Source organism: Dasypus novemcinctus, chromosome 23, assembly GCF_030445035.2.
Source record: "Dasypus novemcinctus isolate mDasNov1 chromosome 23, mDasNov1.1.hap2, whole genome shotgun sequence".
In the NCBI taxonomy this organism is placed as follows: Eukaryota; Metazoa; Chordata; class Mammalia; order Cingulata; family Dasypodidae; genus Dasypus; species Dasypus novemcinctus.
The window spans coordinates 2176995-2298860 of NC_080695.1; the positions used below are offsets into that span (position 1 = coordinate 2176995).

Here is a 121866-nt window from a genome sequence, read left to right on the forward strand (position 1 = left end):
CCGGAGGACCGAGGCCTGCACAGCACGAGACTCCAGGCGACTTCTCAGGCGCCGCCAGCCCCTGCTGTGCTGGGGCGAAGGCTGCGCCTTCCCTGACGGCCGAGAGCAGGGACGGCCACGGCTGGGCAGGACTTCTGTTAACAGGAGGTTAATTACGACGTCAGCCTGCTCGGAGGTGACCGGAAATGCTTCAGTCCATCCAGAAAAGGTGTCCACAAAGACCAGGGGTCTTCAACCCCCTTCAGGCGGCACGTGGTGTGGGCTGGTGGCCAGGCTGCCTGGCGTAGGGCCCTGAGCTGGCGGGCTGTGGAGGAGAGCGGTGGCGCCGCCATGGATGTTAGCATGTTGACAAATAGAGCAGCTTTCTGTAATTTCTTTTAGCTGGCTTAGATCCAGGGCAGCGTAGGGCTGTATGGGAGCTGTGAAAGCAGTGTGTCCTACGCGGTCCTGGTCGGGCAGGGCGGCGAGAACGTCGTGGGTTTTTACTCAGGTAAGAGAATCTTTCTGCCCCGCATGAACCACCCCTCAGTTTGCTTTGCTCCAGTAAGGGGGGCTTAGAGGTGCCCTCAGGTGTGGAAGGTGGGCAGGGCAGGGAAGTGCAGGGGAACGGGGTGGCGGTGGAGTGGGAACTGAGCGGGCCGAGGTGCCTGTGCCCCGGCTTCAGCGCTGCTCGGTTATTGCCCAGGGACACGGGGGGATTCGCCGCCCTTGGCAGTGACGACAGCGGCTTGGCTGGAGGTGATGCCCCTCTGAGTGGGGGCAGGACGAGGTCTTGTAGCCCATGGAGGAGCCACCGGGAGCCAGGACCCTCTCTGCCAGACGGGGGCGTGCGAGCAAGGGGCGTGGGCTGCGGGCTTGGCGTCGGGGTGGGTGTCCAGGGCGCGCCCTGCCGCTGACCAGTGCTCTGGGGAGGGCTGGGGCTCAGCTTGTGAGGCTGTGCGGGGCAGGGGGACCTGGCTCCACAGGTTCAGGGGCGGTAACGGGGCGTATCCAGCCTCCGTTGCTGCCGAGGTTCCTGGAACTGCCCTCGACAACCCACGATGAGGAGGATCAGGAAGGGGCGCCTGACACATCGGGGAGGGGCTTGGAAGGAGATCGAGCCACGCACCACGTCCACTGCGGAGAGGGCCTCAGGCGCTCCTGGGGCGGGTGGGATTGGTGGGAAGGAGGTGGCAGGGCTGAGCCGAGGACAGCGGTGCAGGGCCTGCGGGCTCCGTGGGGAGGATGGCGGCGGGGACTCCGGGCTCTGTGGAGATGAGGACGGCGGGGGCTCCGGGCTCCGTGGGGGGTGGACAGCGGGGACTCTGGGTTCCGTGGTGAGGAGGACAGCGGAGACTCCAGGCTCCATGGGGGGTGGATGGCGGGGACTCCGGGCTCCATGGGGACGAGGATGGCGGGGACTCCGGGCTCCGTGGGGGGTGGACAGCGGGGACAGCGGGGACTCCAGGCTTCATGGGGACTCCGGGCTCCGTGCGGACAGGGACGGGGAGACAGGGAGAGCGGGGACTGCGGGCTCCATAGGGACGAGGACAGCGGGGACTCTGGGCTCCGTGGGGGGTGGACGGCGGGGGCTCCGGGCTCCATGGGGGGTGGACGGCGGGGGCTCCGGGCTCCATGGGGGGTGGACGGCGGGGACTCCAGGCTCCGTGGGGACGAGGATGGCGGGGACTCCGGGCTCCGTGGGGGGTGGACAGCGGGGACTCCGGGCTCTGTGGAGATGAGGACGGCAGGGACTCCGGGCTCCGTGGGGACGAGGACAGCGGGGACTCCGGGCTCTGTGGGGGGTGGACGGCGGGGGCTCCGGGCTCCGTGGGGACGAGGACGGCGGGGACTCCAGGCTCCGTGGGGATGAGGACGGCAGGGACTCCGGGCTCCGTGGGGGGTGGACAGCGGGGACTCCGGGCTCCGTGGGGACGAGGACGGCAGGGACTCTGGGCTCCATGGGGACGAGGACAGCGGGGACTCTGGGTTCCGTGGTGAGGACGGCGGAGACTCCAGGCTCCATGGGGGGTGGACAGCGGGGACTCCGGGCTCCGTGGGGGGTGGACGGCGGGGACTCTGGGCTCCATGGGGGGTGGACAGCGGGGACTCCGGGCTCCATGGGGGGTGGACAGCGGGGACTCCGGGCTCCATGGGGGGTGGACAGTGGAGACTACGGGCTCCGTGGGGGGTGGACAGCGGGGACTCCGGGCTCCATGGGGGGTGGACAGCGGGGACTCCGGGCTCCATGGGGGGTGGACGGCAGGGACTCCGGGCTCCATGGGGGGTGGACAGCGGGGACTCTGGGCTCCGTGGGGACGAGGACAGCGGGGACTCTGGGCTCCGTGGGGACGGGGAGAGCGGGGACCGCAGGCTCTGGGGAGTGGTTGCATGGACGGTTTGGAGGCGCGTGGAGGAGACAGGTGCAGGGCTCTGTGAGTTAAGAAAGGAGGTAAGGAATGAGGAAAAAACATTGAGATGACCTATCGGAGGTTGAGACTTTCTTGCACCTGAAGGGAAGCAGCCTGAGGTTTGAGGCAAACAGGCCCACCGAGGGTTACAGGATCTGTCTGGAGAAGTAGCAATGGCTGGATTATCGGGCCTGGCCGTAGGGCTGTTAGGATTCCTGGTGCGTGTAGGGTGTGGACGTGGAGGGAGCAGGGTGCAGCAGGGTCAGGGAGGGCTACAGCGGCGCCGTGGAGGCGTCCTCAAGGTCACCGAGGGCAGACGCGAGCAGTCGAGGGCGTCGAGGGGCTCGCGTGGGAGCCGGAGGCAGCTTGGCAGAGGTTTAGACCTAGGCCCCAAGTCTGCAATCCAGGGACGGAAAACGTTGACCAGCCTGAGAAAGAAAGGGGCTCTGCCCTGGGGTGCGCGAGGGGTCCTGAGGGGCTGGTTCTTCCTGGCTAGATGTCCACCTGGGGAGAGCTGCAGGCCTAGGGAGGTGACCTCAGCTCTGAAAAACCGTCCTCTGCCTGGGGAGACGCGGCGCCCCTCATCCCCGAGAAGGTTCAGCGGACGGAGGGCGTGCATCATGGAGGCCTGCGGGGAGGCCGCAGAGGAGTGGACGTCGTGGATCGCAGGACGCATGGCGGGAAGCTGCGGCTGGGCAGGGCTCGGCGCAGGCCTGTCCACAGTGGGAGCACTACCCCTAAAGTCCTGGGGGAGGACCGCCCCCACTAACTGCCGGGGTCGGGGGTCCTCAGGGTGCGTCCACGAGAAAGCCAAAGTGCCTGGGAAGCTTCACCCGAGGGGTGACTGATCAGTCACAGCACAGTGTGCAGTGGGCGGCGTACGAGCCCAGGAGGCCGCGTGGCCGAGCAACGGAAGGAACGCTGGGCTGTGCGGCTCCACTAACTGTTCAAGGTCCCGGAGGAGGCAGCAGCCCCTGCCCAGCTTCTTCCCTCCAGGATGGGGCCTTGAAGGGGAGGGCGTGGGGGCAGCGCCCGGCAGCAGGGGGTCGTCGGCAGTGGGCTTAGGGCCTTGACGGGCACCGAGGGAGGGGACACAGGACTGTTTGTGCAGGAGGGTTGTTTGTTCCCCTTATTTCTCCCCCTCCCCGTTTCTGTTCTCTGTGTCCATTTGCTGTGTGCTCTTCTGTGTGTTTATTCTCATCAGGCGACTCCGGGAGCCCATCCGGGGACCTTCAGGAGTGGGAGAGAGGCGATCATTCTCTTGTGTCACCTCAGCTCCCTAGTTCGCTGCGTCTCATATTGTCTGTGTCTTTTTGTTTTTGTGTCATCTTGCTGCATCCGCTCACCATGTGGGCAGCACCATCCTGGGCGGTCTGTTCTCCTGTGTGGAGCTGCGCTCCTTGTGCAGGGGCAACTCCTTGCGCAGGGGGCACCCCTGTGCGGGGCGACACTCCTTGCACATGGCAGCACTCCACACGGGCCAGCTCACCACATGGGCCAGGAGGCCCTGGGTTTGAACACTGGACCTCCTATATGGTAGGTGGATGCTCTATCCGTCCAGCCACATCTGCTTCCCGAGGAGGGGCTTAACAGAGGGGAGGTGCGCTGCACCTGAAGGAGAATTAACATCCCAGACCTGGGGGCTTACGTCTGCCGGTAGTACAGGAGAAAGTCAGGAATGTGAGAGGGAACGAGGAGGGGAGGCGAGGGGGGGTGTATGAGTCAGGCACAGAGGTGCTGGTGCAAAATACCAGACATTGTTTGGTTTTTATAAAGGGTATTTATTTGGGGTAGAAGCTTACAGTCACCAGGCCATAAAGTGTAAGTTATTTCCCCTACCAAAGTCTTTTGCCACGTGTTGGACCAAGTTGGCTGCCGACGTCTGCCAGGGTTCAGGCTTCCTGGGTTCCTCTCCTCCCGGGGTTCATTTCTGTCTGGGCTCAGTGCCTCTGTTTTCTCCACAAGACCAGCTGTAGACTATTAGGAGGTTTTTCTCTCTTCCCAGGGTCTCCTCTCTTTCCTCGTGACCAAGCTCTTCTGTGCACTCACTTCCCAGGGCTCCAGCTCAAGACTCCAGCCTCAGTAAAGCTCCGACTCTCGGCAAGTGGATGTGGCTCAACGGATAGAGCGTCCGCCTACCATATAGGAGGTCCAAGGGTTTGACACCCAGGGCCTCCTGGCTCGTGTGGTGAGCTGGCCCACGTGTGGAGCTGCCACACACAAGGAGTTCCAGCCCACACAGGGGTGCCCCCTTGTAAGGTGCCCCCTGTGCAAGGAGTGGCCCCTGAGCAAGGACAGTCACCCCGCGCAAAACCACAGCCCGCCCAGGAGTGGTGCCGCGCACACGCAGAGCTGACGCAGCAAGATGGCACAACAAAGAGACACAGATCCCCGGTGCTGCCTGATGAGAATACAAGTGGACACAGAAGAACACACAGCGAATGGACACAGAGAGCAGACAACCGGGGCGGGAATAAATAAATAAATCTTTAAATAAAAAAAAATAAGGTCCGACTCTGTCCTTGCCATGTCTTTTATCTGTGCGTCCACGCCCACCAAGGGGTGGGGACTCAACGCCCTACTGCTGTCGCCCATTCAAAGTCCTAGTCATAATTTAATCACACCCAGGTACAGACCCGTTTACAAACGTAATCCAATATCTACTTTTGGAATTCATACGTAACGCCAAAACTGCTAAAGTGGCTAAGAGGAGAAGGAAGTTAGAGAGGACGGGAGAGTGAATGAAATGCAGGAACAGAGTTTGGGTAATGTGTCACGGCGTAAGAGTGGGAGGCACGAGGAGGAATAATAAGGAACTGACGAGAGAAAGTGAAACCTGCGAGTGAGCGTGCAAGGGGCTAGGCAGTGAAAGAGGAAGAAGGGAAGCTGTCCGCCCGCAGCAGGGACTGAGGAAGTGGGCAAAGGCCCCGAGTGTTCTAGGAGGACTGCGTGTGCGGCCCGTGTCAGTGAAAGGAGGCCGGCCCACTCCAACCTGGATGCCAGCCCTGGCTCTGATGGCACTGTGGGGCCGCTCCGGATCCGGCCGTCAGGCATCCCTCGTCAGCCCAAGAAGGCCTGGAAAGGAGGATCCCGGCCCGGGGCTGGGGGGCGCTGGAGGAGCCTTCCTGGAACTGGGTTTCAGGGCAGTCTGACCTTTGAGGCAACACGCTGGCGAGGCCCCTGGGGCCCAGGGTCAGGGCAGGAGCGTGTCCAGGGCCCGGCCCATCCACGCTGGAAACGGGCCTGGGGCGGCCGGCGGGAGAAGAAGAAACAGGTGTCCTGGAATGGACCCTGAGGGCAGCAGCTGGGGAGGCTTCAGCTCATCGTGCTCGTGCTCTTTCCATCTGGCTTCCTCGTCTCTATTGCTAGGGACCGTGAAGGCCGCTTTATCGGGTCCTTCTGAGGGGCGTGAGGCCGTCTCTAACATCGGCAGAGTCTTTCTAATATCAGGATGAGACTGAGTGGTGAGTGTGTAGGCACAGCTGACCAGAATGAGTCACGATCTAAATCAGTGTACTTGAGGAGAGGCTCCGTTTATCTACCGAAGAGCGCAGCTGGATTTCCATCAGGTTTCTGGAGCTCTCTAATTTTATCCTTGTTAACTGCCTCAAGGGCAGCCTTCTTCATGCTTCCACTATGCGGGTTAAGAAATGGGCTGTGCGAGCAAGGCCGGTGGAACTGCTTGGTCCCCCCAGGGGTTAGTGGTGGGAGCTGTAGCAGGGCCCGCTGGGGTTTACTGGGGTCTGGGGTGTGCCTGGAATCTGCAAAAGCAGTAGCTGCAGCTCACTGGGTTTTTTTCCCCTGGAGTAGTTGAGGAAGTAATGATAACACAAGTGTCCCGATAGGTGAGGTCATAGGAGTGAGTCGGGTGTTAAAATTCCTCAATGTCTGTGGCAGGACTCTCAGAAAAGATCCCAACCTGCTTCCTATTGGACTCAAGCCTGAGAGAGGGAAAGGAACGTGCACTGTAGCGGTTCCTTCGGCTCCTGCTACCTCTCGAGGGTAAGAGGGTTGAGTCTGCCTAGAGCTAAGAGGGGGAGAAGGGCCAGGCTCTGCACGGGTAGAGGTGGAGGGTAGCAGCAGGGGAGGGGAGAGGCGTAGTCCTGTGTGAGGGGAGAGAGGGGTGCAGGGGGCGGCATGGCGGAAGATGGGGGTCGGAAGGCGGTGGTGATGGGGGTGCAGGTAATGGGGAGGGGTGCTAGAGGGGCTTGGTCTGCTGATAGAAGTCGAGATGTTTGGAGGTTTTAGGGGGTGTGAGAGGAGGAGGAGGAAAGTTTCTGAGAGGGCTTTTGCTGTAAGAGAAGAATTTAATAAGAGGATCAGGATTGGCAAAGGGAGGGGCGATTATGAAGGGAAAAAACACCTGAACATAAGGAATTTCAGACCATCTGCCGTTGCACTGGATGAAATTCTCTAAGTCCTGGAGAATCTGGAAATTGAAGGTGCCATTCTTCAGCGGTTGACTTTCATTGTCCAGTTCGTATTGCAGCCACACAGAGGTGAAATAGAAAATGAATTTTTTGGGTGTGATGTCTCCTTTCGGGTGCGGCGTTTTAAGGTTGTAAAGGAGACAGCCCACAGGCGTGGCTTTGGGGGGGGTGAACTTTAATCCCCCACTTCGGGTGGCCTGGGTGAGACTAAGGATCTCGAGGACGGGGGAGATTCTGAGTGAGACAGGCGTCCCCGAATCAGTCAGAAATCACCCAGGGAAACAAGGAAACTGCTTGGCGCCAGACATCTCCAGAGCCACGGGGTCTCTTCCCACAAGGACAAGGCCTCCCGCCCACCGTGCTCCCTGGGGCAGCAGTGAGGGTCACTGACCCAGCGCTAGGGTTTTTGGCGGGTTGTCCTGGGCAACGGAAGAAAGGAGAGCGAGTGAGCAGGATCCTCCGGTGGAGAAATCCTTGCCTCCCCCGGCTGTGAGTCGGGGTCCAGTGTTGGGTGGGTCTCCCGGCAGGGGCAGGGCAGAGGTCCCTCACCAATCCATCAGTCTCAACGTGACCCCAGACCCGGGTTTTCAGCACCAAACGTTGGAGAAACGGCGCTCACTGGGACGCAGAGACCGATGACTGCGGGCAGGAAGTTTGTTGGGGAGCTCTCCCAACGGAGGGGGTCTGCAGAGCGCCTCCAGCCGCCCCTGGAGGGGGTGCGTGTGGCTTCATACAGCGCGTCACCAGGCGGGGGGCGTGAGCCCACGGGGAGGGGCTGGGGCCACGGAGAAGGGCTGTAAAGGGGGATCCTTCCCGTGTGCACGGCGGGCTAGGGGTGGGGTATTCCCGGTCTGCGGGCAGGCTGGGCGGCGCCTGGCGCCGAAGGGGCGAGGGTCCTTGCCTGCTCCCGTGACACGCTCCTTTGTTCATTCCCGGGGGACGCGCTGTCTTCCGCACGAGGCCGGGCTTGCTCGCCGGTCGGCGTCGAGTCACGCCTGGGGACCTGCTGTCGGGGCAAACCCTGCACGGGGCCCGGGGCAGGAGCGGTTCAGCCCCAGGTCCGGCGGGGCGAGCGGCTCACAAGGCAGAAGCGCATCAGGAAGTTCGTTAGGCGCCTCGAGGCCCCGTGGACCTGGGCCCTGGGCCTCACTTCCAGAAACGCCCCTTGACCCCCTGAAGTCGGGGAGTCAGGACGACGGACTCCTCCCGGTGTTACACAAAAGGCTCTGAGAAGGCGCCGCGGGGAGGCCAGCGGGTCACCGAGGAGCGGGAGAAAAGGCCGGAGTCACGCCCCCAGGGGCCGCGCGGCCCCTCCCGGCAGAGCGCCCCCTCCGGCTGGGAGGGCCGTTTACTCACTGCGCGTGCCCAGCGGGCGGGGCCCGGGCTGACGGCTGCTCTGATTGGCCGCCCCGCCTGTCAGTTCTCAGGGGGGTGTGGTGAGGCCTTTTGCACCTCTTCCGGGTGTGGGCTCTTTCCTGCCGCCCTCCCCTCCGCAGTCTCTGCCGGGTCTCCGCGGGAGCTCGGCCTCTTGGTCCTGAACTCGCCCGCCTCACCCTTTCTTTGACTCCTCCAGCTTTTCCTGGTTGTCTGTACCACGTGTCTGTCTGTCGCGCACTCCTGAAAAGTAACCCAGCAATTCGCTGGTAGTTAATGAAACAGAGTGCCAAGTGTCTGCTTGTTAAATGGCGTGTTCCTTGGTTATGGTAAGATTTGGGTATCTGTTTAAGCGGTTAAATTAGTGTTTAACGGCGGCTGCATTGCTCAAGTGTTCCTGATTGGTTACTGGTTACTGAAACACTTTAAAATGGGAAATTCTAATTCTTCTGGCATTCCTAAATGTTGCCCTTTGGGCTGTATTTTGAAAATCTAGACAAAATTTTAATCATGAACCTATGAAAATGCAGGAGATAAGTTTTTCCTGTAGCAAGTCTAGCCTCAGTGTAACTTCGAATCAGGAGGAAAACGGCTGGAGTGTGGTTCTATGGAGAAAAACCTTGTCTCTTAGTTTGGCCAGGTCAGCTCTCTGAAATCAGCAGCTGAGCAGGAAAAAGTCTCTGCTCCTCCAAGGAAACACCTGCAGGATAAGAAGCTGATTGCTCCAACCTGCCATTGAAATTTACAGGGAATAAGCAAAGTAGGGCGGGAACCAGGAGAAGCCCCTCAGCTTTCCTGGGTTTAAAAGGCAGAGGTCAGGAGGGGAGGTGGCTGGGGCAGCTGGCACCGGCCTCCCACATGGGAGGGTCCAGGTTCGGTTCTGGGTGCCTCCTAAGAAGAACCGAGCAGACTACGAGCAAAAACAGACGAGAGCCAGGACCTCGGGGGGAATACCAAAAATAAATAAATAAATAAAGAGCAAAGGGCACTGCTAAGGTCAGTTAGAGTAGGGTTAAAACAAAAAGGTAAGACCCCTTTCACCCACCCCTCAAGGGGTCGGGGACATCCTTAAGGAATCAGAAGGCCCAGCTGGGTGGTAACTGGCAAAAATCGAGTATGAGGGGCGGGGCAGGGGAGCCTCAACACTGAATTAAGGGAAGCAGATTTGGCTCAACGGATAGAGAGACCGCCTACCACACAGGAGGTCCAGGGTTCAAACCCAGGGCCTCCTGACCTGTGTAATGAGCTGGCCCACACGCAGTGCTGCCACATACAAGGAGTGCCATGCCACGCAGGGGTGTCCCCCACGTAGGGGAGCCCCACGCACAAGGAGTGCACCCCGTAAGGAGAGCTGCCCCGTGCAAAAAGAGTGCAGCCTGTCCAGGAATGATGCTGCCCTTACACATGGAGAGCTGACGCAGCAAGAGGACGCAACAAAAAGGGACACAGATTCTCAGTGTTGCTGACGGGAATGCAAGTGGACACAGAAGAACACAGCGAATGGACACAGAACAGACAACTGGGGTGGGGTGGGGGGAGGGGAGAGAAAGAAATAACAATCTTAAAAAAAACAAAAAACAATGCTTAAAGCATAGCCTCCCAAATCTACCTCCCTTGCTAAAAAAAACCTGTTAACCAAATAATGCCCAAGTAACTTTTTCTCCAATTTTTGTTGTTGTTGCTGTTAATTGTAAGAGACAGGGATCAGTTTAGTTTTCACATAAAGGAAGAAAATGTTAATTAATGTAATATGGCAGCCTACTGCCTCAGTCTCCCACTCCCGGGTTAAGCAGGAACAAAGAAAACCAGCTTAAGCCAGTCCTATAGGCAGTAAAAAAGATGCCCAAGAAAGAGCTAAGTCAATACCAATTCAGCACTAAATTCCATACCCTACTTGGCAAAAAGAGCAGGTAAAAGCCAAAACAGTTGGAACGTGATGGGGGAAGCTGTTAATCAAAAACTGGGGAACTTGTGTGGGAAAGTTAGACTTCTTGGATAGGCTGTAACCTCTGAAGTATCCAGTCTATGGAGAAACAGAGGAAGGGCTTGTGTGCTAGGCTTGTGGTATAAATTGTGTCATTTGTCTTTGTTTGAGGTGCCAGCCACGTTTTCTGGTTGTGCGCCCTTTCTTGCAAGATTGAGAATAAATTCTTTTCTTCTCCACAATCAGGTGAGCCTTATTTTCTTCCAGAAGGAGATTTCTTTCTTACAACTTTGGGGGTTCACCCGGGATTCTGAGGCTTCAGAGAGCGAACCCCTGGGGTGGACAAAGGGGAGGCGCACCCCCCTGTTTATGCGGTTTTGGACTCCACCGGGGGGGCCTCGCCTCTGGCAGCCAGGAGGCCCGAGAACAGACCTTAGATCTGCTGATTGTGGACAAGAAAAAGGGAAGGGAAAATCTGCCTCTCGTTGGTCAGGTGACTCCATGCGTGGACCAAGGTAAGAACAAGGGCTGTTAAGTATGACCTTGGTGGTCGGGAATTCTGGTGAGTCTGAGGTTCACTGTGTGTGCATGAGATGTATCAGAGTGAAGTGAGCGCGGAGTCCCAATTTGCATTTCCCTTCTCCCGTGAGGGAAAGGGCCAGAGACGGACAAAGCAAAAGATTCAAAGGAAAGAGACCCAGACAAGATTCAGAATGGGGAACAGAGGCAGTCAGTTGATTAGGAAAAAGGGGAAGGGGGCATCTGTAGGATCCCCTGGAGACATTCCTCCAGATAGTCCACTAGGGAGGATGTTAAAGCATTGGACCGATAGTGATCGGACCAAGGGAAAAGACAAGCAGAAAATGATTAAATACTGCTGTTGTATCTGGACCAAGGAAAGTATTTTACTGCCTGGCATATTCTGACCAAAATACGGGGCAGATGAGGATCGGCTTTGTGCCGACCTTGTACTGTGTGTTAACGGAAAAGCACCCTTCTCCAAAGAAGAGTCTAATTATGCTGTGTGCTGGTTAAAGGGAAAGGGGGCCACTCTCTATCCTATGAAAGCTGAAAATCTAGATCCTGGGACTAAGGTTGCAGAAACAGAGGCTGCAGAAACAAAAGCTGCAGAAACTAAACCCTGGGACCCCCTGGCTAATCTCCCTCCTCCTTAATTCCCCCTCCCCTCCCAGGAGAAGGGCCATTAGACTTGGAGGGCCCAACTGTAAACCATGGGAAACCGGAGAATCAAGCGGGGCCAGCAGCCCCACCGGTTACAACCCACCAACAGCTGAGGAAGGAACTGGAACAGTGTAAGAAAGTAGACAAGGTTTTCCGTTCCCCAGAGCACCTGAGAAGAGGGTGAAAGAGTAAAACTCCACTGAGCGTTTGTATCCACTGAGAGAAGTACCAGTGGGGTCAGGGGAGATTGGCCATGTAAATGCCCCACTGGCGAGTGCTGAAGTAAGGAGCTTCAAAAAGGAGATGAAACCGCTAATGGAAGATCCAGCGGGGCTGGCTGGACAAGCAGATCAATTCCTAGTGAAGCAGGCTAGTAAGACAGGGAATAGACGGTCTGGAACCTGGCAGGGTCCACATGGACGTCTGGAACCCCCAGGATGGCTGCTGGAGGAACCCACCCCCAGGATTCTGCTACCCAGAACTAAGACTCCTTCCTGGGACAAGGGAAAGTCCCAGAAGTTCTCTACGCATTTATCATTGGGTCCTTACTGAGGAATTGATGGGTGGGGTAATCAATCCAAACAGCAAACTGCTGTTCTTTAGCAAGGGGGTGGAATAATTAGCAATTTTAAAGCAAACCCTGAGGCTCGAGTGCTCTCAGGCTGCTCGGCTGCTCTCTCGATTTATCGTTTTGCCTGCGGACCTGCCCTGCCTCTGTACGCCACTTTCGCCATTTCTCCTCTGCCACGTGGCCATCAAGTAACCCTGGGGACTTATGATGTATACTGGGGACTTGTAGCTTGTAAATCAGCCCTCTTCATCTCTTTTCATCCCCTTCCTCAGAGCTCCCTGGGACCCCTGCTCTGTTATTTTCTCTTATTTTCTTCCATTTCTCTTCCCTCCCTACGGAGCAAATTACTGGCCTAACTCACCGTGTGTGCTCTTGAAATTCATTTCTGCTGCAAAGCTAAGAACCTAGATAGAATCCAGTAACACTAGCTCCTAGTTTATACACAGCCTGAACTTAAGTTCATACTGAATATCCTCTTTACAGGAGAAGAACGAGGAATGGTGCGGAGGGCAGCTGTGAAGGAGCGGGAAAGGCAGCAGCCGCCTGGACAGGGGGTGATGGCAGCAGAACAGAAGTTCCCAACACAGACCCTAACTGGGATACTAATGACCTGGGGGACAGAGCACAGATGAAAGATCTTAGAGACCTCGTTACACAGGGGATCAAATTGGCGACAGGACTACACCCCATCCCTAGCCCCCATAACAGCCACAACTTGCAGAAGCTACAGGTTCATTATTAACCTGCCCCATTGTGAAAGGGCGACCAGCCGTTTACTCGGAAGAAACCGCGTCCCCGTCCCGTGACAAAGAACAGCCCCGTGACATAAAACAGCCCCCGTCCTGAGCCTGCAAGCCCAGATACAGCTCATTTCCTCACCAGAATAGACAGAGAAGCCACACAACACCACCAGCCCCTCCCACAGCCTAGAATTCTCCACCCTAGCCCACCGCCCCAGCCGTCCCCATCGGCTCCCCGGGTCTTACCTAAGCCCCAGCCCCCTCTCACGGACTAAGCATGTTCCCGCCTATAAAGTCCTGGATAAATTCATGACTGCTTCTGCCAGAGGTGGGCTGAAGTTTCTTTTCAGACCCCCTCCATACTGGTGGGGGGGCTGACGTTTATTCGTCAGACCCTTCCATTGGGCGAGCTTCCCAATAAATCCTTTCCTGCGACCACGACCACGGGTCTCCGCATCCCAATTGTCTCACCCCGACATCTAACAATTGGCCGTACCCAAATCTGAAAACTTGAATAAGGCCGGTGAAGTAGCCCAAGAGAAGGACAAGACTCCCTCTGTGTACCTGCAACGATTGAGGAACCAAGTGAGGAAATATTCAGGGATGGACCCTGATGATCCTGTGGCTCAGGGAATGTTAAAGTTCAGCTATGTGAAAGGGTCTTGGCCTGACATTCAGAAGAAGATTCAGAAAATAGAAGGATGGATGGATAAGAAATTGGAAGAGTTATTGAGAGAGTGCCAGAAAGTGTTTGTAAGGAGAGAGGAAGAAAAGCATAAACAGAAAGCAAAGTTTATGATAAGCACAGTTGACCACATGGTTAAGAAAGGGTTGGAGACAGTCCAGGCGGAAACAGGCAGAGGCGAGATAAAGATGCAAAATGGGCTTCTTTAGATCAGGGGACGAGGAGAAAGCGAGGCTCTGCAGGGTGCTATCGCTGTGGGAGTTCTGGTCCTTTCAAAAGTTTAGAGGAAGAGTCAGGTAGTCCTGATGAATTTTGAGGATTAGGGGGGTCCGAGGCTCCTCACTTCAAAAGCCCACCAGAAGCCTTTAGTCAATCTAAAGGTGAAGAAATTACATATCAAGAAGAAATTACATTTTGAGTGGACACCAGGGCATCCCTATCCCCTGTGGCTCATCTCCCCAAAGGGACCAAACTCTCCAGCAGTTCCTGTACAGTCTCAGGGGTAAAAGGAGAAGGATTTAAGATCCCCATTCTTTCTCCCACTAATATTTGTTAGGAGGACAATCAAATTGTACATCCCAGGAGCCGGGAAAAATTTGTTGGGGAGGGATTTGGGTCTGGATTTGGAAGTAAGGGATGGGCAGATAAAAGTAGTCTTAGCCGTGCTCACCCAAGAAGATGAAAAAGATATCAGAGAGGAAGTGTGGGTGAAAGAAGGGAATGGCGGGGGTTTGCGGGTACCCCCATTAAAATTAAATTGAAAAAGGAAGGGGAAATTATTTGTCAAAGACAATATCTCATTCCCCTTAAGGGGAGGCAGGGACTTCAACCCATCATCGAAGGCCTCCTTCGGGATGGGCTCTTGGAGCCCTGCATGTCTCCCTTCAATTCTCCCATCTTGCCCACTCACAAATCAGACGGTAGTTGGAGGCTGGTACAGGATCTAACGGACATTAATCAAGTCATTCAGATTCGACACCCAGTAGTCCCAAACCCATACACTCTCCTTAGTAAGATCCCTGCCATCATAAATGCTTAGTGTAGTAGATCTAAAGGATGCCTTTTGGGCCTGTCCCCTTGACCCAGAGAGTAGAGACTTGTTTGCCTTTCAGTGGGAGGCTCCCTCTACAGGAAGAAAACAGCAGTACAGGTGGGCAGTTTCACCCCAAGGCTTCACAGAATCCCCCAACCGCTTTGGGCAGGAACTGGAAAAAGTGGAATTGTAGTTGCACCTGAATTTGCAGTCCCACCTGAAATTTCCCTTTTACAATATGTAGATGACATGCTAATATCAGGTGAAGAAAGGCAGATGGCAATCCGAACTACAAAGAACTTGTTGGATTTCCTGGGGGATCAATGGCTAAGAGTGTAGTAAGCTACAACTCATGGAGAAGGAAGTCACATGCCTGGGTCATCTCACTAGCGAGGGAAGAAGGAAGATAAAACCAGGAAGAATTCAGGCCATTACTGAATTACCTCTTCCCCAGACAAAAAGAGAACTAAGAAGATTTTGGGATTAGTGGGATATTGTAGCTTATGGATAGATTTTTATGCATCCCAAACCAAGAGGTTACACCAAAAACTGTTGGAGGAGGAGGCTGACCTGTTAGATTGGAAGGAGGAAGTACAGGCCTTAGAGGGGCTCAGGCAGGCATTGCTGCAAGCCCCTGTTCCAGCCCTCCCCTTCCTCGAGAAGCCTTTCCATTGTGTGTGACAGTGGATGAGGGGACAGCCTTGGGAGCCCTAACCCAGATCTGGGGAGGCTAAAAGAAGCCCGTGGCCTTCCCTTCCAGAATCCTGGACCCTGTCTCCAGGGGATGGCCAGGGTGTGCTCAGGCCATGGCAGCAGCTGCTCTCTTAGTAGAAGAAAGCAGGAAAAGGACCTTGGGAGGGGCCTTAGTTGTTAGCACCCTCAGCAGGTCAGGACTATTTTGTCTCAAAAAGCAAGAAGGTGGTTAAAAGATTCCTGAATTCTCAAATGTGAGGTGATTCTAATGGAAAAGGACAATTTAATACTGACAGTTGATCATAGTCTGAACCCAGCCTCTTTCCTTTGGAAAGAGTCCAACCAGGTAGAAACTCCTAACATGACTGTCTAGACTTAATTGAACACCAAACCCGAGTCCGGCCCTGCCTAGGGGACCTTCCTTTACATTCGGGGGAAAAGTTGTGCATAGATGGGTCTTCTAGGGTCCTGGAAAGAAAAAGGCACAAAGGCGATGCTACGTTGATGGACTAACTTGTGAGGTTAAAGAAGCTGGCTGACTGCCCAATGATTGGTCGGCTCAGACTTGTGAGCTGCATGTGTTAAATCAAGCCTGAAAATTGTTACAGCCTCCACAGATTCTAAATATGCCTTTGGTGTGGTCCACATCTTTGGAAAAATTTGGGAAGAAAGGGGATTGATCAATAGTAGAGGGAAGGAATTTGTCCACGTGGAACTGGTAAAACAAGTGTTAGCCAGTCTGCATTTACCAAGAGAAATATCCGTGGCACATATAAATGGGCATCAGAAATGTGACACTTTCAAACCAAAAGGCAACAGATTGGCCAGTGAAAAGGTCAAAGAGGCTTCTCTGTTCCCCTCTGGAACTGATGGTCGTGATACCCTCCATCCCCAAAGAAATTGGAATCCCTGTATTCTCTGAAAAGGAAGTAAAAGAACTAGAACAACTGGGGGCAAGCTTAGATAGCCAAGGGATGCTGAATAAGCAGATAATGAGGGAAGTACGAGCGGTTTTGCACCAGGGGAGTCCCTGGGGAGCACAGGCCATGTGTGACCTGGTCCTCAGGCATTTCGGGTGTGTGCGCCTTTGTACTATACCCAAACAAATAAGTGAGCAGTGCATTATCAGTTGTAAGAAAGTTTTAAGAAAGCAGGTGCCGGGGAGAGGGAGCCCGGCCTCAGACTGTTCCAGAGCGTTCAGGTTGATTATACTGAAATGCCCCCTGTAGGTCGACTGAAGCATGTTCTGGTTATTGTGGATCACCTGACAGGGCGGGTAGAAGCATACCTTCTAGCCTCAGCTACAGCATCAGGGACTTCAGAAATTATCCTTGAACAAATCATTCCCGGATACGGGTTAGTAGAAAACATAGATTCAGACAATGGTGGTCACTTTACATCCAGAGTGTTGCAAAATATTATGCAGGGTCTAGGTGTCACATGAACTTCCACACACCCGGGCACCTGCCAGCCTCAGGGAAAGTGGAAAAAACAAACCAGACCTTAAAACAACATCTCTCTACATTGGTCTTAGAAACCAAATTTCCATGGGTTAAATGTTTACCTACAGCTCTGTTAAGAATCCGAACTGCCCCTAGGAGGGAACTGGGAATTTCTCCTTCCAAAATGCTCTTTGGTCTGCCCTTCCCTGGGAAGTCTGGAGTACTCCCCTCCTTTGAGTCGAAGGATCTCTTTCTTCAGAATTATATACTGGCCTTGTCTTCTCCTTTGTCATCCCTCAGACATCGGGGTTTGCTGGCTCAGACTCCGGGGTCTCTTGAATTTGCAGTCCACCAACACCTGGCAGCTGGGTCCTAATCAAGTCGTGGAAAGAGTCCAAACGCCAACCGACCTGGGAAGGACCTTGATAGAGGTTTGCAATACTTAACACGCTGTAGCTCAGTGCCCGGCTGATAGCTCAGTGCCCGGCTGATATGCACTGGGAGAGGCTAACCCCCTCCCCCATAAGCCTACGTGTCTAAGGGCACGCCACCTCCCCACAGGCTTTTAAATAAACCACCTAGAGGCAGGAGTAAAGGGCGATAAAGACCTGCATATCAAAGGGAGATAAAGAAACCCTTGCTACTGATCAAAAAAACACCCGCTCCTCCAGCATTCCCAGGAAACCCAGCTCCCTAACCCACTACCCTCCAGCCGGACAAGGAAACATTTCCACCTCCAGGGCTCCCATTGGCCCCTGCCCCTCACTCAGGCCCTCAACCCCCGCCCACCAACTATCATTTCCCCACCTGGGAAAGTTCAGTATAAATTGAAATCCTCCCCCCCTCCAGGAGTGGGCTGAAGCCTGCTCTTCAGACCCCCTCCGTTGGGAGAGCTTCCCCATACATGCTCTGCCAGTGGTCATATCGGTCTCCGTGTCCCAGTGAGCACCGTTTTTCTCCAACAGATCTTAACAGGTCTTGCTGACAACTGAAACGGCAGGAAAAGGCTGGACTCACTACACTCGAGTAAAGGAACCACTACCTGAACCAGACAATAAGTACCCAACAACTTCCTCCGAGTCTTGGAAAATAATTTCAGCCCCAGATCCCTTAAAGATCACACTGAAAAGACAACAGCTGGGTGGGGGTGGGGGGGTGTTGAGCCAGGTATGGTCCTAGTCAGCAATGGCCCTTGTCCTATGGGAATACCAAAGGAGGAATTCAGACCTTAGGTTACAGGTGGAAATAATCTTACTAGCCATGTTTCAAACCCAAAAAGCAACTAGCGCCATCAAATCAGTTATAAACGTGACTGAAGGGCTGGAGTACCTGACGGTGCAGTGACACCTGCCAAGTAACGGGCTGTGGGAATTTGGAGCACCGGCGATGACTGAGTGGGAAAAATAAGTACCTATGCCCAGAGCCAGTGGGAACGGTTACCGTCGAGTCCCCCTGCCCCTCCTGGGAGGATGTACGGTGGACTACCCAGTATAAGGGATGGACCATGAATATGGGCTGGGTCTCATCAAGCTTGAGGCCATTAAAGGGTAAAATAACCTTTTAAAAAGGTAATACCCCGTCAGACTGAAAAAGTCTTCAGTGCAATCCAGTAGTAATAACTATTAAGAAGGCAGACAGATTAGAAACTGGGAGCAGCACCAGGGACCAAGAGTCAATAGAGTATATGGAATGGGAGCAGATGTTACAGGTAAAGATCCTCTGGGGGAAGTGGACTTGGCCCAGTGGTTAGGGCGTCCGCCTACCACATGGGAGGTCCACGGTTCAAACCCCGGGCCTCCTTGGCCCGTGTGGAGCTGGCCCATGCACAGTGCTGATGTGCACAGGGAGTGTCATGCCACTCAAGGGTGTCCCCTGTGTGGGGGAGCCCCACGCGCAAGGAATGTGCCCCGTAAGGAGAGCCGCCCAGCGCGAAAGAAAGTGCAGCCTGCCCAGAAATGGCACCGCACACACGGAGAGCTGACACAACAGGATGACTCAATGATGCAACGAAAAGAAACACAGATTCCCGTGCCGCTGACGACAACAGAAGCGGACAAATAAGATGCAGCAAATAGACACAAGAAGAGACAACTGGGGCGGGGGGAGGGAGAAAAATAAGTTTAAAAAAATCTTAAAAAAAAAAAGAGCAGTGAATGTACCTGGAAACTTTCATATTAAACAAACAAACAAACAAAAGCTCCTCTGGGAAGGTTCTGTATCTGAGTCCTTCCTCCCCCTGTAGATATGACATGGACAACGCCCTCTCCAGCCAACCCTTCAGAAATACCACAGGAAAACCCACCAAAGGCCAGTTCCCCAATTCAAAATGATCCCAAAGCAGTCAGGATACTTAAGGCAGAAGATAAAAAGCAAACCACAGAAACAGAGACAAGATATAGGGACACAAATGCCTGGGTAGAATGGGTCAAATATACAGTTGAGAGTCTGAACAAAAGCAACTGTTATGCTTTTGCAGCAGGCCGCCCCACAGCTCATGTTGTACCCTTTCCCCTTGGTATGGAAAAGCATGAAAAGGAGTTTAAGTGCATGATACTCCTCTTTTAAAATGCTACTCCTGGTGAAAATTGTAGTACGTTGTCCTCTCTCTTCCCACCGGTCAAAAACGGAAACATCAAGGCCATGCCTGCCTCACGTCTGGGCCCAGGGAATCACTCTGCTTGTCTCTCTAGACAGGGGAAAGGATTCCAGGACCTTGGAACCTTGGCTTGTGTACACAAGTGTGGAATGTAAGCAGTGATCATACTGACAATTTCTCCAGTTGGTCAGACCTCAAGCAGACCTGTGGTGATCCTGTGGAAAGGGTGTTCTCTGAACAATACTGCCTGATGGTGGGGCAGAACCTGTGCTCTGGTCCAATTGGCTATCCCTTTCACTTTGGCATTTGAAAAAGAAGCGAGAATATCATCCCAGGGAGGGAGGGAGAAGAGAAGTTTACTTGGTTCTTTTGATGAGCAGACCTATTTAAACAATAAAGAGTTCCCTGAGGAGTCCCAGATGAGTTTAAGGCTAGAAATCAGGTAGCAGCTAGATTTGAGTCATTCTTATTCTGGTGGGTCACCATTCATAAAAATGTAGACTGGATTAAGTATATCTATTATAATCAACAGAGATTTATTAATTACACCAGGAATGCCGGTTAAGAGAATTGCAGGACAATTAGATGCTACTAGCAGAATGGCATGGGAAAATAGCATGGCCTTAGATATGATGCTAGCTGAGAAAGGGGGAGTCTGTGTCATGATTGGAGGTAGTTGCTGTACATCATCTCCAATAACACTGCCCCTGATGGAACTATCACTAAAGCTTTACAAGGTCTAACAGCCCTATCTGAGGAATTAGCAGAGAATTCTGGCATTAGTAATTCATCCCGTTACTTGGCAGGCATCAAGCCATATCAAAAGTGAGAATTTTGAGTCAAATCAGTGAGTTTTATGTTTCTGTTTTGTGCGTTTGACTTTCTCCTCATGTCTGTCTGTTTGTTCAGTGTGTGTCTTTATACCTCCAGTTGGTAATATCAAATTAACAAAAGAAAAACTCTTAAGGGAGCTCTATTCAAATTGCTAAATAGTAAATAATAGGAAAGCGGGTGTAGCTCAGTGGTTGAGCTCCTGTTTCCCTTGTACTAGGTCCCAGGTTCGATCCTGAGGAAAGAAAGAAAGAGGGGGGAGAGAGAGAGAGAGAACTCCTGGAGTCCCAAATTAGAAAAGCTGAGCTTCTGGGGCTCTTGTAAACTTATGGAAGAACATTCTTATATTAACCACAATCTTCACCCACCTCCAAAATCACTATGTTACACAGTCCCTAGATAGGGGTTCTTAACAAGGGGTCTGTGAGCTTGAATTTAAATAAAAAATAAAACATTCTTGTGAGGACGTGTTGATGCAGGTATGATGTATTTTTTAAATAATACACAGTATAGTGTGGACTTAGTAAGGGGTCCGTGGTTTTCACCTGACTGGCAAAGGGGTCTCTGGAATAAAAAAGGTTAAGAACCCCTGCCCTAGATTATTCTCTAGCTTCCTTTCAATTGAAAAATTCCATCCACAGACTACCCGTTTCAGTCACAATCATTTATAGAACAGCAGTTATTTATACTCACTCTAATGTATTACCATCAACTCTATTCATTTCCATATTTTTACAATGAATCTTATTAAAAATTCTACACCCATTAAGCAACAGCTCCCATTCTCAACTCACTCTATTTCCTAGTGATCTGTACCCTATAAAGTTTACTTCCATGAGTTTACTCATCGTATTTAGTTCATATTAGTGAGACCATACAATATTTGGCCTTTTGTGTCTGAGTTATTTCACTCAACAGGATGTCCTCAGAGTTCATCCACGTGTCATGTGCATCCCAATCTTATTCCTTCTTACAGCTGAGTAGTATTCCGGTGTATGTATACACCACATTTTGTTTATCCACTCATGGTTGATGGACACTTGGACTGTTTCCATAGTTTAGCAACTGTGAATAATGCTGCCAGTAACATTGGTGTGCAAGTGACAGTTCCAGTTTTTGCCTTCGTTCTTCTGAATATATTCCTAGTAACGGGACCACTGGGTCATACAGCGGTTCTCTGTTTAGCTTCCTGAGGAACTGCCAAACTCTCTTCCACAGAGGCTGCGCCCTTCTACCCTCCCACCAGCAGTGAAGGAGAGTTCCTATTTCTCCACAGCCTCTCCAGCACTTGTAGTTTTCTGTTTTTTTTTTTTTCTTTTAAATTATGGCCATTCTATTTAAATGGCCATTTTAATAGGTGTGAAATGATATCTCATTATCGCCTTGATTTGCATTTCCCTAATCTCTAGTGAAGTTGAACATTTTTTCATGTGTTTTTTGCCAGTTGTATTTCTTCTTTTGACAAATGTCTATTAAGTCTTTTGCCCATTTTAAAACAGGTCCTTTCTCTTTTTATTATTGAGTCATAGAATCTCTTTATATATCATGGATATTAAGCCCTTATCCGTAAAGCGGATGTGGCTCAAGTGATGCCTCCTCCTACAGGACCCAGGTTTGATCCCCGGGACCTCCGGGTGAAAAGAAGAGAAAGCATGCCTGCGCGGTGACCCAGTGCCTGCGCGGCGAGCCAGTGCCTGTGGGGTGACCCAGTGCCTGCGCAGTGACCCAGTGCCTGCACGGTGAGCCAGTGCCTGCGCGGCGAGCCAGTGCCTGCATGGTCAGCCGAGTGCCTGCACGAGTGCCCCATGGTGAGCCAAGTGCCCACGTGAATGCCCACATAGTGAGCCGGGGCCTGTGCAGTGAGCCAGTGCCCGCGCGGTGAGCCAGTGCCCGCGCGGTGAGCCAGTGCCTGTGCAGTGACCCAGTGCCTGCATGGTGAGCCAGTCCCTGTGCAGTGAGCCAGTGCCTGCGTGGTGAGCCAGTGCCTGTGCAGTAAGCCAGTGCCTGCACGGTGAGCCAGTGCCTGTGCGGTGAGCCAGCGCCTGTGCGGTGAGCCAGTGCCTGCGCGGTGAGCCAGTGCCTGTGCGGTGAGCCAGTGCCTGCGTGGTCAGCTGAGTGCCTGCACAAGTGCCCCATGGTGAGCCAAGTGCCCACGTGAATGCCCACATAGTGAGCCAGTGCCTGCGCGGTGAGCCAGTGCCTGCGCGGTGAGCCAGTGCCTGCGTGGTGAGCCAGTGCCTGTGCAGTAAGCCAGTGCCTGTGTGGTGAGCCAGTGCCTGCGCGGTGAGCCAGTCCCTGTGCGGTGAGCCAGTGCCTGCGTGGTGAGCCAGTGCCTGTGCAGTAAGCCAGTGCCTGCACGGTGAGCCAGTGCCTGCGTGGTCAGCCGAGTGCCTGCACAAGTGCCCCATGGTGAGCCAAGTGCCCACGTGAATGCCCACATAGTGAGCCAGTGCCTGCGCGGTGAGCCAGTGCCTGTGCAGTGACCCAGTGCCTGCATGGTGAGCCAGTCCCTGCGCGGTGAGCCAGTGCCTGCGCGGTGAGCCAGTGCCTGTGCAGTGACCCAGTGCCTGCACGGTGAGCCAGTCCCTGTGCGGTGAGCCAGTGCCTGCGTGGTGAGCCAGTGCCTGTGCAGTAAGCCAGTGCCTGCACGGTGAGCCAGTGCCTGCGCGGTGAGCCAGCGCCTGCGTGGTGAGCCAGCGCCTGTGGGGTGAGCCAGTGCCTGCGCAGTGACCCAGTGCCTGTGTGGCGAGCCAGTGCCTGCGTGGTCAGCCGAGTGCCTGCACGAGTGCCCCATGGTGAGCCAAGTGCCCACGTGAATGCCCACATAGTGAGCCAGTGCCTGCGCGGTGAGCCAGTGCCTGCGCGGTGAGCCAGCGCCTGTGGGGTGAACCAGTGCCTGTGCGGCGAGCCAGTGCCTGCGTGGTCAGCCGAGTGCCTGCACGAGTGCCCCATGGTGAGCCAAGTGCCCACGTGAATGCCCACATAGTGAGCCAGTGCCTGCGCGTGAGCCAGTGCCTGTGCGGCGAGCCAGTGCCTGCGTGGTCAGCCGAGTGCCTGCACGAGTGCCCCATGGTGAGCCAAGCCCACGTGAATGCCCACATTGTGAGCCAGTGCCCGCACAAGTGAGCCATACAGCAGGACGATGATGCAACAAAAGAGAGAGGAAGGGGGCAGTCAAGGTGAAGGGCAGCAGAGACCAGGACCTGAGGTGGTGCAGGTGACAGGAAACCTCTCTCCACCTCAGAGGTCCCAGGATCAAATCCTGGAGAATCCTAGAGGAGAAAGATGAGAAGAGAAGACAAAAAGAGAAATAGGTACAGAAGATCACACAGCGAGTGGACACAGACAGCAAAAACAGTGGGGTGGGAGAAAAACAAATAAATCTTTTTTAAAAATACAGTTAAAAAAAACAAACCCTCATCAGACCTGTGACTTCCAAATATTTTCTCCCATTGAGTCAGTTGCCTTTCACCCTTTTGAAAAAGTCCTGTGAGGTGCAAAAATGTGTTTAATTTGGAGAAGCTCCCATTAATCCATTTTTTCTTTTGTTGCTCTTGCTTTGGGTAAGGACCAAGAAACCACCACCTACCACAAGGTCTTTAAGATGTTCTCCTACATTTTCTTCTAGTAGTTTTACGGTCCTCTTTTATTTTAGGTCTTTAATTCATTTTGAGTTGATTCTTATATAGGGAGTCAGAGCTAGGGGTCTTTTTTCATTCTTTTGGTTATAGATATCCAGTTCTCCCAGCACCATTTGTTGAAGAGACAGTTTTGTCTCAGTAAGGTGGACTTGTTAGGTTTCTCAAAAATCAGTTGTCAGGGGAAGCGGCTGTGGCTCAACCAGTTGGGCTCCCGTCTACCATATGGGAGGCCCTGGGTTCACGTCCCAGGGCCTCCTTGTGAAGGCAGGCTCATCCATATGCCCTGGGAGCTGATCCTGGGACCTTATGGAGTGGGAGGGAGGTGATCACTCTCTTGTGCCACCTCAGCTCCCTGTTCTGCTCCGTCTTATTTTCTCTCCTCTGTGTCTCTTGCTGAGTCATCTTGCTGCACCAGCTCTCTGTGTCGGCCAGCACTCCTGCGTGGGGTGGCTTTTTCCCATGCAAGGTGGCATTCCCATGCACAGGGCTGCATTCCCACATGGGCCAGCCTGCCCTCACCAGGAGGCCTTGGGCATGAACCCTGGACCTCCTATATGGTAGACGGGAGCCCAATTGGTTGAGTCACATCCATTTCCACCTGTGCCTCCTAAAAGAAGAATGAGCAAGACAGTGAGCTGACAGCAAGATAACACAACGAGATGACACGATGAGAGAACAACAAACAGGGAGCGAATGTGGCTCAAGGGATTGGGTAGGGAAATAATTTCATTTTACTTTCCACATGGAAATAGTCCTAGTAATATTTATGGAGATTGTCTTGCCATTCCCCACTGATCTGCAGTGTTACCTGGATATTGAAAAAAATCCATATAGTCATAGATTTTGGTTGACTTTTTTTTTAATTAAAAAATTCCAGTGTTTGTTTACATTTTGAATGTCTCAAAAATTTTAAAAAAAATAGGAAGTTTCAACAGAAAGTCAGGAAACGCTCACACACCCGCCTGTTTCTAGCTTTGGGGGAAGAAGGCTTGCGTGGAGTAAGGGCTGTGTACCCCTGGGTCTAAGGCCGTCTCCTGTAAGCAGCATCTGGGTGGCTCATGTCTACTCATTCTGTCACCCTGCGTCTTTTGATTCACATTCAATGGTAGTTTTGTAATTGCTTTATTTACTTCCACCATTTTGTTCTTTGGTTTTCATGTGTCAGATCATATTTTCATCTGTCTTTTTCCTCTTTCACTTTTCCTTTCTGCTGTTCTTTCTTCTACACTCTCCTCCAAGCCTCTCTCGCCTGTCTTTTTCTTTCAGGCTCTAAGGCTTCCTTTAATCTTTGCTGCAAAGGTGGATTCTTTTTTATGAACTCTCTTAGCTTCTGTTTGTTTGTGAATATTTTAAACTCACCTTTATATTTGAAGGTCAGTGTTGCTGGATAGAGAGTTCTCGGGCAGGATGCTGTGGAGACCCTGGAATGTTGGAGGTGCACTCAGTGGTTTTTGAGGAAGTGGCTGTGAACTTCACTCCAGAAGAGTGGGCTTTGCTGAATCGCACTCAGAAGAACCTCTGCAGAGATGGGGTATTGGAAACCTGCAGGAACCTTGCCTCAGTAGATTGTTGTACTCAAGTTAAAACCAGTGGGTTGTGTCCACAGCAGGATATTTTGGGGAATAAAATATCCAATGAAGAGAAAATAGTAAGATTCATGAGACATGATTCCCAGTCCTGTGTTGGGGGAAAATTGGAAATTCCATAACATTTAATCTCACCAAATCCAAGAGAGCTTTGAGTTGGTGTGATCGGACACAATGGTTAGATTTGAAGAAGGAGACCTTGAAATTGAAAATGAAAGCTAGACATAAAGGTGATCCTAGTGGATTTTGTTTTGTCAACTGAGGTGCAAGCATGAACACAAGACACTTTGTGGGAAATGGATGTATCTCAACCAACTGGCCTCCCATCTACCATATATGAGGTCCAGGGTTTGATGCCCAGGGCCTCCTGGTGAGGGCAAGTTGGTCACGTGGCGAGCTGGCCCATGTGGAGGGCCAGCCCATGCGGGAGTGCCGCCCCACACCAGAGTACTGGTCGACATGGAGAACTGGCGCAGCAAGATGACACAACCAGAAACACAGAGGAGAGACAATAAGAAGACGTAGCAGAACAGGGGAGCTGAGGTGGAGCAAGAGAGTAATCGCCTCTCTCGTATTCCGGAAGGTCCCAGGATCGTTCCCGGAATCACCTAATAAGAATACAAGCAGACACAGAACACACAGTGAAGGGACACAGAGAGCAGACAATGGGGGGAATAGTGTGGGGGGAGAAATAAAATTTAAAAAAATTTAAAAACAGACGCTTTGCTACCTGCATTATGGAATGGCCACATTTTTTCTCTATGAGAGAAGTGAGCACCCTGTGGATATATGGGGAAAATTCTGGGAGATTTCTGTTACATAAGTATCTGTACATGTTTCTTATGAAAGTCCTATTGAAAGTGTTTTCAGATAAATTGAATATTTAAAAAAAAAAAGAATTTTCGGCTGTCAGTTTTTCTCTTTTAGTATCCTAATTGTATTACACCACTGTCTTCTTGCCTCCATAGTTTCTGATGAGAAATCCTCACTAATTCTTACTGGGTGCCTCTTGTATGTATTAGTTTGCTTCCCCCTTGCTGCTCCCACATACTACTTTCTGAGTAGTATGTTTCTAGAATAGGTCTATTTAGATTCTTTGTGGTTGGAGTATGCTGAGCTTCTTGGACATGTAAGTTAATTTCTTTCATGAGAGTTGGGGAATTTTCAGCTGTTATTTCCTCAGATACTCTTTCTGCCCCTTTCCCTTCTCTTTGCCTTCTGGGACCCCATGACACATACGTTGTTGCTTTTTGTATTATCAACCAACTCCCTGAGCCCCTGCTCATTTTTTTCCCATTCTTTTCTCTCTTCTATTTCCTCTTCTGTCTTCTGTATCACTTATTCTTTCTTCTACCATTTCAAGCCTGCAATTGTATGTTTCTAATTTTTTAAATCTTGCCTATCGTGTTTTTAATTCCCATAAGCTCTGTTACCTTTCTTTTCAGGTTTTCAGATTCTTCTTTGTTCCAGCTTAGTGTTTTCTTGATGTTCTTTATATCTTCAACTGTATTGTCTTTCTTTTTTTTTTAAGATTTATTTATTTATTTCTCTCCCCTTCCCCTGCCCCAGTTGTCTGTTCTGTGTGTCTATTTGCTGTGTATTCTTCTTTGTCCACTTCTGTTGTCAGTGGCATGGGAATCTTTGTTTCCTTTTGTTGCGTCATCTTGTTGTGTCAGCTCTCTGTGTGTGCGGCGCCATTCTTGGGCAGGCTGAACTTTCTTTTGCACTGAGCGGCTCTCCTTATGGGGCACACTCCTTGCGCATAGGGCTCCCCTATGCGGGGGACACCCCTGCGTGGCAGGGCACTCCTTGCGCTCATAAGCACTGTGCATGGGCCAGCTCCACACGGGTCAAGGAGGCCTGAGGTTTGAACCATGGACCTCCTATGTGGTAGACAAATGCCCTAACCACTGGGCCAAGTCCACTTCCTGTGTATTGTCTTTCAGCTCAATTTGATTTTGAAAATTTGTGTGCATCTTGTTGATTAGTTGTCTCAAATCCCATGTCTTTTCTGGGGCTTTGACATATACCCTTTCTTGGGCTATTTCTTCCATTTCCTTAGTATGGCTTTTTGTTTCTTTCTTTCTTTCTTTTTTTTTTTAATTTCGCCCCCCTTTCCCCCCTCCATTGTCTGTGTTCATTCACTGTGTGTTCTTCTGTGTCTGTTGTTTTCTCATTAGGTGGCCCTGGGAACCCATCCTGGGACCTTCTGGAGTGGGAGAGAGGGGATCATTCTCTTGCACCACCTCAGCTCCATAGTTCACTGCATCTCTTATTGTCTCTTCTCTGTGTCTCTTTTTGCTGCGTCATCTTGCTGTGTCAGGTGTGTGGGTGGCACCATTCCTGGGCGGGTTGCACACCTGCTTGGGGTGCACTCTTTGCACGTGTGGTACTCCTTGTGCACGGCAGCACTCTGTGTGGGCCAGCTTGCCACATGGGCCAGGAGGCCCTGGCATCGAGCTCTGGACCTCCCATATGGTGGGTGGAAGCTCTATCAGTTGGGCCACATCTTCTTCCCTAGGATGGCTTTTAATTTTTTGCTTTTGTCTAGGCATCTGGTTAGGCTGGTGAGATTGCTCAGATGCTCAATCTTTCTCTTTCACAGGGTTTTAGTGGAGGGAGGCTGAGTTTTACTGCCCTTCTTTGATTCTCGTCTCAGCCTGTACCTTTAGGATTGTCCCTGTTAGGTGCTCAAGTCTGGGCTCTGGACCCAGTAACGGGCTGCAGACCCGCGTCCTAGGGCGTGGGGAGGAGGCTGTAAGGCTGGACAAGCCTCATTGATTTCCTCCCATGTCCTCAGTGCGCTTCCTTGGTCCGCCAGCAGGCGGCGCTCCTTGGCAGCCCTCCTAGCTCAGGGCCGGGCTGGCGGTGTGTGCGCGTCCTGGACCAGAAGGTGGTGGAGGCCCCGCTGGAGGCTCCGAGCCTGCGATTCAGACTTCCTCAGGGGCAGTTCTCCAGCCCTCCCCGCCGCCCCGGGTGGGAAATAACCGCCTCCCCCTGAGGCCTCAGGACCAGGTCCAGTGGGTGGAGGAGACGGAGAAGGTCGATCTCGACAGCCCCTCGCCGGCTCCAGGACAGACCACGGCGCGGCCACCTGGACGGGCCCTGGGACCGCGCAGGCCAGGGCTGTGGTCGGCTGAGTCAGCCCTGGGCTGCGCCCTCCCGCCCTCTCCTGGGGAGGTGGGTCCCTGCAGCCCCAGCCCCGAGGCCCGAGAACCCTGGAGGGTCTCCGTGTGGGGAGGTGCGGCACGGGCAGGCGCGGGTTTCCACCCAGTCCTGTCGTCGCGCTTCCCCTCATTTGTCCCTCTCTCCTCTGGACGGTGTCCAGCCTTCCCTGCTGTCCTGAACCCTAGAAGATCTAGAAGATCTTCTCCAGGCTGTTTCAGCCTGTCCTCTGCTGTTTTTCTGGAGAAGGGAGTCCCATGTCTTTCTAGTCTGCCACTTTCCCAGAAGTTCCCTGTATCATTTAAAATTTGTATTCATCCCACTTTTAAAATATGCTTCTTGCACGTTTTAGAGTGACTGTTTGCCTATTTGTTTGTGTCCTTATTCAATTTGTTCATATAATTTGTATAATCTAATTAATTTTTTCCAGGTTTTTAATTTTTTTTTCATTTTTTAGAGCAGTTGTAGGTTTATGGAAAAATCTTTCAGAAAGGACAAAGTTCCTTTATATCACTCTCTCACATACAGTTATCTTATTGTTAACATTTTGCTTTAGAGTAGTACATTTTTTACAGGTTTGATAATGGATGGCAGTGATGGTAGCACAACCTTGTGAATGTAGTCAACACCACTGAATTGTAGACTTGCAAGTAGTTAAAAATGGGAAATTTCTTGTTGTACATATGTATTTATGTGACCCAATAAAATAAAAAAACGGAATTATCCAACACAAAGATTGCACCTGATGTAAGCGATGGACTTTACAATTAATATAACATTGATCCCCTTAATCTTTTAGTTGTCCGCTTGAAACTTTTCTATGCGTGTTTGCTTTAAGAAAGCCTGACTTTAAACAAAACCGTCATCCACCTCTGGAACTCGACTAGGCCCGCAGCAGTCTCTAGGTGCAATTCTCCACCCTTCCTCTCACTCTCAGCATCTTGGAGGACGGGGGCAAGGAGACGAGGCCGGGGTGCCGGGGAAGCCGGGGTGCCGGGGAAGCCGGGGTGCCGGGGAAGCCGGGGAAGCCGGGGTGCCGGGGAAGCCGGGGAAGCCGGGGTGCCGGGGAAGCCGGGGTGCCGGGGAAGCCGGGGAAGCCGGGGTGCCGGGGAAGCCGGGGTGCCGGGGAAGCCGGGGTGCCGGGGAAGCCGGGGAAGCCGGGGTGCCGGGGAAGCCGGGGTGCCGGGGAAGCCGGGGAAGCCGGGGTGCCGGGGAAGCCGGGGTGCCGGGGAAGCCGGGGAAGCCGGGGTGCCGGGGAAGCCGGGGTGCCGGGGAAGTCGGGGTGCCGGGGAAGCCGGGCACCTCACCCCAGGGTGGCCTTGGCTTCCCTGGAAGCGGCAGCACCTTCCCAGCCAGCCCACGGTTCAGCGCTGCTCTCGGTGCTCCAGGAGGCGGCGTCTGGCTGAGTGTGTTAACACGCCCACCGGGCCTTCTCTCGGGCTCACCGTCCTTCTTCCTTCTCACGAGCGCTGTTTCTCTCTGAGCCCGTGCGTTCCACAGGCACAAGCCTCCTAGGGGTCAGCTCACCTGGGGCTCCCCGGCAGCAGAGCTTGGAGCAAAGCTCGTGAGCTGCCGCCTCGTTCAGGAGCCCGGCCCGGGGGCTGCCGAACAGGCCTGCGTTTCCCAAGCGGGCCTCAGAGACGGTGGAGGGACGCCGGGGACGCCCGCTGCGGATGGGTGCGGGTGGACAGAGACCACGTCTCCAGGTCCAAGGCCAGCTGGCCCACGTTCACCCCGGGGGACCGAACGCCTCTGTACTCCTGGAGCCGCGTGGGAGCCGCGTGCGTCGGCGCGGGCAGGGAGCCTCTGGCCGAGGACCAGAAACCGAAATGTGGTGGGGGGCTTTGGGAGCAAGGCCAAGGGGGCGCTGCCCTGCCCGCGCTTCCCTTCTCAGGCCCGCGCACCTTGGCTACTGGGGCTGTGGCGCGTGGCCTCCAAATGTGGCCTTTGGAAATTCCTCCTGCGTCAGTCCGCACGACTGCCGTGGCATGCCCCTCCCCGTAGAGCCTGGTGGGAGCCGAGGTCCGGGTGGAGAGCCTGGGCCTGGCCAGGACGGACAGCTTCCACCCCTCCCCACAGGCCGCCAGCTCCGCGCCGCGAAGAAATGGGGCCAGCCTGCTGAGCGAGGGGCCCTTGCTCAGAAAGGGGCCACAAGGGGCCGCCCAGGGGCAGACGTGAGGGGCCGGCGAGGACTTCCAGCTCAGCCCCGCAGCGGGAAAGCAATCGAGTGCTCAAGGCAAAAATGCCTACAGCGGAAGAGCCGCCCCGAATTCCCGACCTACGGAATCACGAGAAACAGGCGACTTTTGTTTCAAGCTGTCAAGTTCTTGAGTGGCTACGCAGAAACAGGCACTGGAAACAAGCACGCAGCAACAGAGGGGAGGGTTGGTGCAGTGCATGCTCAGTATCCTGGAAAACAGGCCCACCCGCCAGGCGCTGCTGTACCTGGCTGAGCCCCTGCTGTGCCGAGCACCACCCTAGCAGGCGCTGCCGTACCTGGCTGGGCCTCTGCTGTGCCGAGCACCACCCGCCAGGCGCTGCCGTACCTGGCTGAGCCTCTGCTGCACCAAGCACCATGGTAGCAGGCGCTGCCGTACCTGGCTGGGCCCTGCTGCGCCGAGCACCATGGTAGCAGGCGCTGCCGTACCTGGCTGGGTCTCTGCTGGTCTGAGCACCACCCGCCAGGCGCTGCCGTACCTGGCTGGGCCTCTGCTGGTCTGAGCACCACCCTAGCAGGCGCTGCCGTACCTGGCTGAGCCTCTGCTGCACCAAGCACCATGGTAGCAGGCGCTGCCGTACCTGGCTGGGCCTCTGCTGGTCTGAGCACCACCCGCCAGGCGCTGCTGTACCTGGCTGAGCCTCTGCTGCACCAAGCACCATGGTAGCAGGCGCTGCCGTACCTGGCTGGGCCCTGCTGCGCCGAGTACCACCCTGCCCGGCCAGCTGCCTCTGGGTAAGGGTAACCTGCTCTACCATAAGTGGACCTTGGCAGCTGAGGCAGTGCCGCGTGGGCTCCCCCGGCGCTCTCAGGCCTTGGAGGTGGCTGCTGGTGGTGGCACAGCAGTCAGGAAAGACGTACACTGGGAAACCTCGTCCACTCCACAGGACGAGGGGAGGGATCGCCGAGTCACCTGACACCCCGGGGGCTGCGTCATGTCAGGGGTGTCCTCTCGGTCACGGCTAGGGAAGGAGCAGCAGCCCAGGGCGTAGGCCCATGCAGGCCCAGAGCGTCGGCCAAAGAGCAGCTGCCAAGGATGGGGGCGGAGCCGGGCCAGCCGTGGGGTCTCGGTGGTGCTTCCTGGGGTCCAGGACGGCCGTGGGGTCTCTTTGGTTATGGGTGTTCCAGGGAGGCCGTGGGGTCTCAGTGGTGCTTCCTGGGGGTCCAGGGCGGCCGTGGGGTCTCGGTGATGGTTATGGGGCCCAGGGCGGCCGTGGGGTCTCGGTGGTGGTTATTGGGGGTCTAGAGCGGCCGTGGGGTCTCCATGGTGCTTCCTGGGGGTCCAGGGCGGTTGTGGGGTCTTGGTGGTTATGGGGTCTAGGGCAGCCGTGGGGTCTCAGTGGTGCTTCCTGGGGTCCAGGGCGGCCGTGGGGTCTCAGTGGTGGTTATGGGGTCTAGGGTGGTCATGGGGTCTTGGTGGTGGTTATGGGGTCCAGGGTGGTCATGGGGTCTCGGTGGTGCTTCCTGGGGTCCAAGGCGGCTGTGGGGTCTCAGTGGTGCTTCCTGGGGCCCAGGGCGGCCATGGAGTCTTGGTGGTGGTTATGGGGTCCAGGGTGGTCATGGGGTCTCGGTGGTGGTTATGGGGTCTAGGGCAGCCTTGGGGTCTTGGTACTTCCTGGGGTCCAGGGCAGCCGTGGGGTCTCGGTGGTCGTTATGGGGTCTAGGGCAGCCTTGGGGTCTTGGTACTTCCTGGGGTCCAGGGCGGCCATGGGGTCTCGGTGGTGGTTATGGGGTCCAGGGTGGTCATGGGGTCTCGGTGGTGCTTCCTGGGGTCCAGGGCAGCCGTAGGGTCTCGGTGGTGCTTCTGGGGGGTCCAGGGCGGCCGTGGGGTCTCGGTGGTGGTTATGGGGTCCAGGGTGGTCATGGGGTCTCGGTGGTGCTTCCCGGGGTCGAGGGCAGCCGTGGGGTCTCGGTGGTGGTTATGGGGTGTCTAGGGCGGCCGTGGGGTCTCGGTGGTGCTTCTGGGGGGTCCAGGGCAGCCTTGGGGTCTTGGTGGTGCTTCCTGGGGTCCAGGGTGGTTGTGGGGTCTTGGTGGTGCTTCCTGGGGCCCAGGGCGGCCGCCAGGGTCTCTCTGTTGTGGTTTGCCTTGCTGGCGTGATCAGGAGAAGCCAAGCTCTGCATGTCGAGTGCGTGGGGAAGGGAGGTCGTTTGTTAGTCGGAGGCCTGTGCGTCGACACGAGTCACACCTGAGTAAGGCGCCCAAGAGAAGCCCAGTGGAAAGAAAAGGCCGGTGCTGGCTTGTGAGCCGACTGGGGCTTGAACGCAGCTCCCAGTCCCTTTTGGCAGAGGGTGGAATCCTTACTGACCTACGATGCTTGGCACAGCACGTGACCCGTTACTGTCGGGCACTAAGTCGGCTGAGCCCGCTTGGACCCTTTGGACATCATACTAAAAATAAAAACTAGAATTAAAGGCAAAACGAAGCTGAGCAGAGACCTCGGCAGTCACACTCATTGGAGAGGAAGATGCTGTGGATCATTTCAGGCAAACTGCTAAACAAATAAACAAAAATCAACCAACACCACCTCTGGTAGCAACGGGGGGTTCAGAATCCAGAGTTGCTATGTTGTATTAGCTAAAATGTGCAGTTTTACAACAAAAAAATATGAGACATGCAAAGAAACAGTTAAACATGATCCATACGAAGGTCAAAGAGCTGACAATACAAAATATCTCTAAGGCAGCTTGGGTGTAGGACTTAGCAGCCAAAGAAATATTATAAATATGTTCAAAGAACTAAGGGAAGGGAAGGGGATGTTGCTCAAGTGATAGGGCCTCTGCCTACCATATGGGAGGACCCAGTTTCGATTCCTGGGGCCTCCAGGTGAAAACGAAGACAAGAGAGCGTGACCGCATGGGAAGCCAGTGCCCACATGGCAAGCCAAGTGCCCACACGGTGAGCCGAGTGTCCACGCGAGTGCCTATGCAGTGAGCTGAGTGCCTGTGTGGGTGCCATGTGGCAAGCTAAGTGTCCATGTGAGTGCCCGTGCGGTGAGCCAGTGCCCGTGCAGTGAGCCAGTGCCTGCATGGTGAGCCGAGTGCCTGCACAGCAAGCCGAGTGTCCTCACAGTGAGCCAGTGCCCACGCGAGAGATGGAAGGGAGAGTCACGGTGAAGCGTGGCAGAGACCAGGAACTGAGGTGGTGCAGGTGACAGGGAACCTCTCTCTACATCAGAGGTCCCCAGGATCGAATCCCGGTGAATCCTAGAGGACAAAGATGAGAAGACAAAAAGAGAAACAGATACCGAAAATCACATAGCGAATGGACACAGACAGCAAAAACAGTGGGGTGGGGGAGGGGAAGGGGAAGAAAAAATAAATCTTTAAAAAAAAAGAACTAAGGGAAGTCAGGTATAAAAAATTAAAGGAAAGTATGACAACAAAGACTGCTCAAATAGAGATTATCAATGAAGACACAGAAATTATAAAAAATAAAATAAAAACCCTGGAGTTGAAAAGCATAACTTTTTGGAAAGAAAAATTCATTTCAGGGGATCAACAGATTTTAGGTGGCAGAAGAATGAGTCAGCAAAATTGAACATTGATAAACAAATTATTTTATTTGATGAAGAGAAATTATTTGGAATTCTTCTGAACAGGAGATTATTTTTACCCATTCATTGATTTATTCAATAACTTATTTCATATCAGTATGTACCCATGGCTATTTATCTTATACTTCGAGTTATAATCCAATACTACTTTATTTTGTTGCTCAAGTCATTCCAACTTTGGCAGTTGGGAGCTCTGCCTGTCGGCTCTTGTGTCCTTTGACCTACCCCTATCATTATGGATCACAGTTATGGGTTTTAGAATACTTTCTTACTTTTTGACCCCACAAGATGCTCCAAGCTCATCTTCTCTATCTCATGGCCCAGTCCTCTTTTCAAGGACCCAATAGGACCACTTAAAACTGTTTTTTTTCTCTCAAGTAAAGTAGTTTTATTTACAGAATCATTTTAATAGTTGCCTAATCTCCCATCAAATAAATACACCATTTCTTATTTAACTACTCTGCTATATCAAACCTTTAGCTTTTGGCTCTTTTTGCTACTGTGAGCAATGTAGTAACGAAAGTCCTTCCTAGTGTGTGTCTATAGGCTTAGAGCTGGGAAGTGTCACTGCTGGGCTGAAGAGTACACACAATTTCCCCACAGCTCTCTTGGTCATTGTTAGAGTGTGCATCTCCCCGTACTCTTACCAACACACGGTAGGATGACTTAATACTGGTGGTTTAGTATGTGTGTAGTTTAGGTGACTAAATTGCTTTGTTCAATTAGCCATTTAAAAGCAAAGCTATGGGAAGCGGACTTGGCCCAGTGGTTAGGGCATCTGTCTACCACATGGGAGGTCTGCGGTTCAAACCCCGGGCCTCCTTGACCTGTGTGGAGCTGGCCCATGCTCAGTGCTGATGCGCGCAAGGAGTGCAGTGCCATGCAGGGGTGTCCCCCGCGTAGGGGAGCCCCACGCGCAAGGAGTGCGCCCCGTAAGGAGAACCGCCCAGCGCGAAAGAAAGTGCAGCCTGCCCAAGAATGTCGCAACACACAAGGAGAGCTGACACAGCAAGATGACGCAACAAAAAGAAACAGATTCCCGAGCTGCTGACAACAATAGAAGCGGACAAAGAAGAACACGAGCAAATAAACACACAGAACAGACAACTGGGGCAGGGCAAGGGGAGAGAAATAAATAAATCTTAAAAAAAATAATAAAAGCAAAGTTATGCCTTATAACATTAACAGTCATTCCTTACAATATTATTTAAAACTCATCTCGGAGTGACTGGAATTTGGGTGCTTCTAGCTGCTGCTAATTACCGTGCCCATAGTCTTTGTTGAGTCTTAAAGAGTATGTCTTATTTCCACCTCCCAGGGCAGCCATAATGTTAGATCATCATTTGTGAAATTCTTTGAAGATGAAGTTCTATTAATAGTTACAAACAGTAATAATTTGTTATACCCACACCTCCAGAGTCACCCCAGCTCTCTGCCATCGTTTTGTTTTTGTTTTTGTTTTTTTGACTTTGCAATCTATTTATGGCTGGAATTGCAAGATGACACAGTGTCAGTCAGCCCAATTAAGCATCTTCACCTCCATCTCCTTTCCTTTGGCCAAGATGCGTTGATCACTTGATCATGGCAGCAAGTGTCACTGGATGACGGATTTTTCTTGCATTGGTGTCTGGGTTTGCAGGATCCAGAAATTCTCTGAGGCCAATTACTGAAAAGGTAACCGAATGCCGAAGAAGAGTCGAGACTTGAGTGATCCAAAGGGGAGATTTTTATTTGTAGTTCAAGAAAAATCTTTCCCCAGGCAGAGCTCAAAATGGTGTCTGCCTGGACTTGGAGCGGAAGCGGCTCTTGTAAGCAGTGAGAGGTGGGAAACGTGAAGGGTAGGCGGGGGTTCCTTTTCCTTGCAGCTTGGCTTCGGGGAAGGTCGCTGGCTCCTGGGAGAAGGGGAAGAGCAAAAGGGGGGGAAGAGGAAAGCAGGTCTTATTAGGCTTATCAGTTACTTAATCCTTCTTCACCTCAGTACCTTCATTTGTGAAAAAGTAAAGAAAAAGACCTTCCCTTCGCTCCTCCTTGAAGTGTTGCTTCAAGAATAATGTGAATGAAACAACATAAAAGCACTTTGTTCTCTCTGTGTATATGTATGTGTGTAATTACATGTATGTATACTCCATCTCCTGTGGAAGGTAGGGGCGTGGAGGAGGATGGGGGCATGCTTTTCCTCTTCCTGAATGTCTTTGTCTTTAAGCTCCCAATCTCCATCCACATAAACGCTGCAAAGAGCATTTCGATGGCCATATTCCCCGGAGCATGGGCAGGGAATCTAGAGAACCGGACCTGTATGAGGTGAGGTCCTAGAAGGACCTGATTAGGAGAGCTACAGGCTATAGAACGGAGCTTGAATTTTATTTTAGGTGCTGTGAGAAGCCATTCCACAATCGGATTTTCATCAATGAGATCTCGCTGCTTTGTGGACACAACATTAAGTATGTGTATGTTGAGAATGGAAGTGGAGAGACCAGATAGGAAGTAGTTGTTGCCCTCTTCCACGTGAAAGATGAGGTTAGCCTGGACTGCAGTATCAAAAGTGGAGACAGGGAAACGGACTTTGGCCCAGTGGTTAGGGCGTCCGTCTACCACATGGGAGGTCCGCGGTTCAAGCCCCGGGCCTCCTTGACCCGTGTGGAGCTGGCCCATGTGCAGTGCTGATGCGCGCAAGGAGTGCCCTGCCACGCAGGGGTGTCCCCCGCGTAGGGGAGCCCCACGCCCAAGGAGTGTGCCCGTTAAGGAGAGCCGCCCAGTGTGAAACAAAGTGCAGCCTGCCCAGGAATGGCGCCGCCCACACTTCCCGTGCCGCTGACGACAACAGAAGCAGACAAAGAAACAAGACGCAGCAAAAAGACACAGAAAAACAGACAACCGGGGGAGGGGAGGGGAATTAAATAAATAAATCTTTAAAAAAAAAAAAAAAAAGTAGAGACAGAGAACTGGACAAACTCAAGATCAGTAACGGACAGTGAATACAGCAGAAGTATTTGCCAGACTGTGTACACAGGTACGCGAGCTATAACCCCATCACAGCATATAGCAACGCTTTTGCTTAGGTAAGCCTCATTTCACCCCTGGAAGGCAGACTATAGGCTCACAGAGCAGTAACAATAGAACATAACACTAACTCCATTCTCTAACTTTCGTTCACAAACGTCAAACGAGAGGCACCGTTAGAACCCCCACAGCACGGGTGTAAAAAGTTGAGGCTCAGAGTCGCAAAATAATATGCCCACAGTTTCACGGCTGCAACGAAGAGCAGGACTTGTCCTCATCAACCATCATCAGTTCCTCCTGACGCCGGGAAGTCTCCCGCGAGCCTAGAGGTCGCGTGCGCCCCGCCCCGGCGCTCGCCCCGCCCAGTGGACTGCGCTTCCCGGCAGGCCGCGCGCCGGCCCACGCACTTCCTCCCGGCGTCCCTCGCGGCGGGAAGGAGCGGAGCGGGCTCGCGGCCGACCCGACCGGCTCTCGTCGCCTCCGCCGCCGCCGTCCCGAAGAGCCGTCGCGGCCGCCGCCGGCCACCATGTCCGCCCAGGCGCAGATGCGGGCGCTGCTGGACCAGCTCATGGGCACGGCCCGGGACGGTGAGTCGGGCGGCCGGCCTGGCGAGGGGCTGGGGCGGGAGCGAGCGAGGCCGCCGGGCGGCCTGAGGCGGGGGCCGCCGACCGACTGCGCCTGCGCCGGCGCCGGCTCCCCTCCCCCGCGCCGACCGCGGGCGCCGGGCCTTTGTCTGAGCCGGCTCTCGCCGGAGGCGGCCGCGGCCGGGTTCTTCTCCCTCGGATCCCGCGCTGTCGGTGGGGCCCCGGCCCCCTCCCCTCTTTCCGTGCTGCGACTTTCTCTCCCGCCGGCGCCGCGGCTCCTCCGCCCCCCGCGCCCCTCCGCGAGCCGCGGGAGTCGGCGACGGGCTGGAGCCACCGTGGGCTCGGGTTCGCCGGCAGCGGAGTTCCTCCGAGGCCCCTCGGGAAGAAGCTACCCCCGAGGGAGCCGGATGGGCCTCCGAACCCGCGGCCGTTCGTGCCATTGCCAAGGGAGCCGAAAATTGAGCTTTTCTAACGTGGGTTCCTGCCTAGTACTTTGCATCCCTCCTCTCCCCTCAGCCACACAGGAGAGCCTCTGTTTAGCCAGCGCTTGGCAGTCGTTAGGTAGGTTGTACCGTAGGGAGGAGAGCAAGAGCACGGTGGTCTCAGGAGAAAGCGGTTGCATCTTTGCAAAGCCTATGTACCTGTTTTGGTTTGTGTTCTCTTTTCTACCGAAGTAATCAAGTTGTAAGTTCACACTGGCACATTTGCAGAGCTGTGCAGATTCTTTGCACTTTATTTCATAGGTGAATAAGTGCTTTTTAGCTTTCTTTGTATATTGAGTTGCTTTTGAATTGCTTCCCATATTTTTATTTCATACAAACTGAACAATTGTGGCCCCTCTATTTTATTTATAAAGGTTCAGTGTATCTTTGCCTGCCTACATCAATCTGCAAGGGAGTTGCAGAAAAGCCTCATGTTCATCGAGCCGTGAGTCACAACCAATTTCTAAGCTGTTATAACAAAAAAGTGTTTGCTTTTTTTCACAAGTAACTTTTAAAGTGTAGTTTAGAAAGAAAACATTTTCAATAAAAAGACACTACATTAATCCTGGATGCTTGCAAATCCTAAAATATATTCCTCCTTTAGTATTACACAGCTCTGTGTCATATGCACAGATTAGCTTTAAAATTTGTCACATACCACTTTGCCTTTACTTTTATGTATCATTCCCCTGACTTCCTTACTGCAGGTGTGGGCAAGAAAACTTTTCCTTTAAAACTTTTCAACAGCGGGCATAAAATTCTGCAGCTGAGGTCTTGAAGAATGCAGATGGGTACAGTATGTGTTGGAGCTCACAGTGTGTATTGACTAACCTAGTTCCTTTTTGCTTTTTTTTTTTTTTTTTGGTATTGTTTTGTTAAAAGTGACTCCCAGGTGCCAACTCTCTCTTTTTTAAGGGTGGGGACAAAAGGGATAGGAAGAAGAGGTCTAGATTATTTAACAGTCAGAGGTAGAGTTTGAAAGCTTTCTTCTTTATGTAATTTTGGACAAAACAATGCTTATGCAGTTGTCCATAGTAAAAAGATTAGATTAATAAGTAGCATTTGTTGGTGGAAATGGCCAGCTATAAGTCATACGTGGTGATTCATGGCCCTCTGATTAGGATGGGTTTTGGTATTTCATTCCCCACATATATATGTGGGGCAGATGTCCTTTTGGTGCTGTCAGCCTTTTACTTCTGACTCTTTCACTTCCTTGCACAATGATGGGGTCAGATCTCATTTAAGTCTGATTCTTCGTGATACTTAGCATCAACAAACATCCATATTTTGTTCCAGTTGTAAACATCATAGATCAGTTTTTGAGTGTATTTGATGGGGAGAATACAAATAGTAGTCTGCAAATCCAGGAGAATTGTTGTACCAGATATCCTTTTGTGGTTAATGTGATAATATTGTCTTATTTAAAACCACGCATGAATTTCAGGAGACGAAACCAGACAGAGGGTCAAGTTTACAGATGACCGTGTCTGCAAGAGTCACCTTCTGGACTGCTGCCCCCATGACATCCTGGCTGGGACGGTAGGTGTATTTGGGGGGGTAGGGGGGAGTGATGACCCGGAACACTCAGGCGTGGGTGCTATACAAGCATTGAAGGTTTTTCAAGTTCCACGGCATTTTCTTTCAACAGGCAGAAATCACTTATTGCACTTCAAATGATAGATTATGTTAGTTTGGTGGAATTTTATATTACCACACTTCAGTGTTATAGAATTCTCTCTGTAAAGTTATTGGGAGATTTTTGTAAATTAATTTATTTTGAGGTATTCACAACTAAGAAGTAGGGAGTATTCTCATTTAGTCCTTAGCAAAAAGCATGTTTTAGGTAAGGCTGTAGTTTTTTTTGAAGATTTTGGGTGTTTTTAAATTTAAATCTATGCTAGATTTTTGCTCTTAGCAAGGTACATTTTCACTTTTTTTTTAGTTTTTAGTTTTATTTTTAAAAAGTAGATGGGGATGGCATTGACTTTGTAGTTTTATGTTAACTTTTCAAGAAATCAACATATCCATGAATATAAACCCCTAAAATTTCATTCTAAGTTCTGTTCACATGAACAAAACAGATACATGCTAGTTTTGTGTACTGTTTATTCAAAGTTAGGTAGAATTTAAGAAGACTAAAGAGTGAAAGATTAGCTACTGTGATTTAACCATTTATAGAAAAGAAGTCCTGCAAAGACCACTGCCCTTTAAGATTTTACAGCTCCTTCATGAAATATAAGAAATGTCTACTCAGTGATTGCGCTATAATGAACTAAATATATTGTGTTACCTCATGGAATGTAATTACTAGAATATGGGTCACCAAAAAATAAAATGAGGTTAGAGAATGGAAGGCTGAGGGTTAACCTATACAGAATTGGTAAAAAACTTGTTTGTTAGTGTTTGGAAATGCATAGGAAAAGTGAAAGCATGACGTAGTGTGTAATTAGCAGTACTGTTATATGGCTATGGCTGTGGTTGAAAGGGAAAGTCTAAGGTCAGGGATGTTACTAGAAGGAACACTAAAAAATGTAATATGGGATTGTATAGCATAGCAAAACCTTGTGTGATATATGAGGATAGTAATATTGCATGTATAAGACTTTTTCTTTGAAACTGAACAAATGTATGTTAATGTTACAAGATGTTAATATCAGGCAAAAATACACTCAAAGCAAAATATGGACAGTGGTATATAGTAATAAACTACCATTAAGGGTTGGAAAAAAATATATACTAGGTGAAAGAAACTAGACAAAAGGTACTGTATATTGACTCCATCTATACAAAATATAAATACAAATGGAGAGATGGAAACAATAGCAGTTATGTATGGCAGGGGAAGCAGAGATGGAGAGGTGAATACTAAAGGGTAGAGCTTTTTTTGTTTGTTTATTATTAGAATAATGAAAATGCTTAATAATGATTGAAGTGATGTATGTACAACTCTGATGATACCAAATACCATTGATTGTACACTTGGGATGGATTTATATGCTTTATTAGTATGTATCAATAAAATTGATTAAAAAACAAACAAAAAAAGTGTCTACTCATTTTAGGAGTCAAATGTGTATGTACTAGGGACCGTTTTCTTCAAGATGAATCATTGCTTTATTGTTACCATGGTGGGGAGAGCAGCTTCTGAAAACCTGCTCAGATGTATGAAATCTTTTCAGTCTGGGTTTTCCCACAGCAAATAGGAAACAAACACCAAAACTTTGCCTGTTTCCTGGGGTTTTGCCTACAGTTTGACCTGGGTGTAGGAAAAACATCGTAACTCCCGTTTGCTGTGGATTGTTGTAGGCACCAAGACTGACTCAGGGTAATGGCTTCCTTTCCTTGGAAGCAGTTTGGCTGTAGGATTTGCCCATAGGAGGTACAACCTGGGAACTGTTGTAGAGGCCAAAGGGAGGAGCCGGATGTGTGCCCAAGTGCAGCATTTCAACCACATTTTCCCTGGTCAAAGCCCTGGGTAGCATTGTTCTGGGGTGCTATTGGGGAAAATTACCAGAATAATAGCATTTCCTACAAATGGCTGCCTTTTATTGTCTTAGGTATGCGTTAATTCACCAAATATATTTTGGATACCTACTGTGTGCAGGCACTGGTGACACAGTGCCCGTAAGACAGAGTCACTCCTCTAAAGCTCACTTACCGGTGAGTAAATGAGTAAATAACGAAGTTTTCAAATAGCCTTGTGAGGAAAGTCCTCGCAGGAGGAACGTTGAAGCAGAGAATGGTGAGAGAGGACGTGTGAAGATTGGTGTGCTCTGGGCAGAGGGGAGAGCAGGATAGGACCCCACAGCATGTTTTAGGGACAGCGGGAATTCCAGTGAGACTGGATTGCTGAAGGGAGCGAGGCGGAGGGCAGGGATGGACTGAGGTGACTGAGGAGGAGTAGTGGGTTAGGCCCTGCTGGAGGCAGGGAGGTGGGAGGCAAGCCAGGAGTTGGCTTTGTGTGAAGAAAGCAGTGGAGATGAGGAAGAGTAACTCAGGTGCTGTGAGTCAGGATGAGGACTGGAAGTCAGTATGGACTTTGGAAAGGCTGAGCCTTTGAGGAAATTGAATGAATATAATTGTTATTTTTTTTCCCTTCCTTTTTAAAGATAGCAAGATGAAGTGGTTATAATCCTCTCAGCCTTTTTGCTCAGATCATCTCAAAAGATAACTGTTGGGGGAGCGGGTATAGCTCGTGGGTTGAGTGCCTGCCTCCCACATACGAGGTCCTTGGTTCAGTCCCTCGTACCTTCTTAAAAAAAAGATACTGTCATGAGTAGGGTTGGATCAAGAAGGAATAGAGGTAATAATTTTATTGAGGTTTATGGGAAAATGCACCGACTAGTAAGTTAGGAGGCATGAGTAGCATCTGGAGGGAAGGTAGTGGACGTTTGTCTCAGTAGAAGAGCTTTGGAGAAGGAGGTAAGGAGTTGTCAGTGCCTTTGCCTGTTGGCAGTGTGAGACGAGAGCACAGTGTATTGGTGCAGTTAGGGTCTGAGAGCCTTACTGCTCTGGAGTCTGGTAAGTGTCCCTGGACATGTGCTTAGCCTCTTGGAGTATTTGGAGGACCTAATGAACGGGGTGTTTCAGCCTTGCTTGGTGTTAGACTGCTAGTGGAGTGGCCCTTCCCTGCCTGCTTAGCAAAACCGAAAGGATATATCCCAAAAGAAGGATGACTGCAGAGCCCAGGCCTCCTCTGGTGCTGTGGGGTTGGGGGTGGTTTTGAGTCCTCCCACACAAAGGAAGATTACAGTGAATTTTGCCTGGTGTGGTTTCCTGATGTCACAACTCTTGACTGTTGAAGTTTTTAGAATGGAATATGATTTGCACTTAAAGCTGGTGCTCCACCACTGAGCTGCATACACTTCCCTGCACTTACTATTTTAGTGCTTCTTATTTCCTCTAGTGGTAGTTTTTTCTTTGAACAACAGTATTCATTAAATGTTAAATTTTTCTTTCTGACAGCTACCACTCATTTTTCAGCTAAGCACTTAGTTTCATTTGTAGAAACTCCATACTTTATTTTTTCATTTTCCTTTTGTTTTTTTTATTCTTATTTTTAGTGCTGTATTTTAAAGAGCAGTACTTGGCACTTGAAAGAGTAAATGAAGCAAGAGTTACCAGGTTTGCAGGGACAGTGATTGTGGTTGCAGCTTTGGCTTTCAAGAATTTTGTCTGGTACAACTGCCCCAGGCACTGTTGTTTCTCACTGGTGAAATCGAAGGGTGTTTTGTTAATGAGCATGGTTCATGATTCTAGGGCCAAAGAGTCAAGCACCCTGTGCCTCTGATCTACCTTTGTTAAAGATTTTATTACTCATAGTTTTTAATTTTTTAGTTTGATGAAACATTTTAGTGAAACTGTTGCTGAATAATAATCTTTACTATTTAAAATGGATTAGTTTTTATTACAACTTGTAGCCTGGTTCTGCAAATTAGATATTTGTTGTAGCACGACAGATTTCTCTCATCTTTTCCTAAGGTCCATTTCTACATGGATATGATGGAGAAAATTGAGGGTATAATTCTTACAAGGCCGTGTGGAATTCCTATGCAAAGAGAACTGGTTAGAGCCTCAGAAAAAACCATTATGTTTTCACAGATTTTTCTTTAGGGAGCGTTAACTCTTTAGCAGTGATGAGCAGAGTTTTTCATAGAAGTTCATTTATTAGAATTTTATGTATCATTCAGGAACCTTCAAGCCTGGAGGAGGGTCACCATCTCAGGACACCCATGAGGTTTTTGAAATAGTTTTTGAACATGATTATTGTTTGAGCGTAAAGGAAATCCTGGGTGCCAGCATTCTTTATTAGTTATATTTCATTGCTTGGATTTCAGGGGTGTCTCCTAGTTGGGATGTGGATTTGTTAACAGTCACTGTGACTTGATAAGAGCTTTAGCCTACAAGTTTCCCTGTTGCTTTCTAGAGGCCACAGGAGGTACCTGCGCAGGCATCCTGTCCTGTTCCTAATTGTTCTGCCTGTGTTCAGAACAACTAATGAAACAGCAAGCTCATCTTCCAGGCAAACACAAATCATTTTGTTTTATTAGAGAGCCTCTTTGTTTCTCAAATGGGGCAGCTGAGTGGCCCAATTATATGTCCAGGGTCACTGACCAAGCTCAGAGAATGTTTGGGGACTTGCTTGGCTTTGAATCCGCCTATTGTGCTTTATTCCCTTTGGAATACAAAGAGCTATATGTGGTGCTGTAATTGCCAAAACCTGATATCTGCCTGCTCTTTTCCTTTTCATTTTCTTGTCTCTGCAACTTAGTCCTTGAGCCTTTTTAGTAGTCAAGATTGTGAGAAGTAATACTCAAAAACTTCTTATTAGTGATACTGGATTTTGGCCTTTTCTTTGTCAGCCCAAGCCTCTGTGCTCTATTTATGAAATGCGAATGGTGGTAAAAGAAATAAAGCTTCTCAGCCATAGCCAGTTTCTTGATTTTCTTATCATACTTTCACATTCAAAAATGTACTATTTATTCCTTGATAGTTGAAATACCTAGTCATGTTATGTACTTTCTATAACGGGTAAGTGTCCATGTATAACTTTTTTTGTTTTTTGTTTTTCATAGCGCATGGATTTAGGAGAATGTACGAAAATCCACGACTTGGCCCTCCGAGCAGATTATGAGATTGCAAGTAAAGAAAGAGACCTGTTTTTTGAATTGGATGTAAGTTTTATTTAGTGTTGATTCATCCGTACTGTGAAGAACCTAATATTGAACTAACAAGAATAATGTAACATACGTAAGTTACAAAGCAGAATAGTCATACATTTAGCTGAGAGCTAGAACACACTTTGAATCTCCCACCCTGTCACTACCCTGAATTTTTACATAATTTTATGGTTCCTTGAACAATATGTTTATTCTTGTTTTTCAGCTTTACAACATTTTTATAGCACAGGTAGTCTTTAATAACTTGGTCTTTTTTAAAATATCATGTTTCTGAGATTTTCCCATATTGGGTTGGTTTCTTTGCTTTCACTGCTGTTTGAATATTCCACAAACTATCCATTCTTTATTCATGGACTTTGGGGTTGGTTCTAGGTTTTTGCTAATATGAGCAGTATTATGACTTTTCTTGACTATTTCTGTCATACACACGTGCAAGGGTTATCTAGAGTGTGTTCTCAGAAAAGGAGTTGGTGGCGTGTAGGAGTTGTGTTTGTCTTCGGGAGATAGTGCTGTGATGTTTTCTTCTTTTCCAATATTGTTTTCTAAAAGTGGAAAACAACCTCAGTAGCAATGTATACACCTTCCCAACACTTGGCATTGTTAAATTATTTAATTTCTGCAATTTAATGGCTGTAAAATGGCATTTCATTGTGGTCTTAATTTGTATTTGTTTAGTATTCAATAGTAATGGTAATTTACATTTATTGGTCAATCCATTTAAAGCAGTATTTCTCAAGCTTTTTTTTTCCCCCCATTATTGCCACCACTGGAGCCTTTTTAGACTTCTTTTCTAATTGCCCCCTCCTGTCATGAAATTTTAATACCGTAGGCATACTACATATCTGTTTCTGTTGTGTTTATAGTCACAAGCCATTGTAATGTAAACCCTTTAAGAGCCAGGTTTCACCCCTACTGCAGTTGTGAATGAATGATTGTGGTTTTTGGTTGTTTTCTTTTAAGGGGGTACTGGGGATTGAACCCAGGACCTTGTGCATAGGAAGTAGGCACTCAGCCTTGAGCCACGTCTGCTCCCCAGCAAGAGTTGTTTGTTTGTTTGTAGGAGGTACTGGGGAAGCAGGCACTCAACCACTTGAACTACACCTGCTCCTCGATTTTGGTTCTTTTTTATCTGTAGTATGACCAGAAGTCACAGGGGTTTGACAGCCAGGGTTCCTGGTGAAGGCTACAGTGGGGTGAGGGAGCCAGAGGAAAACCCAAAACTCAAGGAAAGGGGACAGCCCCCTGGACTGTAGCTGGAATACTTCTTATTTAAACCAGTGTGTGCTTAGTATTGAATTTTTCAACAACTCAACTAGCAGATAGGGCTTGGAAATGGATATTTTCTATTTTGTAAGCGTTAATTCTGCAGTAGCCTAAAGCTGTTTATGTACAGCGCTCTTACGTGGACATCAGGTTTCAGAAGGCGACAAGTACACAGGTGTAGAGGTTGGAATCTCAGTACCTAGGAATATGCCAGCTTTGTGAGTTAGAAATCTCAACACATTTAGGATACCAGAATGTCAAGGCAGTTTTTAATGGCCTGAAGAATGCTAGAGAATAGATTAATGGAGAAAATTGAGAGTACTGAAAAAAGTGAAATATATCTGGCAATTTATTATCTTCAATGTTGAAAACTATGGATTATCCAGATTTCCAGGTATCAGATTGGATCTTCCAAAAAGGAATTTTGTTACATAATCTTAGAATGTTATAAAGTCTAGAAGTTATAAGGAGAAAGATGGATATGTTTATCTATATAAACACTTAAAATATTAGTGTATCACAAATGCCCCTACATAAATAAGACAGTGAACTGGAAGGAAATATTTGCAGTTTGTGTGATGATAGGCTAGTTTCCTTAATATATAAAATATTTGATGTTTGACAAGAAAAATATCAATAGCTTAACAAAAAAATGGGCAAATGGCAGTTAAGGACATTTCATGGAAGGCATCTAATCAAATGGCGAGATGCCAAATGACCTTCATGTAGAACTCAAGAGGTGGTTTAAATAATCCTGATACACCTCCTTGGAAGTTCACCAACATCCTAAGATGTGAACACAAATTCTAGTAGCACCAGTTCTGACAGCATGTCTGGCAGGTATAATTCCATATGGATAAAGGTACATTTCTTCCAGAATGTTTCTGTAGCTTTATAACTGGAATCAGATAGATATCCTCAGTAAGGGGTTGCTTAAACCATATATATCTCTTTTACAGTGGAATAATGTGAAAAGCTGTGAAAAGAAAATGAGGTGGTGGTTGTGTGGTGATGTGAAATTGTCTCCCAGGATAGTTAGGTGGAAGAATAGAGTGCAGAACGCTGTCCATTGTATGCTTCCACTTTTTTTGTTAACGTGCTTGTGTGTGCAGAGTGTGGTTTTAGGGGATCCCCACAAGATTTTGAATGCTCTAAAAAGTTACCATTCACCACAGCTCCCTGAAAGTCATTTTTGACCTTACAGATGGCTTGTATTAAAGTGTTTGCTAACCAGCGTTGTAAAAGTGTGGGGACGAGTTGTAAATTGGAGCAGAGGTGCTGGAGGAGGGCCTTCTGTCAGTGCATCGTCAGCATTTGTGTTCCAGAATTCCATTCCTGGGGAATATATCTTTACCATATGCTCAAATGAGTATGCAGAAAAGATGTTTGCTGCATACCTTTTTTTTTAAGATTTGTATTATTTATTTACCCTCCCCGCCCCCGGCCGCCACTTGCTTGCTGTCTGCTCTCTCTGTCCATTTGCCCTGCGTTTTTTTTTATTTAAAGATTTCAGCTCTCCGTGTGTGCGGCACCATTCCTGGGCAGGCTGCACTTTGGCACTGGGCCGCTCTCCTTACCCTATGCAGGGAACACCCCTGCGTGGCACAGCACTCCTTGCACGCATCAGCACTGCGCATGGGCCAGCTCCACATGGGTCAAGGAGGCCTGGGGTTTGAACCTTGGACCTCCCATGTGGTAGGCGGACACCCTATCCATTGGGCCAAGTCTGCTTCCTTGCGCGTTCTTCTCTATCTGTTTGTCTCCCTTTGTCGTGTCATCTTGCTGCTCCAGTTCTCCGCAGGCCCTGACTTGCCTTCATAAGGAGGTCCTGGGAAGCGAACCCAGGACCTCCCATATGGGAGATGGGAACCCAGTCAGTTGAGCCACAGCCGCTTCCCTGCGTATCTATTTTTAAAGGAAAAGGGATGTGGTGAAACTACTTAGTACACAGATTGAAGCTTTTAAGCAGTTAGCTCTTAGTTATTTTTTTAAAAATAATTTTTTAATGGCTTTTAAAATTTATACCTGTCTATAGTGTTTGCATGCACATAGGGCTACTTTTAAAAAGAAAAAGTAAGTAAAAGTGACCTGCTTTAAAAATATGAAGATAAAATAGCCTTTGTTTCCTTAGTTACGGAGAATAATCTTAGAGGGAAGAATAAAATCATTCTTCAAATTTTAAGTTAGACTGTTGGGGTGTATTTGTTAAGTTAGTTTGATGAAAGGGTGAATTTAAAAGTTTTTGGGTAGATAATATATGCTCACTGTTGTAGGCGCCAGGGCTCTGAATGTTTATCTGTTGAAGTGTCCTTTTCTCCCACGTGACCAGTCATCCAGTGTCTCTCTGGAGTGACCGGTTTTATTTTTCAAAGATACTCCATTCGCGATGAACAAATATGTATGTTCTTCTTTGAAAAAAATCATCCAGAGCCACTGCTCTTTGCCCTGCTTTTTGTACAAGTGAGATTGCCGGTATTTTCTCCCAATTTTCTTAGCTGTCAAAAAGGACAGAAAGACTTATTTAGATTTTTCTTGTCAAAATTGCAGTTTTGATAAGCAGACTATCTCAGCCTTTTGGCCACATAGGGTAAATGGGCTGCCGTTTGCTCTTGCCTCCTGTGGCTGCCACTTGATGGCCTGTGGCGGGTGTTGGGCGCCTCTGCCCTGTGGGCCCCCTGGGCTGACCTGACAGGGCAGTTCAGGTCTCTGGTTTTGGACCAGCAGCTCCCCAGGGTCCATATTCAGGTTAGTTCCTGCAGTGTCATCACTATTAGGAGATAGATGCAGGTTTCGTTTTTACAAGTTGGATAGTTCCTGTTTTGAAGAGTTTTGAAGCTAAATCATACATCCTAATTGCCTGTGGTTTTGGTGGAGTTTCTTGATTAATGTAATGATTCTTTGAGGTAGGAATGTACGAAAGCTCTAGAAGCTTTGATGCTGTTTTCCAAAATTAACAGGAACAGCATCGTGCCAGGTCACTGGTGGGTCTGCTGTATGTCTGATACAGCACCACAGGCAGGGCATTGGTTATTAGTACTGAAACATTTTTAGTCAAGTGTGTTAAGTATAGCCGGACAAAATTGTGGTAACATGATACAGTCTCTCATTTTAACCACTTTAGTGTATTAATTCAGTGGTATTAATTACATTCACAGTGTTGTGCTATCATCACTACTGTCTATTACCGAACTTTTCCATCTGCCAAAAGAAAGTGTGCATTAATCATTAACTCCCATTCCCTTTGTTTATTTTAGTAAAGAAAAATTATGATTTATTAATTCACAGTAAATTAATTTTTTTTTTTTTTTTTTTTTTTCTGTCTCCTACATAAAAACTGTCTTTTTTTTTTTTTTTTGGATTTGGTAAGTACATCTTTGGGCACCTCTGCACCTCATATACATTGGTTCACATCATGGCCCATACTCTCCTCTATTCCATCAAGTGGGCCCTGTGAGGATTTACAATGTCCGGTGATTACCTCTGAAGCACCATCCAGGGCAGCTCCATGTCCCGAAGACGCCTCCACCTCTGATCTCTTCCTGCCTTTCCCCATACCCTTTGTCCATTATGTCCACTTTTCCCAATCCAATGCCACCTCTTCTATGTGGACATTGGATTGGTTGTGTCCATTGCACCTCTATGTCAAGAGGAGGCTCAGATTCCACCTGGATGCTGGATGCAATCCTCCCATTTTCAGTTGTAATCACTCTAGGCTCCATGGTGTGGTGGTTGTCCTTCTTCAACTCCATCTTAGCTGAGTGTGGTAAGTCCAATAAATCAGATTGTAGGTGCTGGAGTCTGTTGAGGCTCAGGATCTGGCTATCACATTGTCAGTCCAGAGATTCAAATCCCCTAAATATATCTTAAACCCCAACATTAACTGCACCTCCAGCACATTAGCATGAAAGTCTTATGAAGGGAGATCCCATCTGAGTCCAGATTCATCACACATAAACACCATTTCCAAAGAGGGGCCATCTGCCCTGGTAGTTAACCCCATCGGCCATGACCATAACTCCCATGGGTCTCTTTAGCCCTCAAAGGAACCAATATCTGGGGGTTGTATCTGCTTTATCTGTCTCTCTGACTCTGCTCAGTTGTGCATGAGGGCAAACCTTCTGCCAGCCTCCAGACTCTTTCACAGTAAATTAATTTAAAGGAAGATTATGTCCTTACAGCAGAAGACATTACTGTTAAAAGCTAGTGTAGGCGGCGGACTTGGCCCAGTGATTAGGGCGTCCATCTACCACATGGGAGGTCCGCAGTTCAAATCCCGAGCCTCCTTGACCCGTGTGGAGCTGGCCCATGCGCAGTGCTGATGCGCGCAAGGAGTGCCATGCCACTCAGGGGTGTCCCCACATAAGGGAGCCCCACTCCCCACTACGGTAAGGAGAGCCGACCAGCCCGAAAGAAAGTGCAGGCTGCCCAGGAATGGTGCCCCACACAGGGAGAGCTGACACAACAAGATTATGCAACCAAAAGAAACACAGATTCCCGTGCCGCTGACTAAAACAGAAGCAGACAAAGACGACGCAGCAAATAGACACAGAGAACAGACAACCGGGGTAGGGGGAGAGAAGGGGAGAGAAATAAATAAATAAATAAATCTTTTTTTTTTTTTTTAAGCTAGTGTATTGTTTAGTTGCTGAGCTCATAGCTTAAGTGAAATTTGCCTTTCTGTAGATCTTTTTATATGATTTTAAGAACTCATCAACCCTTCTCATACAAACTTAAAATATTCATAGATTTTCAGTCACCTCTAGTGAATTTTTAAAAAACTGTCATTAAGAAACACTTGCCTAAGTATAAGAATTCAGGATGTTTTATTCCATCATTTTTCTGAATTAGTGAAAGAGTGGGAAAGTCTGTGTGTATTTGTAGGAGTGGGTAAAGTGAGTGTTAAATGCTTATGATGCGATTGTAGATCATAGACTGTATACATTGATGTAAAAGGTAACCAAGGTATATCCAAGGGGGAAAACAGCAATTTGCAAAACTATCCTATTTGTTGTGTGTTTGTATATGCATTTTAAGACCATTTAAAAGGGAATATACCAAATTCTTTAGTGATCACTTCTTAGGAAAGAGGAGGGGAAATAATTACATTTACTGTGTCTTACAAAGTTATTAGGTCTAGGCGCATTACTAATATAATAGGTAAAAATGAAAATTTAAAAGATTTTCTATGCTGTGACTTATTTTACATTCTCTATCCTAAGGAAATACTTGGAAATTCAGGCGAGAATTTGTGCTCAGAGAAAGTTGAATGTAACAAAAATGCTTAGAAAGAAGAGAATGAATGTTTAAAAGAGAATCCTCCCATGTCATAGACAGTGCCCCTGAAATATTTATGGACTTTTTTTTTTTTTGCGGTACCAGGGCTGGGGATTGAACCTGAAACCTCATGTGGGAAGCTGGTGCTCAACCACTGAGCCACGTCGGCTCCTGAGTTAATTTTTTTCGTTTGTTTGCTTTTGTTTTTAAGAGGAACTGGGAATCAAACCCAGGATCTTTTGTGGGAAGCAGATGCTCAGCCACTTGAGCCACATCCACTCCCTTGAACTTAGTATTTTTTCTTAGAAAAATTGTGTTTGATACTGAAGGCAAAGATAGAAAATTGTATGTACTGAAGATTTCACCTCTGCTCAAACGCTTTTGTATGCTCTTAGTGCACATGTATTGCTTTTGTGTTTTAAGTAACCAGTGATTGAAAATACAGGGGGCTATGATGGAAAACCTAAAGCCCTTTTCTGCCCTGGAGGCAGTCTCTTACATATTGCCCTGAAATGGAAAGAAGCAAATAGTTTTTAAAAGTAACAACTTAGTTCTTTTTTTTATTTGTGTTTAAGTGCAGTGATCCAGGATGGATTTTAGATCTTACTAAAACAGCTTAATTCTTTTTTTATTTTTCATTTTATTTATTTCCCTCCCCTTCCTCCCTGTGTCCATTCACTGTGTGTTCTTCAGTGTCTACTTGCACACCTGTTAGGCGGCACTGGGAAACTGTCTCTTTTTTTGTTGCGTCATCTTGCTGCATCAGCTCTCCATGTGTGCAATGCCACTCCTCGGTGGGCTGCACTTTTTCGCGTGGGGTGGCCCTCCTTGCACACGGGGACCCCTACGTGGGGGATGCCCCTGTGTGGCACGGCACTCCTTGTGCGCAGCAGCAGTGCGCATGGGCCAGCTCACCACATGGGCCAGGAGGCCCTGGGTTTGAACCCTGGACCTCCTTTATGGTAGGCGGACGCTCTGTCAGTTGAGTCACATCCGCTTCCCAACAGCTTTTTTTTTTTTATTTTCTTTTTATTTTCTTTTGTGTGTGTGTTTTTAAAGATTTGTTTTTTAAGTTTATTTCCCCCACCCCACCGTGTTGTCTGCTCTCTGTGTCCATTCACTGTGTGTTCTTCTGTGTATGCATGCATTCGTGTCAGCGGCACTGGATATCTTTGTCTCCTTTTGTTGCATCATCTTGCTGCGTCAGCTCTGCATGTATGCGGCACCACTCCTGGGCAGGCTGCGCTTTTTTTGCATGGGGTGGCACTCCTTGCAGGGCATGCTCCTTTGGGCAGGCTGTGCTTTTTTTGCATGGGGTGGCTCTCCTTGCAGGGCATGCTCCTTATGCATAGGGCTCCTCTACGAAGGGGACACCCCTGCATGGCACCACACTCCTCGCGTGCATCAGCACTGCATGTGGGCCAGCTCATCACACCGGTCAGGATGCCCTGGGTTTGAACGCTGCATCTCCCATATGGTAGGCAGATGCTCTATCAGTTAAGCCAAATCTGCTTCCCCAGCTTAATTCTTTTTTTTTTTTTTAAGATTTATTTATTATTTATTTAATTCCCCCCCCCTCCCCCGGTTGTCTGTTCTCTTTGTCTTTTTGCTGCATCTTGTTTCTTTGTCCGCTTCTGTTGTCGTCAGCGGCACGGGAAGTATGGGCGGCGCCATTCCTGGGCAGGCTGCATTTTCTTTCGCACTGGGCGGCTCTCCTTACAGGGCGCACTCCTTGCGCGTGGGTCTCCCCTACGCGGGGGACACCCCTGCGTGGTACGGCACTCCTTGCGCGCATCAGCACTGCGCATTGGCCAGCTCCACACGGGTCAAGGAGGCCCGGGGTTTGAACTGCGGACCTCCCATGTAGTAGATGGACGCCCTAACCGCTGGGCCAAGTCCGTTTCCCTTAATTCTTAAATGCCAAATTATTTCAGAGTATTTTCTGGAAGCCTGAGTCATTGCCAGTTAAGTTTTTTTTATAATGTTTGTTTCTTTTGTTTTTTAACCTTATATTATGGAGAATTTCCAACTTATCGAAAGTAGATGGAATAGGATCTCCACATGCCCCTCACTCAGCTTCAGCAGTGATTCATCTCATGGCCTACTTCTCTTTTCTTCCTGTATAATTTTGAATCAGATCTCACACCATTTCACCTGTAAATATTTTACTGTTGCTTTTGGGGTTTATCCTGTGTATAAATGTCTAGTATTTGGTTATAACAGAATACTTCTAGCATCTTTCAAAGAAAGAAAACACTTTATTAAGGAAAAATTTTAAAATACAAAAAAGAAGAAAACAATCTTTGTATACCTGTCTCCCACTTCTTTATAATTATTGACAACGAAGACTTCCCAGCTTCATCTTTATTCTATTCTGCCTTTCCCCACTGGGTGGTTTTAATGTAGATCCCAGATGTGTAATTTCATCTATAAACAAATGGTGTGTCTTTTTTAATACATTGTATTTTTTAAAAATTTCTTTACATCATTTAATGTCCAGTCTGTGTTCAAATTTCCCAGATTGGAGAAAGAATTTTTTTTAGTTATTTGTTTGACCAGGGTAATTTTTAAGTTTCTCACATTCTGTATTTTGCTGATTGTATCCTCCTGATGTCTTTTTGTCTTGTTGCCTTATCTTTGAAATTTCCTATAACCTGGACATTAGATCTTAAAAGCTTGATCATCAGATTTAAGTTTCCTTTTTTTGATAAGGCCATTTCAGAGGCAGGGCAGGAGCACACTGACCAGTGGACTTGGTCTTGCTAGTCAGCTTGACCTGTTCATTATAAGGTTCCCCATCAGCCTTAGGCCGCATATGTTTTGTGCTATTGAGGATCGTTGCCTAGATCAGCTATTTTCCTTAGGAGTTGCAACATCTTTCATTTTATTTTTCAAATGTATAAAACATTCTCATAGTTCAAAATTTTGAAGATATGAAAGGTATGTTGTAAAAGTCTCCCTCAGTAGCCCATTTGTTTCCAGAGACAACTGTTTGAAGTGTCTTGATGCCTTCAGAGTAGGGCAAAGTGTGCACAGATAGATTCCTTTCTTTACACAAATGACAGTCCACTGTACACACTATTTTCTCTGTCTTGTATTCTTTTTTAAAGATTTTTAAAAATTTTTATATCCCCCCCCATTTGTGCTCAGTGTCTTTTTTTGTTATATGCTCATCTTCTTTTTTAGGAGGCACCAGGAACTGAACCTGGGACCCCACATGTGGGAGGGAGGTGCCCAGTGGTTTGAGCCACCTCCATTCCGAATCTTTTTTAACTTTTAAGTATATCTGAGATGAGTCCTTACTTTTTGTCGTGTTCTCACTCATTTTGTGGCTACACAGTAGCAGTCCAGAAAATGGATATCTATTTTATGTGACTAGCCCTCTGTTGATGGTGGTGGCCTGCAAAGAATAACATATACACTTGGATTGGAAAGGTGTGCTTGTTTGACCTTTTTTTTTTTTTGGAGGCACCAGGGATTGAACCTGGGACTTGATATGTGCTGAGCAGCCCCTCAGGCACTGGGCCACAGCTGCTCTGTTTGCCATTTTGATAGTTAGCGCAGTGTTCTCCAGGAGGTCATGCACTGCACTCCCACTGGCAGTGTGTGCAGCTTCCCAGTTTGTCATGGCTTCGTCGGAGTGAGTTACCAAACTTTGGGCTTTTGCCAATCAGAGGGGTGTGAAAAGGTGTTGAGCAAATGGATGGAACCTCTGGCACTTTAACACCCCTACATAATTGGGACCCCAAGGTGCCCCTGGACCCTCACCCTTGTTTCCTTTGGCTTACCATATCCTAACCTGACCACAGCAGGGCTGTGCCTTGATTTCCGGAGAGTGTTTTATCCAGAAATTCCCCTAGGAAACAGCTTGTAATTTTCACTCTTAAGGAATCTATAAATGAGTTTCAAGCTTATCCTGTCAACTGGCAGTCAAACCAGTATTCATTCATATTTGTTTAATCTATGAAAAAATTACAGAGCCATATATTTCTTTAGTGTTAACATTGAAAATGTATAAAGGTTTTATCTTTTTCAGTGAAAATCTAGTTAAGCTTTTACCCAAATTGTCTTGCTTTGTGATGTTTTTTTTTTTTGTTTTTGTTTTTTTAAGATTTATTTTTATTTATTTAATTCCCCTCCCCTCCCCCGGTTGTCTGTTTTCTGTGTCTTTTTGCTGCGTGTTGTTTCTTTGTCCGCTTCTGTTGTCATCAGCGGCACGGGAAGTGTGGACGGCGCCATTCCTGGGCAGGCTGCTCCCTCCTTCGCGCTGGGCGGCTCTCCTTATGGGTGCACTCCTTGTGCGTGGGGCTCCCCTACGCGGGGGACACCCCTGCGTGGCAGGGCACTCCTTGCGCGCATCAGCACTGCGCATGGGCCAGCTCCACATGGGTCAAGGAGGCCCGGGGCTTGAACCGTGGACCTCCCATGTGGTAGACGGATGCCCTAACCACTGGGCCAAAGTCCGTTTCCCTGTGATGTTTTGTTTGACAGGTTTTCAGGAACAATACATCCTGTCAGCTGATGTAACTTTAATATGCCGAATGAGACTAGTTCAGATTACACTTAAGTTTTTTCCCTTACAGATATAATGGTTATGTTGCTCTAAGTCATATCCTGAGTTAGAATCCCTGTATGGCCTTGGGCAAGTTGTTTCCTCTCATCTATAAGTTCCGCTGATGATGTCTGCCTTGGAGTTGGGAGGATTAAATACCAGGACCTAGGGTGTACCCAAAGGGTCCTTGCATCCTGACTCCAGTCTTAGTAATTTGGAAGCTCTGCCTCCGTTTCTTCATCCGAGGAATGGAGATGGTAATAGTCCCCGCCCAGCTGGTTGAGGTGTGTGCAGTGCATTTGCTGGATGTTCTGACAGCATGCACGTATCTCAAAGCTCGTGGTTTGGGGTTGGGGGTTGGTGCTGCTGGGCAGGCAGAGTCAGGGCCAGACAGTCCTATGTAGAGGAACGGCCTCCCCAGACAGCGACGAGGCCGTACGCTAAGGATGCAGCTGAGTTGTGAGTGTGCCTGCGTTTGGCCAGTGTGTGTGGAAGGGCTTGAGTCGCTGTCCTGTTTCATTGACAGCTGGACTCCATGAGGTTGGATGACTTGCTGCTGAGTGGTTGGTTGTGACTGAACCATGTGTCCATGGTCCATTTTTCTCTTTTGGGAAGTTTACCATTTCCTTTTTAGGTTTATCAGAATCACATGCCTGAATCAGTAGCCAGTTTAGGTTCTGCTTAAAATGCAGTAGTTGCTTTGATTAGTGAAGGCTGTGGTGAGGTTGTCCTATGTCAGTCCCCATTTGACTCCTGACGCACGGACCCCTGGGTCTGTGAGGTCACTCTGCTTGGGGACAGTGAAAGGCACCACCACCAGAGCTGCGATGCCTGTGGGGTGGGGTGCACCTGGGACACACCTCGTCGTGGAGACCTGTGCCTGCTCACTGGCGGTTTGGTCCTGGCCAGCCCCTGACCTGTGCTGGCTAGTCAGCTCTTGGTTTTTCCAGGGCTTCCAGTGTGCTTGTTTGGGTGTCAGGTCCCCTTGACTTTCACGATGACTTGATTTGAACATAGTGAAACGTTTACAAGGGATACTTGGAAGACAAGTGACAGCACTTTCCATGTTCGTGACTGCCCTTTCTGAACAGTTGTGTGGAGCACTTCCTTATGTGTGGAGCTGGCCTGGTCTCTTCTCCATTGTGAGCCGTAGGTCGTCACCACTTGGTCTTTTGGTCTAATTTCCACCTGCCTTCATCTCCACCCAAATTTCATATCTCTGTTTTTTGGTAGTACATCACATTGTCTAGCCCCATTAGCCACACTGTTAAACTCATTTGCTGTCAATATTTAAAACGATGCTGACTTTAAAAAGTTGACTCAGGGATGTAACATGAGTTGTTTCTTATGGCTGATGGTAGTCGGACTTTTTTTTTCAATTGGGAACATATTGTCCTATTCGGTTCTTCACTTTTTATGTTTATCTGGAATCATATTGGGCCTTTGCCTAGCAAAATCGTTTATCAGATTAACCGTTTAGCCTATGTGACAGCTCGATTAGTTTCTCATTGTTTCCCACCAACTCTTCAGAATAATCAATTAAATTTCTAGAATTTCTTTTCCTTTATCTCTTCGGCTAAACAGTAACCAGTTTTTCTGCACTTGTAGGTAGTAGGCGATAACTGGACCTATTTACAGCTCTCAGTAATGTTTGTTCTATTGTTTTGTTTTTGAGGTGGAAGGGGGGACTCTGCCCTCAGAACATGAGGGAATAATATATACGTGGCTCACAAAGACCAGTGAGTACATCATATGTATCTTCCACAAATCTCCAGAAGAGGGCCTTTAAAACTAGTTTCAGTTCAGCCTTTTCTATCCCTCAGAGAAGGGTTAATTGTGGCCAAGTGTTTTAATTTTCTCAAAATTTTCTTGGTAATGTTGTTGAGGGTTGGGGGTCCTTTTACAAATTTTGGAAATAAACATGTAAACCAGATGAGAAGACTATGTATGCTTCTGTACCATCAGTCAGGTTAGCAAACCACGTTTGATTTAATATAATTATGGACATGCTGATTGTAGTGTAGTTTAAGATCTTCCCATTGAATCTTCAGGCTTTAAAAAACCAACCTGGGAGTGTATTTCCTGTCAGATGAGTGGGCCCTGAGAGCATAGCTTCATAGCTCTCTGCTTTTCCTCAACCAGGCCATGGATCATCTGGAGTCCTTTATCGCTGAGTGTGATCGGAGAACTGAGCTTGCCAAGAAACGCCTGGCTGAAACACAGGAGGAGATCAGTGCTGAGGTTTCTGCTAAGGTATGCCTGGGTGGTTTTTGCCTTCCACTGTTGATGTAAATCACTGTTTTGTAAAAACTGTGTGTTGCTGGCACACTGCTAACTTGTCATCTGATGGGCATGCTTGGGCAGATAGTCCTCACTGTCGAGGTGTTTCCAGTGAGAGGGAACTCTTCTTTTACTCCCCTTCCCAGGAATTGCTGCTGCCTCCATTTGTTTTCTGTCAGTGTTTTCAAATTTCTTTTTAACATTCCTGTATAAGACAGGAAAAATTAGGAGGGAAATGATTAAACTTTGGTGATGTGCCACACTGCACTTTAAAAGGACAAGGTGGGTCTGTAGAGGACTGGCCATAGTGCCGGGGGCAATGCTTCTCTCCCCTCTTGAGAAGAACTGAGCCTCACTATTTTTTCCTTTCAATATTGTAAAAACATTTCTTTTTATGATAGGCTTGATTGCTAATGGGCCCAAAGGTGCTGTAGTTTCTGAAGGCAAATCCTAGCTATCCTGGCATTTTGCTTACAGCGCAAACTTGTGCTTTTAAACCTGGACAGAGGAATCTTGTTTTTTATTTCCCTTACCCAGTAAGAGTGAATGTGATAGAGGACATAAAAAGAGACAGCTTATTCAATGTTTATACAACAATTGTAACAAATATACCACCTACATGTAAAATGTTAGTAGGGGGAGGGGGAAAAGGGGGAGGGTATTGGGTATGTGGGAATCCCCTATATTCTGCATGTGACTTTTCTGTAACCTAAACCTTCTTTGAGGATGAAACGGGAAAAAAAAAGTAAGACACTAGGGGAATAACTGGAAGAAAATGTCACCGTATATCGAAGACAGCAGATCTTACAGTGATGAAAGATATAATGCCAAAATTTATTCATTTAATTTTTAAAATTATTTCCATTGTTTCAAATTCTTTTTAATTGTATTTGTCATTTTTAAAACTCATATATTTTCTTATTTATTTGGTTATTTTGTTGGCTTCATTTGTGAAGAAGTTTTGAATGACAGTTATTGGTGTGGGGTGTCAGTGATGGGGGAGGATGTGTGGCAGGTTCATCTGGGGCATACCTATAAGGCATCTGAAAGGATTCAAGTGTTCATGGAGCATTGTCACTGGGTGGAGAGCCACACAATAACCAAAAGAATATCCAATTCCCATCCTGGGTAGTTCTGCCACATTCTCTAATGGGACAGCAAGACTAGTGAAGGAGGATGGGCCCTTAATGTTGATGACTATACTTATAAGCCTTTTTGTTTTGAAATGGAAGCTTGGCCTAGTATTACAGGTTGCCTGAAGAGTTACCTCCTGAAAGCCTCCCTGTTGTTCAGATGTGGCCTCTATTTAAGCCAAACTCAGCATGTAAATGCATTACCTTCCCCCCAGCATGGGACATGACTCCCGGGGATGAGCGTCCTGACACTGAGGGATTACTACCGGGCACCAACAGCAATGTAGCTGGAAAAGATCTTGACCGAAAGGGGGAAAGGGTAAAGACCAATGACTTTATATAGTTAAGAGGCTTCAAAGTGAGGTAGGAGGTCATTCCAGAGGTTACTCTTATGCACGTCTCATCAGGATCTCATTAACTGCCACAGTAAATATTGCCTCAAATGGAAGAGACATCCAGACACTGTAGGCAGGACAGAGAGCTCAGGAGTTTGGTGCTCTGCCCGTGGGCCTTACTTTGGATTGTGTGCTCCCCAGTTTGGTAGTTGGACTCATTATGGTTTCCCTACACATGGCTCTTCTGCCCCTTATACTTGAACCTATAGGTAGTGCTAGAGTTGATAGGTTTATGCTTAGGAGACTTAAATCTTTGGGCTGTCCAGGTGCCATTCAGACCCTGAATTTCAACAGAGCTGCAACACCTACTCTAGTTCATTTGACCCACCCAGGAAACTAACAAGGAAATGATGATGGACACTGACCATCCCCAGGAACAGAGTCTTCAGCTACAAGCAAGATGTCTATCCAGCTGCCTCATGGGATCTAAGCCCCTCTGAATTAGAGGTGAAGTGGGCATCACCATCCCAGAATCTCAGGATTGGGAAATGAACAGTAGACTAGAGTAGACTTACAGTTATTCTAGCAGTAGAACTTTTATCATTGATGTGGAGGCAGTGGCCACTGGATGTTCTCAAGGAAGGGAGATGGAAAAATAGGTGTAATATGGGGACATTTTTGGGACATTGGATTTATCCTGAATGACATTGCAATGACAGGTACAGGCCATTATATCTCTTGTCATAACTTAAAAAATTGTGTGGAACAGTGTGTAAACTACAATGTAAACTATAATCCATGCTTAGTGGCAATGCTCCAAAATGTGTTCATCAGTTGAACAAATGTACCACAGTAATGAAGGGTATTGCTAATGTGGGAAAGTGTGGAGGCGTAGGAAGTGGGGCATATGGGAATCCCCGACTTTTTTTTTTTTTTTTAAAGATTTATTATTTATTTAATTCCACCCCTCCCCTGGTTATCTGTTCTCGGTGTCTATTTGCTGCGTCTTGTTTCTTTGTCCGCTTCTGTTGTCATCAGCGGCACGGGAAGCATGTGCGGCGCCATTCCTGGGCAGGCTGCACTTTCTTTCGTGCTGGGCGGCTCTCCTTACGGGGCGCACTCCTTGCGCGTGGGGCTCCCCAACGCGGGGGACACCCCTGCGTGGCAGGGCACTCCTTGCGCGCATCAGCACTGCACATGGCCAGCTCCACACGGGTCAAGGAGGCCTGGGGTTTGAACCGCGGACCTCCCATGTGGTAGGCAGACACCCTATCCATTGGGCCAAGTCCGTTTCCCATCCCCTACATTTTTAATCTATCATTTATGTAATCTAAGTATCTTTTTAAAAATCCTATAAAAAATTACCACGGTGATGGTGCTTAGAACCCCCTTGCTGCAGGTGATGGAGATGCTGCTGCTTTTGTTGGAATACAGCACAGTTTACGGTCAAAGTCTTAATGGTGGCAGTAAAGATTTATCTGTTATATGAATGCAACCCAGCACGAATCTTAGGCTGTTCATTTGATTTCAGCAGAACAGACAGGAAATTCAGCAAGAGTAACGCTTGTTTTCTTTATGCATTAAAAATATTTTGCTTTTGAGAGGATTGTGGGAAGATGGTGGAGTAGGAATCTTTGGGAATTAGTCTCTCCACCAAAACAACTATTTAACTGGCAGGAACTGTCTGAATCCACCATATTGAAACTTTGGAGTCTAGAGGAACACTGTGTAGCACCTAGGGAAGAGCTGGATGAAGAAGCTGGTAAATTGTGAATTTCACTTTGTGTGTAAGAGCTGCCATCCCACAACTGTGACAGGCAGCTGTGGGAACTGCAGCCCGGGCTCCTGGTGCATGAATTAAAATAGATTAAAATCCCCAATAAAAAGACAAATTGGCAGATTGGATGACAAAGCATGCTCCCATCTGTAGTCTGTCTACCTGAGATTCAGATATGAGGATATGGAGAGATTGAAAGTATAATTAAAAGGTGGAGAAAGATTGCATGCAAGCAGTAATCAAAAGAGAACTGGGGGGTGGCCGACTTGGCCCAGTGGTTAGGTCCGTCTACCACATGGGAGGTCCACGGTTCAAATCCCGGGCCTCCTTGACCCGTGTGCAGCTAGCCCATGCGCAGTGCTGATGCACGCAAGGAATGCCGTGCCGCGCAAGGAGTGTGCCCCGTAAGGAGAGCCACCCAGCGCGAAAGAAAGTTCAGCCTGCCCAGGAATGGCACCGTACACACAGAGAGCTGACACAATAAGATGACGCAACAAAAAGAAACACAGATTCCCGTGCTGTTGACAGCAACAGAAGCGGACAAAGAAGAACACGTAGCGAAAAGACACAGAGAACAGACAACCAGGGTGGGGGGGTGGGGGAGAGAAATAAATCTTTAAAAAGAGAGAGAGCTGGCATGGCAATGTGATTGTCAGAAAAAATACCTCAAAAAAAGATTAAAAGAGACAAGGATAGGTATTCTAAGTTGATAAAACGTTGAACCTAGCAAGAAGATAAAATGTTTACAAACATGTACCTTACAACAGAGTCCCAAAATAGATGAAGCCAAAGCTTGATAGAATTGAAGGAAGAAATAGATAGTTCTACAATAATAGTGGGAGATTTCAATACCCTATTTTCAACAATTGGTAGAACTTGTGAACAGAACAGTAAGGAAATAGAGGACATGAACAACACTGTTAAGCAGCTACACCTATTAGACACTTTTAGAACAGTCACACCCAGCAACAGAGGAATGTACATTCTTCTCAAGTACTGATAGAACATTTTCCAGGATAGACCATATGTTAGGCTACAAATCAGATATAATAATAAATTTTAAAATATTGAAATTATACAGACTATCCTCAGACCACAATTTAGAATAAATCTAGAAATTAAGGGAAAATGGAAAATTATTTATAAATACGTGGATATCAAAAACTGTTAAAGAAGAAATCATGGGGGGAATTAGGAACTATCTTGGGACAAACAAAAATGAAAACAAAACATACCCAAACTTGTGGGATGCAATGAAGGCAGTGCTCAGAGGGAAATTTATAGTTCTAAATGCTTACATCGAAAAGAATGGTTGCAAATGATAACCTAACTTGTCACCTTATGCAACTAGAATAAGAAGAGCAAACTAAACCTGAAATTAGTAAAGAAAGGAAATAAAGATCAATAAAATCACCAAATCTTTAGCCAGACTGACAATGAGGACACTAGTAACTAAAATCAGGAATACCATTACTACTGACCTTAAATCTAAAAACATTATAAGAGGGTACTATAAACAGTTGTACACCAAAAATTAGAAAACCTAGATGAAATGGACAAATTCCTGGAAACATGTAAATCGTCTAATGCAAGAAGGAGTAAAACAAGTAAATTGAATGAGTAATTATAAAACTCCCAAAAACAAAGTGTCTAGGACCAAATGGTTTCACTGCTGAATTCTACCAAATATTTAAAGAGACTTAACAACCGTCTTTCTCATACTTTTCCAAAAAATTGAAGAGGAGGGATTACTTCCTAACTCATTCTGTGAGTCCAACTTTACTCTGATACCAAAGCCAGATGAAGACAGTACAAGAAAAGAAAATTACAGACCAATATCCCTCGTGAATAGAGATGCAGAAATCCTTGCCAAAATACTGGCAAACCAAAATTCAACAGAATATTAAAAGGATTATACACCATGAACAAGTGGAGTTTATTCCAGGAATGCAAGGAAGATTCAACATAAAATCAGTCAGTGTACTACACTGCATTAAAAGAATGAAGCACAAAAACCACACCATCATCTTGATGCAGAGAAGATGTTTGATAAAATCCAACACTTTTTAATGATAAACTAAAAAAATATGAATAGAAGGGAACTTTCTCAATATGATGTAGTGGAATTTTTTAAAACCCACAGCAAATGTCAAACTAAATGATTAAAGACTGAACGCTTCTCTGTAAGTTCAGGAATAAGACAGGGGTCCCCACTGTCATCCCTGTATTCAGCATGATTTTGGAAGTTCTAGCCAGAGTAATCAAGCGAAGAAAAGACAGAGATCTATTTATTGCGATCCCTGTCAGAATTCCAGCAGCCTTTTTATTCTCCCCCCAGAAATGGAAAAACTGATCAACAAATTCATTTGGAATTGCAAGAGCCCCTGGGTAGCCAAAATTATCTTGGCAAAGACTAGCAAAGTTGGAGGACTCAAACTTTCTCATTCCAGTAAAACTTCCGTAAAGCTACAGTAATTAAAACAGTGTGGTACTGGTATGAGGATAGACAGCATAGACCAATGGAATAAAGTTGAGAGTCCAGAGAGAAATCTGCATATCTGTGGACCATTGATGTTCAACAAGGGGGCCAAATCCATTGAATGTGGACCCCTCTCATCATATATAAAAATTCAAAATGGATCAACAACCAAAATACAAGAAAAGTGTAAAACTTAGAAGAAACTGTGAAATAGCTTCAGGATCTTGTAGTACGCGGTGGATTTTTAGCTTTTACACCAAAATCACAAGAAAACAAAAGGTAAAATAGATAAGATGAATTTTATCAAAATTAAAGATATCAAAGAACTATATTAATAAAGTGAAAAGACAATGTACAGAATGGGAGAAAATATTTGGAAACCATATGTCTGATAAAGGTTTAATATCCAGAATACATAAAGAACTTTTAACAACTCAACAGCAAAAAGACAACCCCATTAAAAAATGGGCCAACAATTTGAATAGACATTTCCTTGAAGAATATATTCAGAAAACCAGTAAGCATATGAAAATGTGTTCCACGTCATTAACCATTAAGGAAATGAAAATTAAAACTACAATGAGGGGAAAGTGGACTTGGCCCAGTGGTTAGGGCATTCGTCTACCATGTGGGAGGTCTGCGGTTCAAACCCCGGGCCTCCTTGACCCGTGTGGAGCTGGCCCACGCGCAGTGCTGATGTGCACAAGGAGTGCCCTGCCCCACAGGGGTGTCCCCGCATAGGGGAGCCCCATGCACAAGGAGTGCACCCCGTAAGGAGAGCCGCCCAGCGCGAAAGAAAGTGCAGCTTGCCCAGGAATGGCGCTGCACACATGGAGAGCTGTCCCAGCAAGATGACACAACAAAAAGAAACAGATTCCCGTGCCGCTGGCAACAACAGAAGTGGACAAAGAAGAACACGAGCAAATAGACACAGAGAATAGACAGCTGGGGGGCGGGGGGGCAGGGAGAAATCTTAAAAAAAAAAACACTGCAATGAGGGAGTGGATGCGGCTCAAGTGGTTGAGTGTTTATTTCTCACGTTGGACGTCTCAGGTTCCGTTCCTGGTGCCTCCTAAAAATTCAAAAACAAGCAAACGAAAAGCCCGACCCAGGGTCACCGTTGTGGCTTAGTGGTTGTGCACCAGCTTCCTATACACGGGGTCCCGGGTTCAATCTACAGCCATAGTACCTCAAAAACAAACAAAAAAATCTCCTGCAAGATACCACTAGGATGGCTATTAACAAGACTGAAAATAAACATCGACATGAATGCAAAGAAGTAGGAACCCTTGTATTTTGTTGTTGGTGGTGTAAAGTGGTGCAGCCCCTGTGAAAACAATTTGGTAGTTCCTTAGAAAGTTAAACAGTTACCAGATGACCGGGCAATTCCGTTCCTGGGTAGATACCAGTAAGAATTGAAAGCAGGACTTGGACAGATATTTGCACACCAGTGTTCATCACGTTATTCACGATAGCTAAAAGGTGGAAGCAACTGATAAATGGATAAACAAAATATGTTCTCTGCATACCATGGGATATTTATTATTCAGCTATGAAAAGAAGTCAGTTTGCTGGTACATGCAACAACGTGGATGAATCTTGGAGACATCATGTTGAGTGAAATATGTGAGACATAGATACTGTATGGTTTCTCTTATATGAAATACTTAGGTAAGGAAATTCATAGACAAAGCAAGGCTAGTATGGTTACTAGTGTGGAGGGGGGCAGTGGGAGTTACTAAATGAGTATGCCCTTTGTTTGGGGTGATAAAAATAGTCTAGAGGGAAACGGATGTGACCCAACCAATTGGGCTCCTGTCTACCATACAGGAGGTCTGGGGTCCAGGGTTCAATGCCCAGGGCCTCCTGGTGAGGGCAAGCTGGCCCACATGGTGAGCTCACCCACACGGAGTGCCGACCTCATGCAAAAGTGTGGCCCTGTGCAGGAGTGCTGCCCGTGTGGGAATGTTGCCCAGCGCGGGAAGGCAACCCCACGCAGGACTGCCGGTCGACGTGGAGAGCTGGCGCAGCAAGATGGTCAAAAAGAGACACAGGAGAGAAAACAAGAAGACGTAGCAGAACAGGGAGATGCAGTTGGTGCAAGAGAGTAACTGCCTCTCTCCCACACCAGAAGGTCCCAGGATTGGTTCCTGGAGCCACCTAATGAGAATACAAGCAGGCACAGAAGAACACACAGCAAATGGATACAGAGGGCAGACAATGGGGGCAACAAGGAGGGAGAGAAGTAAAAAAAAATAAAAATCTTAAAAAAGTCTAGAAATAGTAATGGAGAAAGATACACAATATTGTCAATGTACTTGATGTCAAAGAATTGTCCATTGGATATACAAACTGCTGGTGTATACACAGTGAAATATTATGCAGCTGTAAGAAATGAAGTTGTGAAGCACATGACATTATGGATCAACCTGGAGGACATTACGTTGAGTGAAGCAAGGCAGACACACAAGGACAAATACTCTATTATAAACTAAATATGATGAGCAAACTCATGGAGTTAATAGCTAAAATAGGCAGCGGACTTGGCCCAGTGATTAGGGCGTCCGTCTCCCACATGGGAGGTCCGCGGTTCAAACCCCAGGCCTCCTTGACCCGTGTGCAGCTGGCCCATGCGCAGTGCTGATGTGTGCAAGGAGTGCCCTGCCACGCAGGGGTGTCCCCCGCATAGGGGAGCCCCACGCGCAAGGAGTGTGCCCCGTAAGGAGAGCCGCCCAGCGCGAAAGAAAGTGCAGCCTGCCCAGGAATGGTGCTGCACACGCAGGGAGAGCTGACACAACAAGATGACGCAACCAAAAAGAAACACAGATTCCCGTGCTGTTGACAACAACAGAAGCGAACAAAGAAGACGGAGCAAAAAGACAAAACAGACAACCGGGGTGCGGGGTAAGGGGAGAGAAATAAATAATCTTAAAAAAAAAAAAGCTAAAATGTATGTCACCAGAGAATAGAATGTGGTTAGAGAATGGAAATTCAAGTTTAGTCTGTGTAGAATTTGGTAAAAATGTCTTTTGGAAATGTTTGGAAATGAATAGAAAATGGTGAAAGCACAACGTAGGATTTATAATTAGTAGCGCTAACATACGGATATGATGGTTTTTTGTTTTTGTATTTTGGAATAATGAAAATGCTCTAATGATTGAAGTGATGAATGCACAACATTGTGATTATACCAAATGTCATTGATGGTACACTTTAGGTAATTTACATGGTTTATGAACAGCAACAACAAAATAGGTGGGTTATGGGCAAAATACACCAAATGTAAGGTATGGACTGGAGTTAGTAGTGATACTTTGACTATGCTCTTTGATAACGTTACAGATGTTTCACAGCAATGCAAGATATTGGTGGTGGGGTGATGTATGGGAGCCCTGTGTGATGAGATGCATGTTTATTCTGTAAGTTCACAACTTTTCCTATACACTTACTGTTTATGTGTGTTCATGTATGAATGACATACATCAATAATTATTTCAAAAATGAAAATAATTATCCATTCTTAGAAATAGTTAAGTAATTTCTATGTTATGTCTATGTTATCACAACTGAACATTAGTTTTTCTTTAATCTTTTGCTCTTAAAGTCTGCTTACCTGACTCTCTCCTCTCAGGCAGAGAAAGTACATGAGTTGAATGAAGAAATAGGAAAGCTCCTTGCTAAAGCCGAGCAGCTGGGAGCAGAAGGGAACGTGGATGAATCGCAGAAGATCCTTACGGAAGTGGAGAAAGTTCGTGCAAAAAAAAAAGAAGCTGAGGTCGGTAAGAGTTTCCTAGGGAAAGCAGTCTTTGTGTTCATGCGTGTACAACAGCATTTTTACCTCTTGGGCTGCAGTGACGCCATGGTCCCTTGCACAGACCTGGCTGCCCCCTCAAGTTGGACATCATGGCATGTTGGCAGGATTTGAAGTCAACGCCGTGGGTTTGGGTCTTTGCTGACTCTGACACCTGTGTGTCCTTGGACAAGTCTCCCCGTCTGTGGGGAGTGTCAGCAGTCCTGTTTGTTTTCCTGGGAGGCTTAGGACAGAGTTAGCGAGGCAGTGTTTGTTGGGGTTACCTTGTAAAAGGCCACGTCGGTATTGATTTCACAGTTGCTCCCCTGCTCTCCCTTGTCCAGCTCCCTCTGTTTTTACTGTGCTCTTCTGCAGGGTCAAGTTGTGCAAATCACTAATGTTCTTAGTGAAATGAGGTTGTTGATGGGGCTGCTTTTTCAGAGGGAACTGTGTGTCGATTGGAGTGGAGCAAGGGAGTGGGGTCAGGGTGGGCTGCGTTGTGGTAGGGAAATTGAGTCAGGGACTTAGTGTTTGTATCATTGGCAGATGTTTTCTGTGTGGATTACTTTTTTCTTTGAGTGCGATCTGGTGTTCAAATCCTCACCCCTAGTATTGGAAGAAAAAGATGGCACACCTGGACTTCACTATGAGGTCAGAGCAGATACTGGGAGGTTTGCACCTCAGATAAATGTTTACCAAGCTCTGCCTGTCTACCAGGTACACTTCCAGTTATGAGCAGTATTACGGGTTGCTTGAATTACGGGTGCAGAAGGCTTGTGATCCCCTCTGAGGCCTGTGTCAGGAAGGACACAGAGCGATAGGGTTGTTCCGGAATGGGCCAGCTGAGCTGTGGTTTCTGGTACGCCCGAGCAGTGGCTGGAATGCAGGTCAGCAGTGTCTGTAGGAAGTGGGGCAGGCAGAGCCAGCACCCCGGTAATGACGTTTGTAGGTGGTAAGGTGTGTTTTTTAACTTAGAGGAAAGAAGAGCAGCTCTCCCAGTGCAGGTAGCACATTTCTGTATACAAATGCCTAGGTGTGACCACGCTGAGAGGCGGTGGGTGCGGCCTGCCCCCACGTTCTGCCCCCGGGCGCCCTGGCTCTGACAGCTGCGGGGCGTGTTCTCAACCCAAGACCCCTTGGGCGGCCTCGCCCTGGTGCCCTGACTTCCCCAGTGGCAGCCAGTGCTTGGTAATGCCCTTGATGCCTTCCCCTGGATGTCCATGACATTCCCTTTCTGGAAATTGTGTATCCATTTAAATCCTGGGGAAGTGTTCGTGTTCATATGTACAAGAGTCAGGTTCGCTGGGTTGACGGTACCTCCACCAAGAAGGCCCAGAAAGTGCAGAGCTCTCAGCCTCCTGGCTCACCCTGAGACCCCGTCCCTTCAGGCGACAGAACAGGAAGGACAGCAGACGCCCTTGGTGGCTCCTGAGCTTTCTTGTCGTCCTCGGGCGCGCCCTGCGGCTGTCTGCAGACGGTCCGGCTGTGTGCAGGGCGCGCCCCTGTGGCCGTCTGCAGACGGTCGGGCAGTGTGCAGGGCTCGCCCCTGCGGCCGTCTGCAGACGGTCGGGCAGTGTGCAGGGCGCGCCCCTGCGGCTGTCTGCAGACGGTCGGGCAGTGTGCAGGGCGTGGGGCGGCTCCTTCGCTCAGCTGCCCCGCCCAGGTCCCCAGCGTTCTTGCTGCTGTCCACTGCCCTTGCCCCGGGCACCGTGGGTGCTGCAGCTCTTGAATGCCTCCAGGGGGACCCTGGGGTAGTGGCTCAGGTGTGGGGTGGAGCCCCTGGTCGTGGATTTGGGGCTGGTCCCCGCAGCACTGGTCTTGGCTGTAAAATTTTGCACTGTGAATTTTAATTCATTGTAACTAGGCTCAAACACATCTTTATTAATCAGAATAGGAACCATTACAATCAACACATTTTTGCCAGTGAGAAATTGTTTATTCCTATAGTGTAAAAATCTGTACTTCAAGATTTGACGAACTCTTGGAAATTTTTCTGCATCCTCCTGGTTGCGGAAGCGTTTTCCCTGCAAAAAATTGTCGAGATGCTTGAAGGAAATGGTAGTCGGTTGGCGAGAGGTCAGGTGAGTATGGTGGATGAGGCAAAACTTCATAAGCCAATTTGTTCAACTTTTGAAGTGTTCATGTGTGATGTGTAGTCAGGCCTTGTCGTGGAGAAGAATTGGGCCTTTTCTGTTGTCCACTGCCGGCTGCAGGCATTGCAGTTTTTGGTGCAGCTCATCAGTTTGCTGAGCATACTTCTCAGATGTTGTGGTTCCACCGGGATTCAGAAAGCTATAGTGGATCAGACCATCAAACAGTGACTGTGACCTTTTTTTTGGTGCAAGTTTGGCTTTGGAAGTGCTTTGGAGCGTCGTAAGTCACAATCCTATACGGAAATGGTTGATTGATGTTATGCAGACTAAGAGAAGACCGGAAGGAACAACTTCAATCCCTTGGGCCTCCTGGCGAAAAAGAAGAGAAAGCGTGTGTGCACTGCAAGCCGAGTGCCCGTGTGGTGAGCTGAATGCCCGCGCGGTGAGCCACTGCCCGCTCAAGTGAGTAATGCAGTAAGATAATGACGCAGTGAGAGAGAGACGAAGGGGACAGTCAAGGTGAAATGCAGCAGGGACCAGGAACTGAGGTGGCATAGGTGACAGGGAACCTCTCTCCACATCAGAGGTCCCAGGATCAAATCCGGGTGAATCCTAGAGGGGAAAGATGAGAAGACAAAAAGAGAAATAGATACAGAAGATCACACAGCGAATGGACACAGCAAAAACAGCAAGGCGGGGGGCGGAGAGAGAGAAAGACGACACTTCAAAATGACAATTTTAAAAATTTTCGGTCAGCTCGTGACCCGCTTATCAAGCTTTTTCACCTTCCCAGTTTGCTTCAAACGCCGAATGACCGTAGAATGGTCAACATTGAGTTCTTCGGCACCTTCTCGTGTAGTTGTAGGAGGATCAGCCTCAGTGTTGCTCTCAGTTGGTCATTGTCAGCTTCCGATGGTAAGCCACTCCGCGCCTCATCTTCAAGGCTCTCTTCGTCTCCTTTGTAAAACTCTCGAACCACCACTGCACTGTGTATTTGTTAGCAGTTCCTGGGCCAAAACCGTTGTTGACGTTACAAGTTGTCTCTGCTGCTTTACGAGCCATTTTGAACTCAAATAAGAAAATCGCTTGAATTTGCTTTTTGTCTAATGTCAGTATCATAGTCTAAAATAAATATAAAATAAAGGGCAAGTAATAAGTCACTAGCAAAAAAACATAAAGCGAGAAATGCACATTAAAATGATGTATAACATAATCACATTTAAGAATGCATGCAAATATCAAATGGCAAATTTCAACAATGCAAGTTACCTTGCAAGGAAACTGCAAGCACAGCAGTTACCTTTGCATCAATCTAATAAGTTGTCTACAGGTTTTGTCCTGCTTTTTGGGACCCTTCTAGTGGTTTAGAACTGATTAGAAGAACAGGGAACCCTTGATAACAGGTTCATTTAATCAGATGGTGTGTTTGCAGAAGATGGTTGAAAGTTTATTTTTATTTTGTTTTTAATTAAGCCTTTTATTTTGAGATACTTGTAGATTCCGTGCAGTAGTTAGAAATGATTTGTAGAGATCCTGTGCCCCCATCTCCCAACAGAATATCCTGCAAAACTCCATGCATTTGGGACCTTGGAGGCGCGTCCACCTCCACGGAGTCTCCATGTGTCCTTTTGTGGTCATGCCTACTTCTGTTTCTGTAGTCATTTCAGAATGTCATAAAATGGGGTCATTTTGCCTTTTAATGAAAGATGAACTACATTACAGTGAAAATTCAAGTTCTGTTTTTTCTCCTCCCTGGTTCCGGTTCTGCCTTTCCCAAGGGCACCCGTTGCTGTGTGCTCGGTTCACGCGTTCGTGCTACGTGCGCTCACCACCATGTGAGTGTGCCGTGCTCGCTGCTGCCATGCCGTGCACGCCTTCCACCCGTGCCACCCCCATGTTGTCTGGGCATGCCCTCGGGGTCGCCACACGTCTGCCCAGTTATTTTGTTGTGGAATTTAAGAGAAGTTCAATTATTTGAGTATAGAGAGGCCAGGACTCAGGAATGATTTTGAGAAGGAAAAATGGTTTATTGACGGCCGGCCGGACTCGGGAGCTTTCTGTTTGAATCCCGAGCCCCAGAACAAGATTTTCAAACCTCTTTTATACAGAGAGGAAAGGCCAAATGGTCCCTTTGTTTCAGTTCTCAATAGGCTTCAATTAGCATATATCTCTTCCACATCTTAGGTAAGCTTTTAGCAAGGACTCCAGACATTCTAGATAAGCTTTTAGCATATTTACTTTTTGCATTTCCCCTAAATACTTAAAGTTTATAGCCCTTGCATTGTTAAACATTTCCTGGGACTGGAGCAGCTGCCACTGTCCCTAAGGGCAGGACTGCAGCCTCTTACCGTTCCACACTCAAAGTCAAACAGCTTAGTTATCTCTGAAGAGACAAAGAGCCTTCCACCCATAGCCCACATCAATTTTACTGCTGCAGGGTCTGTCTCAGGATATGCGTGTGTCCCTTGGTGGCTTTCTGGGGTGTTGTGATTTCTCACCGTTTTAAACAGTTCTGCAGTTACTATCTTCCCTGTCTGCTGGCATGTAAACGAGTTTTCTAAGACCTACACCTTGAAGAGGAGTTTCCAGACAGCAATAGACACCTTTTCCATTGTAACAGGCCACTAAATTGCATTCCTCATTGGTTGTTCCAACTTCCCACCAGCAGTTTATGGCGTGTGCTGGGTGGCACGGGGTCTTCAGTCTGTTTCCTGGTGAATGCCTGGCATGCAGAACTAGTTCTCCCTTTGCATAAGAGTGAATGTTGAAACTCAGTTCTTAAAACGTGGATCTTGCAGAAGCATTTTACTTTGTGCATAAGTAGCAAGGCCATGGTTCTTATTACATTTCGCCTGGAGGCTGGGGAAGCTTTTTTCTATGATTGAATTTAGGATTCCACAGTGGCGGTAGGGGCCAGGGTTTATTTTGTTCCTTTGTGTTCTGCGCATTTTTTTTCCTTTGAATAAACTGTCTAATGTATTTGTCTCTCTAAACTTTAATTTTTGGAGCTACACTTGGATACAGTCTCCATAGCTGCTGGCTCCGTGTTTTCATTCTTACGGTTGTTGGTGAAGACCCCTGTTGAAGGTTCGCACTTTGTTTCTCTGGTCCTCAGGAAGTTCTCTGTGCAGCAGATTACTACTGCCTTCCCTTGTGGACTCTGAGAATGGGGAGATTCCTGCTTATCTGAGAGTTGCTTTAGATTCGTGACTTACTTCACTTTCTAAATAAACCATGAAAACGGAATTGGTTACAAATATCTGAAAACTATGTAAACAAATTTTTTTTTAAGGTTTATTTTATTCCCTCCCCCCCCCCCATTGTCTGCTCTCTTTGTCCATTTGCTGTGTGTATGGGCCATTTTTTGTAACTTAATTTTACCTTTCTATTCCCTTCTCCAGGAGGAATACAGAAACTCCATGCCTGCATCTAGTTTCCAGCAGCAGAAGCTGCGTGTCTGTGAGGTCTGTTCAGCCTATCTTGGCCTCCATGACAATGACCGTCGCCTTGCAGACCACTTTGGGGGCAAGTTACACTTGGGATTCATTCAGATCCGAGAGAAGCTTGACCAGTTGAGGGTAAGATGATGCATGTTTTTATGCAGAAGCCTGAGAAGTCTTTTGGTCATATTCACATTTCTTTAACTCCAGAAAGTGTGTATTTTCATTCTTTCTAAGAACTTGCCGTGAATTAAATAGTGAAATACAACTTGAGTTTTTTCGGTTTTTCTTTTTAAAGATTTGTCTCTTTTATTTATTTCTCTCCCCTTACTTCCCTCCCCCAGTTGTCTGCCCTCTCTGTCCATTCGCTGTGTGTTTTTCTGTGTCCATTTCTCTCCTTGTCAGCAGCACCGGGAATCTGTGTTTCTTTTTGTTGCATCATCTTGCTGCATCAGCTCTCCGTGTGTGCGGCGCCATTCCTGGGCAGGCTGTATTTCCTTTTGCGCTGGGCGGCTCTCCTTACAGGGCGCACTCCTTGCACGTGGGGCTCCCCTATGCGGGGACACCCCTGTGTGGCAGGGCACTCATTGCGCACATCAGCACTGTGCATGGGCCAGCTCCACACGGGCCAAGGAGGTCCAGGGTTTGAACTGCGGACCTCCCATGTGGTAGGCGGATGCCCTATCCATTGGGCAAAGTCTGCTTCCCACCACTTGAGTTTTTACACAGTAAACGTAAGGTCTCAGACTCCAGAGAGACACTGGAGATAATGTTTAGTCTGTGCCCCTTTGTTTATGGAAGGAAGTGTGGGATCTAGTCCATGGGTATAAACAACAGCTCTTGCTCACCTCTGAAATCACTTCTTGCACAGAAGCAGTTGCCTGGAGAGTCGTTAGTCTGGTCGGAAGGTCATAGGCCCTGGCCCCTGGCCTTTGGCTCTTGGGATCAGGAAGTGGCGTGGCCGCACTGATGGCCCTGCAGTCTTCCTCTCAGGGTTCTGCACTTTCCTGCTTTAGCGGCTAAACAGTCTGAAAACGTATGTGGAGAACTGAGAAGGAAGGTTAAGCAATAGCTCAGGTACTCTGAATTGTCATTCTTGAGGCTTGATGACACTTCCCTATCATATCCTGGGAGCCAGAACAGGATGTTCAGAAGTAGGCAGGCCTTTCTTCCAGAAATGTGGCAGGACACGCGATAGGTAAGTGATCCCTCGTTCAGAGCTAGTACCCAGGAAAGAGCGGTTCTGCACCTGAGGAGGGGTCTCCATTGGACAATGTCATTATCTTTCAGTTGCCTTTTTTTTTTTTAATCTATCCAAAGTGTGCTTTATTTTTTTTTAATTATTTATTTTTAATAATTACATTAAAAAAATATTCAGTTGCCTTTTTCTTTTCTTTTTTGTTTTCACATGTGGAAACATATATACCACATAAACTTTCTTATCGCAGCCCTTCCCCCATCGCTAAACCTTCCTGTCTTCCCAAGCAGGATCCCTGACCCGTCGTGCATTTCCTCCCCACCGCCCCTGCCACTCTGTGCTCGAATTTCAGTCGCTGTGAACTTGCATATTCGCTGATGTTTTCTTTGTAATTACTATGGGCCTTATTACTTAATGTCAAAATCTATAAAAATATTTAGTTTGACACCAACATACCTTCAAAAGTATGTCCTTAAGTTCTTGTCACAAATTACATGTTTGTACACAGAGTCCAAAATCACTGATTTATCATTATTTTATGCATTTGCCTTTTAGATCCTGTAAGATGTAAATAGTGGAGTAGCAAGCCAAAAATACAATAGTACCCAAGTGGTTACCCTCACGGGAGATCTTTATTTCTTCTTGTGACTTGGATCGATTGCCTCTTGTTCTTTCCTTTCAGTCTGTAGAACCCCCCTTAGCGTGTCTCATAGGGCTGGCCCCAGTGGTGGAACTCCCTTGGGTTTTGGTTATCTGGAGATGTCTTCATCTCATTTTTGAAAGAGAGTTGTTGGATATAGAATACTTGCTTGATGTTTTTTGTTTTCAGCACTTTAAAAATGCCATCCTGCTGCCCTCTATCTTCGGCGTTCAGGAGTTTGATAACGGTAGCCACAGCCTGAGTCTGTTTGGGTTTGTCCTGCTTGGAGTTCATTGAACTTCGGCACTGTATGTTTGTGTATCTCGTTAAATTAAGGATGTTTTCAGCCATTATTTCTTTGAATATCCTTTACACCCTTTCTTCTCCTTCTCGAATTCCTGTAGTACGTGTATTGGTAGTTCTGATGGTGTTCCACAGGCCCAGACTCTGTTCACTTTTCTTGATTCTTTCTGCTCCTCAGACTAAATCATTTCAATGGTCTTATCTTCAAGTTCTCTGAATCTTTCTTCTGTCAGTTCCAATCTGCTATTGAACCCATCCAGGGAATTCTTTTTTTTTTTTTTTTTTTTTTTTTGCATTAGGCCAGTAATTTATTCAAGCAGGGAGGGATGAGGAATGGGAGGAAATAACAGATCAGGGGTCCCAGGTAGAGAGGAAGGAGTTGAAAAGTGATAAAGCGGGTTGATTTACAGACTTCAGTTCCCCATTATAGGTTATAAATGTCCAAGTTTTACTTGCGTGGCCACATGGCTGAGGAAAAACTGCAAGGGTGGTGAGCAGAGGGCAGGACGGGTCCACAGGCGAGCGCACGAGAGAGCCTGGGCCTGGCGCCTGCCTGTTGAACTGTTGATTATCCCACCCCTTGCTGATGGCAGGGGCGGGGCTCCAGCTGTTCACCATTTTGATTGTTTATTTCTCCGATCAGTCTTTCAGGAGGGCCCCATGATAAAGTCCTTGGGGAATATTCGGGGCTTCTCCTGGCTTCCAGAGGAAGTCTTCTTCTGAGTGGCAGAATCTTGGGGAGGGTCTCCCAGCAGTCATCTTAGGGTTATTGCTGTCCATGTAGACTTCTTCCCAGGTTTCAGACCCTTCTGTTGATTCGCTGTCTTACCAGCCTGCTTCATTCCCCCCTCAGAGAGTTTATACCTTTGTTCTTAAAGGGGTGCTGAAGGGAGATGGTCATTCTTCTGTAGCTCCTTCCTGCTGGTTAGGGGCAGTAGGCCCAACCTGACAAGGTATAGAGCTTTCTGGCTTCTCTATCTTGGTCAGAGGAAGATGGATCCGGCATCCTTGGTGAATTTGGACGAAATCCCTATATGGCTAATGAGATGTTGATTCTGGAAGAAATAGACTTGATTAGAATTTTGAAAATACATGTTCCCGCTAAGAGTATATTGGACCACAAAATAGAACCATAAAGGCTGCATTTTCCCAGAGTTGATCCATCCAGGGAATTCTAATTTCTGTTACTGTGGTCGTCAGTTCTGCTTGGTTCCTTTTCGTAATTTCCGTCTCTGTATTATTTTTTTGGAGTTGATCTGTTTTCCTATTTCTTATAGTTCTTTTTCCATGATTTTGTTTAGCTCTTTGAGCGTTTTTTCAGTCTTTTGCCTGGTAGATGCCAGGTCTGGTCCTTCTCATTGATGGTTTCCAATTCCTTTAATCTTCTTTGCCTGAGCCATTGCTTCCTTTTCCCTTGTATGTATTGTAACCTTTTGCTGAAACCTTGACATTTGGGGATTTTAATGTGTTATCGGAATAGAGACTGAAGTGTCTGTTGCTTAAGATGTATCCAGCTAGTGTTAATGCAGAGCTTTCCTTGAATGCCAGGAGCTGAAAGAGAGGAAGAGGGAGAAAGAAAGCACCTCTGCTAGTCTTTGCAAGTTGAGCTGTCCTTTAGGCTTGTCCACACAAGCTTGGAGAGTAGCTGGAGGCCACAGAGTGCTCCTTTCTGGGGATGCCCGCCTGTTCTTTGGCATGTGCTTGTGGCCTGAGAGTTCCCCCATTTACACCTGTAGGGATGTCTCCCATCCCGTCCCGTGCTCTGTGTCCTGCAGCCAGCAGGCCCTTACCCTGGACACGGCTTGGCTGCTTTCCCAGTGTCCTTAGAGCTTGGCGAGCCGCCTTGTCCATCCAGGGCAGGTTCTGGGACAGTAAGTTCCTCAGGCTACCACCAGGCAGCTCCGTTCCCGAATAAGCACAGGTTTACTCTGTCCCTTCTAGAGCTAGGGCCAGGGGTCCGCCCTGGGAGCGGGGGTGGGGGCCTGGCAGCGGTCTGTGTGCTGGGTGATCTTCTCCTTTTTTAAGTGGGCTTTTTCTTGATTTTGCCCTCACCCTGTTAACTGCAGCCCTTTAACTGTTTTCTGGAGCTTTGAGAAAGATGTTTCTGCCAGTTCTTACTGGTTGTTCTAAGCTTCTGTGGGGGGACTGAACCCTGAAGTTCTCAATCCACCATCTTAGGGCCACAAATAGAGACTTTCATAAATTATTAAACTAACAACACACAATTTCCTTGGAAGCACATTTCAGCAAAAAGGGTGGAGGTTTATGCCTTGATTGAAATAGGCTTCACCCACATGAGCCCCTTGTTTGGAGAGGCAGGAGGGGTAAGTGTGAGGCCTTTTTTTGTCAAGTGGGAGGACTTTTTGGGGGGAAGGTGGAAAGGAGACAAGGCCAGACCATCGGCCTGTTGTGACTCATTCCGTTTTAGGAAAGAATGTGTGTGGAAAGTAGGTGCTGAAAGTAAGTCCTTGAAGCTCTCCTTCCTTGGGTGCTCTGTTCCAGGGAGGTGAGGCCAGAGACTCTAGACCGAGAGGCCCCTTCCAGCCCAGGGGAGGGGGAGGCGGGAGGTTCCTGGGCGGTCGTGAGGACGGTCTTGGCGTTCCTGCGGTCCGTCTTGCTCTCCCATGCTCAGTGCTGATCGGACCCTCAGTGCCGTTGCAGCCCCTGGGGCAGGTGTGGCTGGTGGCCTTCGTCCCCGGGGGAGTCATTCCTTCAAGCCCACTCAAGGCTTTATTCACTCAGCAGAGGGGGGGGCATTGATGGGAAGCTTTCGGTAGAGACTGGGTGGGAGATGTGCAGAACAGTCCCTGACGCTTGGAAGCCAAGCTTTTGCCTATAGTTTTTCCGAGTGGGGATTCTTGAATGAAAGCCGCCTCCTGCCTGTTCTGTGTTCTCTTCTTCCGCCACATTCAAGACGCGCTCTGGCCCACCAAGCCTGCTTGGTTGCGGAAGCCGGCCTCCCGGGCCTGCAGCCTCCCTGGCCAGCCTAAGGCCTGTGCGTTGCCTGCTCCCGAGCCCCTCGGGGTGGTCCCTTCTTGCAGCAGGACCTCGGTTAGACAAACCTGTCCTATTTTATCACCAAGCAGGGTCTCCCGTGGTTAAAAAGTAATGTTTTAGGGAAGTAGACTTGACTCAACGGATCGAGTGTCCACCTATCACATGGGAGGGCCACCGTTGAAACCCAAGGCCTCCTGACCCGTGTGGAGCTGGCCCACATGCAGTGCTGATGCACACAAGAAGTGCCCTGCCACGTAGGGGTGTCCCTACATAGGGGAGCCCCATGTGCAAGGAGAGCCGCCCAGCACGAAAGAAAGTGCAGCCTACCCAGGAGTGGCACTGCACACAGAGCTAACACAGCAAGATAATGCAGCAAAAAGAGACACCGATTCCTGGTGCTGCTGACAAGGAGAGAAATGGACACAGAAAAACAGCGAATGGACAGAGCAGACAACCGGGGGGGGGGGGTAGAACAAATTTTAAAAAAATCTTTTTTAAAGAAAGAAAGTAATGTTTTGGATCCATATAAAGCAGCACAAGCAGTTCTATGTGGCATAAAAGTATAGTACTTCTTTTGGAATATGCAGTTTGTCACTGAATTTACAAAATGTAAACAGCACTTTTTAACGTATTGCATTCACTGTTGACCAGTTAATTTTAAAAAAATAAATGGTACTGTTTCCTTAGAATTCCTCCTAGACTTCTAAATCACCAACAAAACATGATTGTACAAGGACGGTTTGTTCAACATAAAATTCACTCAGTTGTATAGCTTTTTCTTACATCACTTTCCCCAATTTTTGTTTATTTAGAAAACTGTTGCTGAAAAGCAGGAGAAGAGGAATCAGGACCGCCTGAGGAGGAGAGAGGAGAGGGAGCGCGAGGAGCGGCTGAGCAGGAGGTGAGTCTTCTTGCTGGCGCACAGCCCAGACACGTGTGCAGTTGAGAGCGAGCCGTTAAATCCCTGGGTGGTCCTGACTGACCCCGGGAGAACCTGGATGCCACAGCCTTTCAGTGCTGGGGGGGCGTGTTGGTGGCTCCTGGTGTACGCCATCACGAGCGGGACAGACCTCAAGGACAGAAGAGGGGAAGGAGGATGGGAGTACTTGGGGGGGTTCCTGCACTGCACCGTGCAGCCCGGCTTGGGGTGCAGTGCTCAGCAGACAGTGCTCTGATGCTTGGGGTGGGAGGGCGCACTGCTGTGGGGAAGTGGATCTGGGAAGGGGCCGGGTGCTGTGGGGTGTGAGCCTGTGTTTGTCCTCGGATGAACTTAGGCAGAGTGGGGCCATCGGGCCGCTTTCTGCAGAGAGGAGTCAGGTGCAGCTGTCCCCTGACCCTGCTGCCTGCCAAGAGCAGAGTAGGGCGCTAGGGCAAAGCAGCAAGAACAGTGAGGGGCTGCGGGAGAGTCCGGGCGAGGGGTTGGTGGTTTGAAGCAGGTGAGCAGCAGGAGTGCCAGGAGGACGTGCTGATGGTTCAGGGGCCTGGGGTCACCCTGGTTGTGAGAGCACATGCGGACTAAGGAGGCGGTGGTGATTGGAACTGGCCCCCCTGGAGACATCCCAGTGCAGGCACTTGGTGAGCAGGTGGAGTGCAAGGAAGGGGCCTGAGCCGGAAGGGGCCCGCTCAGCTTTAGGCTTTGTTGTCCTTGCAGGGACAGGGAGCTGGGAAAGGACGAGTGTTAGGTTTTGGGTTTTCCTGTGTTCGCTTATCTAGCTATGGACCTGTATACGCAGATCCCAGCACTGGAAACACACACTGAGCAAAGCACACAAGTCCCTCTGGCAGTGGAGCCTGCCGTGCTGGTGGGCGCCGCGGTCACCTGGCCTCTTGGGTTGTCTTGCAGCAGGACCTGCAAGACCCTCTGCTCTGTGGCAAGGTCACAGAGCGGTCATAGCGTGTGGTGTCCTACTTCGTTCAATATTTATCTTTTTAAAATCTAATTTGTTTTCTATCCATCTTCCCCCCCAATTGTCTGCTCTCTTTGTCCATTCGCTGTGTGTTCTTCTGTGTCCACTTGTGTTCTTGTCAGCGGCACTGGGAATCTTTTTGTTGCGTCATCCTGCTGCGTCAGCTCTCCATGTGTGCGGCACCATCCTGGGCAGTCTGCACCTTTTTCATGCTGGATAGGGTGCATCCTTGCATGCAGGGCTCCTCTACGCCAGGGACACCCCTGTGTGGCACGGCACTCCTCGGCGTGCATCAGCACTGCGCGTGGGCCGGCTCACCACATGGGTCAGGAAGCTCTGGGTTTGAATCCTGGACCTCCCGTGTGGTAGGCAGACGCTGTATCCATTGAGCCAGATCCGCTTCCCTGTTTTCAGCTTATGGCATCTCCATATGTATGTGTGTGTGTATGTATGCATTTTAAATTAGAGAAGTTGTGAGTTTACAGAATCATGCTTAAAATGCAGGGTTCTTTTATACCACCCTATTATAACATTATCACCTTGCTTTTGGAACATTTGTTTTAATTGATAGTACTTTTTTTTTTAATTGCATGATTCCACTTATGAATGAAATAGGCAGATCTGTAGAGTTAGAAAGCAGATTAGTTGTCGACTGGGGCCACTGGTAGGTGGGAATTGGGAAGGACTGCTTTACTGGGTAGGGGTTTTTGTTTCTTTGTTTTTTTGAGCTACTGGGGACAAACCTGGATCTCATTTGTGGGAAGCTGGTGCTCAACCACATCACCTCCCCTGGCTTGGCTCTCTCTGTTTGCTTGTAGTTTGTGCAATTGGTTTTAGGAGGCACCAGGAACTGAAGCTGGAGCCTCCCGTGTGGGAAGCAGGTGCTCACCCCCTTGAGCCACATCCATTCCCAGGGGTTTTTTTTTTTCTTCTTAAGATTTTTTAAAATTTAATTACCTTTTTTTTTTTTTAAGATACATAGATCACAAAAAAATGTTACCTTAAAATATATAAGAGGTGTCCATATACCCCACACCCCACCACACCCCACTCCTCCCACATCAACAATGGGGTTTCTTTTTGAGGTGATGAAATGTTCTGGAATTAGATAGGGGAGATGGATGCACAAAGTTGTAAATGCACAATATACCACTGAACAGTACGCTAGAACTGATAAAATTGTGTATTTTGTATTAAATTAATTTACCTGGATTAAAAGAAAAAATTCAAAACAGGTGAAGCATACAAAATTTATCACACTGAAGTGATCAAGGGAAGTATCTCTATAGACTTAATCCATAGGTATATAAATGGAGATACTAAGGTTTAGAGCATCAACCTTACATGGTAAGAAAATGAAAATGTAAACAATGAGGATATCAGAACAAAGTACTTTACATAAACTACTCATACCACAATGTAAAGCAAAATGATAAACACACTTCACAGAAGGATGAAGGAAGTGGATGAAAGCACATTTTTATAATTGTACTCTTAACTATAGTCATAATTTAACGTAGGGTTGACTATTTGTGTTGTGTAGTTCCATGGATTCTTTTAAAATTTTTATTTTTGTAACATGTATACAACCTTAAATATCCCCTTTTAACCACATTAAAATTTTATAATTCAGCCCTGTTAATTTACAATGTTGTGCTACTGTCTGCACCATCCACTACCAAAACTTTCCCATCGTCCCAAATGGGAACTGTATTTTAAGCTTTAATTCCCTATTTCCTCTTCCTGTCCTCAATGGAATTCTGATTCCATTGAGTTTACATTCTAATTTTTTCTTTTTTTTTTTTCCTAAAGATTTTATTTTTTTTATTTCTCTCCCCTTCCCTCCCGTTGTCCGCTCTCTTGTGTCCATTCGCTGTGTGTTCTTCTGTGTCCACTTAACATTCTCGGTGGCGCTGGAAATCTGTGTCTCTCTTTGTTGTGTCATCTTGCTGCGTCAGCTCTCTGTGTATGCAGTGCCACTCCTGGGCAGGCTGTGCTTTCTTTCACGCTGGGTGGCTCTCCTTATGGGGTGCACTCCTTGTGTGTGGGGCTCCCCTACGCAGGGGACACCCCTGTATGGCGGGGCAGTCCTTGCGCGTGGCAGCATTGTGTGTGGGCCAGCTCACCACACAGGCCAGGAGGCCCTGGGTTCGAACTCTGGACCTCCTATATGGTAGGCAGACACTCTATCAGTTGAGCCACGTCCGCTTCCCTACATTCTAATTTCTTGATGACTAATATTTTAAAAGCAGTTTTGAGTGGTACTCTGGTAATTGTTTGCTTCAGTAAGATTCCTCAGAATTCCTGGGGCTAAGGAATTTAATAGTTAAAGTATTAATAAATGTTTTGACAAAGGTTGCTTTTTGAAAACATTGTCAGATCACCTTGCGCGCAGTGCGAGACAGCCTCCATCACTTCCTCCCTAGCATGTGCTGGCTTCCGCAGGCCGGCAGGCAAGGAGCTCGTCTCACCTGGCCACAGAGCCGCCGTCTGAAGCGGAGGCATTGCTCCAGCTGAGGCTCCAGCCCTGTCCTGTGCAGTGTCTGTGGGCGAGGTCAGAGCCGGCCGCTGAACCCAGCACAGGCCGGCCAAGCACACCTGGGCCAGGTGCTGCTTCCCTGTGAGGCCCCTCGGGCACTGTTGCGCTCGTGTTGTGGGGCCCGGGGCGAGGCGGCTGGGCTGGCACACGGAAGTCTGCACCATGGCAGTCGACGGGCTCAGCCAGCACCCCTCAGGCGCGGAGGGCTGTGGTGCTTGGGGAAGCTGATGGTGGTCTCTCCTTTGTAGGTCTGGATCGAGAACCAGAGACCGCAGGAGGTAGGCCTTTCCGTGGGCTCTCTTAGCAGGTGCAGTCTGGTGGGCAGGGCGGGCTGGGTGTGAGGCCTGAGCCCTTTCTCATTGGGGTGGGTGGATGGGCCTGGTGGAGGAACCCCCTTAGCGGAAACACGAGCGCCAAGGTCCCTGGGCTTGCAAGGAGTTTCCTGGCAGATGTTTCCCAGAGGCAATGGTGGGTCGGGCCTGGGAGAAATTAGTGATGGAAGTAGTTTGAGTCTCAGCCCAGCTTAAAAAGTCACGCAGGAAAGGGGATGATCAGGGAAGCTGTGAGGGGAGGCGTCCGGGTGCTGCTGCCTGGTTCCCATGGAGGCCCCGCCAGAGAGGAGGGGCGAGCACAGTGGGGGTAGCGTGCTGTTTGTCTGGCGACCTCGTGGCCGTGTTCTGAGCCCTGGTCTGCTCTCGTTGCAGGTCCCGTTCTCGAGACCGGCGCCGTAGGCGGTCCAGGTCCACCTCCCGGGAGCGGCGGAAGTCTTCCCGGTCCCGGTCCCGAGACAGACACCGGCGCCACCGGAGCCGCTCCCGGAGCCACAGCCGGGGCCACCGCCGGGCTTCCAGAGACCGGAGTTCGAAATACAAGTAACTACTCTGACTTGTTCAGTGGTTGCAGCCAGGAGGCCTGCTCTGTGTGGGTCTGCCGGGGGCTGGGCCCCGGCTGGAAGCCTGGCCGGGGTAGGGGACCTCGCGCACGGCACAGTCCTGTCTGGGTGGCTGCCGCCAGACGCACACCCACGTCCACCCGGGACTGCGCTCACTGCCGCCGTCACAGCCCGTGCTCCTGCGTGGGGCCCAGCGCGTGGTTCTGACCGGTCTGCCGGTCAGACAGTACACATTCGGGTGTTGTGCGCGTGGTTTGGGCCTTTTCATTTTTATAGTGCGTCGTGATGGGTGAATCATTTGCTATATGCTCTTTTGTTCAGGTCACATTATAGTGACTGCTTCCCTGTTATTAAAAGGTCTTTGCCAGCATCAGGTCTTAGTGGTGGTTGAACGTTCCTCTGCGTTCCCGGGTGTCCCCTTGCCCAGAGCCAAGGGGCCTTTGCGACCAGCTGGAAGGGAGACGCCACCTCCGCTGAGCCGCTGGTTCACGTTTCCCAGGTTCTCCAGAGAGCGGACGTCGAGAGAGGAGTCCTGGGAGAGAGGACGGAGCGAGCGGGGTGCTGCCGACTGGAGGCTCGAGAGCTCTAATGGGAAGGCAGCGCCACGGAGGTCGGAGGAGAAGGAGGCCGGCGAGCTCTGAGCCCCTGGAGCGTGTAAATAGTCTCGTGATGCTCATCAGAGCCCGAAGTCACCCTTCATATTTGCTGAATACAACTCACCTTTTGTAGTTCAAAGTTTCTATTGTTTTGGAGCTAGCCGTGAGTTTCTAGAGATGTACAGAGTTGCTTCTGTGTTTTGGGGTTGTGTTAAGTAGGGAAAATAAATCTGACAGACTGCCTCAAACTGCGACCTGTCGCTCCTGGTACGCCTTGCTCTGCGGTGGGGGCGTCCTGCTGCTCCCTCTGGGTCCCTAACCCTTCACCATGCCCTCCACGGTGGGCGGAAGGTGCTGGTGCGCCCCTCGTCGGCTCTGTGAGGTCAGCTCGCCTTCTGATTGGCACCTTGCACCCCCCTCCCCCTCGCAGGCGTGTGCGCAGGGGCCCTGGCTGTGCTGTGCTGCGCTGCTGCTGAGTCTGAGCTGCCCAGCTCTGCCTGTCTAAACAGACCAACAGGGGCTCTGGGGGAGGAAGAGGCCGGCTGGCCTGCTCTGTGTCCCTGTGCCTCCGCTTGGCCCTCAGCTTCAGGTAAGCTGTGCTGCAGGCTCCTTGAAATTACTGGTGGCAGAGAAAGGCCCCTGGGCGGTATCCGAGGGTGCCCCCCTGGGGGGTTCGACAGGTCGCGGCGGCTTATGTTAGCTGCTCCCAGCAGTTCCCGCTGTTGGTGACGTAGGGCACATGCCGCACCCTGAAAACGAGCCCTCCCAGAGCATGCCCCGCTCACTCACGCGTCGCCGCCGCACTCCTGCGTCTTCCACTTCCCTTTGTCTTGCTGGCAGCCAGCCCTGCTCCCCCTCTCCATCTCGGCAGAGGCGGGGTTCACCTGGGCGCTCGGCAAGACCTGCGTGGGCAGGGGTGGGCCTGCGTCTGGTGACCGCCAGCTTCTCTGGCTGCCGGCCCCTGCCCCGTGGGTCTAGGATGCGCAGTGGGGTGGGCGGGCTAGTCTCCAGCAGCCGGCCTGCTCGCCACAGGAGGAGAGGGAGACTGCCCTAGGGTGGTCCGTGACGGGCAGTGCGTTCCACAGGCATGGAGGTGTGTGCCAGACCTCAGGCTGAAGGTTTGTGTTTTGTGTTCCTGGGCGTGAGCCGCTGATGTGGCTTGCTGTTCCCGGGGCTGCCGGGAGGTGGCTGCCCCCCTGCACAAGGGACGAGCGTGTTTGCGCCTGGCCTTGTCCGTGGACTTACCCAGACGACCTCACCACTCCTCCCTTCCACCCCCCTCAGTGGTGGTGCTGTGCGTGGCCGTGCATGTTGGGGAGCGGGCTTCACCTGGAGGGAGCTGTGGCCCCGGCCCCAGAGCTCGGCCCGTGTCTGTCTCAGCCCATGTCTGTCTCAGCCCTTCCCACACGCAGCCCAGCTCTGCCTCGGTGCTTTCCCGGCTCCTGGGCCGCCTACCCTCAAGCTCCACCTGGCGGTCCACTCTAGGGGAGCCACACTGCCCTCTCTGCACTCGGTGGGGGTCCCTCACTTCCACGTGGACACTAGTGAGCTGCCCTGTAGGCGGCCCTGTGGGGCGCTCCGGGGCCGTTTGAAGGCATCGTAGCCGCTGGGGAGGCTGCCACGTCAGTGATCGGGAGGAAGGCGCAGGTCGGTGCTTTGCTTCACGGACGGTGCTGCGCCCAGTCAGCCGGCAGGGCCGCACCGCGAGTGTCAGCCTCGGCGCACTGGTGTGGAAGAAAGCCCTGAGGGGTTGAGGGCGCCCTGGGAGTGCAGAGGCCATGTGGGTGGGAGCTGAGTTTGGGGTCCCCTCTGCGACCTTGCATGTGAAGGGCACAGGTGCAGCACCTGAGCAGCAGGTGGCCAGCAGCTCCTTCCAGAGCAGTCAGCTTCTCACCTCCATCCCTGAAGAAGAAAGCAGATTTCAGCAAGAAAGCTGGTGGGCTGGGTCCAGGGCAGCCCAGGAGGGCCCCCCCAGCTGCCCACCTCGCTGCCCTCTCCCTCTCCCGGGGTTCCCTGGTGCCCTGCCTCCAGGGCAGGAGAGCCCCCATGTTACCCTCTGGTTCTCTTCTGGGTGCTGGGTCGCTGGCTCCTGAGGAAGGCATGTGAGCCCAGACCCAAGTCCGGGAAGCCTCTTGGGGTGGTGGTACCTTGCTGCAGGGGTGCAGTGTCCCCAAAGGGACCTGGGCTGGGAGTGGGCGCTCCCTCTGGGGAGGTGGGCGCAGTGCAGGCTTCCTTGTCGAGTCCACCTGCTGGGCCCGTGCCTTGCCTTGCCTCGGTGCCCTGCTGTTCCGAGCACCTGACTCCTCGAGGTCTCCGGCCACTAGCATGAAGTGTGCCCCCACGTCGCCTCAGCCAGCACGGCTGCCGCCGCCCACCAGCTCTGCCCTCACTGCCAAGGCCGTGAGACCGCTGCCCGGTCTCTGCGTTGGACCGCCCGGTCTCTGCGTTGGACGGGTGTAGACTGCCGCCGCCCGGTCTCTGCGTTGGACAGGTATAGACTGTGCTGCAGTGCAGGTCTGCTGGAGTTTGTTGAGCATCCTGGATGTATATGCTCGTGTGTACGGGGTGTTCTTAGCTGCTTCTTTGAATATCCTCCCTGCTCTCCTAGGACCCCCGCAGCGTGAGCCCTGGTGCCCTGCAGGGTGCCCCACAGCGCCCCAGGCTCCGCTCCCGTAGTTCTTCCTCTTTCTGCGCCTCAGACTGGATGGTTTCCTCAGACTGGATGGTTTCCGTTGTCTTCAGGTTCCTTTTTTCAGGTTCCTTTGGTTCCTTATCCTTGTTTTCCTTTCCCTCTGAGCACACTTAGGACCAATTTTTTAGTCTTTGTCTGGGTGGTTCCAGGTAGTGGCCTCCTCTTTGATGGCTTCTGCTTTCTTTTATCTTCTCCTTTGCCTGGGCCATTGCTTCCTGTTGTTGGTATGTTTTGGAACCTTTTGTTGAAACCTGGACATTTTGATGTTTTAAGGTGTTATCACTGGAATTTAGGAGGCATTGGGTTCCTTAAGCCTGTATCTAGCTAGTGTTACACAGAGCATTCTTGAATGCCAGAAAGGAAACAGAAAACCTCTTCCTCCCAGTCTGTCGGTTGGCTGAGTGCTCGCCTTTAGCCCTTACATGCTTTGAGCTTAGAGAATCTGGGAGGCCGAGCACAGGGCCTTCCCGTGCCTTTCTGCGCCTGCCTCTGGTTTGTGGTCTGCACGTGGCCTCGGGATTCCCGTTTCACAAGCACAGGAATGTTCCCCTTCCCTCGGAAGCAGTTTCCTTGCGCTTCCTGTCCTGTCTGCCCCCCAGCCAGCAGCCCCTTGCCGCAGGCAGCAGTGACTGGACTGCTGCCCCACAGCGGTCTGAGGAGAGCCTGGCCAGCTGTCTTCCACCCAGGGCAGGTTCTGGGCGCCAGGCCTGCGGGGAGTGCCCTGGTGCGTCCCTCAGGCCACCGCCAGAGGGACTGGGCCAGACAGCTCTGCGTGCCTGGAGGGTTACTCTGCTCACGACCAAGGACCTGCTGTGAGGAGCCTGGCAGATGCCACGGCGGGGGGGGGCGGGCAGCCAGGGCCCCGGAGGTTTTCCTCCTGCTTTTAAGATACCTTTTTCTTGGTTCTAGGTTCCCCTCTCGCTGTAGTCCTTTTAACTGTTTTCTGGAGCTTTGAGAAAGTTGTTTCTGCCAGTTTTTGCTGGTAGTTGAGTATTTCTGTGGGGCGGAGCCCTGCGGCTTCTCTCTCCGCCATCTGGTCAGGGTGCAGCTGGGTTGTCAGGGTCATCCAGGTGCTTTGCCGTAAGGGTCTGTGCTTCCCAGTATTGAGGAGTCTTCCCCGTCCTTAGGTGACAGCTATTCCTGAGCGCATCTGCATTAACTGCAGTTTTTACTTTCATGTTAAGAGCCGTCTGGAGTCAGCCTTTGTGTGCTAGTTTAGTGGAACCCTTCTCTTTCTTTTTTAACCTCCATGTGGTGAGCTAGTCTTCTCAGCCCCGTCCTTTTGTCATTGATTTGTGTGTTCTTCCGCCGGGAACAGCCTTCTAGGCAGAGGGAAGTGCAGCTGTCCACATCCCTTCACTGAGCTCTGTGGGTGGAGAAGTAAGCCTCGCAGTGGGTGTGGCCCGAGCGGTTGAGCACCTGCTTCCCACATGGGAGGTCCCGGGTTCAGTTTCCAGTCCCTCCTAAAAACAAACCAGAACAAAATAACAAGCAAACAAATGAAAAAAACAACTCAGGGGAGCTGATGTGGTTCAGTGATAGAGCACCGGCTTCCCACAAATGAGGTCCCGGGTTCAATCCCTGGCCCTGGTACTTCAGCAAAACGAAACAAGCCAGCCTCAGGTCCTGCCCACACTCAGGCCATGGGGTCATGGACGGCCTTGGGATCTGTCCTTACTAACGGCACTCTTTGACACGGTGCTTTTTGCTTTAAAGTCTGTTTATTTGATATTTATCCGTTATTTAAAGCAATTACATCACTTACAATCAATGGTAATGTTAATACTATGTTGGTTATATTGTTTCCATTTCATTTTCGGCCTTCCATATTTATTATACCCATTCTTTTTTCCCGTCCACTTTTGCCCTTTTGTGGTGAGGAGGGTACTGGGGTGTTTTTTTGTTTGTTTTGGAGGTAAAAGGGATTACCCAGGACCTTGTACATGGGAAGCAGGCGCTCAACCGCCGAGGAACACCCACTTCCCAGGTGTTGTTTTTTCCCGGTATGTGTTTCTAACAGCCTGTTTTTGTCCTCTCTTCTGGTTTGAGAGACATGGGTGCCTCTGCTCCTCTGTTAACCTGGATTCACAGCGTGCGTGCTCGCTGCAGCAGGCTGAGAGGAGCCCCTGAAACAGCCGGGCCGCAGCCCTGGGACCTGCCACTTTGCCTTAGATGGGAAAGGGGCTGTGGACGCCTGACAGTGAAGGACCAGCTGAGAAATTACCCGTGTTGTACAGGTCCCCCTAAGTGTAACCAGGGAGCAGGGGAGGGGTGATCACAGAGACTGCGGAGCGCCGCGCTCCGGGTGTGTGAGGTGGAGGGGCCCGGGCCCGAGGAGTGCAGCTCTTAGGCTGCAAGAGGCAGGGCTTCTCCAGACCCTCCTGAGCCAGTGCGTCCTGGAGACCCCTGGCTTTGGCTCCTGGACACTGATTTTGGACTTCTGACCTATAAGTCGATAAGGAGGTTAATTTGTGTTGTTTCCAGTGACCAAATTTGTGGTGATTTGTTGCAGCAGCTATCAGAACCTGCTACCCTCATCAAAGTTAAAATTAATGAAGGGAAGCAGACTTGGCCCAGTGTTTAGGGCATCTGCCTACCACATGGAAGGTCCACGGTTCAAACCCCGGGCCTCCTTGACCCGTGTGGAGCTGGCCCATGTGCAGTGCTGATGCGCGCAAGGAGTGCCCTGCCACGCAGGGGTGTCCCCCACATAGGGGAGCCCCACGCGCAAGGAGTGAGCCCTGTAAGGAGAGCCGCCCAGCGTGAAAGAAAGTGCAGCCTGCCCAGGAATGGCTCCGCACACACGGAGAGCTGCCACAGCAAGATGAAGCGACAAAAAGAAACACAGATTCCTGTGCCGCTGACAACAACAGAAGCGGACAAAGAAACAAGACGCAGCAAACAGACACAGAGAGCAGACAACCAGGGTGGGGGTGGGGGGAGAGAAATAAATAAATAAATCTTTAAAAATAAATAAATAAAATAAAATTAATGGAGACCTCTGTTTGTTTCCCAGAAGATTCTCAAGGACCTCAGCGCACTTGGACTCCATTGAGCACCTTGTGGCCTTATGGCTTCGGTTAAAATAAAGTCTTTTTTTTTTTTTTTTAAACTCATAGACATTATGGTTTTAGATAACAATCATTTATATATCTACACATAAATTTATCATCTCTGTTGTTACTCATTCCTTCTTGCTTTTCAGATCTGGGATCATTTTCCTTCTGCCTAGACTGAGCTGGTCGAGGCTCACAGTCTAAGAAGGATCCTGCTCAGGTGTGCACAGGGCTGTGTCCTGGAAAAGTCACTCTGATTTTTCTTTTTTTTTTTTCAATTCTGACTCATTCTTAAGTTCACTTGTCTGTTAAACCTATCCATTGAGTTTTTTTATTTGAGCCTTTTTCTTTTGCATGTGCTGTACCATTTTTGTATTATGTGACTCCTTGTAGATACTGACAGTCTCATCTTTAGTATTAGCAGCATGATTGTTTTACCTGAAGCTGGCGTCTCCAGAGCCTTTTGTGAGTCTGTCCCGTTGGCTTGTTTTTCTGCTGCTTTTTTGTACATGGCGCCTCCTTGTACTCCTCTGTGAGTTTTCACGGAGCGCCTTCACTGTCCTTTGTGGCCTTCAGGGGAGACATATTTGCTTGTCAGATGCCTGAGGTCCCGGAGTGAGTCTGAGCTCATGTTAAATGAAACCCACAGCCTCAGGGTTTGGGGGCTACTCGGGTGATCGGAACTTGTTGCAGATCCACAGGTGTCAGTTTATCAGACTCGTTTTTCCCTCTTCTGCTGAATACCAAGGTGCCCCACCCCACCCATGTTTAGGGAGAGGAGGGAGTTGTCCTGCAGATGAGGTCTTTTGGAGCTCTAGCCCTACAGTCACCTAATAGGCACCTGCGGTAGGGTGGCCCTTGAGCTTTAGGAGCCCGTGAGGCCAGCAAAACCAAGCTCCAGTTCGCTGGTTTTGGCAGATGCCTCAGGACTTCTAGGTGCTGCCACCACCTCTGGCTTCTTGCCTCTACTTGGATTTTGGCCTGAAATTCCTTATCATCTTGTTCTTTCATGTTTTTAAGAAGATTTTTAAACAACTTATCTAGCATTTTAGTTATCCAAAGATGAAACTGTACGCTTTTACCCAGGTTGGAAGTGGCAGCCCTGAGCGGGTCACCCCAGGACAGGGGCCTGAAAGAAATAGTGGGTAGAGCTGCCAGAAAACTGTGTATCTGGGGGAAAGGGTCACCTCCTCCTCCCCCAGAACAAGTAAAAACAAAAAATGGGCAAGTAATTGCAACATGAGATGGACAGAAGGCTCCTGCCGGTCAGTGTGAAGGAGAAAGGCGGCGGAGGGCCCGCGGCGCCAACTCCACCCGCATCGCGTCGGCTGGAGGCGCCACGGAGCCTCGTGCTGCCGAGGGTGGGCGCTCCTCTGCCGCTGGGACTCGGGTGGAGGCAATTTCGTCATTTCTATCAGAAAGCTGTAAAAATTTGGACCCCATTTGCCCCAGGAATCCCACCTCTATAAAAATCCCTCAAGGAAGTAATTGTTTGCATGTAGAATTTTATCAACAGCGACATTCAGGATGGCATTTTCTGCAAAGCAGTTGGAAAAATGAAAAAGGTACACAAATGAAAATTCCTTAGTCCAGCCTCTCTCCAGTTGTAAACAGTAGTAACAGTTGCCTCCTCTGCTGCTGTAGCCACACACCCATGGAAAACTGCTGCCACCTTTGGGTGTGCGTTCCTCCCAAGCCTTCCTGGGGTTATGCCAGTATAAAACGGACTTGTGCTGCACACGTTGGCCCACGCCTCTGCTCAGGCCGGCCCTCTGCGGCTGTGCAGCGGCCCCTCGTGCCGCTGACCTGGGCGTTGTCTGGCCTCTCCTGTTGGTGAACGTGGTGGTGGAGTGCCCTTAGTTTTCCTTTCTTTTTACTTCTCTGCTCTAATAAACAATTCTGTAAAGAATATACTGTACATACATTTTCATGTCTGTGCCACTATTTTCTGTGAGATTATAGACTTAGTTCAGTGCTAGGGCCTGCTAGTACCAGCCGCTGCTGAATTTCCAGGAGTTTTAAGAGCCAGTTAAATCCAGCCATTATTAAAAATTATAAGCATTTACAAGTAAATAGATCTTGTGAAAACAAAGATGAGAGACTGAAAACATTCCTTCGTCGTCTTACTCCATCTTTCTCTCGAGAGTTTGACAGCTCTTGATGCAGGAGAGCGGCAGCGCTGCTGGGCTGCTCGCCCAAGCTCCCTGGACAGCGACGCCAGTGACGTCGTGCTGGTAGTTTGAAATCATTTCCCATGGAAATTGCAGATGTTCGCAACACAGCAGCTGCCCTCCCAAAAGGCGATGGCTAAATTACACTTTCAGGGAAGTGATACCTTTTTAGTGTTTTTTATTACGACAAGCATCTTGCTAATCTGCACTTCAGTCTGCATGGCCTTGAGTGTCACATCTATGCCTCTTGGCCACTGGTTACTGTGAGTGGCCAGTTTGTCCTTTGGTCTAGTTCTCTTCAGTTGTCTGACATGGGAGGTGGGCGGGGGTTGGAATTTGGAGTTCTACCTTCCCAAGTAGAGGTAAAACAGCTCCTAACTGCCACACATAAAAATACCTCTGTCCAAAGCCCTCTCTCAACTTTGCTTGTGAACTCTTTTCTCCCCATACCATGTTTTTTTCCCCTCTTGATACTGTCCATTCTGTGCACTTTGTTCCCAGTGTCCCATCTGAGGACACCATTTCTTAAGACATTAAACCTTGCCTCTACACGCTGGGCAGCCCCGGTTTCTGTTGTCTGTGTGTGTGTGGTGTGCGCGGCATGTCTGCACGTGTGTATCTGTGGGTGTCGGCGTGAGTGTGCAGGTGGGCCTGTGGCCCGCCCCTGCCCTCCACTTGCCCCTGCTCTGTCTGAATCCTGGAAGGAGAGACTGCGTGCTGGGCTCGGCCCTGGGGGAAGGTGCGTTCCTGGCGTTGACCCACGGAGGGCAGCAAGAGGTAGCCCTGGGCTCCCCCTCGGCAGAGGGCGGCAGAGTGGGGGTGCCCCCGGGCCGCCGGCAGGGGCTCTGCCCTCGGTGGCGGCGCTGCGCCCCGATGTGGCCGCCGGGCTCGGAGCGGAGTGCGGAGGCGGCAGAAGCCGGCGGCTCTGGCGACGGACGAGACCCCGACCCCGGGGCGGGAGGGCGCCGGCGTGCGTCCCAGCGTGGCCGCGGCCAAGGGCTGCGAGTCGGGGCAGCTCACCATGCGGGACTGGGACCCGCAGGCGGTGGCCCAGGGCCTCCTGAGGTCGCGGGGCCGGGTGCCCCAGCTGCGGCGACTGGGGGTGCAGCTCTGCCGTGTCAAGACCCCGACCCTCCCCCAGGCCCGTCGGGTGGCGGCGCGCGCCCTCCACACAGACCACGCGCACGCAGCGACTGCACGCCCGGACTTTACTAGGATCAAGACCACCCAGGGGCGGGGGTCCCGCGGGGTCCTGCGGGTCAGCGGTATCTGGAGGCCAGCACCTCCGCCACGAGGCTCAGGAACTTGTCCAGCGAGGCGTGCATGGCGGGGCTGAAGTCTCCCGGGAAGTGCCGGGCCCAGGTCACCAGCAGGCAGTGCCCCAGGAGCTGCGGGGCACGGGGTCGCGCCGCGCTCGCCGGAGTGCCCAGGTACCGCCCGCGCCCCCGCGCCCCCGCGCCCCCGCGCCCCTTCAGTCCCCCCGCCCGCCCGCCCGCGCCCCCGCGCTCCTTCAGTCCCCCCGCCCGCGCCCCCGCGGCCCCCGCGCCCCCGCGCCCCCGCGCCCCTTCAGTCCCCCGCGCCCCCGCGCCCCCGCGCTCCTTCAGTCCCCCCGCCCGCCGGCCCGCGGGCTCACCGGGAAGTTGGCCGGGTCCACCCGCAGCTCGCGCGCGTGCAGGTCGCTCAGGGCCGACAGGGCGCCGGGCAGGTCGTCCAGGTGGCCGGCGGCGAGGGTCAGGGCGTCGGCCACCTTCTGGCCGTGCGCCTTGACCTGGGCGGAGCCGGGGCTCAGGTCCAAGCGGGAGAAGTAGGTCTTGGTGGCGGGGAAGCAGGCGAAAAGCCTGCGGGAGGAAGCGGGTGAGGCGCGGCCGGGCGGGGCGCGGGGGCGCGGGCGGGCCGGGGCGCGGGGTCCCCACCTCTCCAGGGCCTCGGTCACGTAGACGCCGACGTTGCTGCCCAGTTTCCTCCACAGCGCGCGCACGGCCGCCCTGTCCGCCGCCGACAGCGCCATCGCGGCCGGCTCTGCGCGCGCCCCGCCCCACCCCGCCCCGCGCGCGCCCGTGCCCGCCCCTGTGCCCCCGCCCCGCGCGCGCCCGTGCCCGCCCCTGTGCCCCCGCCCCGCGCGCGCCCGTGCCCGCCCCTGTGCCCCCGCCCCGCGCGCGCCCGTGCCCGCCCCTGTGCCCCCGCCCCCGCGCCCTTGCCTGCCCCGTGCGCGCCCGTGCCCGCGCCCCGCCCCGCGCGCCCCTGTGCGCGCCCCTGTGCCCCCGCCCCCGCGCCCTTGCCTGCCCCGTGCGCGCCCTTGCCCGCGCCCCGCCCCGCGCGCCCCTGTGCCCGCCCCTGTGCCCCCGCCCCGCGCGCGCCCGTGCCCGCCCCCGTGCCCCCGCCCCGCGCGCGCCCTTGCCCGCGCCCCGCCCCGCGCGCCCCTGTGCCCGCCCCTGTGCCCCCGCCCCACGCGCGCCCTTGCCCGCGCCCCGCCCCGCGCGCCCCTGTGCCCGCCCCTGTGCCCCCGCCCCGCGCGCGCCCGTGCCCGCCCCCGTGCCCCCGCCCCGCGCGCGCCCGTGCCCGCCCCCGCGCCCCGCGCGCCCCCGCCCCGCGCCTGCCCCTGTGCCCGCCAGGGGCGCGCGCCCCCGCGGGAGCCTGCGTGAGCCGGGCCGGGACCGCGCAGTCGGCCGGAGGCCCCAACCGCCTGGGGCTTTTCCTGCGGAAAGCGGCCTTTGACAGGCAGTGCCCTCATCAGACAGCGCTGCGTTGCAGCATGGCTTTTGGCACTGGACTCCGGTTTTTCTCTTTCCTGAGTCTAATTTCCCATTTATAGTATCGACAATTCGAGGGTAAAATTCTTGTAGAATTAAACAGGTAACAAATGCCTGGCTCGGAGCCTACGTTCATTTCAGTGCAGTGTGCGCTTATTGAGCGCCTATGATATACCCCAGTAATACTAGCTTACCTCTGTGACTCAGTCAGGTGGGGTCAGGCATCACTTTACTGCTCTTTAAAAAATTGTGGTAGAATTCAGATAATATAAAGTCTACCGTTTCACCCCTTTTAAAGGGTGCGGTTCAGTGCGATTTAGCACCCCTCAGTGTTGGGCACCGTCGCCTTCACCCAGTTCCAGAACAGTCGCCTCGCCCCAGAAGGAGCGCTGTCGGTGAGCCCGTCCCCGCCCGGCCCGGCGGCCGCTCAGGGGCCCTCCCGGGGGCTTGCCCGTCCCGGCTCTCCTCGCACACGGCATTACCCCGCTGCCCTCTTGTCTCTGGCCTGCTTGGCAAGCCGGTTTTCCAAGTGCACGCTGCTCCGTCGATCCCAGGTTCCTCCTGTGCCTGGACGTGCGTGGACCACCCCTGTAGCTTCCCCTGCTGGCGGGCGTCGGGCCTCGCCCCACATTTGTGAGGCCCTAACCTAACCACCCCCCTAACAGGAAAGCAAGGCAGGCTGTTCCCCTGCGTTCCTAACTCTGTCGGAGAGCACCACGAGCTGCGGAGGGGCCCAACAGCCTGCGCCCTAGGAGGAAGCGGTGTTTCCCACGGTCGGGGTGTGCCGGGGTCCCCTGTGCCGGCTGCCGGCCGCACCTGAGAGCACCCCCCCAGCCGTGCTGCTCTGGGCCCCGAGTCCACACCCCACTGCAGAGCCAGGAGCGGGGCAGGGCGGGCGCGCAGGCAGAAGGGATGTCTCCAGAGCATTACCTGCAATTCCTGCTGCTGCCCACTCCCAAGTGTGAATGCAGCTGGGGGGCTTTGAGGAGACCAGGGGAGTGGCACTCAGGCTACCGAGGGGTGTGGAACTTGGACGAGTTCCCCAGGTCTAGGCCGGTGCGGAAGTGTGTGTCCCTGTGCAGAGGTGTCGGTGGAAAACGAGGGCCTCCTTTCAACAGCCCCTGTGCACACACCAGGCCCAGGAAGGGAAGGCAGGAAGGAGCACGCGTCCACAGCAACACAGCCAGGCAGGGCTCCAGGGCACTCCCACAGGCAAAGGGACCCTCCTGCCCCCTTCCGGGCTGCAGAGGGTCTGGCCCCAGGCGAGGGGCTGTGGTCACCGCGCAGACCCGCCCCTGGCACACCGGCCGACACAGGAGCTGAGACGCACAGCAGGCTGCCGCCCATTCAGACTTTATTCAAAGACCAGGAGGCTCAGTGTGTGAAGGGGGGCTGGGGGCCATGGCCGGAGGGCGGGCGCCGGCTCCGAACCACTTGGACCAAATCTCGTCGCTCACACAGGTGAAGAACTTGTCCAAGGAGGCGTGGACGGCGGGGGTGAAGTCTTCCGGGTGGTGGCAGGCCAGGGTGACCAGCAGGCAGTGGTTCAAGTACTGCGGGGAGAGCGGCGTCAGCCCAGGGGCGGCCTCGGGCCGGGGCGGGGACCCTGCCCAGCTAGGAAACCCCACTGCGGGCTCGCTTGCCACCCCGGAGCCCGGCTGGCCCGTGGGCTCACCGTGAAGTTGACCTGGTGTATCTGCCTCTTCTCCACGTGCACGTCGCTTAGGTCGGACAGGGCACCGGGCAGGTCGTCCAGGTGGCCAGCAGCGAGGGTCAGGGCGTCGGCCACCTTCTTGCCGTGGGCCTTGACCTGGGCGGAGCCGGGGCTCAGGTCCATGTGGGAGAAGTAGGTCTTGGTGGCGGGGAAGCAGGCGAACATCCTGCGGGAGGAAGCGGACCCGGGGGTCTGGGCGCGGGGCAGGCGGGGTGGAGGGGCTGCTGGCGGGGCCGTTGGGGCCGGGCGGTGGCGCCTGCTCACCTCTCCAGGGCCTCGGCGCCGTACTCAGCGGCATGGTCGCCGATCTTCTGCCAGAAGGCCTTGATGTTGGTCTTGTCGGCGGCAGAGAGCACCATGGCGAGTTCTTCCTGAGTTCTGCGTCGGACACGAAGCGTGCGGGGCTGGGGTGCGGGGCGCCTTTATGCCTGGGGTGCGGGGGCACGCCCGGGTGGGCGGCGCTCATTGGCTGGCGCTGAGCCGGCTAGGGAGCTGAGGGTGCTGTGCTGCTGGGGCCTGGCCCGCAGGGGGCACCCCAATGCAAGGGCGGCCTCGCCCGACCCGGCCGCTTCTCCCAGCCGCGGCCTCCTATTGCCCCCTCCCCCTGGCGGGCCCCCTCCCCAGCTGGGGCATCCTCTCCCCGCGGTCCATGCCGGCCCTTCCACCTGTCTTGGCTGAGCGCACGGGGGCCGGAAGGCAGCAGGGCACTCTGCAGCCCGCCCTGACCCGTGCTGGCACCCGCTGGACATCTGTCAACTTGAGCAGAATAAATGACTAAGTGTGAAGGTGAGCCCGGGAAGGAAAAAGGCGCCCACCTCGACACTTAAGGACCCTGCGCCCAGGCCCAAGACCCTGCCGGCCCCCTCCCCATCTCCTTCAGCCTTGGTTCTCTGCCCCCATTTTCTCCATTTCACCAAGCCCAGGCAGGGAACAAATAGGCACAGAATTTGCAGGGGTGGGGAGGGGGCTTTAGGCTCTAGCTACAGCTCCGGGCCCCTACCCACAGCGGCAGGGCCCCTCCTTTTCACCATCCCCCCCGCCCACCGCGTGCACGCAGGGCTGACGCTCCTGCCGGCTGAGTGCGATGCACAGCTTCTCCCAGCTGCCCGCTGCAAGCCTGACTCGGGCTCAGCAAACAGCTGTCCAGTGGTGTGCAAAGAGATAGGCTGAACGGGCCTGAGCTCCCAGCCTTGCTGGGGAAGCACCGAGTCCCCGCATGCAGGGATACACAGTTGCCAACCTTGTTAGGCCCCGGGGTGGTTGTGGGGGGAGCAGCCCGGACTGGTCCGAGGGCCAGGCTGGCCTCCCTGAGGAGGCGACACCGACACATGAGTAAGCATGAGGTGGCGTGGGGGTGGCCGAGGGGCAGGCCCTGTGGCCGGAGAATGGAGGGGGAGACGGGGCCAGACCCTTCCGGGGTCCCCTGGGAGGGGCGCCCTCTGACTGGCGGGGCAGTGAGAAGGGCTGGAGGGCCAGCCGGTGCAGCCCCCTTGCTGGTGGAGAGTGGCCGTCTCTTGGGCTACTTGGTGGAGGGATAAATCACCAGAAGTTGATGGGGGAAGGAAAGCGAGAAGGCTGGGGCAGTGCCCTTTCCTGGGTGCCTGGAGGAAGAGCTTGCTCTGGGAAGGGGCTGGGAGGAATATCCCTCAGCCCGCTTGTCCACCCCGTTCCTCCTTCGAAGCTGTCACTCAAGAACTCCAGGGGCTTCTGAGCCGGGAGGGAGCGGGGTCCCGCTGAGCAGGAAGCAGCTCCAGGGTCGGCCTCAGCAGTGCTTCCTCAGCGCTGCCCCACGGCCTTAGGCTCTCAGCATCTCATCTGGCTACAGGGTGGGGGTGGAGGCTGAGTCCCATGCTGGACTGTGGCCCCTCTGCAGTGAGGAGAGCTGTGTGTGTGCAGGGACAGAGGACTCTCGCAAGAAAGTGGGGGCGTGAGAGCATGGGTGGCTTTTAGGGCTTTTTAATAATAAACTTGATTCTTTAAAGCAGTTTTCGGTTTATGAGAAAATTGCGCAGCAAGTAGAGAATTCCCGTATGCTACCCGACACACCCGGTTGCCCTGTTAGTAACATGCTGCATTCGCTGGTACACTTGTTGCCACTGATCCACCAGTACTGATACATTTTTAGTAACTAAACTTTTTAAATTAAACTTGTTCCTATGTTTAAATGGGTTGGAATCGCAGAGGGAGGGTTGAAGAGGGGGGCAACTCCCCAGGGGTTCAGAGAGGCCCCAGGTCATGAGGAGAGGGTGAGCAGGGCTTCGCCCCCCCCCACCCCGCAGGCGGCCTTGGGCGCGGGCTGGGCTGTCCGCGGCGCGCGCGCGTGAGATGCCCGCGGGGTGACGGGTTTCAGCCCCTCGGACAGGGGCCCTCGTGCGCGTGGCCTCACGCCCTCGTGGCAGGACAGAGGGAGAACCCAGCCTCGGGGGCAGGGACTGAGGGTGCCGAGCCGGGGAGGGGGCGCAGGACACAACGCACAGCGAGCCGTTGACGCGCGCCTGAGTGCAGGAACAGGCGACAAGGGCCTGCCTAGCGCCCTGGCCAGCTCGTCTCCCCTCCTTTCCCTGGACCCACCCCCGGGGGATATCGTGCCGAGGAAGGGTCGGTGGGACCCGCGACGCCCGCCTCACTGCACCTTCCCCCTCTGGTCGGAAGAGGGAGGGTCTCAGGGAAGTTGTCCCCTGCCCACCCGCCGTCCACACCAGGAGCAACCCGTGTAGATCTGACCGTAGGTTTCACTGTTCAGCTGCTCCTGTCAGGCTGTAGAGCAGGTGGCAACCCCGGAGCTCCTCAGCTCTCCCCGCCAGGGGAACCTGGCGACCCCAGGCCCTCCCCAGAGGGAGGGGGCAGCGTCCAGCCCCTGCTCCCTTCCGGGCTGCAGAGGGTCTGGCCCCAGGCGTGGGGCCGCGGTCACCGCGCAGACCCGCCCCTGGCACGCCGGCCGACACAGGAGCCGAGACGCACAGCAGGCTGCCGCCCATTCAGACTTTATTCAAAGACCAGGAGGCTCAGGTGTGCGGACGGGGGCTGGGGCCGCGGCCGGAGGGCGGGCGCCGGCTCAGCGGTACTTGGAGACGAGCACGGTGCTCACGCCGGCCATGAACTTGTCCATGGAGGCGTGGACGGCGGGGGTGAAGTCGTCCGGGAGGTGGCAGGCCAGGGTGACCAGCAGGTAGTGGCCCAGGAACTGCGGGGAGAGCGGCGTCAGCCCAGGGGCGGCCTTGGGCTTGGGCAGGGACCCTGCCCCGCGAGGAAGCCCCCCTGCGCACTGGCCGCCCCGGAGCCCCGCCGGCCCGCGGGCTCACCTTGAAGTTGACCGGGTCCACCCGCAGCTTGTGGGCGTGCAGGTCGCTCAGGGCGGACAGGACGCCGGGCAGGTCGTCCAGGTGGCCAGCGGCGACGGTCAGGGCTACGGCCACCTTCTTGCTGTGGTCCCAGACCTGGGCGGAGCCGTGGCTCAGGTCCATGTGGGAGAAGTAGGTCTTGGTGGAGGGGAAGGAGGCGAACATCCTGCGGGAGGAAGCGCGGTGAGGCGTGGGCGGGGGTCTGGGCGCGGGGCTGGTGGGGCCCGAGGGGCTGCTGGCGGGGCCGGGGGTCTGGGCGCAGGGCGGGCGGGGCCGATGGGCTGCTGGCGGGGCCGGGGGTCTGGGCGAGGGGTGGGCGGGCAGCGCCGAGGGGCTGCTGGCGGGGCCGGGGGCCTGGGTGCGGGGCGGATGGGAGGCGCCGAGGGGCTGCTGGCGGGGCCGGGGCCTGGGCACGGGGCAAGCGGGGCGGAGGGGCTGCTGGCGGGCCGGGGGCCTGGGCGCGGGGCGGGCAGCGCCGAGGAGCTGCTGACGGGGCTGGGGACCTGGGCGCGGGGTGGACGGGGCGGAGGGGCTGCTGGCGGGGCCGCTGGCGGGGCCGGGGCCTGGGCGCAGTGAAGGGGCTGCTGGCGGGGCCGGGGGCCTGGGTGCGGGGCGGATGGGAGGGGCCGAGGGGCTGCTGGCGGGGCCAGGGCCTGGGCGCGGGGCGGGCAGCACCGAGGGGCTGCTGGTGGGGCCGGGGCCTGGGCACAGAGCAGACGGGGCGGAGGGGCTGCTGGCGGGGCCGGGGCTTGGGCGTGGTGGAGGGGCTGCTGGCGGGCCGGGGCCTGGGCGCGGGGCGGGCAGCGCCGAGGGGCTGCTGGCGGGGCCGTTGGGGCCGGGCGGCGGCGCCTGCACACCTCTCCAGGGCCTCGGTGACATACACAGCGGCATTGCCGCCGACCTTCTGCCAGAAGGCCTTGACTTGGCTCTTGTCTGCGGGAGAGAGCACCATGGAGAGTTCTTCCTAAGTTCTGCGTCGGGACCCGAAGCGTGCGGGGCTGGGGCGCGGGGGCACGCCTGGGTGGGCGGCGCTCATTGGCTGGCGCTGAGCCGGCTGGGGAGGTGAGGGTGCTGTGCTGCTGGGGCCTGGCCCGCAGGGGGCACCCCACTGCAAGGGCGGCCTCGCCCGACCCGGCCGTTTCTCGCAGCCGCGGCCTCCTGCATGCCCCCTCCCCCTGGCGGGCCCCCTCCCCAGCTGGGGCATCCTCTCCCCGCGGTCCATGCCGGCCCTTCCACCTGTCTTGGCTGAGCGCACGGGGGCCGGAAGGCAGCAGGGCACTCTGCAGCCCGCCCTGACCAGTGCTGGCACCCACTGGACATCTGTCAACTTGAGCAGAATAAATGACTAAGTGGGAGGGTGAGCCCGGAAAGGAAAAAGGCGCCCACCTCGACACTTAAGGACTCTGCGCCCAGGCCCAAGACCCTGCCGGCCCCCTCCCCATCTCCTTCAGCCTCGGTTCTCTGCCCCCATTTTCTCCATTTCACCAAGCCCAGGCAGGGAACAAATAGGCACAGAATTTGCAGGGGTGGGGAGGGGGCTTTAGGCTCTAGCTACAGCTCCGGGCCCCTACCCACGGCGGCAGGGCCCCTCCTTTTCACCATCCCCCCCCGCCCACCGCGTGCACGCAGGGCTGACGCTCCCGCCAGCTGAGTGCGATGCACAGCTTCTCCCAGCTGCCCGCTGCAAGCCTGACTCGGGCTCAGCAAACAGCTGTCCAGTGGTGTGCAAAGAGATAGGCTGAACGGGCCTGAGCTCCCAGCCTTGCTGGGGAAGCACCGAGTCGCCCCATGCAGGGATACACAGTTGCCAACCTTGTTAGCCCCTGGGTGGTTGTCGGGGGAGCAGCCCGGACTGGTCCGAGGGCCAGGGTGGCCTCCCTGAGGAGGCGACACCGACACATGAGTAAGCATGAGGTGGCGTGGGGGTGGCCGAGGGGCAGGCCCTGTGGCCGGAGAATGGAGGGGGAGATGGGGCCAGACCCTTCCGGGGTCCCCTGGGAGGGGCGCCCTCTGACTGGTACTCTCTGTCGGAGAGCACCACGAGCTGCGGAGGGGCCAACAGCCTGCGCCCTAGGAGGAAGCGGTGTTTCCCACGGTAGGGGTGTGCCGGGGTCCCCTGTGCCGGCTGCCGGCCACACCTGAGAGCACCCCACAGCCGTGCTGCTCTGGGCCCCGAGTCCACACCCCACTGCGGAGCCAGGAGCAGAGCAGGGCGGGCGGGCAGGCAGAAGGGATGTCTCCAGAGCATTACCTGCAATTCCTGCTGCTGCCCACTCCCAAAAGTGAATGCAGCTGGGGGTTTCTGAGGAGACCAGGGAGTGGCACTCAGGCTACCGAGGGGTGTTGAACTTGGGTGGTTCCCCAGGTCTAGGCCGGTGCGGAAGTGTGTATCCCTGTGCAGAGGTGTCGGTGGAAAACGAGGGCCTCCTTTCAACAGCCCCTGTGTACACACCAGGCCCAGGAAGGGAAGGCAGGAAGGAGCACGCGTCCACAGCAACACAGCCAGGCAGGGCGCCAGGGCACTCCCACAGGCAAAGGGACCCTCCTGCCCCTTCCCGGCTGCAGAGGGTCTGCCCCAGGCGTGGGGCCGTGGTCACCGCGCAGACCCGCCCCTGGCACGCCGGCCGACACAGGAGCCGAGACGCACAGCAGGCTGCCGCCCATTCAGACTTTATTCAAAGACCAGGAGGCTCAGGTGTGCGGACGGGGGCTGGGGCCGCGGCCGGAGGGCGGGCGCCGGCTCAGCGGTACTTGGAGACGAGCACGGTGCTCACGCTCGCCATGAACTTGTCCATGGAGGCGTGGACGGCGGGGGTGAAGTCGTCCGGGAGGTGGCAGGCCAGGGTGACCAGCAGGCAGTGGCTCAGGAACTGCGGGGAGAGCGGCGTCAGCCCAGGGGCGGCCTCGGGCTGGGGCAGGGACCCTGCCCCGCGAGGAAGCCCCCCTGCGCACTGGCCGCCCCGGAGCCCCGCCGGCCCGCGGGCTCACCTTGAAGTTGACCGGGTCCACCCGCAGCTTGTGGGCGTGCAGGTCGCTCAGGGTGGACAGGGCGCCGGGCAGGTCGTCCAGGTGGCCGGCGGCGAGGGTCAGGGCGTCAGCCACCTTCTTGCCGTGGGCCTTGACGTGGGCGGAGCCGTGGCTCAGGTCCATGTGGGAGAAGTAGGTCTTGGTGGGGGGAAGGAGGCGAACATCCTGCGGGAGGAAGCGCGGTGAGGCGCGGGCGGGGATCTGGGAGCGGGGCTGGTGGGTGGCGCTGCTGGCGGGGCAGGGGGTTCTGGGTGAGGGGCGGGCGGGGCGGAGGGGCTGCTGGCGGGGCCAGGGCCTGGGCGCGGGGCCGTTGGGGCCGGGCGGCCGTGCCTGCTCACCTCTCCAGGGCCTCGGCGCCGAACTCAGCGGCATGGCCGCCGACCTTCCCCAGAAGGCCTTGACGTGGGCCTTGTCTGCAGCAGAGAGCACCATGGCGAGTTCTTCCTGAGTTCTGCGTCGGATCCGAAGACTGCCGGGCTGGGGCGCGGGGCGCCTTTATGCCTGGGGCCCCAGGGCACGCCCGGGTGGGCGGCGCTCATTGGCTGGCGCCGAGCCGGCTGGAGAAATAAGGGGGGCTGTGCTGCTGGGGCCTGGCCCGCAGGGGGCACCCCACTGCAAGGGCGGCCTCGCCCGACCCGGCCGCTTCTCCCAGCCGCGGCCTCCTGCATGTCCCTCCCCCTGGCGGGCCCCCTCCCCAGCTGGGGCAGCCTCTCCCCGCGGTCCATGCCGGCCCTTCCACCTGTCTTGGCTGAGCGCACGGGGGCCGGAAGGCAGCAGGGCACTCTGCAGCCCGCCCTGACCCGTGCTGGCACCCGCTGGACATCTGTCAACTTGAGCAGAATAAATGACTAAGTGTGAAGGTGAGCCCGGGAAGGAAAAAGGCGCCCACCTCGACACTTAAGGACCCTGCGCCCAGGCCCAAGACCCTGCCGGCCCCCTCCCCATCTCCTTCAGCCTCGGTTCTCTGCCCCCATTTTCTCCATTTCACCAAGCCCAGGCAGGGAACAAATAGGCACAGAATTTGCAGGGGTGGGGAGGGGGCTTTAGGCTCTAGCTACAGCTCCGGGCCCCTACCCACAGCGGCAGGGCCCCTCCTTTTCACCATCCCCCCCGCCCACCGCGTGCACGCAGGGCTGACGCTCCTGCCGGCTGAGTGCGATGCACAGCTTCTCCCAGCTGCCCGCTGCAAGCCTGACTCGGGCTCAGCAAACAGCTGTCCAGTGGTGTGCAAAGAGATAGGCTGAACGGGCCTGAGCTCCCAGCCTTGCTGGGGAAGCACCGAGTCCCCGCATGCAGGGATACACAGTTGCCAACCTTGTTAGGCCCCGGGGTGGTTGTGGGGGGAGCAGCCCGGACTGGTCCGAGGGCCAGGCTGGCCTCCCTGAGGAGGCGACACCGACACATGAGTAAGCATGAGGTGGCGTGGGGGTGGCCGAGGGGCAGGCCCTGTGGCCGGAGAATGGAGGGGGAGACGGGGCCAGACCCTTCCGGGGTCCCCTGGGAGGGGCGCCCTCTGACTGGCGGGGCAGTGAGAAGGGCTGGAGGGCCAGCCGGTGCAGCCCCCTTGCTGGTGGAGAGTGGCCGTCTCTTGGGCTACTTGGTGGAGGGATAAATCACCAGAAGTTGATGGGGGAAGGAAAGCGAGAAGGCTGGGGCAGTGCCCTTTCCTGGGTGCCTGGAGGAAGAGCTTGCTCTGGGAAGGGGCTGGGAGGAATATCCCTCAGCCCGCTTGTCCACCCCGTTCCTCCTTCGAAGCTGTCACTCAAGAACTCCAGGGGCTTCTGAGCCGGGAGGGAGCGGGGTCCCGCTGAGCAGGAAGCAGCTCCAGGGTCGGCCTCAGCAGTGCTTCCTCAGCGCTGCCCCACGGCCTTAGGCTCTCAGCATCTCATCTGGCTACAGGGTGGGGGTGGAGGCTGAGTCCCATGCTGGACTGTGGCCCCTCTGCAGTGAGGAGAGCTGTGTGTGTGCAGGGACAGAGGACTCTCGCAAGAAAGTGGGGGCGTGAGAGCATGGGTGGCTTTTAGGGCTTTTTAATAATAAACTTGATTCTTTAAAGCAGTTTTCGGTTTATGAGAAAATTGCGCAGCAAGTAGAGAATTCCGTATGCTACCCGACACACCCGGTTGCCCTGTTAGTAACATGCTGCTTTCGCTGGTACACTTGTTGCCACTGATCCACCAATACTGATACATTTTTAGTAACTAAACTTTTTAAATTAAAACTTGTTTCTATGTTTAAATGGGTTGGAATTGCAGAGGGAGGGTTGAAGAGGGGGGCAACTCCCCAGGGGTTCAGAGAGGCCCCAGGTCATGAGGAGAGGGTGAGCAGGGCTTCGCCCCCCCCCACCCCGCAGGCGGCCTTGGGCGCGGGCTGGGCTGTCCGCGGCGCGGGCGCGCGTTCGCGAGATGCCCGCGGGGTGACGGGTTTCAGCCCCTCGGACAGGGGCCCTCGTGCGCGTGGCCTCACGCCCTCGTGGCAGGACAGAGGGAGAACCCAGCCTCGGGGGCAGGGACTGAGGGTGCCGAGCCGGGGAGGGGGCGCAGGACACAACGCACAGCGAGCCGTTGACGCGCGCCTGAGTGCAGGAACAGGCGACAAGGGCCTGCCTAGCGCCCTGGCCAGCTCGTCTCCCCTCCTTTCCCTGGACCCACCCCCGGGGGATATCGTGCCGAGGAAGGGTCGGTGGGACCCGCGACGCCCGCCTCACTGCACCTTCCCCCTCTGGTCGGAAGAGGGAGGGTCTCAGGGAAGTTGTCCCCTGCCCACCCACCGTCCACACCAGGAGCAACCCGTGTAGATCTGAACCGTATAGGTTTCACTGTTCAGCTGCTCCTGTCAGGCTGTAGAGCAGGTGGCAACCCCGGAGCTCCTCAGCTCTCCCCGCCAGGGGAACCTGGCGACCCCAGGCCCTCCCCAGAGGGAGGGGGCAGCGTCCAGCCCCTGCTCCCTTCCGGGCTGCAGAGGGTCTGGCCCCAGGCGTGGGGCCGTGGTCACCGCGCAGACCCGCCCCTGGCACGCCGGCCGACACAGGAGCCGAGACGCACAGCAGGCTGCCGCCCATTCAGACTTTATTCAAAGACCAGGAGGCTCAGTGTGCAGAGGGGGGCTGGGGCCGCGGCCGGAGGGCGGGCGCCGGCTCAGCGGTACTTGGAGACGAGCACGGTGCTCACGCCGGCCATGAACTTGTCCATGGAGGCGTGGACGGCGGGGGTGAAGTCGTCCGGGAGGTGGCAGGCCAGGGTGACCAGCAGGCAGTGGCTCAGGAACTGCGGGGAGAGCGGCGTCAGCCCAGGGGCGGCCTCGGGCTGGGGCAGGGACCCTGCCCCGCGAGGAAGCCCCCCTGCGCACTGGCCGCCCCGGAGCCCCGCCGGCCCGCGGGCTCACCTTGAAGTTGACCGGGTCCACCCGCAGCTTGTGCGCGTGCAGGTCGCTCAGGGTGGACAGGGCGCCGGGCAGGTCGTCCAGGTGGCCCACAGCGAGGGTCAGGGCGTCGGCCACCTTCTTGCCGTGGGCCTTGACGTGGGCGGAGCCGTGGCTCAGGTCCATGTGGGAGAAGTAGGTCTTGGTGGGGGGGAAGGAGGCGAACATCCTGCGGGAGGAAGCGCGGTGAGGCGCGGGGCTGGCGGGCGGCGCTGCTGGCGGGGCCGGGGGCCTGGGCGCGGGGCGGGCGGGGCGGAGGGGCTGCTGGCGGGGCCGGGGCCTGGGCGCGGGGCGGGCGGGGCGGAGGGGCTGCTGGCGGGGCCGGGGCCTGGGCGCGGGGCGGGCAGCGCCGAGGGGCTGCTGGCGGGGCCGGGGCCTGGGCGCGGGGCGGGCAGCGCCGAGGGGCTGCTGGCGGGGCCGTTGGGGCCGGGCAGCGGCGCCTGCTCACCTCTCCAGGGCCTCGGCGCCGAACTCAGCGGCATGGCCGCCGACCTTCCCCCAGAAGGCCTTGACGTGGGTCTTGTCTGCAGCAGAGAGCACCATGGCGAGTTCTTCCTGAGTTCTGCGTCGGGACCCGAAGCGTGCGGGGCTGGGGCGCAGAGCGCCTTTATGCCTGGGGCGCGGGGCCACGCCCGGACGGGCGGCGCTCATTGGCTGGCGCGGAGCCCGAAGGTTTCGGAGCGGGAAGGCCAGCGGGGAGGGGGCGGCCCGCCTCGCAGTTTCGCGCTTTCCCTTTGGTCGTGGAGGGGGCTCAGGCTCTTCCAAACTGCAACAGAAGCTGCGTTCTCTCCTAACCTTGCCCGGAACCGAGAGCCCAGCCGTGAACTCTCCACGCAGACCACCCCGCTGTGAGAGACCAGGGGCGCCCATCCCCCTGGGCCCCGCGCCCTAGTGGGCTCGCTCCCGCGGCGCGCAGGTTAACGGGTGCGCGCGCCGCTGGGCCCTCTGGCTGAGCGGCGGGCAGCCCGGCCTCCCGCACAGGGTTCGGTTCTGGACACTGGCCAGCGGGACGGCGGGGCGGGGCTCACCCGACAGACCCAGGACTGTAGCCCGGCCGCCGTTATCTTCCGGGCGTGGAAAGCTCCCGGGACCCCCGGTTCCCCACCCCCAAGGCTGGGATCGCGCCCCAAGATTGCTCCTTTCACCTCCACCTCTGGCTCACCCAGGGGGGACCGCGCAGGGCGGAGCCTGGGGACTTCCGGAGCCCACGCGCCACCAGCCTCGTGATCCGGGTGGCCCTGGGGTCGGGGGGCTCGGAGGGTCCAAGGACTGCCCAGCACCACGGAGCTCGTCGGTGCCAGCCTGGCTCGACGCCTGTTGTCGGCCAAGTGCGCCCCTGAAGCCCCCACCCCAACGACGCCATTGGGAGGAAGAGGTTGACCTGCCCGGGGCAGGCGTCCAGAGGGAGGAGGCGGGAGGGGGCGGCCGCGAGGGCCGGGGAGCCCTTGACCTCAGGTGCCTTGGGGCTTCGGGGCTCGCGGGCCTGCCGCGTGGATCTGAGATCCGCCTGCAGCTCGCGGCGCGAGGTGGGGCTGGGGGGCGAATGGAGGGGGAGGGAGTGAACGCAGACGTGCCTGTGCCGCCGAGGAGCTCCCCGACCCCCTGGCCGACGGGGACGAATTGTTGTGTTCAAAATCTGCCTGGACATTTACGAGTTCCAAGAGGCAGTCTGCCCGGGCCCAGGGCTCGGCCCCGCCACAGTGACGTCACCCACGCCCACTCCGCAAAAGACCACGCACACGCAGGGTCCTGAGTTCGAGGCCTCTTTTATTAACGTGCGCAGACCCAGGCCCGAGCGGCGCGGGCTTAGCGGTGGCTCTCGGTCAGCGCCACGGCCACGGCCGTCGGGAACTTCTCCCACGCCGCCTGATCTCCACGGTGAACTCGCCCTGCAGGTGGGAGGCCAGCACCACCTGGAAGCAGTGGATCAGCATCTGCGGGCGCAGGGCGCGTCAGGGAGTCTGCCGGCCGCCCCCGGCCGCCCCCGACCGCCCCCGGCCGCCCCCGACCCCCCGCGCCGCGCGCCTCCCCGACCGTGGCCAACCGGGAAGTTGGCGGGGTCCACGCGCAGCACGCGCGCGTGCAGGTGGGCGAGCGGGCGCAGCACGGCGCGCAGGCTGTCCAGGTGCTGCACGGCCACGCCCACCGCCCTGAGCATGCGCTGTCCTTGGCGCAGCAGCTGCGCCTCGTCGGGGCAGACACCCAGGTGCGGGAAGTAGGCCTTGGTGCTGGGGTACGCTGCGAAGAGCCTGCGGGAGCAGGTCGGGGAGCTGCGGGCGCGCGCGCGGGTGCGCCGGCGTCTTCCCCGCCCGGCTCGCCCCTGGCTGGGGCTGAGCCCCTCCGGGCCCTGCGCCCCACTGGGCAGTCTCCGTCCCCCTCGGGAACCCGGAAGCTCCGCCCCCTGCCCACCTGAGCATCAGCTCCGCCCCGAAAGGCGCCTCGTGGCCCGCGATCAGGTCCCACACCTGCGCGATCTGGGCGCGCTCCTGGGCGCTGAGCGTGCCCGGCGGCCGTGGTGTGCGCGCGCCGCCCGCCGCCCCGCCCCTGATCGGCCTGAGTGCCCCGCGCGCGCGACGCGGGACCCTCGGGGGTCCGGGCGCGTGGGCGCCTGCGCCGCGGGACTCGACGCCGGCCCCGGCGGCCCCCACGTGCGTGGCGCCTCCGGGGAGGCGGGGCGGGGAGCTGGACGGCGTCGGGGCGCCCGCACTGCAGGCTCCGGGACACGTTCTCCCTCCCGCCCACACGCGCGGAGCGAAGCGACCGTAGGGCGCTGGGGACCCGGAGAGGAGGAGCGCACACCTGTGGGCGGGCCCGGGGCTGCGACTCTGAGGTCCGCAGGGGCAGCCACCGCCCCAAAGCTGTCCCTGGATCAGTCTCCAGGCTGGGGGGCCGCCCGGGGAACCGTGATCTTGCCAAGCCCGTCGGCCCACCCCTCACCTCCCGACCTCCCTCCCCAACACTGAGGCCGCAGGACCGCGCGCTCCTCGTGGTCAAGGCTTTATTGCAGGCTCGGGGGAGGGGTCCTGGGGAGGGCTTCGGGGAGGGGAGGGGAGGGGAGGGGCCCGCCGGGCGGGGGCGGGGCGGGCGCGGGGTCTCGGCGGCTCATCGGTACTTCTCGGTCAGCACGGAGGACACGATGGACATGAACTTGTCCCAGGCGGCGTGCGCCTCGGCCGTGAAGTCGGCGGGGAAGCGCGCGGCCACGGTCACCAGCAGGCAGTGGGACAGGAGCTGGGGGAGGGCAGGGGCTGTCAGCGCGGGCGGGCGCGGCCGGGGGGCGCCCGGGGGCCCGCGCCCACCTTGAAGTTGACGGGGTCCACGCGCAGCACGTAGGCGTGCAGCTCGCTCAGCCGGGCCAGGGCGCCCGCCACGTCGTCCACGCTGCCCGCCGCCTCGCCCACGGCGGCCGCCACCTTGGAGCCGTGCGCCCGCAGCTGCGCCGAGCCCGCGCGCAGCTCGAAGTGCGGGAAGTAGGTCTTGGTCTGCGGGTGGCTGGCGAAGAGCCTGCGGCCAGGGAGAGCCGCTCAGGGCGGCCGCGCGGAGGAGGGGGCCGAGGCCGCGGGCCCCCACCGTCCCTGCTGCCCCGCAGCCCTCGCTCCCCCTTCCCTCCTTCCTTCCTTCCCTCGTTCCTTTGTTCAGCAGGGCTTCGTGGCCCCGGGTGCTGGCCCTGAGCCCGCGGGAGAGACACTGGCCCTCTGCCCCGTCCTGCCTCCTGCCCACCACTCCTCCTCGCTGACCCCCCACTGACCCCCCACTGACCTCACTGACCCCCACTGACCCTCGCTGACCCCCTCACTGACCCCCCATTGACCCCCCACTGTCCCCCTCGCTGACCCCCCACTGACCTCCTCACTGACCCCCCACTGACCCCCTCACTGACCCCTCACTGACCCCCCACTGATCCCCCTCTGGCCCCCCACTGCCCCCTCGCTGACCCCCGTCCCTCCCGGCCTCACCGCTCCAGGGCCTCGGTGCCGATGGCGTCGGCCTGCGCGGCGATCTTGCCCCACATGGACACGATGATGGTCCTCTCGGCCTTGGTCAGCGACATGGCGGCAGGGCGGCGGTGCTGGAGCTGCTGCGCGCTCGGCTTGCCTGGGCAGTCCTGGCGCCGGGTCACTTATATGGAGCGGCCGGGCCGAGGCCAGTGGTCAGGAGCGGGGAGGGGGCTCCCAGGCGGGGTCCCTTATCAGACCAGCGAGGACAGGCGGTCAGGGCCGGGAGGCAGGGTGGGGGCCGGGGGCCGGGGGGCAGGTGGGGGCTATCGCGCCAGGGGCCGGGGGCCGGGGCCTGGGGGGTGGTGGCCACAGCCTGCCCGGTGTCCAGGAGATAGGGGCCCGGCGCGTGACCATGTGTCAGCACCGCCCAGAGACTGCCCTGCTTGGCCTTGCGGTGGACAAGAGCAGCCCCCCGCCCGGGCGCGCCACCCTCCCTCCTCTCTTCATTAACCTGCACTTCGTTAGCGCCTTTCACAGGTGGGCCCAGCAGCCAAAGCGCGTGGCACGGCCGTGGGCTGCGGTGACAGACTTGGCTTGAGACCCACGTCCCCTCCTCGCCTGCAGGAGGTCTCCCCGCAGCTTAGGGGGAAGGGTCCTCGGAGCTGGTGCGGGTCGAGGTGGGCCCCGGCCCCTGCAGCCGGGGGTCCTCAGCCGCGGGGCCAGGGATCACAGCGGCCCAGGCGCCGCCCGCTGGCCCCAGGCCCCCCCCCCAACCACTCATCCCTCTTTATCCTCAGGACACTTCTCCACACCGCACCCCCATGATGCGGCCAGTCCACCAGTGTGCTTTGTTTTTATGCATGCCTTTAATTTCAATAAAGTACAGCCTGATTTTTGAATAAATTGTAAGCGCATCTTTTTTGAAATACGGAATTCTTTTAAAGAAGGGAAAAGCCAGCGTGCCACGCTAATGCTGTTTTAAAGCTGTTCTGTGTATGTGCCTGGAGGAAAAGCCGCCTCGGGCTCTGGCGGGTGGCTGGTGGCCAGGGCTGCAGGCCAGGCCTGTGGCGTTGGGGGCTCCACCTCCAGCGCCCGTCACCAAAGCCGGAACGTGGGTGCCGGGTGTGGACCACCGCAGCCTTGCCCCCGGCTTCCCGGGCCTGAGCCAGGGTTGGGGGTGTTGTGGCTTGGGAAGCTTCCAGACCAATCTGGGAGACCCCCAGAACCAGGGACTGAGAACGGAGAGCCAGCCCCGCCCGGCCCAGGTGTCCCCAGGTGTCCCCCAGGTGTCCCCAGGTGTCCCCAGGTGCTCTGAGCCCCGAGGTCGGAGTGCACCCGCTCCTCCCCAGTCCCAGCGTCGGCTCCACAAGTTTCACTTGTCCGCGGTCCCTTAGCAGGCATGTAGTGGCCCCTACTTGTTTTTTTAACAATCAATACCTTTTACTCTAATCATAGTGTTGGGCATTGATCGCCACAAAAAATTTTAGAGCAATTTTTATTACTCCAAAAAGAAAAACTCCACACCCCTTAGCAGTCACCTCTCAATCGCTCTGTCCTACCCCAGCCCTGCGTGACCGCTAATCTAGTTCCATCTTTATAAATGGATTTATATTTACATTTTATAAAAATGGAAGCAAACAATATAGAGAACTTTCTGTTTGATTTCTTCCACTTATCATAATGGGGTTTTTTTTCTTTTTGATATTAACATTTTTAGTAGTATTTGTTCAGCTTCAAAGAGAAATGGTCTTATATGTATGCAAATTTACCCATATTCTTCTTTCACGTGTGGTTTCCCTATGTCAGACAGTCCTATGTTAACATTTTTTAAAAAGATTTATTTATTTCCGCCCCACCCCCCCACCCCGGTTGTCTGTTCTCTGTGTCTATTTGCTGCGTGTTCTTAGTCCGCTTCTGTTGTTGTCAGTGGCACGGGAATCTGTGTTTCTTTTTGTTGTGTCATCTTGTTGCGTCAGCTCTCCGTGTGTGCGGCACCATTCCTGGGCAGGCTGCACTTTCTTTTGCGCTGGGCGGCTCTCCTTATGGGGTGCACTCCTTGCGTGTGGAGCTCCCCAACACAGGGGACACCCCTGCTTGGCTCAGTATTCCTTGCGCGCATCAGCACTGCACATGGGCCAGCTCCACACGGGTCAAGGAGGCCCGGGGTTTGAACCGTGGACCTCCCATGTGGTAGGCGGACGTCCTAACCACTGGGCCAAGTCTGCTTCCCCATGTTAACATTTTTTACCTCTCCTTTTAGTAATATACATGACCTTAGATTTTCTCTTTAAGCCACTTTATACCCACATAAAAGTACTGCTTGTAAAACATACGTTATACTTTCATCTTTTCTATTTATTTCCAAAGATTAACACGCATCCTTTTTACCAATTCTGCACAAGTTAACTCCCAATATTCCATTCTCTAACCTCATTCTATTTCCTGGTGACCCATATTCAAGTTTAGTTACTCCATGAGTTTACAGGATATATTTATTTCATAATAACACAGTCTACAGTATTTGTCCTTTTGTGTCTGGCTTGCTTCACTCAACCTAATGTCCTCCAGTTTCATCCATGTTGTCATATGCTCACTACTTCATTTCTTCTTACAGCTGCATAATATCATAATATTCCATTGGTGTGAATACACAGCAGTTTGTTTATCCATTCATCTGTTGATGGACACCTGGTTTGTTTCCAAGTTTTAATTATGAATAACATGGGAAGGAGATGTGGCTCGAGCACTGAGCTCCCACCTACCATGTGGGAGGTCCCTGGTTTGGTTGCTGGTGCCTCCTAAAGAAGGCAGCGAGCTGGTGCCGTGGGCAGGTGTGGAAAGCGGACGTAACGAGACATGCAAGAAGAAAGTCGTAAAGAGAGACACAGCAGGGAGCAGAGGTGGCTCAAATGACTAGGCACCTCCCCTCCCACATCGGAGTTCCCGGGTCGGTTCCCAGGGCCTCCTAAAGAAATCAGGAAGACGAACAGACACGGAAAGTGCAAGCAGTGAGGGGGTAGGGAGAAATAAATAAAACAAACCTTTTTTAAAAAAAGTGTGTATAACGCCTCTGTGGACACTGCTGGGCAGACGTCTGTTCATGTCACTGCTCTTAGTCCTCCTGGGTATGTACCTAGCAGTGGTACTACCGGGTCACGTGGCCAAGTCTGTATTCCACCTCTTTAGGTCCTTCACAGTGGCCGTACCTTTCTGCATCCCACCAACAGTGATAAGTGTCCCTGGCTCTCCACATCCTCTCCAACACTTGTAGTTTTCTGTCTTTTTAATAGTGGCATTCTAATAGGTATGAAATTATATCTCACTGTAGGTTTGATTTGCATTTTCCTAATTGCTAGTAATGTTAAACATTTTTTCATTTGTATTTCTTCTTTGGACAAATGTCTATCCAAGTCTTTCACCCATTTTTTAATAGGGTTGTCTTTATTGTTGAGTTGTAGCATCGCTTTATATATCATGGATATTAAACCGTTATCAGATATGTGATTTTCAAATATTTTCTCCCATTGAGTCACCCTTTTGTCAAAGACCTTTGAGGTGCAAAAGTGTTTAATTTTGAGGAGTTCCCGTTTATCTATTTTTTTCTTTTGTTGTTTGTGCTTTGGGTGTGAGATCCAAGAAACCACTACCTACTGTAAGATCTTGAAGATGTTTCCCTGCATTTTCTTCTAGTAGTTTTATGGTCCTGGCTTTTATATTTAGGTCTTTCATCCATTTTGAGTTGATTCTTATATAGGTGTGAGATAGGAATCCTCTTTCCTTCTTTTGGTTATGGTAAGCCAGTTCTCCCAGTTTCATTTATTGAAGAGACTGTTTGGTCCCATTAATGTGGACTTGGTAGGTTTGTCAAAAATCAGTTGGCTGTACAAAAGATGGAAACAATCCAAGTGTCCATAAACCAATGAATGGATAAGCAAAATGTGGTATATACGTACAATGGAATACTATGCTACAGTAAGAAGAAATGAAATTGGGACACATGATAACATGGATGAGTCTTGAAGACATTATGCTAAGTGAGGTAATCCAGACACAAAAGGACAAATACTTCATGGTCTCATTAATATGAACTAAATACAAAGAATAAATGCGTGGAGGTAGAATCGAGAGTGTAGACTCGAGAGAGAGGAGGGCTGAGATGGACTACTAACTCTTTATGTATGTACAAGTTTCAATTAACTTTAAAAGTGTGGAAATGGATGTAGTCAATGGTAGCACATTACAGAGAGTAGCAGCTGGTTTATAAATGGGAATGTGGCTGGAAAGGGTTGTATAGGGATGTAAATGTCAATTGAAAGAAAGCTAGAGAATAATCTAGGAACTGAACAGCACAGTAAACCCAGAGGTGGATGAAAAGTGTGGTTGATGGTACAGTTACAAGAGTGTCCCTTGTGAGCTAGAGCAGATGTATGTCACTATTACAAAGTTGTGGGAATGTGGAGAAGCATGGGAAAAATACAGCTGGAGCGACCTATGGACTGTGATTAACAGCAACACTGTAATATTCATGCATCTATGCCAAAGAAGTACTGTGTTAATAATGGGGCAGTATGGAAAAAGTGTGCCAAATGTACACTCTGGACCATGGTTGGTGGCAAAAGTCTGATGATATTATCTCATAATCTGTAACAAATGTTCCACCACGATGTGGTGTGTTGATAGAGGAGTGTTGTATGGGAATTCTACACATGTGCATGATTGTTTTGTAAGTTCCCAGCCTCTGTAATAAAAATATGTTTAAAAAATAATAATAGGGTGGGTTGGGGGGGAAAATACCAAATGTAAGATATGGACTATAGTTTGTAGTAAGATTTTGATGATTTTTTTTCATAATTTGTAACGTCTCACAACAATGCAAGGCGTTGGTTGTGGGCTGATGTATGGAACCCCTGTATTATGTTATGCATGTTTGTTTTGTAAGTTTATAACTTTTACTATACACTTTTATTTATGTATGTTCATGTGTGAATGATATACTTCAATAAAATTTAAAAATAAAAAATTAAATTAAATTTTAAAAATCTGTCAGCCTTAGAGGTGAAGGTTTATTTCTGGACTCTCAGTTCTAGTCCACTGAGCATTGTGTTGACTTTTATGCCAACACTATGCTGTTTTGAATACTATAGCTTTGTAATATGTTTCAAGGTCAGGCAGTGAAATTCCTCCCATGTGCTCTTCTTTTTTAGAAAGCTTTTGTCTCCCTTCCAAATAGATTTTGTAATTGCTTTTTCCAATTCTGTAAAGTAGACTGTTGGAATTTTGATTGGTATTGCATCAAATCTATAAATCAGTTTTGGTAGGATGACATCTCCAGCATATTTAGTCTTCCAATCCATGGACTCAGGAGTGTCTTTCCATTGGTTTAGCTCTTCTCTGATTTCTCTTAGCATTGTTTTCTAGTTTTCCGAATACAGATCCTGTACTTCTTTGGTTAAATTGCTTCCTAGGTATTTGAGTCTTTTTGTTGCTATTGTAGATGGAATTTCCCCCCTAATTTCCTCCTCAGATTGTTCAATATTAGTGTACAGAAGCAGTACTGACTTTTGCACATTGATTTTGTAGCTCTAGTAGCTTTGTGGTAGACATTTCAGAATTTCCAAAATATAGGATCATGTCATCTTTGAATAGTGAGAAGTTTCACTTCCTTTTTCTATTTGGCTGCCTTTTATTTATTTTTTCTTGTCCACTTGCTCTAGCTAGAGCACCTAACACAATATTGAATGACAGTGGAGTGGCACCTACTTTTATTTATTTTTTCTTGTCCACTTGCTCTAGCTAGAGCACCTAACACAATATTGAATGACAGTGGAGTGGCACCTACTTTTATTTATTTTTTCTTGTCCACTTGCTCTAGCTAGAGCACCTAACACAATATTGAATGACAGTGGAGTGGCACCTACTTTTATTTATTTTTTCTTGTCCACTTGCTCTAGCTAGAGCACCTAACACAATATTGAATGACAGTGGAGTGGCACCTACTTTTATTTATTTTTTCTTGTCCACTTGCTCTAGCTAGAGCACCTAACACAATATTGAATGACAGTGGAGTGGCACCTACTTTTATTTGCTATTGGGGGTGACCATTTTTCCACATGATTGCAAGAATTTGTTAGTTTTATGTAGAATTTTATTGTTCGTTTTCATTGACCACTGGTCAAATGATTCATGGCGTATTTCTGTAATTTTTTAGATGTATGTGTGTATATATTATGCACATCTATACATGAACACATATATCCTTAGACATACACACACGTATACACACCCACAGACACAGACACAGACACACAGACATAGACGTACGTAAATACACACCTCCACGAGCATGCGCATGGTTTTTATGATGTTTTTGGTGTTTTCTTTGTTTCAGCTGAATTTCCTGGAAAGGGTGGCTGCTCAGCGAGGCAGCCTGGTGGGCTCAGCGAGGCAGCCTGTGGGCCGGCCTGGTGAGCGGCGGACTCCTGTCCGCCTGGGAGCCGCTGGCCCTTCCCAGTGGTCGGCTCAACCCTGCAGCTACGCAGCTTCCCGTTTTTGACAGAACTCTCCGTTCTTTTTCCTGTTATAAACAACTCCACGGTGACTATCGCTGTTTAAAACCTGTGCTTTGGATTGTGCCACTAGGACAGATTTCCGGACGTGGAGCGGCTGGGTCAGAGGGCGCTGACTTCTTTAGTTTTCTGAAACACGACCAGTGACGATGTGAGAAGATGGGACGGACCCACAGCTCCGGGTTGGCCGGGGTGCGCGCGGCCCTGCGGCCACCCCTTCCCGGGCCCGGCGGCGCGAAGCTCGCGTTCCACCTGGGGTTGGGGCCGCTGGCCTTTCTTCCTTTTCTGTACTTGTCTTTTGCCCATTTTCCTACTGGGGTCACATTTATAAGCTCTTTTCATGTAGGAGTTCTGAGGCTTTGTTGCATTTTGGACAAGTGTCATCGCAGGTTATTGTCGCCCCTTATTTTTTCCAGCAGAATCTGTCCCTAGAAGTCTTTGGGGGTACCCCGTGGGAGCCTCAGAGCCCCTTATCCTGGAAATCCACCCATGGCCTTGCAGGAAGGGGCAGCTGGGACCTTGAACTTCAGAGGTGGGCTCCCCCCGGGCGCGTTCTGAGCAGCTCTCCTCCCCCGCCCAGCCTCGAGCCCCTCCTCTGCCCAGGGCGGGCCGCCTGGCGCCCCCTGCCCCCGAGCTCCCCTCCCCTGCCCCCGCCCCGACTGCCCTGGCCCACAGCTGGGCCCCCCGCGTGTCTCCAGGCGCCCCTAAGAGTGAGCCCCCAGCCTGCGCCAGGCAGTGGCGGCCACCCAGACCCCTGCTCGCCCTCACCCCACTGCTTCCTCCCTGCAGAGGGCGGGCCAGGCCCCTCCGGCCGCTCCCCTCCCACCCCCCGTGGCTGAAATCACCGTCCTCACCCCACCACCCCTGCCCCACTTTTCCTTTTTTCCACGGGAAATTCGTGTGTGTGTCGTCCGCTAGAAGGTGAGCCCCGGGGAGAGTTCTGGCTCCTGCCTTGTTTGCTCTCCTGCTCCCAGCACCTTGGCCGCCCCGCACCTGTGGAGGGCCCGGGGCCTGGCCCGCTCGCGCCCCCCGCCCCTGGAGCCCGGGGCCTGGCCCGCTCGCGCCGCGCCCCTGGAGCCCGGGGCCTGGCCCGCTGGCGCCGCGCCCCTGCCCCTGGAGCCCGGGGCCTGGCCCGCTCGCGCCCCTGCCCCTGGAGCCCGGGGCCTGGCCCGCTGGCGCCGCGCCCCCGCCCCTGGAGCCCGGGGCCTGGCCCGCTGGCGCCGCGCCCCTGCCCCTGGAGCCCGGGGCCTGGCCCGCTCGCGCCCCTGCCCCTGGAGCCCGGGGCCTGGCCCGCTCGCGCCGCGCCCCTGGAGCCCGGGGCCTGGCCCGCTGGCGCCGCGCCCCTGGAGCCCGGGGCCTGGCCCGCTGGCGCCGCGCCCCCCGCCCCTGGAGCCCGGGGCCTGGCCCGCTGGCGCCGCGCCCCCGCCCCTGGAGCCCGGGGCCTGGCCCGCTCGCGCCGCGCCCCTGGAGCCCGGGGCCTGGCCCGCTCGCGCCGCGCCCCCGCCCCTGGAGCCCGGGGCCTGGCCCGCTCGCGCCCCCGCCCCTGGAGCCCGGGGCCTGGCCCGCTCGCGCCGCGCCCCCGCCCCTGGAGCCCGGGGCCTGGCCCGCTCGCGCCGCGCCCCCGCCCCTGGAGCCCGGGGCCTGGCCCGCTCGCGCCCCCCGCCCCTGGAGCCCGGGGCCTGGCCCGCTGGCGCCGCGCCCCCGCCCCTGGAGCCCGGGGCCTGGCCCGCTGGCGCCGCGCCCCCGCCCCTGGAGCCCGGGGCCTGGCCCGCTGGCGCCGCGCCCCCGCCCCTGGAGCCCCGGGCCTGGCCCGCTCGCGCCCCCCGCCCCTGGAGCCCGGGGCCTGGCCCGCTCGCGCCCCCGCCCCTGGAGCCCGGGGCCTGGCCCGCTGGCGCCCCCGCCCCTGGAGCCCGGGGCCTGGCCCGCTCGCGCCGCGCCCCCGCCCCTGGAGCCCGGGGCCTGGCCCGCTCGCGCCGCGCCCCTGGAGCCCGGGGCCTGGCCCGCTCGCGCCGCGCCCCCGCCCCTGGAGCCCGGGGCCTGGCCCGCTGGCGCCGCGCCCCTGGAGCCCGGGGCCTGGCCCGCTCGCGCCGCGCCCCCCGCCCCTGGAGCCCGGGGCCTGGCCCGCTCGCGCCGCGCCCCCGCCCCTGGAGCCCGGGGCCTGGCCCGCTGGCGCCGCGCCCCTGGAGCCCGGGGCCTGGCCCGCTCGCGCCGCGCCCCTGGAGCCCGGGGCCTGGCCCGCTGGCGCCGCGCCCCCGCCCCTGGAGCCCGGGGCCTGGCCCGCTGGCGCCGCGCCCCTGGAGCCCGGGGCCTGGCCCGCTCGCGCCGCGCCCCTGGAGCCCGGGGCGGCGGGAGGAGGCCGGGCTGCCGCGGGTGCGCGTGTCTGGGGCGGGAAGGCTCTCGGGGTCACCGAAGGCCGCGGGGAAGCTTCGCCACCCCAGGCAGGGACCCCGGCCCGTTCAGCATGAACGCCCCTCCGCGGAACCCGCGGTCCACTGCCCGTGTCCCCGAGGAGCGTGAGCCAGCTTCCTCCTGCAGGTGGAACCCGCCTCCTCTCACGCCCGCACCTGCCGCTTCCCGGCTGACAGCAGGCCACGGGCGGCCACGTTTTCCCGTCGTCGCCGGCTGGTGGGCCCTTCGGCCGTCCCCGCCTTGGGCAGTTGTGAACACGGGCGTGCAGGTGTTGGAGTCCCTGCCTCGCTGGGCGCCTGCACCTGGACGTGGAGCTGGGTCCTGTGGCGACTCACACCCAACTGTTTCCCCACGGCCACGCCGTCTTACGCCCCCCACGCGCACCAGCGTTCCTGGTCCTGCTCAGCCTCTCCAGCACTTCCCGTTTTCCATTTTTCCCATTTTAAAACTACTGGCCGTTCGACTGACGGGGAGGCGGCCTCTCCTCGCGGTGGTGATCTGCATTTCCTGATGACTGATGACGCTGGGCATCTTTTCCTGGGCTCGTCCATCCGTTCAAGCCCTTTGCCCCCTATTTTTTTTTTTTTTTGATATATATATTTATTTTGGGGAACATGAAATTTGGTGTACCATGCACAATATCTTTGCCTTTCGTATTCTTTTTTTTTTTTTTAGGATTTATTTATTTTATTTAATTCCCCCCCTCCCCGGGTTGTCTGTTCTCTGTGTCTATTTGCTGCATCTTGTTTCTTTGTCCGTTTCTGTTGTCGTCAGCGGCACGGGAAGTGTGGGCGGCGCCATTCCTGGGCAGGCTGCACTTTCTTTTGTGCTGAGCTGCTCTCTTTACGGGGTGCACTCCTTGCGCGTGGGGCTCCCCTACGCGGGGGGCACCCCTGCGTGGCACGGCACTCCTTGCGTGCATCAGCACTGCGCATGGCCAGCTCCACACGGGTCAAGGAGGCCCGGGGTTTGAACCACGGACCTCCCATATGGTAGACGGAAGCCCTAACCACTGGGCCAAGTCAGTTTCTGCCTTTCGTATTCTTTACGTGACCATTATGCCCCTTCCATGCTACAATTTTGTAGACAGAAGTTAAGGCGTGTTTAACTTCATTAATTAAGTATAAATCAGGATTTTTACATAATCCCTATCCACATACATATAAACAACTACCACAAAATGAAAACAAACATTAAAATGGCATTAAATATTCCTCGTTATTTTTAAGGATTTCGCATCAAACAGATCAACAGACCATGATATACATTCATAAATGAGAGCTAAAAAGGCCTTTAAAATGAAAGACTAAAGCTTCTAAGAGGCATAACATGCAAGAGAGAAGCATATTCCTTTTGTGTGGAAAAATAATAAAAGGAGGGGGCTTAATGTGGGAGGAGTGGGGAGTGGGGTATGTGGGAACCTCACATTTTTTTTGTTGTGTTTTTTTTAATTATCTTTTTTTTTTAAAGATACATAGATCATGCCCATTTTTAAATTGGATTGTTTGGCTTTTTGTTTTTGAGTTGTAGGAGTTCTTTTTTCCTTTTGTTTTTTAAATTTTTTTGTGATGTACTGGGGGCTTGAACCCAGGACCTTGTGTGTGGGAGGCAGGTGCTCAGTCACTGAGCTACACCCACACCCCTGTAGGAGGTTTTTTTATATTCTGGATATTAATCCCTTATCAGACATACAGTTTCTAAATATTTTCTCCTATTCTGTAGGTTGTCTTTTTGCTTTCTTGATAATGTCCTTAAATATACAAAAGTTTTTTATTTTGATAAAATCCAGATTGTATTTTTTTCTTGTTTTGTGCTTTCACTATAAAGTCTAAGAATATATTGCCTAATACAAGGTCTTGCAGATATCTTCCTATGTTTTCCTTGTAGAGTTTGTATAGTTTTTGTTTTTATATTTAGGTCATTGATGCATTTTTAGTTAATTTTTGGATATGATGTGAGTTAGGATGCCACTTTCATTCTTTTGCATGTTGTAGCAGTTTGAGATGGTTATGAATTCCAAAAATAGATATTGGATTATGTTTGTAAACTGGTCTGTACCTGAACGTGATTGAGTTATGATTAGGGCTTTCATTGGGCCACATCATTAGGGCATTGAGTCCCCAACCCTCGGTGGGTGGGACTCACAGACAAAAGGCATGGCAAAGGACAGAGTTAAGGGTTTTTGATGTTTGAGTTTGATGCTGACACCTTAAACTGGAGCGCTGGGAAGTAATCCCACAGAAGAAAGGGAAGCAAGTCCCAGGAAGAGAGGAACCCTGAGCCCAGAGAGAAGCAAGACCCTGGAAGGGAGGAGCCCAGGAAGCCTGAACCCTTACAGACATCACCAGGCATCTTGCTCCAAGTAGACTTGGGTGAGGGAAGGAACTTGTGCTTTCTGGCCTGGTGTCTGTAAGCTCCTTCCCCAAATAAGTCCCTTTATAAAAACCCGGCGGTTTCTGGTATTCTGCATCAGCACCCCTTGGCTGACTGATG

At 52.5% G+C, this 121866-nt stretch overlaps 7 protein-coding genes, 2 long non-coding RNA genes and 1 pseudogene across 13 annotated transcripts; 2 read left to right on the plus strand and 8 right to left on the minus strand.

The window, feature by feature from the left end:
- Positions 1-6677: 6677 nt before the first annotated feature.
- Positions 6678-8121, minus strand: LOC131275438 (uncharacterized). The gene is made up of 2 exons (XR_009182870.2): positions 7370-8121; positions 6678-6853 (listed from the first exon to the last, which is right to left on the minus strand). It is a non-coding gene; the product is annotated as an uncharacterized lncRNA (long non-coding RNA).
- A 194-nt stretch (positions 8122-8315) lies between these two features.
- LOC131275657 (uncharacterized) lies at positions 8316-13046 on the plus strand. Its single transcript, XR_009183129.2, has 2 exons — positions 8316-8523; positions 12355-13046. It is a non-coding gene; the product is annotated as an uncharacterized lncRNA (long non-coding RNA).
- Positions 13047-37490: 24444 nt separating this feature from the next.
- Positions 37491-84537, plus strand: LUC7L (LUC7 like). 5 transcript variants are annotated; one of them, XM_071211113.1, is made up of 11 exons: positions 37787-38382; positions 38496-38566; positions 39566-39660; positions 44697-44795; positions 58033-58143; positions 67526-67669; positions 73179-73355; positions 79168-79256; positions 83050-83079; positions 83506-83673; positions 84193-84537. In XM_071211113.1, exons 4-11 carry the CDS (start codon positions 44700-44702, stop codon positions 84332-84334), a joined length of 957 nt encoding a protein of 318 aa, XP_071067214.1. In that variant the 5' UTR covers positions 37787-38382; positions 38496-38566; positions 39566-39660; positions 44697-44699; the 3' UTR covers positions 84335-84537. The 5 variants fall into 5 exon arrangements, with proteins under 5 accessions (XP_004474056.1, XP_071067214.1, XP_071067215.1 ...); XM_071211114.1 differs by having other exon boundaries at positions 37787-38200; XM_071211111.1 differs by lacking the exon at positions 84193-84537 and adding an exon at positions 41679-41781 and having other exon boundaries at positions 37972-38200; positions 83506-83677.
- A 6988-nt stretch (positions 84538-91525) lies between these two features.
- HBQ1 (hemoglobin subunit theta 1) lies at positions 91526-94265 on the minus strand. The gene is made up of 3 exons (XM_058285621.2): positions 94122-94265; positions 93842-94046; positions 91526-93596 (listed from the first exon to the last, which is right to left on the minus strand). The coding sequence occupies exons 1-3, from the start codon at positions 94214-94216 to the stop codon at positions 93468-93470; spliced, it is 429 nt and encodes a 142-aa protein (XP_058141604.1). The 5' UTR covers positions 94217-94265; the 3' UTR covers positions 91526-93467.
- Positions 94266-96301: 2036 nt separating this feature from the next.
- On the minus strand, positions 96302-97053 carry LOC131275440 (hemoglobin subunit alpha-like). Its single transcript, XM_058285622.1, has 3 exons — positions 96937-97053; positions 96634-96838; positions 96302-96511 (listed from the first exon to the last, which is right to left on the minus strand). The coding sequence occupies exons 1-3, from the start codon at positions 97029-97031 to the stop codon at positions 96317-96319; spliced, it is 495 nt and encodes a 164-aa protein (XP_058141605.1). The 5' UTR covers positions 97032-97053; the 3' UTR covers positions 96302-96316.
- Positions 97054-99640: 2587 nt separating this feature from the next.
- Positions 99641-100965, minus strand: LOC101447428 (hemoglobin subunit alpha-like). Its single transcript, XM_058285623.1, has 3 exons — positions 100871-100965; positions 99975-100179; positions 99641-99856 (listed from the first exon to the last, which is right to left on the minus strand). Exons 1-3 carry the CDS (start codon positions 100963-100965, stop codon positions 99728-99730), a joined length of 429 nt encoding a protein of 142 aa, XP_058141606.1. The 3' UTR covers positions 99641-99727.
- Positions 100966-102667: 1702 nt separating this feature from the next.
- On the minus strand, positions 102668-103487 carry LOC101428871 (hemoglobin subunit alpha-like; annotated as a pseudogene).
- A 2604-nt stretch (positions 103488-106091) lies between these two features.
- On the minus strand, positions 106092-107062 carry LOC101428132 (hemoglobin subunit alpha). Its single transcript, XM_004473996.4, has 3 exons — positions 106909-107062; positions 106425-106629; positions 106092-106306 (listed from the first exon to the last, which is right to left on the minus strand). Exons 1-3 carry the CDS (start codon positions 107001-107003, stop codon positions 106178-106180), a joined length of 429 nt encoding a protein of 142 aa, XP_004474053.3. The 5' UTR covers positions 107004-107062; the 3' UTR covers positions 106092-106177.
- A 1148-nt stretch (positions 107063-108210) lies between these two features.
- HBM (hemoglobin subunit mu) lies at positions 108211-108997 on the minus strand (the record flags this gene model as incomplete). The annotated part of the gene is given in 4 exon segments (XM_058286740.2): positions 108211-108331; positions 108334-108394; positions 108505-108709; positions 108870-108997. Coding segments are annotated over 4 exon segments (459 nt in total), but the record flags the coding sequence as incomplete, so codon positions are not given.
- A 451-nt stretch (positions 108998-109448) lies between these two features.
- LOC131275441 (hemoglobin subunit zeta) lies at positions 109449-110669 on the minus strand. The gene is made up of 3 exons (XM_058285624.2): positions 110417-110669; positions 109760-109964; positions 109449-109691 (listed from the first exon to the last, which is right to left on the minus strand). Exons 1-3 carry the CDS (start codon positions 110509-110511, stop codon positions 109563-109565), a joined length of 429 nt encoding a protein of 142 aa, XP_058141607.1. The 5' UTR covers positions 110512-110669; the 3' UTR covers positions 109449-109562.
- Between the last annotated feature and the right edge of the window lie 11197 nt (positions 110670-121866).

Excerpts from the sequence above, each read along its gene's own strand:
- LUC7L (XM_071211111.1), top strand. The coding sequence starts at position 38,047 with ATGGGCCTCCGAACCCGCGGCCGTTCGTGCCATTGCCAAGGGAGCCGA. Across the intron at positions 39,661-41,678 it reads ATGACATCCTGGCTGGGACG|GTATGCGTTAATTCACCAAA; the intron begins GTAGGTGTATTT and ends TTATTGTCTTAG. Across the intron at positions 41,782-44,696 it reads CCTCTAAAGCTCACTTACCG|CGCATGGATTTAGGAGAATG; the intron begins GTGAGTAAATGA and ends TGTTTTTCATAG.
- HBQ1 (XM_058285621.2), bottom strand. The coding sequence starts at position 94,216 with ATGGCGCTGTCGGCGGCGGACAGGGCGGCCGTGCGCGCGCTGTGGAGG. Across the intron at positions 94,047-94,121 it reads GTGACCGAGGCCCTGGAGAG|GCTTTTCGCCTGCTTCCCCG; the intron begins GTGGGGACCCCG and ends TTCCTCCCGCAG. Across the intron at positions 93,597-93,841 it reads TGGACCCGGCCAACTTCCCG|CTCCTGGGGCACTGCCTGCT; the intron begins GTGAGCCCGCGG and ends CGTGCCCCGCAG.
- LOC131275440 (XM_058285622.1), bottom strand. The coding sequence starts at position 97,031 with ATGGTGCTCTCTGCCGCCGACAAGACCAACATCAAGGCCTTCTGGCAG. Across the intron at positions 96,839-96,936 it reads GGCGCCGAGGCCCTGGAGAG|GATGTTCGCCTGCTTCCCCG; the intron begins GTGAGCAGGCGC and ends TTCCTCCCGCAG. Across the intron at positions 96,512-96,633 it reads TACACCAGGTCAACTTCACG|TACTTGAACCACTGCCTGCT; the intron begins GTGAGCCCACGG and ends CTCTCCCCGCAG.
- LOC101447428 (XM_058285623.1), bottom strand. The coding sequence starts at position 100,965 with ATGGTGCTCTCTCCCGCAGACAAGAGCCAAGTCAAGGCCTTCTGGCAG. Across the intron at positions 100,180-100,870 it reads GTCACCGAGGCCCTGGAGAG|GATGTTCGCCTCCTTCCCCT; the intron begins GTGTGCAGGCGC and ends TTCCTCCCGCAG. Across the intron at positions 99,857-99,974 it reads TGGACCCGGTCAACTTCAAG|TTCCTGGGCCACTACCTGCT; the intron begins GTGAGCCCGCGG and ends CTCTCCCCGCAG.
- LOC101428132 (XM_004473996.4), bottom strand. The coding sequence starts at position 107,003 with ATGGTGCTCTCTGCTGCAGACAAGACCCACGTCAAGGCCTTCTGGGGG. Across the intron at positions 106,630-106,908 it reads GGCGCCGAGGCCCTGGAGAG|GATGTTCGCCTCCTTCCCCC; the intron begins GTGAGCAGGCGC and ends TTCCTCCCGCAG. Across the intron at positions 106,307-106,424 it reads TGGACCCGGTCAACTTCAAG|TTCCTGAGCCACTGCCTGCT; the intron begins GTGAGCCCGCGG and ends CTCTCCCCGCAG.
- LOC131275441 (XM_058285624.2), bottom strand. The coding sequence starts at position 110,511 with ATGTCGCTGACCAAGGCCGAGAGGACCATCATCGTGTCCATGTGGGGC. Across the intron at positions 109,965-110,416 it reads GGCACCGAGGCCCTGGAGCG|GCTCTTCGCCAGCCACCCGC; the intron begins GTGAGGCCGGGA and ends CCCTGGCCGCAG. Across the intron at positions 109,692-109,759 it reads TGGACCCCGTCAACTTCAAG|CTCCTGTCCCACTGCCTGCT; the intron begins GTGGGCGCGGGC and ends GCCCTCCCCCAG.